At 51.1% G+C, this 117,653-nt stretch overlaps 37 protein-coding genes across 37 annotated transcripts; 21 read left to right on the forward strand and 16 right to left on the reverse strand.

Moving 5' to 3' along the window:
• Positions 1 to 3,225: 3,225 nt before the first annotated feature.
• MIND_00128000 (F-box domain-containing protein) lies at positions 3,226 to 4,789 on the forward strand (the record flags this gene model as incomplete). The annotated part of the gene is made up of 4 exons (XM_037358212.1): positions 3,226 to 3,309; positions 3,355 to 3,884; positions 3,932 to 4,163; positions 4,214 to 4,789. The coding sequence occupies 4 exons, from the start codon at positions 3,226 to 3,228 to the stop codon at positions 4,787 to 4,789; spliced, it is 1,422 nt and encodes a 473-aa protein (XP_037226122.1).
• A 628-nt stretch (positions 4,790 to 5,417) lies between these two features.
• MIND_00128100 (Pkinase-fungal domain-containing protein) lies at positions 5,418 to 6,466 on the forward strand (the record flags this gene model as incomplete). The annotated part of the gene is made up of 3 exons (XM_037358213.1): positions 5,418 to 5,486; positions 5,535 to 6,008; positions 6,059 to 6,466. 3 exons carry the CDS (start codon positions 5,418 to 5,420, stop codon positions 6,464 to 6,466), a joined length of 951 nt encoding a protein of 316 aa, XP_037226123.1.
• A 781-nt stretch (positions 6,467 to 7,247) lies between these two features.
• On the forward strand, positions 7,248 to 8,105 carry MIND_00128200 (uncharacterized protein; the record flags this gene model as incomplete). Its single annotated transcript, XM_037358214.1, has 1 exon — positions 7,248 to 8,105. One exon carries the CDS (start codon positions 7,248 to 7,250, stop codon positions 8,103 to 8,105), a length of 858 nt encoding a protein of 285 aa, XP_037226124.1.
• A 12,014-nt stretch (positions 8,106 to 20,119) lies between these two features.
• MIND_00128300 (RBR-type E3 ubiquitin transferase) lies at positions 20,120 to 20,870 on the forward strand (the record flags this gene model as incomplete). Its single annotated transcript, XM_037358215.1, has 2 exons — positions 20,120 to 20,540; positions 20,590 to 20,870. Exons 1-2 carry the CDS (start codon positions 20,135 to 20,137, stop codon positions 20,868 to 20,870), a joined length of 687 nt encoding a protein of 228 aa, XP_037226125.1. The 5' UTR covers positions 20,120 to 20,134.
• Positions 20,871 to 21,151: 281 nt separating this feature from the next.
• On the reverse strand, positions 21,152 to 22,572 carry MIND_00128400 (uncharacterized protein; the record flags this gene model as incomplete). Its single annotated transcript, XM_037358216.1, has 8 exons — positions 21,152 to 21,646; positions 21,695 to 21,765; positions 21,816 to 21,858; positions 21,906 to 21,983; positions 22,031 to 22,086; positions 22,132 to 22,226; positions 22,284 to 22,435; positions 22,486 to 22,572. The coding sequence occupies 8 exons, from the start codon at positions 22,570 to 22,572 to the stop codon at positions 21,152 to 21,154; spliced, it is 1,077 nt and encodes a 358-aa protein (XP_037226126.1).
• A 1,123-nt stretch (positions 22,573 to 23,695) lies between these two features.
• MIND_00128500 (Carbohydrate esterase family 4 protein) lies at positions 23,696 to 25,263 on the reverse strand (the record flags this gene model as incomplete). Its single annotated transcript, XM_037358217.1, has 7 exons — positions 23,696 to 23,925; positions 23,977 to 24,234; positions 24,288 to 24,384; positions 24,431 to 24,546; positions 24,605 to 24,688; positions 24,739 to 24,829; positions 24,874 to 25,263. The coding sequence occupies 7 exons, from the start codon at positions 25,261 to 25,263 to the stop codon at positions 23,696 to 23,698; spliced, it is 1,266 nt and encodes a 421-aa protein (XP_037226127.1).
• Positions 25,264 to 25,793: 530 nt separating this feature from the next.
• Positions 25,794 to 28,019, reverse strand: MIND_00128600 (Beta-hexosaminidase; the record flags this gene model as incomplete). Its single annotated transcript, XM_037358218.1, has 3 exons — positions 25,794 to 27,018; positions 27,067 to 27,446; positions 27,492 to 28,019. The coding sequence occupies 3 exons, from the start codon at positions 28,017 to 28,019 to the stop codon at positions 25,794 to 25,796; spliced, it is 2,133 nt and encodes a 710-aa protein (XP_037226128.1).
• Positions 28,020 to 28,355: 336 nt separating this feature from the next.
• Positions 28,356 to 29,652, forward strand: MIND_00128700 (GroES-like protein; the record flags this gene model as incomplete). Its single annotated transcript, XM_037358219.1, has 5 exons — positions 28,356 to 28,618; positions 28,669 to 28,735; positions 28,785 to 28,968; positions 29,015 to 29,577; positions 29,629 to 29,652. The coding sequence occupies 5 exons, from the start codon at positions 28,356 to 28,358 to the stop codon at positions 29,650 to 29,652; spliced, it is 1,101 nt and encodes a 366-aa protein (XP_037226129.1).
• A 359-nt stretch (positions 29,653 to 30,011) lies between these two features.
• On the reverse strand, positions 30,012 to 30,475 carry MIND_00128800 (uncharacterized protein; the record flags this gene model as incomplete). The annotated part of the gene is made up of 2 exons (XM_037358220.1): positions 30,368 to 30,475; positions 30,012 to 30,317 (listed from the first exon to the last, which is right to left on the reverse strand). Exons 1-2 carry the CDS (start codon positions 30,434 to 30,436, stop codon positions 30,012 to 30,014), a joined length of 375 nt encoding a protein of 124 aa, XP_037226130.1. The 5' UTR covers positions 30,437 to 30,475.
• A 4,821-nt stretch (positions 30,476 to 35,296) lies between these two features.
• Positions 35,297 to 36,942, reverse strand: MIND_00128900 (Glycoside hydrolase family 16 protein; the record flags this gene model as incomplete). Its single annotated transcript, XM_037358221.1, has 10 exons — positions 36,791 to 36,942; positions 36,650 to 36,725; positions 36,524 to 36,601; positions 36,399 to 36,468; positions 36,209 to 36,346; positions 36,095 to 36,162; positions 35,915 to 36,049; positions 35,740 to 35,867; positions 35,643 to 35,689; positions 35,297 to 35,589 (listed from the first exon to the last, which is right to left on the reverse strand). Exons 1-10 carry the CDS (start codon positions 36,862 to 36,864, stop codon positions 35,297 to 35,299), a joined length of 1,107 nt encoding a protein of 368 aa, XP_037226131.1. The 5' UTR covers positions 36,865 to 36,942.
• A 2,647-nt stretch (positions 36,943 to 39,589) lies between these two features.
• On the reverse strand, positions 39,590 to 47,041 carry MIND_00129000 (RRM domain-containing protein; the record flags this gene model as incomplete). Its single annotated transcript, XM_037358222.1, has 11 exons — positions 39,590 to 42,032; positions 42,083 to 42,158; positions 42,206 to 43,632; positions 43,662 to 44,074; positions 44,120 to 44,276; positions 44,323 to 44,411; positions 44,465 to 44,536; positions 44,581 to 44,943; positions 44,992 to 45,105; positions 45,154 to 46,050; positions 46,097 to 47,041. 11 exons carry the CDS (start codon positions 47,039 to 47,041, stop codon positions 39,590 to 39,592), a joined length of 6,996 nt encoding a protein of 2,331 aa, XP_037226132.1.
• An 83-nt stretch (positions 47,042 to 47,124) lies between these two features.
• On the forward strand, positions 47,125 to 47,864 carry MIND_00129100 (uncharacterized protein; the record flags this gene model as incomplete). Its single annotated transcript, XM_037358223.1, has 2 exons — positions 47,125 to 47,427; positions 47,478 to 47,864. The coding sequence occupies 2 exons, from the start codon at positions 47,125 to 47,127 to the stop codon at positions 47,862 to 47,864; spliced, it is 690 nt and encodes a 229-aa protein (XP_037226133.1).
• Positions 47,865 to 50,085: 2,221 nt separating this feature from the next.
• MIND_00129200 (F-box domain-containing protein) lies at positions 50,086 to 52,215 on the reverse strand (the record flags this gene model as incomplete). The annotated part of the gene is made up of 9 exons (XM_037358224.1): positions 50,086 to 50,312; positions 50,360 to 50,440; positions 50,489 to 50,696; positions 50,748 to 50,988; positions 51,024 to 51,580; positions 51,625 to 51,720; positions 51,767 to 51,903; positions 51,948 to 52,063; positions 52,112 to 52,215. The coding sequence occupies 9 exons, from the start codon at positions 52,213 to 52,215 to the stop codon at positions 50,086 to 50,088; spliced, it is 1,767 nt and encodes a 588-aa protein (XP_037226134.1).
• A 208-nt stretch (positions 52,216 to 52,423) lies between these two features.
• On the reverse strand, positions 52,424 to 53,478 carry MIND_00129300 (uncharacterized protein; the record flags this gene model as incomplete). The annotated part of the gene is made up of 6 exons (XM_037358225.1): positions 53,341 to 53,478; positions 53,273 to 53,281; positions 53,124 to 53,217; positions 52,862 to 53,072; positions 52,681 to 52,816; positions 52,424 to 52,636 (listed from the first exon to the last, which is right to left on the reverse strand). Exons 1-6 carry the CDS (start codon positions 53,464 to 53,466, stop codon positions 52,424 to 52,426), a joined length of 789 nt encoding a protein of 262 aa, XP_037226135.1. The 5' UTR covers positions 53,467 to 53,478.
• Positions 53,479 to 53,516: 38 nt separating this feature from the next.
• On the forward strand, positions 53,517 to 54,395 carry MIND_00129400 (Cilia-and flagella-associated protein 20; the record flags this gene model as incomplete). Its single annotated transcript, XM_037358226.1, has 3 exons — positions 53,517 to 53,737; positions 53,791 to 54,010; positions 54,060 to 54,395. The coding sequence occupies 3 exons, from the start codon at positions 53,517 to 53,519 to the stop codon at positions 54,393 to 54,395; spliced, it is 777 nt and encodes a 258-aa protein (XP_037226136.1).
• A 5,173-nt stretch (positions 54,396 to 59,568) lies between these two features.
• On the forward strand, positions 59,569 to 60,764 carry MIND_00129500 (Rad51 domain-containing protein; the record flags this gene model as incomplete). The annotated part of the gene is made up of 5 exons (XM_037358227.1): positions 59,569 to 59,704; positions 59,754 to 60,041; positions 60,091 to 60,547; positions 60,594 to 60,657; positions 60,708 to 60,764. The coding sequence occupies exons 1-5, from the start codon at positions 59,584 to 59,586 to the stop codon at positions 60,762 to 60,764; spliced, it is 987 nt and encodes a 328-aa protein (XP_037226137.1). The 5' UTR covers positions 59,569 to 59,583.
• A 108-nt stretch (positions 60,765 to 60,872) lies between these two features.
• Positions 60,873 to 63,577, forward strand: MIND_00129600 (Exodeoxyribonuclease 1; the record flags this gene model as incomplete). Its single annotated transcript, XM_037358228.1, has 5 exons — positions 60,873 to 61,132; positions 61,184 to 61,427; positions 61,477 to 62,021; positions 62,070 to 63,512; positions 63,565 to 63,577. The coding sequence occupies exons 1-5, from the start codon at positions 60,972 to 60,974 to the stop codon at positions 63,575 to 63,577; spliced, it is 2,406 nt and encodes an 801-aa protein (XP_037226138.1). The 5' UTR covers positions 60,873 to 60,971.
• Positions 63,578 to 64,141: 564 nt separating this feature from the next.
• Positions 64,142 to 65,308, forward strand: MIND_00129700 (uncharacterized protein; the record flags this gene model as incomplete). Its single annotated transcript, XM_037358229.1, has 4 exons — positions 64,142 to 64,656; positions 64,709 to 64,864; positions 64,923 to 64,969; positions 65,019 to 65,308. The coding sequence occupies 4 exons, from the start codon at positions 64,142 to 64,144 to the stop codon at positions 65,306 to 65,308; spliced, it is 1,008 nt and encodes a 335-aa protein (XP_037226139.1).
• Positions 65,309 to 66,721: 1,413 nt separating this feature from the next.
• MIND_00129800 (uncharacterized protein) lies at positions 66,722 to 67,924 on the forward strand (the record flags this gene model as incomplete). The annotated part of the gene is made up of 6 exons (XM_037358230.1): positions 66,722 to 66,736; positions 66,784 to 67,085; positions 67,137 to 67,148; positions 67,202 to 67,417; positions 67,478 to 67,524; positions 67,584 to 67,924. The coding sequence occupies 6 exons, from the start codon at positions 66,722 to 66,724 to the stop codon at positions 67,922 to 67,924; spliced, it is 933 nt and encodes a 310-aa protein (XP_037226140.1).
• Positions 67,925 to 68,077: 153 nt separating this feature from the next.
• MIND_00129900 (PIG-P domain-containing protein) lies at positions 68,078 to 68,754 on the reverse strand (the record flags this gene model as incomplete). The annotated part of the gene is made up of 4 exons (XM_037358231.1): positions 68,078 to 68,244; positions 68,293 to 68,411; positions 68,464 to 68,674; positions 68,724 to 68,754. 4 exons carry the CDS (start codon positions 68,752 to 68,754, stop codon positions 68,078 to 68,080), a joined length of 528 nt encoding a protein of 175 aa, XP_037226141.1.
• On the forward strand, positions 68,753 to 69,636 carry MIND_00130000 (5-formyltetrahydrofolate cyclo-ligase; the record flags this gene model as incomplete). Its single annotated transcript, XM_037358232.1, has 5 exons — positions 68,753 to 68,840; positions 68,890 to 69,228; positions 69,286 to 69,321; positions 69,370 to 69,471; positions 69,518 to 69,636. 5 exons carry the CDS (start codon positions 68,753 to 68,755, stop codon positions 69,634 to 69,636), a joined length of 684 nt encoding a protein of 227 aa, XP_037226142.1.
• Positions 69,637 to 69,784: 148 nt separating this feature from the next.
• Positions 69,785 to 70,999, reverse strand: MIND_00130100 (AB hydrolase-1 domain-containing protein; the record flags this gene model as incomplete). The annotated part of the gene is made up of 6 exons (XM_037358233.1): positions 69,785 to 69,932; positions 69,979 to 70,214; positions 70,252 to 70,419; positions 70,476 to 70,607; positions 70,665 to 70,798; positions 70,846 to 70,999. 6 exons carry the CDS (start codon positions 70,997 to 70,999, stop codon positions 69,785 to 69,787), a joined length of 972 nt encoding a protein of 323 aa, XP_037226143.1.
• A 197-nt stretch (positions 71,000 to 71,196) lies between these two features.
• MIND_00130200 (RPOL4c domain-containing protein) lies at positions 71,197 to 72,038 on the reverse strand (the record flags this gene model as incomplete). Its single annotated transcript, XM_037358234.1, has 4 exons — positions 71,197 to 71,433; positions 71,487 to 71,645; positions 71,694 to 71,906; positions 71,949 to 72,038. The coding sequence occupies 4 exons, from the start codon at positions 72,036 to 72,038 to the stop codon at positions 71,197 to 71,199; spliced, it is 699 nt and encodes a 232-aa protein (XP_037226144.1).
• Positions 72,039 to 72,394: 356 nt separating this feature from the next.
• MIND_00130300 (Epoxide hydrolase hydrolase) lies at positions 72,395 to 73,735 on the forward strand (the record flags this gene model as incomplete). The annotated part of the gene is made up of 2 exons (XM_037358235.1): positions 72,395 to 72,653; positions 72,712 to 73,735. Exons 1-2 carry the CDS (start codon positions 72,484 to 72,486, stop codon positions 73,733 to 73,735), a joined length of 1,194 nt encoding a protein of 397 aa, XP_037226145.1. The 5' UTR covers positions 72,395 to 72,483.
• A 56-nt stretch (positions 73,736 to 73,791) lies between these two features.
• MIND_00130400 (uncharacterized protein) lies at positions 73,792 to 74,703 on the reverse strand (the record flags this gene model as incomplete). The annotated part of the gene is made up of 3 exons (XM_037358236.1): positions 74,398 to 74,703; positions 74,150 to 74,352; positions 73,792 to 74,098 (listed from the first exon to the last, which is right to left on the reverse strand). The coding sequence occupies exons 1-3, from the start codon at positions 74,683 to 74,685 to the stop codon at positions 73,792 to 73,794; spliced, it is 798 nt and encodes a 265-aa protein (XP_037226146.1). The 5' UTR covers positions 74,686 to 74,703.
• A 53-nt stretch (positions 74,704 to 74,756) lies between these two features.
• MIND_00130500 (SEC23 SEC24 family protein) lies at positions 74,757 to 77,892 on the forward strand (the record flags this gene model as incomplete). The annotated part of the gene is made up of 14 exons (XM_037358237.1): positions 74,757 to 74,817; positions 74,862 to 75,011; positions 75,055 to 75,321; positions 75,368 to 75,735; positions 75,782 to 75,979; positions 76,028 to 76,259; positions 76,311 to 76,460; positions 76,519 to 76,803; positions 76,857 to 76,975; positions 77,022 to 77,094; positions 77,143 to 77,361; positions 77,417 to 77,520; positions 77,566 to 77,790; positions 77,836 to 77,892. The coding sequence occupies 14 exons, from the start codon at positions 74,757 to 74,759 to the stop codon at positions 77,890 to 77,892; spliced, it is 2,508 nt and encodes an 835-aa protein (XP_037226147.1).
• Positions 77,893 to 79,458: 1,566 nt separating this feature from the next.
• MIND_00130600 (Arsenical pump membrane protein) lies at positions 79,459 to 81,131 on the forward strand (the record flags this gene model as incomplete). Its single annotated transcript, XM_037358238.1, has 3 exons — positions 79,459 to 79,635; positions 79,687 to 79,711; positions 79,759 to 81,131. 3 exons carry the CDS (start codon positions 79,459 to 79,461, stop codon positions 81,129 to 81,131), a joined length of 1,575 nt encoding a protein of 524 aa, XP_037226148.1.
• Positions 81,132 to 81,897: 766 nt separating this feature from the next.
• Positions 81,898 to 83,046, forward strand: MIND_00130700 (Pheromone receptor Rcb2 B44; the record flags this gene model as incomplete). The annotated part of the gene is made up of 1 exon (XM_037358239.1): positions 81,898 to 83,046. One exon carries the CDS (start codon positions 81,898 to 81,900, stop codon positions 83,044 to 83,046), a length of 1,149 nt encoding a protein of 382 aa, XP_037226149.1.
• Positions 83,047 to 83,216: 170 nt separating this feature from the next.
• On the forward strand, positions 83,217 to 84,962 carry MIND_00130800 (S-adenosyl-L-methionine-dependent methyltransferase; the record flags this gene model as incomplete). The annotated part of the gene is made up of 11 exons (XM_037358240.1): positions 83,217 to 83,299; positions 83,346 to 83,402; positions 83,448 to 83,523; positions 83,573 to 83,583; positions 83,629 to 83,700; positions 83,747 to 83,820; positions 83,872 to 84,004; positions 84,049 to 84,240; positions 84,291 to 84,360; positions 84,405 to 84,494; positions 84,543 to 84,962. Exons 1-11 carry the CDS (start codon positions 83,223 to 83,225, stop codon positions 84,960 to 84,962), a joined length of 1,272 nt encoding a protein of 423 aa, XP_037226150.1. The 5' UTR covers positions 83,217 to 83,222.
• Positions 84,963 to 85,313: 351 nt separating this feature from the next.
• MIND_00130900 (uncharacterized protein) lies at positions 85,314 to 86,666 on the forward strand (the record flags this gene model as incomplete). Its single annotated transcript, XM_037358241.1, has 3 exons — positions 85,314 to 86,133; positions 86,187 to 86,573; positions 86,620 to 86,666. 3 exons carry the CDS (start codon positions 85,314 to 85,316, stop codon positions 86,664 to 86,666), a joined length of 1,254 nt encoding a protein of 417 aa, XP_037226151.1.
• Positions 86,667 to 86,674: 8 nt separating this feature from the next.
• MIND_00131000 (Aminoglycoside 3'-phosphotransferase/choline kinase domain protein) lies at positions 86,675 to 87,884 on the reverse strand (the record flags this gene model as incomplete). Its single annotated transcript, XM_037358242.1, has 3 exons — positions 86,675 to 86,680; positions 86,733 to 87,760; positions 87,815 to 87,884. 3 exons carry the CDS (start codon positions 87,882 to 87,884, stop codon positions 86,675 to 86,677), a joined length of 1,104 nt encoding a protein of 367 aa, XP_037226152.1.
• A 3,850-nt stretch (positions 87,885 to 91,734) lies between these two features.
• MIND_00131100 (uncharacterized protein) lies at positions 91,735 to 93,851 on the reverse strand (the record flags this gene model as incomplete). The annotated part of the gene is made up of 2 exons (XM_037358243.1): positions 93,632 to 93,851; positions 91,735 to 93,581 (listed from the first exon to the last, which is right to left on the reverse strand). The coding sequence occupies exons 1-2, from the start codon at positions 93,840 to 93,842 to the stop codon at positions 91,735 to 91,737; spliced, it is 2,058 nt and encodes a 685-aa protein (XP_037226153.1). The 5' UTR covers positions 93,843 to 93,851.
• Positions 93,852 to 95,073: 1,222 nt separating this feature from the next.
• MIND_00131200 (Peptidase A1 domain-containing protein) lies at positions 95,074 to 97,468 on the reverse strand (the record flags this gene model as incomplete). The annotated part of the gene is made up of 4 exons (XM_037358244.1): positions 95,074 to 96,242; positions 96,291 to 97,005; positions 97,050 to 97,137; positions 97,284 to 97,468. 4 exons carry the CDS (start codon positions 97,466 to 97,468, stop codon positions 95,074 to 95,076), a joined length of 2,157 nt encoding a protein of 718 aa, XP_037226154.1.
• Positions 97,469 to 99,002: 1,534 nt separating this feature from the next.
• Positions 99,003 to 100,700, forward strand: MIND_00131300 (Heterotrimeric G-protein alpha subunit; the record flags this gene model as incomplete). Its single annotated transcript, XM_037358245.1, has 9 exons — positions 99,003 to 99,120; positions 99,311 to 99,348; positions 99,401 to 99,711; positions 99,761 to 99,883; positions 99,932 to 99,997; positions 100,051 to 100,277; positions 100,328 to 100,359; positions 100,409 to 100,553; positions 100,615 to 100,700. 9 exons carry the CDS (start codon positions 99,003 to 99,005, stop codon positions 100,698 to 100,700), a joined length of 1,146 nt encoding a protein of 381 aa, XP_037226155.1.
• A 5,815-nt stretch (positions 100,701 to 106,515) lies between these two features.
• On the reverse strand, positions 106,516 to 110,094 carry MIND_00131400 (uncharacterized protein; the record flags this gene model as incomplete). The annotated part of the gene is made up of 13 exons (XM_037358246.1): positions 106,516 to 106,978; positions 107,027 to 107,261; positions 107,307 to 107,468; positions 107,515 to 107,586; positions 107,632 to 107,737; positions 107,779 to 107,989; positions 108,036 to 108,134; positions 108,180 to 108,364; positions 108,409 to 108,522; positions 108,573 to 109,289; positions 109,335 to 109,811; positions 109,865 to 109,958; positions 110,009 to 110,094. The coding sequence occupies 13 exons, from the start codon at positions 110,092 to 110,094 to the stop codon at positions 106,516 to 106,518; spliced, it is 3,021 nt and encodes a 1,006-aa protein (XP_037226156.1).
• A 394-nt stretch (positions 110,095 to 110,488) lies between these two features.
• MIND_00131500 (Kinase-like protein) lies at positions 110,489 to 111,893 on the forward strand (the record flags this gene model as incomplete). The annotated part of the gene is made up of 8 exons (XM_037358247.1): positions 110,489 to 110,549; positions 110,598 to 110,641; positions 110,701 to 110,790; positions 110,838 to 111,017; positions 111,075 to 111,314; positions 111,363 to 111,515; positions 111,587 to 111,655; positions 111,705 to 111,893. 8 exons carry the CDS (start codon positions 110,489 to 110,491, stop codon positions 111,891 to 111,893), a joined length of 1,026 nt encoding a protein of 341 aa, XP_037226157.1.
• A 1,540-nt stretch (positions 111,894 to 113,433) lies between these two features.
• Positions 113,434 to 114,621, forward strand: MIND_00131600 (Kinase-like protein; the record flags this gene model as incomplete). The annotated part of the gene is made up of 5 exons (XM_037358248.1): positions 113,434 to 113,529; positions 113,578 to 113,754; positions 113,811 to 113,879; positions 113,925 to 114,143; positions 114,193 to 114,621. The coding sequence occupies 5 exons, from the start codon at positions 113,434 to 113,436 to the stop codon at positions 114,619 to 114,621; spliced, it is 990 nt and encodes a 329-aa protein (XP_037226158.1).
• Positions 114,622 to 117,653: the final 3,032 nt, after the last annotated feature.

Below are 117,653 nucleotides of genomic sequence, written 5' to 3' on the forward strand. Positions count from 1 at the left end.
GTGATAGGCGGAAGTCTCCAGTTTGGAGAGAGCATGATCTTGCTCGTTCTCCTCGACGAACCGGAGTCGAAACTCGGAAACGAACAAGCCCCAGGACGGAAACGGAAACGGGGCTTTGCTTCCGTGGCGCTCCGCCCATTGCTGAGCGGGTCCTTCTGCTGTCGATTTTTGCCTTGAGTGAGTCCAGCCGAGCGTTTGCGTCAGGAGTAGCTCCGGAAGGCATAACGAGTGCGGGGACTACAGGAGTGGAGGAGGAGGGGACAAGTGGCAGGGGCGGTGGCGGAGGGCGGAGTGGACTCGGACTCCGAGCCTGAGTCAGCGCCGAACCTGGCAATCTTGATCGACGTCTCCGGGGGTGGTGTTGTTTGGGGTCCGCCAGCAGTATTAGCGGCGGCAGCGGCAGCGGAAGCCTGGGTGGTGAGAAGAGTAAGGGCCTCAGTTAGGCGGTCGATTTTCGCCTTGAGTGCATCCAGCCGAGTGTCAGCGTCAGGAGTAGCTCCGGAAGGCATGACAGGTGAGGGGATGACAGGAGTGACAGAGGAGGAGGGGACAAGTGGTAGGGGCGGTGACGAGGGCGGAACGGACTCGTATTCCGAGCCTAAGTCAGCGCCGAACCTAGCAATCTTGTCCGGTTGATCCCGTAGAGAGTTTCTTCTGCTGTAAGGGCAACCCTGGAGGCCTGAGGTCAAGGTCCTAGCAGGGGAGGATCCAAAGCGTGAACATTGGTAAGCAAATACAAATGAAGCTGACCTAGCAGGGGAGGATCCAAAGAGAAGAAACTCTAAGGGTCCGCCTGCTAGGGAGCTGGCTATATACTGCTTGTCCGTAGCTGCCGCTGTCGGGCACAGAAGGCTTGGGCGGCGTCGCAGGCAAGGTCCCAGGGCGACCGTTGGGAGGGCGTTGACAGATCGGTGATTGTACGGGCGAGATGGGGGGCCGGACCGGAGACGGAACCGGAATCGGACCGGAGACGGAGGCGTTTCCGAGGGGCCGAAAGGGGGGTTCCCCTGACAATTTCTAAAACTACAAGACTACCTGAAGAAATCAAAAGAATGATCAAGTCTGCAAAAAAATTTAACTTTAAAATATTTGGACTGCAAATTGATCTAGATGTTAAACTGCAGATGCCTATATGGTATCATATAGCTATAGAAGATAACTTGTATAAATTTTTACTAAGACATTATACAAGGATTGATTGCTTGAAATTTAATCATGGTGTGCAAACAGTAGGAGATGCATTAATATTAGCAAATAGAGAGAGTGTAGCAGGTCAAAAACCACATACAATTAATCTTTCTGGTATTTCAAGACAGAATTGTGGCTGTAATGCATGTTCTTATGACAGGAAAATACTACAATGTGATCATCCTGGAAAATGCATTAATATAGCCCAAAAACTTATATTACATATTCATGATAAATGGAACCCTCTCTGTGATGTTGTTAATGATTTGAATCTTACAGATGAAGAGCGATTACAGAATTCACTCACATTTGCAACTGAACATAAACATATCTTTGACCCTAATTACAAGGTGGATGTTTTAGCTGATGTGTGCAGAATATTTGTAGAGGATAACTTTTTCATGTCCCTTCGACCAGCCATAAGGCAAAACACACAGATTATAGATGCATCCAATGATATTGATATATTCTTAAATGCATATCCAGGAGAGTATAAACCTAGATTATTTGTTGCATTGAGAATGATTTCAGGTGAAGATTGTGGTGAAAATAAGGAATTTGAAATTCTCTTCTCTGATACATCAACACTTTTGAACCTTCAGACAGCCTGGTTAGGTGCACTAATGCTGGTACTGGAATTAGTTGGTCCTCATTGTGTAGTTAATATTTGTACTACTGATCCATTGCTATCTGATTTATTAGTTAAAAAATGTCATGTGCTTGAAAATGACATGACAAACCCTATATTTCATTTATTCATTGCATGCTTATCCTACATGAAAGAGAGAACACAGAAAACCTGCTTCAGGAAAATTCTTGATAGTAAGGCCAGCTTACTAACTGATGACCCTTTCATACCATGGGTCTTAGAAACACAATCTGAATTGACATTACATACGCCAGGTATTTCAATACAAAGTGGTTCACAAAGATTATTTTCCAGGATTATCAAATCAAATTACAAAATCCCTGTACGGAAATCAACCTTTAGTAACCTAGAAAGAACTAGAGAAACAATAAAGGAAGTGTTTGATTATGAACCTACAGATATGGAAATCAATCAGACCATTACATTTCAGTAGTAAAATTAAAGATCTTCTCTGGAAAACTGTGCATAATATATTTAAAGTAGGACTATTCTGGGATAATGTTCCTCACCTCCAAACATTTGGTGAATGCCCCCTGTGCAATGTTCCTGAGACTCTAGAACATATTATGCTAGAATGCAAAGCATTGGAAAGAATATATATTTGGAAACTAACTGAGCTACTCTGGAGTATAAAATTTAGTCAATGGCCAAAAATTGAATGGGGATTAGTGCTGGGGTGTAATCTAACTAAGTTTCATAATAATAAAAATACTCCTCAGCCTCATAAAGATCGACTGTTCAGCATTTTAGTATCAGCGGCATGGTATATGATTTGGAATATACGAAATGAAAGGTGATTAAAAAATCCTAGTAAGATTTTTGAGGTCAAAGAAATACATAATCGATGGATTACAATGATAAATTCAATACTTCAACGAGATAGGATCTTGACTAATAAATATAAATTTGATAAATTAGCTATTGATCACCAAGTAGTTCTAAATACTTGGAGTGAACTTCTGCTGGATGAAGACTCTTTGCCGGATAACTGGATAAATGAAAAGGGGGTTTTAGTGGGTATTCTACCTTTGAAGAAAGGTGTTAGATGAACCACACCAATAGTAGGAGTCCCACACTGGTTTTAAAATGTGTATAAAGGCATTTCCCCCTGAGCTTAATTCCCGGCATTTTACTGGTATTTTCCAGTGCACCCAGCGGATGTTCTTTGGAATGCTTCTGCAGACTGAAGTTCATTACTCCAAATGCTCCAAAAAAAAAAACAATGATCTATTGATGCGGCTTGTCAGCCAGGGGACGGTTGCTGACAAATTGCTTTGTCAGCGAGGCTCCGCCCCATCAACGCTCCATCACAAATTGGCAAATTGGTTGCAAATTGTACTTAGGGCATCCCCCATTATGTCAGCCCGACTTCTCGCAACTTCTCCGCAATGAGACTCGATGAAATCCCTGAAGATATTCTCCGCATCATGCTCGCATGCGTGAACATATACACCGTATTATCGATCAGCCGCGTTCGTCTTCGGCCATCCTGAAGCCATTTTCTCATCCTCCTATAGACAAATAGGTTCTTCCATAGTTTATCAGGAGACCGCCTCGTCTGGGTTGCCCTTGTTCAAAGTCTCCACCGAAGGGGATTCGTGAATACGGAGACTCCCCTTTCCATCTCACAAATGACACAACCAGCACTCGTCGACCTCGTCAAACGCATGGTTCTCGGACCCAAATGTTGGCGACCGCCCAAACACTCCTCCCTTAGCAAGTCGTTCTCGAAGCTCGCGCTGGGCGGCCAGTCATCCACCCAGAAGAACGTCGTCGAGCCCTCAAGCCAGCACGTCATCCATCCCGACAACGTCAATCTTTCCAAAATCAACGAGGCGCGACTCCTTTCGGGTGGAAAATATATTCTGCTCTCCAACAAAGTCCTCGAATGCTGGAATTTGGAAGAAGATCGACTTGTTTGGGCACACGAGCCACCCAGCACGGATTGGAGCGTCGGCGCTTTTGCAGCCGACGTCTTACACGGAGGAGAGGAAGCCAATGTCATTCTATATCTATTCCACTGGATGCTCGACGGACGGGCTGAGAGGTAAATCGCATCCTTTCTCCGTGTTTTCAATCCCTCACAACTTGTAGTCAAGTCGAGATCCTGAAGCTTGAGCTCTGCCAGGGTAGTTCGACAACCCTGCTCTGCCAGGCATATCCTATGTCGGCCGAGTCATATGGCGTAGAACGCGTAGGCATATGTGGGTCACTTGCTTATGCAAGTGTGAGTCGGTTTCATCCCGCTGATGGGTCTTATGCGAGAACTGCACACACCTTGTATGATTGGGACAGCACCTCGAAGCCGTATCTAGGTCTCAACTCGGTGAGGGCCTTTACATTTATTATCAAGCACCAACCATTCTCTTGATCTAGAACCGGCCATTCGTCATTGCTCTCACCGCTCAACATCTCGTTGCCTTCCTCGATCCGCCAAACCACGACGGTCCCGAGCTCCGAGTTATTTCCCTGGCCGGCATCCGAGGCTCTGGCTATTGGAGCAGCGCCATTGAGCCCAACTCAGTCGACATCACCCAGTTCCCGACGGTGACGTCGACCAACATCACGTCTGGAATCACTCCCTCCCCGCCCTGGCTGCGGACGCTCTACGTTCACCAAAGCCCGTTGGACGAAGATGTATACCGTATATGGGCGCGATGGAGCGGATTCGATGGCAAGGGCGTGCTCTCGGGCTACCACATGTTCGTGTCGCCAGACGTTGTCCTGCGGCCAAGGATCGAATTCGAAAGCCCCACCGATGTCAGTGGCTCATACGCGGGCCACGCGTTGAAACGAGCTGACGAAGAAAGGTACCTCGTTTATGCACCGGGGAAGAACAAGCCGGTTGCCTCGTTGGACCTGCCTGGCGGCACCCCGCTCGCACATGTATCGCCCTACAGTGGGTGTGTGACGTACACTGAGCAGGTCGTGCGAGTTCTTAGTTTTACGTAGCGCGCCTATGTAAGAAATTGTTGCAGTTATGTTTCGTGTATCAACTCACATAGCGAAATTCCAGCGTTGACGGCAAGGAACGACTCAGATTCTATTTCAGGCGGAGCGGGCAAATGAATGGTATGTACCGTTGTGGCTTGCAGACTAGTCTGCCCGAGGTCGTCGATTGGTGTACGTCTCAGGCTGGGAGCTCCTAGAACTGCCGGTGGTTGTGGGGAATGACAACTGCTTTTGTGGGTTCGTGATGATGCCAATGATCCCAAGCCAAATCAATCCCTTATATCGAGGCTGTTTGCATTCCGCGTGGTGTGGGCCTCACACGTTGGTGTTATGACTAGTGAGTACACTATTGATCGAACTTGAAGTTGAGAGTCAGGCTAGTGGGAGAATTTTGTGTTCCCACCTATTCACTTGGTGTGTACACACTACAGTTTTGTTGATTTCACTGACTCGGTTCCTCATGATGAAGAGTCATATAGAAACATCTAGTACAATGGGAGAATAGTATAAATACCAGCCCAACCACAACAGTGGAAGGCAGAGTCGTCGACCCACCAGTGGCAAACACAACTCTACTCCCTGAAACTCACCGAGCCTCGAATCTCTATTCTCAACAGCTCTTGTGCCAATGCAAGCTTTGGAAGCCTACGAAAGTCGAACAGCGGCTGAACGCCAGAGTTTTTTCGATGCCTTACCGGTAAGCAGACGTTGGTCGGGAGAAAGGCTCTCATGATAATCGTTTCAGTCCCGACCTGTACCAAGATCGGAAGCGTTGACGGTCTCACTGAAAGCTGACGAGTCCCAGCTTTTGGAGCTTAACCCGGATGAAATTCCGAGTCGCACACGATCGCTGCAGACGCCGGTTGTCACTGAGGTGCACGGCAGCTTGACCACCGAGCAGATCAGCGCAAAGAGAAAAGAGGACGAAGCGTACTGCCGCAAACATTTTGATAACCATGTTGCTTCATCCAGTCTTGCTGTTATTCTGACGAAACTGGGTGGGACTGCATTTCTGAACAAATTTAATACTCTCACGGATAGTGCTTCGAGAACACTGCAACTTGAAGATCTGACGCCGAAACGCGGAAAAGGCCTGAAAGACCGCGTTTTGGAAGGGTTCAAGGCGGAATCCAAGAACAATCAGTCTGCGACTTCTTCAGGAACACGACCACGTGAGATATACATAAACAATCGTTACTGGTTATCTGCTTTGGCTAGAGTATGCCTTGCTGCTTGTCTCGGTTTTAGATCTTGGCTAATGGTATACAGATTGCCCTTCCAGAGCCTTTACGGTCCCAGTCAGAAGTGATGGAGTTCGTACCAGGCCCAGGGGACTACTTGCCACCGCAACGAGGCTACGAGAAACAGCGCAAATACGATGCAGCGCTTCGTCCTAGCGCCGCCGACTCCATGACGATCTTCAATGTCCTCGTGAACATTGAGTACACATCATTCGATCCCCCGTCCTACACACACAACCCTCTGATCGGCACTTCAGTTGAAATAGGCAAATATCAACAGGCAATCACGAATGCCGTGGATTTGTTGTCGATGCAAGGCACTCGACTCTACATCCCCACCCTGTCATTCCATGGCAAAGGCGAGAAAGCAAAGCTATTTGTCTCCATTCTGAACCAGGATCGTCCTGCCTGCACCTGTACACGGGGTTTTTTTTAAAAAAGCCTTCTCATTACCAGTGTGAATGTTTTTAAAAAATGCCTCTAATTTATGCCCCTGCCAAAAGGTGGATTTTATATAGGGAAATGAGAGATCAAAAAAAGGTTTAAAAAGTTGAAAGGCCATGTCAGGGTGGGCAGTGTGGTAGCTATAAGGCCCCAGACCTGACGTGTGGAAAATTCCTTAAGTATGGGGAAAATACTGAGTAGGGGAAAGGCCAAAAAAGATGAAAAAAAATGTTGATGGGAGTTTGACAGCGTGGATTTTATTCAAATGAGGGGACAACTTGTAAATCACTGATGTTTTTTAAAAATGTTAATCTTCTAATTACAAGGGATCTTTTTAAAAAAAACCCCGTATACGCCTGGGATCGTCTCGAGTTCACGGTCGTCGAGAACTGTCTTGGGACCAATCTCCCCACTGTTTCTGCCATTTTGGCTCTCTTTCAACAGGCGTCACTGTACGAACTCGGTTTCAATCCGATTTTTTCCTACAAGTTTACGAAATCCGACTTCGGTTTCTTGAACGGCGATGCCGTGCCCGGTGTTGCGCATCTTCCTGACTGTGATCCGATTGAGCTAACGGGCAAAACTCTCTCTCCCCTGCGAAGCGTACCTTTCGGACGTTCAACACTTGTTCTGGAAGGAAAACATAGAGTCTCCACCAAGATTTGGGTTGTCAAGGTGACTTTCATTCCGGAGCCTCGTGCATGGAGGGAGAAAATGGTTCTCGACGCTCTTTGTGCTACTAGTATTCCCAATTATGTTCCAAACCTCGTCGGATGGTTTGCAGCCGTTGGTTCGCGCATTCCGTCCGAGTCATCCGACGAGTCGCTGGCGCTAGGCACCCGGCAAAACGTCGTGCAAATCAAATCTCTACTCTTTCACCTCTCGTACCTCGGCATGTTGAGGCAATGGCTTTCGAGTCGCCTTCCGATACTCGCAAGCTCAATGATGTATCTCTGTCGGTGACCGACCTAATTAACGCTGCCGTCCAAATCTTTTTGGCTCTATTCGACGTATTCAATCGTGAAATAATCCACCGGGATATATCCATGGGCAATATACTGCTCACCACCGATGGAATATTGTTAATCGACTGGGAGACTGGTCGCAGATTCAAGTTGGATTCACCACCACCAAGTGGGCCTGTTGGGGAGCGGAAAGTGACAGGAACACTTGATACCATGGCCTATTACATGCTCGACGGGAAGCATATGCCTCTTCCACACGATGACCTGGAATCGGCGGTTTACGTTCTTCTCAAAGCCTTGACCCAGACGTTCAAGAATCCACTCGAAGATCCTGAGTGGCAGCGAAATTATGCGAGGTTCAAATGGGATAAAGGCGATATCGGGATTGATGACTTGAAGCTTGTGCGGGACAATTTGTGGAGTCAGAAAGGAAAGCGTGGCATTATTCATGATATAAAACAAACATTTCGAGAAGCAGATGAACATTGCGCAGTGCAGTTCATTGATGTCCTGCTCTCTATGCCATTGCCTCAAGAACGGTGGTCCTCTGAAACAAAACTAAGCGACCATACTGGGCTGGATGCAACCAACTATGATGCAGTTCACAAATCACTCGACACAATCATCCAAGATGTGGTCAAGAAATTACGTGCACTTCTGGCCTGAATCAAGTCTGAAATGCAACTATTGAAGAGGGTTGATAAAGAAGAAGCAGGAGGTTCAACCAGATACTCGTAGAATTATGACTTTTAGTCAACTTTTGAATACATTGACTTTCCATTTCCGAGTCCCATTAATAATTAACTCAACATATTTCTTGACAGTTGTGTTAGAAAGGACATGGCTGACTATAAAGCCAGCACCACCTATCCCTCACCCTTATCCCCTCTAATTAGAGGTGGAGACTAGGGTACCCTCCGGGGGTTGAGCTCTTGGCAGGCACCCCCGCTACCACCTATAGTGCACCCTTACCCCCTTCTAGTTAGGAGGGGGGTGGGGGTGTGGCTCCCTCTAACTAGAGGGGGTTGAGCTCGGCCAGTGCACCCCCACTACTTCTCACTAGTAGTGGGGGTCTTTGGCGCAGGAAAAGACAGGCGGGCACCTGCCGGTACGCGCCCATGGCCTGGCCGATGTCCCGGCCCTCCCCGACACCACGCATATGCACAGCCGTGATTCAAAAATGTTTAGGTGGGAAACGTTAGTGGGAATATATGTACAGGGGAGAGAGAGTAACCACTGTGACTAGATGATGTAAACTATGCTGAGCAGGTTTACATGACATCCGCTGTCAAACGTTTGGACGTTCCCCCACGATCCCCGCCCCTTCCCCGTCGCTGTCAACTGTCCGCCAATGTCGTGCTTTCGACGTTGGCAACGTCGGTGAGTCCATTTCTAACTTGTTTTTGATGAGACTAACTGATTCTTGATCAGCGTAGCTCCATATAGTCATCCAGCTGATCACCTGTCACGCGCCCTGTCCTGCCCGACCCCCGACGCAGCGCCGCCACCTCCCAACACATGCCCCGCCATCAAACCATCAAAACCAAAAAGTTGTGCACTGACCAGAGAGTGCTCAAGGTACAAACAGCTTATTAATCACTGCATTTTTGAAGGAAGAGCGAATATAGTTCGTTAACTCACTACTGAGTAATAGATTTCATTAACTCACCCGAGGCGAGCAATAAATGTAGTTAACTCATTGATGCTTGAAAAACTGAGTATCTTAAATCAACTGTCCTCTGCTATGTTTAATAGATAGTCCAATGCATCTCCAAGGCCCTCCATCTCTTCCTCATCTGGATTCTGTTTCATCCTTCTCATTTGCTACTTCACCATTGTGATGGGAGGCCGGGGCCGGGGCCGTAGTTGGATCATGTCACATTAGTCACACATCATTAGATCAGAGCAGCTACCACACGCGGCCCAGACGAGCTACCACATTGTGGTGACGAGAGCGGCATTCGAAGTCAAAGCAGGCACAGCAGAGCAGAGCAGAGAGAAGAAAGCTGGCAAACAAGAGAGAACGAGACGAGAAAGGAAGGTTTACGAAGACATCACCGACGCCAAGCCTAGACTGGGCAGCACAAGCAAGGGGAATTAGAATCTACCAAGAAGACACTCCGGACGAAGATTCTGAGTCCATAACAACAGCGCCAACCTCCTCAGCATCCCAGCAGTCTAGACAGACTACGATCACGCCACCCACATCACCGGCACCAGTACCACAAAACGCAAGTGTCAGTAGCCAAACAACGCAACAAAATACCATCAGTGCAGCCACGATGTCGGAAGCGAACACAGTGCCTGCGTTCTACGGGGACGAAAGAAATGAAAGAAACAACGTCAATTCCAAGGAGTTCATACAAAAGTTTCCGAATTTGAAGCCGAGACCTCAAAAGGGACTCAGACAGCGACCGACTAGACGCGGTCGGAGATCACTTTCCCACACGCACGCCGGCAGCGAAATGGTGGGCAGAAAGACAGAAAGTCAACCCCATCGCGAAGTTTGCGGACTTCACAAAAGAGTTCTTGGCGCAATTCCCGACGGACGAAGAGGCAGAGCCCACCAAACAAGAATACCAAGAGAAACTCGTTGGGCTAAAACTTACGCTGAGCGAATTGGGAGGAACGGTCGAGGTAGCGGGCCAAGGAGGTAGCGACACACGTCAAATATGCCCAAAAGTTATTGGAATTAGCGAGAAAGGCAGGAGTGGAGAAAACATCAAGCTATATCTACCAGGTGCGATTTACCATAATCTATAATTTTATCCTTCCATCTTTCCAATAGGGTTTGATAATTTTTCTGAGGGTCTCTTATCAAGGGGTTCAATTCATTCCCTTCTTTCTCCATTTCTACTCCACACTGATTTACCAAGTCCATAAATTTGCGTGTTCTTAATAGGTATGTAGGCAAGCTGTCACAAACAAAGCCGGATCAGATGATGGGCCAACTTAATGGATGATCAAATGATCTAACTTCGTAGTGGTTGATGATGAGATCAAGTTGTATTGATAGGTATGATACAACTGGATGACTATTTCCCAGGAGGTAGGAGGGAAAAGAGAATAAAAGCACTGGGGGCAGAAGGCCACCAGCGTCCTCCTTATATACCAATTCCAGGCTGACTAATACTAACTCCCTCCGACTCATACCGACTCACCCTGACTCATGTCATGACTCACTCTGACTCAGATCGATATGACTCAGTCTGAGTCATTGATGGATTGATGGATGATATCATCTAACCAAATATGGTAAGGCTGTGCTAACCTTCGTTTGGGGTTGGTTGGTGTGATGTGGTGGAGGTTGATGATATCATCAGAAATTGATGATGGGATCAAATGTGCCGCTGTCATCAGTGATCAGCCTAGAAAGTGTAACACAAGCACTACCTGCCTTTGCCATTTTTAATTTCCTTTCTAGCAACTAGTTGAACAGTAACTAAACAGTAGTCTGTTCTAATTGCGGTAGGTTGTATTTCCAATCTCTATATTTGAGTAATGAGATACTATCAATCTCAATACGATCCAACCTAGCATAGGATATATGAACTTCTCCAGTTACCCTGTCTGTCCGAATCTGAGTGCAAGTATATTGTAAGGGCAACCCCGGAGGCCTGAGATCAAGGTCCTAGCAGGGGAGGATCCAAAGCGTGAACATTGGTAAGCGAATACAAATGAAGCTGACCTAGCAGGGGAGGATCCAAAGAGAAGAAACTCTAAGGGTCCGCCTGCTAGGTAGCTGACTATATACTGCTTGTCCGTAGCTGCCGCTGTCGGGCACAGAAGGCTTGGGCGGCGTCGCAGGCGAGGTCCCAGGGCGACCGTCGGGAGGGCGTTGACGGATCGGTGATTGTGCGGGCGAGATGAAGGGCCGGACCGGAGTCGGAACCGGAGTCGGACCGGAATCGGGCGCGTCTCCGGGCCGAAAGGGAGGTTCCCCTGACATCACCCCCCCCTTTGAATGCGGCGTCCCGACGCATAGACCGGAACGGAATCGAGTCGAAGGTCGCGGAGGCGATGTGTCGTGGCTTGCCAGGGTACTTACGATAGAACTCCGCAATTTTCTCCGGGGCAAAGACGCGGTCGAAGCGGACCCATTGGTCGTGCGATGCGTCGTAGCCTTTCCATCTGACGAAGTAGTTCAGCCGTTTATACCTCACCCTTGCGTCCAGGATTTCCTCTACTTCCCACTCCGGAACTCCGTCCTCGAGGTCCGGAGGGGGCTGGTCGTAGCCGGGGCGTCCGTCGAAGGGGTCGTCCTGGGCGAGCTCAAGCTTGACGACAGGAAAGACCGGGTGGAGCTTCGAGTAGCGCGGAGGGAGGTCGAGCTTGTAGGCACCTTTGCTGATCTCCGCGACTATCTTGAACGGTCCGAGGCGGCGATGGGAGAACTTTTCCGAGGGGCGAGTCGTCCTGATGTCAGAGGCATCCAGCCAAACACGGTCGCCAACCTTAAACTCCGGAGACGGAGTCCGTCTCCGGTCGTAGTAGCGCTTGTACTCCTCTTTGGCCTTAGTGAGCGCGGCCTTGGCTTCAGCAACACCGGTGGCGATCCGGTGATGAGGGTGGATGACGGGTGGGGAGACCGGAGATGAGACCGACACTACACAACTAAAACTCAACAACAAAACAACAAATAGTCGTTCTGTCTGAGCGATAACCGTATAACACCGTTCCAAACGTCCAACAACCACCAATAACCGTCTCCTAATACGAGTGCAGAACCCTGGGAACAGAGCCTGTACACGGGTGTGCAAGGTTGTAGGGTAGATCGAATGAAATCTTGTTAAAGATTTGTTTTGTGGTTGTCCTTAAGCGTACTATCGACGAAATCCAGCAATAGGAAAGCGCCAATACGATGCCCAGAACCGTTTATACTCGTTTGGATCAGGAACTAACTGCCTTAAACCCAAGGAGTCGTCTCAAGTCAGGAACTAACTGCCTTAAACTCTCGACCGCCAACCAAACCAAGTGTACGCCAACCGAAACTCTCTTATACGGCAACCGGAACCCTCTACTCTTTGATCACAACGCCTTTTTACTTGAATGAAAGAGCTAGCAGGATGATATTGACAAGCTAGATCCCCAGATGCACCTAGTAACGCGGGGCAATCCGTGAATCGCTCAAATACAGGACAGAGATATAAATACTAAAACAGAAAATGATAAGATCAGGTAAATCGCCACAACAGAATGATGGTCCATGTGCATAATTTGTAAGGTATCGTTTTCGCCATAAGGCCCAGAGTCGAAAATCCAGGTCTAGATGACCGGTAGGCGTGTTGGGTGTCAATGACCTTTGTAAATCCTCCTTTATTGCGACCGTCTATGCGTTTTTGTGAACGGTCCGCTAACCGTTGTTGTTATCGTCGTGTTGCTCCACTTCCTAGCTTTCCATCGATATCCATGACTTGAGGTTAACCGCCAGACACCGTTAGGCAAATCTCTTAACGAGATAATCGCAATCTGTTGTCGAGTTGTTCGGTTGGACGGTTGCGGGTTAAGGTCGCCGCGATCTGCAGCCAAGCCCTCGTTTCCACTGAGTCATGCCTCCCGTTTAACCGCACCTCCACATGTCCTTATCCTTGCGTAAGTTCCAAACCGCGTTCCAATGCTGTCAGGGACTGATCCGTTCGAAGCCTAGTTGAACCTTCGTCGGAGCGTTCTGAGTTCGAGTCCCAGGCGTGCCAGACCGAATATGCCTTTTGGTTTACACTCCCTTTTGGTATATATAAAGGATTGGATGGATCCTCTATGTTGGTTGGGCTCTGCTGTTGTTTTTGGTTGTTGTAAGAGTCGTTCTGAACGGCCAGTTGCTATCAACAACGGTCGAATCGAAACGCCTCTTCGCAGATATCTCCCTAACTGGCCATTCGGGACTCATGCCAGTTCCTAGACGTGCGCTGTAACCATGAAACGAACAAAAATAGTGGTTTCCTATGTGTGTTCCAGAATGCGGCTTATCACCGGTCACGGAACTCGTTCACTGACTCCATGGCGGAACGGACTCCGGGTTCGAAGCCCATGCGCGGGAGCCGTCCCGTGTCCGTCATGAAGGGGACCTGCTGCGTGGAGGAGTGAACATGGTTGTTGTAGGCGAACTCCGCGGCCGGAATCAGCTCATCCCAGTCGTCCTGCTGGTAGTTGGTGAAGATCCGCAAGTACTGCTCCAGCTCCTGGTTGACGCGCTCTGTCTGACCGTCTGTCTGCGGGTGGTATGCGGTGGACGTGGCGGGCTTGATGCCGATTAGACGCCAAAGTTCTCGGGTGAAGTCCGCGATGAACTGCGAGCCGCGGTCGGAGACGTACTTCTCCGGAGTCCCATGGTGCCGCCAGACATTCCGGTAGTAGAGGCGGGCTGCCCCTACTGCATCGACCGTCGTATGACACTCCGAGAAGTGGGCGCGCTTTCCGAGGGTGTCAACGACGACCATAATCGCGTCGTACCCATGGGCTTCGGGAAGCTCTACGATGAAGTCGACGGAGACGGTATGCCAGCGTCCGGGGCGTTTCCGTGGGGTGCAGCTCTCCGTGGGGCAGTCTCCGGAGTGCCTTGGTGCGACAGCACAAGTCACAGGTCGCGACATACCGGCCGATGTGGCGAGACATCTGAGGCCACCAGTAGTTCCGGGAGACCAACTCCAGGGTCTTGAAACGACCTGCGTGTCCGGCGACTCGGGTGTCATGGCAGAGCTCGATGATGCGTCTCCGGAGGTCCTTGTCCTTTGGTACGACGATCTTTCCTCGGAAATGGAGAAGACCGCCGGAGACGGCCCACTCGTCAGAACGTGAGGAGCGGGGGCCTCGAGCTTGACCTTGAACCTTAAGAAGTTGCCGGGCCGCTAGTGCGACGGGCTCCTCCAGGTCAGGCTCACCGGAGAGGGCATCACGGATGTCGCGGAGGAGTTCAGAGCCGGGACCGGAAACGGAAACACCCTCGAGTGCGCGGACGTGGAAGAGTTCAGGCCGCAGAAGGACGACATCGGAGTTGTCGGAATCGACTCCGTGGTCGGGTCTCCGGGAGAGGGCGTCAGGCCGACCCATATCGGCCAGGCTTGTGGTGCAGCGTGAAGTCGAACCGGGAGAGGTACAGAGACCACCGGGCCTGTCTCCGGTTGAGGTGCTGCGTCTTCCTGAAGTACTCCAAATTCTTATGGTCAGTCCAAATCTCGACAGGGTGCGCGGCGCCCTCGAGGAAGTGTCTATACTCCTCGAGTGCGCGGATGATCGCGAGCATCTCCTTGTCGTGGATTTTCGTAGTTGCGCTGGACATCATTTAAGCTTTTGGAATAGAATGCTACAGGGTGCCACTTCCCGTCCGGGGCGGATTGTGAAAGAACCGCCCCGTCGCATAATCAGAGCTGTCCGCCTCGAGTCGGAAAGGCCGTGCGTCGTCCGGAATCGCCAGGACCGGTTCCGAGGTGACCGCGTCCTTGATCGCTTGGAATGCGGAGGCCTCCGCGTCGCCCCAAGTCCATTGCTGGTCCTTCTTGGTGAGCCACGAAAAGAGGGCGCGCAAGGGTCGAGAAGTCCCGAATGAACCTGCGGTAGAAGTTAGCGAACCCAAGGAACTGCTGAATGTCCTTCTTGTTTTCCGGAGTCGGCCAAGCGGAGACGCCTGCGACCTTGACGGGGTCCATTTCGACGTGGTTGTGGGAGATGATGACTCCGAGGTACTCGATTGACGATTTTTCAAAGTCGCACTTCTCCGCTCGAAGGTACAACTTGTGCTCCCGGAGTCGCCGTAAGACCTCCTGGACAATCTGCCGGTGTTTCCGGAGGTCGGAATGGGCGATCAGGATGTCGTCAAGGTAGATCATGACGTCTCCGGAGAGGATGAGATCCTGGAAAATGTCATTCATCATCGTTTGGAACGTCGCGGGAGAGTTTGTCAGGCCGAAATACATCACCAAGGGCTCGAACAGGCCTCGGTTAGTCCGGAAAGCCGCTTTCCACTCGTCACCTACCTTGATCCGGACGTTGTTGAAGCCCCAACGGACGTCGAGTTTGGTGAAGTAACGAGCGCCTTTGAGCCGGTTGATGAGGTCGTTGATCAGCGGAAGGGGGTACCGGTTTTTGACAGTCATCGCGTTGAGAGCACGGTAGTCCTGGACGAAGCGGAGTCCGCCGTCCTTCTTCTTGACGAAGAAGACCGGAGACGCCATCGGAGACTTGGAGGGGCGAATCCGGCCCGTCGAAAGCCCTTCCTCGATGAACGCGTCGAGCTCGCGTTGCTCGAGGGGCGAGATGGGGTACACCTTGCAGTTGGTGGGCTTAGCGTCGGGGACGAGTTCAATGGCGTGGTCCCAGGCTCTCCGCTCCGGTAGCGTGTCGAAGGACTCCTTGTTGAAGACGTCCTGGAACTCCTTAGCCCAGTCCGGGATCTCGGAGGGCGGAGGGGCGGAGTTCTTGGCGAAGGCTTCGGCCAGACGCTGTGAGACGGTGCTACCTGCGCGTATCTCCTCTGAGGGACGGAACGAGGTATAGAAGATGCGGTCACCATCTTCGAGCTGGTCATCTTCGTCATCCGAGTCCGAGTCCGGCGTCAGATCAGGCAGGTCGGAATCGAGACCGGAATCGGAATCGTCTCCGTCCTCAGGGCCAGAGAGGTCCATAGTGCAAACCGAGGGGAACGGGCCGGAGCGGAGACGCTTCTGAAGCGACCGGAGTCGCCGCAGCTCGGTCCGTTCGACGCGCTCTTCCTCACGGCAGGTCGAGCAATTGCGGGGGCACCGTGTCATCTTGACCTCCTTGGTTTCCCAATTGATCTCTGGGTTATGTTTCCGCAACCAGGAATACCCCAGGATGAGGTCTTGCTTGCCAAGATGGGTGACGGCCAGTTGAACTCGTTCGGCATGGCCCTTGTAGCGCAGGACCAAGTCCGCGATCTGTTTGATGGAGCCAGCGTCATTGGGGGTGCCATCGACATTGAAAACCGGAATCGGCTGATCGAGGGTGCGGACCGGAATGCCATTCCGAGCAACATAGTTCGTGTCAATGAAGTCGGAGGTGGCACCACAGTCAACAAGCCCAGAGAGTGAGAGCTTCAGGCGCTGGTGGTGGACTCAAGCTCCAACGGGAGGTGGAGGGAGTTCACCCAGGGGCAGCGGCAACGGTGTACTGCTTGGGCAGTTTCTTTTCCCAGGCAGTGAGGCGGCGAAGGACGATGACCGGAGTCGCGGGCGGAGTCGGAGACGGAGTCGAGGCGGGGGCAGGAGAGGGTGTGTCTTTCGTTTCGGGCTCATTGTAGGGCAAGGAACTGCATTCATCATACAAAGAGGCAAAACGATTTATAGACGCGAACGAGGGCACACCAGTCACTCGTCGCGGGGGACAAAATCCTCTCCGGCCATCGACTCCGCTGCCGTCTCCGGCAGGGCAGCTGTGTCCGTGTAGCGGGCGATCAACTCCGCTAACATCTCGTCACCGAGTTGTTGGATCACCTCGTCGAGGATGTCCATCGAGCGGACATCGGCAGGGAGGGGGCAATCCCGGGCGAGATGGTTTGGGTCGCCGCACCTGAAGCAGGCGCGGCGAGGGGCACCCCGAGCCCTGGTGCGATCCAACTCCATTGGGACGGGAGCTGGAGGCGCCGGAGCGGGGGCGCGGGCCACGGGTGGCACGACCGGAGCCACCGGGCGGAAGGGGGCCGGAGCCGGGATGCGGTTGACCGGAAACGGAGTCCGAATCAAACCGCCAGGCGTCTTGGGGGCGGCTGACTCGATCAGCTTGGCCCGGACCAGGGCCTCGTATTGACGGAAGGCCCGGGTGCGCCAGCTAAGGTAATCCCGGAGGTCCGGGGGTCGTTCGAGGACGTGATTCCGTTGTTGATCAAGGGGTCAAGTCCGTGGCGGAACTTGGTCACCTTGACCAGCGCGTCTTCGAATCCGGCGAGGTCCATCAGGTCCTCGAAGTCGTCGGTGTACTGGTAGACATCCTTTGTGCCCATGTGATAGGCGGAAGTCTCCAGCTTGGAGAGAGCGTGATCTTGCTCATTCTCCTCGACGAACCGGAGTCGAAACTCGGAAACGAACGAGCCCCAGGACGGAAACGGAAACGGGGCTTTGCTTCCGTGGCGCTCCGCCCATTGCTGAGCGGGTCCTTCTGCCATAAACGACATGGCATAGCGGAGGCGGCTTTTCCTCGCTCGCCTCTCCGTTGACCACGAAGGCCTCAGGGGCAAGTCGGGCGTAGGTGCGGACCGCGTAAAGGAATGCGCGGCCGCGTTTCCGGTCGCCGTTGAAGGTGAACGGGGGGTTTGGTCGCAAGACCAATTTTGAGGCGAGGTTGATGTCGCCAAAAAGGGCTTCGGAGTCGCCCTGGACCGGAGTCGGAGTCGGAATCGACGTCTCCGGCGAAGGTGTTTGGGGTCCGCCAGCATTATTAGCGGCGGCAGCGGCAGCGGAAGCCTGGTTGGTGAGTAAAGCAAGGGCCTCAGTTAGGCTATCAATTTTCGCCTCGAGTGAGTCCAGCCGGGCGTCTGCGGTGGGAGTGACTCCGGACGGCATGACGGGTGCGGGGACCACAGGAGTAGAGGAGGAGGGGACAAGTGGCAGGGGGTGGTGACGAGGGCGGAACGGACTCGCACTCGAGCCTGAGTCAGCGCCGAACCTGGCAATCTTGTCCGGTTGATCCCGTAGAGAGTTTCTTCTGCTGTAAGGGCAACCCCGGAGGCCTGAGATCAAGGTCCTAGCAGGGGAGGATCCAAAGCGTGAACATTGGTAAGCGAATACAAATGAAGCTGACCTAGCAGGGGAGGATCCAAAGAGAAGAAACTCTAAGGGTCCGCCTGCTAGGTAGCTGACTATATACTGCTTGTCCGTAGCTGCCGCTGTCGGGCACAGAAGGCTTGGGCGGCGTCGCAGGCGAGGTCCCAGGGCGACCGTCGGGAGGGCGTTGACGGATCGGTGATTGTGCGGGCGAGATGAAGGGCCGGACCGGAGTCGGAACCGGAGTCGGACCGGAATCGGGCGCGTCTCCGGGCCGAAAGGGAGGTTCCCCTGACATATATTTTCTTTCAGTTTCAAAAGTAGATCGCCATCCATCATTTAGGCGAAGTAGATCACTTAATCTTTTAAAGGAATTTGGAATTCTATCAACAGTATTATTATTCCTATCCTTTGAATCCTTAACAAAATTCCAATCTCTCAGTGATATGTCAGGAAGAGGTATTGATATATCTGTTCTTCAAATTTTCCATAAATCACACCATAACCTTGCTCGTTCAGTATTTGAGTTAGGTGCATATATATTTAAGATTACTAGAGGATATTCCTCATGCCAGGGTATTATAAGAAGTAAAGCACGTCCTGGAATTAGCTCATATTTAATAACATTTTCAGTATCAATATATTTCTTGTTCAAGAAGAATGCTATTCCTGCAGTTGTGGAAGGTTTGGTTGGGTGACCAGAGGCAAAAATTTCAAACCATCTCTGGTATATACCTTGGAATTCAGTTTCAGCTCCGCTATCCATATAACTTTCTTGTATAGCTAGGATTGTGTCAACGTCGGGCTCGGGCCGTATCGGGGCGTCAGGGGCTCCGACTTCGGGAGGGTCTGAGGAGCACGAAAGGTGGGTATTCGCCCGGAGAATAGACGATATTAGCCTAGCGACTACATCTTGTAAGTACGGTTTTTATACGCCATGATATTAGGGATGGATCGGATGGGCGCCAGGTCCCAGGGCGGATCGGATGGGCGCTGCGTAGGGCCGCAGGGGTGAAGGGAAGGGCTGGAAGAATGGGGAAGCGTCGAGGAGTATGGCGGTATGCGGGCCCGTGTGTCCTCGTGGCCCGGCGGCCCGACCCGAACCGTGACAGATTGCAATGTTTTTCTCATCAATTAGGTGTTTAACATGATGGAACTTATGATTATGGTGACTTATTGATTTAGATGCCTCACGACCATCAATGTTTAAAGTTCCAATGGTGATTGCAGAGCGTGTGAATTTATTTGATTTTAATTTTGGATGTGACTTATTTTTTTCTCTGTATGTCCAAATTTTCACTTTCCCAATCATATACTCTAATGTCATTTTGGGCTAGTATATCGTCCAAATTGTCTGAAGCATTTGCAGCTCTTTTTGAGTGTGCTTGACTATAGTCATCATCTGATAAAGTATCAAAAGCACACTTTTTTTCCTTTCGTACGGGAATTATCGGCCACCCCTGCAACTCCCGACACACTCCAAGATGCTTCTGGAGTCTCAGAACCATCTGCAAGATACTTTGACTGATCAGGTGACACCATTGTCTCTTGAGTTATACTAGGTGTAAGGTGATCAGACAAGTTATTTGCAGAGGGGTGTGGTATTTGCTGCTCTAACTGGTCCAGGACAGCCCGAGCTGCAGAAAAACTGCCACTGGGGTGTCTGGGAAGTCAGGGCTTGACCCCAAGGTTCCCCGACTCATGCTAGTGTCTTCGCACCTGTATTGTCCAGCGAGCCACATGCCACGCTCGCGCGAGGGTGGTACCACGCCCTGGTGGCTGTCCCCCAAACTTAGTTCATCAGGACAGCTTATACCAAATTCTGTTTTCTTTTGTTGTGTCTGCATGGTTGGTGGGGTTGCGATTTAGGACCGCTGTCCAGAACAGCGGCTAGCCATTCACTTCTGTTTGTGATAACATCAATAGATCATATTCTACTGTCAACGTGACTTTCCGTTGACCGCGTCTTGTCTTCCGTCCACGATGCAGTCCAGCTCAGCGCTCAGTCACTCCCAAAGTTTTCATCCGATCTTCACGACCACCATCTCCCAAACACCATCTCCCTACCAAGCTTGTTCCCTTAACCTCCTCTATGCTCTCCCGCCACTCATATTCATTGACCCGTACGAACTGGCCAACCGCGCAGTCTCCTACTCTTTCCAACACGCTGGCCCATCCAACCTAGAGCTCCCTGTCGCCGCCTTTGACCCGTCAACAAGCAACTCCTCGTTGCTGCTGACCGTGGGGCGTGAAGCAGACAGCGAAGTGGTTGTCGAGCTTCCGTTGCACGTGCGGTACGGCCCAGTCGCGCTTTCCAAAAACGCCAAGGGGTTCATCGATACCGAAATCCCATGGCCGAAAGCATTTTACGCGTGCCCAGCGTCCGCAGGTACGCGTTGTCTTTCTTGCTGCTTCACTTCATTTTTACAAAGCCCCAGACCATGAACTCCTCTCCTCCGACTCTCCCCTCCCTATAATGCCTCCCTCCTTCACGACCTCCTTTGCCTCCCAGACCATCCATCTCGTTCCACCAGCCTCCGATGCCCCTGCCTTCGAGGTTGTCCACACACCAGTGGGCAACGCGGCTGACGTCAGGACAGTCGAGCTTGGCACAGCCGTTGTCATCATCGTCTGTTTCCTGTACCTTCTTCGTGCGATGCAACGTACTTTCATGCGGTTAAAAAGCTCAGAACAAGTCGAGAAAGAGAAAGTGGAATGATGCCCTTTCATGACCCTTAGTGCCATTGATATCCTTGTTTTTAACGAGCACAAGTCACAAATGTTATTCTATGATAATTATAGGTGCAGCCTACTGTTCGCTAGTAGTCAATCCTGATGAACAAACCATCTCAAAATTTGGTTTCTGGTTGTGGACCTGTTATGTAAGACGATAAGATAAGCCTAAAGTAAATTTCGGCGCAGGTGATGGATGAGAAGGACAACTTGCACCGGCTAACAAGATATGTTATCTTCCATTGCAGTCTATCCTGCAAACAAGCGCTATCGGAATTGACGTAAACTATTCTCTGTTGAGCTTGCCTCTATGTCGTCCATCTCCTGAGCCTTCCGCTCAGCATGGGTACGATTGGCCTCATCGTCCGTATGATGCGTAGTTTGCACATGCGTGCGAACTTGGATATGCTGTCCCTTCCCCAAGTCCCCGAGCTCGAGGGCACGTGCCCCGCTGGCGCCTGTCCTCCGCCCCCCGCTTGGTCCCTCGCTGCTCGTGTTCTGGCCCGTCGACCGCGAGAGCAGGATAGTGCGCCGCGAGTTCAGCGTCCACATCGCGCTGAGCGCATACAACTTTGGCAACACATTGGAGGCAATGATCGAGATCGTCGTCGACGGCTTGGCAAGCACGGACCGGTCGCCGGTCTGCGAGGCGATGACGGTGATCATGGCACATATAGCGCCAGGCATTGCGCTCTGGATCGTCAGCTTGAGAATCGCATTCAGCATTCCTGCCGTTTGCGGCAGCACGTGTTTTGAATGTTTCTTTGTCCAGATTAGCTTGACGCACAAACGTGTCTGACGACACCATACCAGGAGGAAGAAGGCCATTGAGCCGCAAAGCAACAGGTCCCCGCCTAAAACGACCCCAAAGTGGACCGAGACTGCAGAGAGAATTAGTAGCGTCATGGTCCCGAATGCAGACAGAACGCACTCCATGTAGCTGACGAAAGCCGGTTATTAAACGTAAGAATGACCTGGAAAATATTAAGCGACGGAAAAACGCTAACAAAAACACGCATACCACCGCCCAAGCTGCGGCTAGCGAGAAGGTAAACATGGTCACCAGGACAATGACGACGTAAATGTTTTTGGAGAGGGACTTGAAGGAATCAGAGAAGTTTCAAGCGATTGAAAAGGCCCTCCCACCCAAAGCCGTTGGCACATGAAGATCTGGATGTAGAATGATATGGAGGCACCGAATCCTGGAATAGTTGAGCAAGGGCGGATAGGATGAGGGACGTTCATGCCTAAGTTGATCTGCCCGAGCCAGTTGGTCGCGAACAACATAGTCGCTCCACGGACGTCGGTGAAGTGGGTGACATTCTGAGTCCACAAAATCGCGCTATTCGGTGCCAACGATATGTCAGCAACACAACGAGAGCCAAAACGGCGGTCACACATCATTTGCATTGACTTGAGCGTGGTAAACAACAATAGGCCTGCGACGAAGAGCCGAAGCGCAAGCAAATCAGAGTGATAGAGCGTGAAGTAGTGCGCTGTTTGGGCGAAGATGACACCTTGAAGCAACAGGTCCCCAGCGACAGACAGGTCCTAAACAAACACATTAGCATCTCGTCGCCCGCATGGCTCTGATCACGCACCCAACCACCTAGAGCGTAAGTGATGAGAGCAGAGACCTGAGGTTGGGACATGGTTGAGTAGAGAATCCGAGTCCCCTTGACTTGCATTTATGTATTGGGCTATTATCATATTGAGGTGATGTGGTAACTTGGGTGCATTTCGAGTCGATCCTGTCGAAGCCGACTTAGACTTGTGCACAAGTTGCGATAGCCAGGCAGAGCCTTGACGACAATGAACATAGATTCGTTGTCTGGATTGTCGCGGTCAAAAACGCGAAGGAGAACGAACAAGAAGAACACAGACATGCATTGAGGTGCTCAACAGTCCGAGTAATCATTCTTTCGAAACGGGGGTTACACCAGGGCCCTTACTGGCTTTGGGGCTGACGATCTGTTTCACCTTCGGCATTGGCGGCAGTATTTGAAGTTGGACTGTATTTATTGTGGCACTCTTGGAAGGCTTGAGACAGCGAAACTTGCAAGCGGCCAACTCGGAGTGCGCCAGCAAAGCAGAGCAAAGCAGGCCCTTTTTTGTTGGAACTGAAAGGGCGTTTACACCCCTCGATCTATCCGTTATATTGCCGCGGCAGCCTTAGGGCTTGGAGACCGTAAGTTGATGCGTTAAACGCCTCTAAGCTCTTGGACAGTTCATGTGTGAACTTTGGATGGGGGTGGGAAATGCTTTCACGATGAATGAGCGTGAGGGTCTGTCGTTTAGTATCAGTTACAATTGGAGAACGCGCGTTTAATTACTATAGTATTTCCTGGCAGTAGTGCTGGACGCGAGCCTCAAAGGCTCATCTGCCACTTTGGGCGACTTGGCTTCTTGGTACTGGTGCTAGGATAAAAGAACACGCACCAAACGCATATCCGTCGTATTCATCCGGCTTGCAATCCACTAGTAGATGATCCTCCTGTCGCGATCGAGCGGCCTAAATTATGAGCAGGATTGTTGTACTTCAAAGGGGAAAGTGTGGACTCGTTGGACATTGGATTCAGAAGTGAAGTGTTGTGCAGGAACAAGTTTGTTGGAGCGCTTGCAGTGACGCGGTCTGGGAGGTCATCGTTGTTGGAAGAAAAATGTGATCAGACTAGTCATTGGACCGTATGATCTCATCAACGAGCTCAAGTTCAAAACGAATGGATTGTCTGGGGAGCAACGCTACTCTATGAGGGTATTGATTATATGTAGGTAAAGATGTCCATCGCATGCAAGAAAGTCCGTGTCAGGTCATAGTATCGAAGTCAACACACCAGCCAGTCCGAATAGCGCACTCATCAGCGCGGCAAAGTGCGGGGAGACAGAAACAGCCACCGAAGAACCAGCTGCTTGGCCCGTGTTCGTTTTACTACTTGAATTTGAACTTGGTCCACCAGACGACGAAGGATGTGCAGCGCCGCTGCTTCCACCTGGAGAGTTACTGCCGCTCGAACCACCAGTAGGAGGCTGTGTGCCAGTGTCTAAACGAAAAGTGGGTCAAAATAAAGACATCTTCGAAGCAAAACACGAACATTGGGCAAATGACTTCTGAGTGTAGTTGGATTCCACATACGGCTGCGTCTTGTTCAGCGCAACTCCAACAGGAACGATGTACTTGAAAGCAGCAGCCAAATTCGGGTAGTTGTCGATTGCCGTCTGCATGGTGTAGTTATTGAGCTCATGGGTCAAGATGATCGCGCCGCTGGTGCTAAATTTTCCCGATTTGGCGTCATTCATCAACGTATCGTAGTTTGCCTGGACCTGAGCGGGGGTTGCAGCGCCAGATGAGACTTTAAAAAGACCGTCAATGAGCGTTTTAAAGCACGAGAAAAAGCCGACATGCCTTCCCAGTCATTACTGTTGTACTTCCAAAGCACATTGTAAAGCCCGATCTTCTGTGCAATAAACCGGATGCGGTCATCAACGTCACCGAGAGGAGGCTGGTTCACTTTCAGCAGTGTTTTGTATAGAAATCACAGCACGCACGCGCCAGCAAGTGGGAGTGTAACCAGTGACAAGCTTGATAGCCTGCAGAGTATAGTACAGCTCGGCAAAGGCTTGCTCATTGGTGAATGCTGTCATTGAACGGTGGGACCATGAATCTGGACACGAACGACATTGAGTGGGAGGGAGTGGTAAACGCGGTCCCATGACACTCACGAACGCAGATCTCATGGTTATCAGCAACGGCTCGTTGTGCTTGCAAAGGCCAATCCATAACGTTCGAGCCGATGTAGAAGAGGGCTAGAAATGGCAGTAAGAAAAAAAGTTCAAGCCATATTGTGACCACGCACTAGCTTTCTGGTTCTTCTGAGTGAGATAGTCGTAAAACGCATTGTGCGAGCAATTTGGTCCGTCGTCAAATCCATACCCTAGTGTTTGGGGCTATAGCGATGTCAACGATGCTATAAAAAACGTGAGAAGCCTACCTCGGGTACAGCAGCGACATCGGGGTTCACTCCAGATGCCTTTGGCGTCGTGCATGTAGAGGCAGTCCACCAACAATCGGGGTCTGTGGCGGGGTATTTTGACTGGGCGTTCGGGTCGGGTACACCGAGGGTGCCTTTTGGAGCGATGTTGGGGATGCTGGAGCTGAAAGACGAGAATAACGATGTCGCAGCGGTATCTCCAGAAAGAATTCCGGCGACTGGTTGCCATATGGGAGGGAATTTAGAGGCGGTCATAGCGGCGGTGACTGGCGCGTAGCTGTATGGCGCACAAGCCTGGGTCGGTCCAAGGGCGGCCTCGCTTTGTTCAGTTCCATCGGCGTAGACACGACTGGCGAGAAATGCGAGCAAGAGAGGAGCGAGCGACGGCATTACCGCGGGTGGTATGAGGGGGAAGAGCAAAAGACAACAAACACGCCGCCTGAATCGTTTGTTGACCTAAAAGACCTGTTCGGCAGGACACGGCAAGCCTAAATTTATCGCGGGTCATCTTAGACTCGAAGCAGTCATTGTAACACCGCTCAGCGGCCCTGTCGCCCACATGTAGTGACCAGAAGCAATGCTTAGCTCATCTATTGTCTTCACCCCAGAGCAGGTGTTGGAAGCGTCAAGACTTGTGTTCAATGGTTGTGGTGGTTTGAGGATCGTATTCTTTTTTTAGCAAGTCGATCACTTCGGTTGATTTCCAATCATTCCGCCGAAGTTACATACTCGACTCCACTTGACAGGAAGGGCAACATTCACCGTCGAAGAGAATCTTGTTTTGTATCAGTTCCACAACGAAAGCAGTCATTTTTTTTTTGTGGCACGTTTAGACTAGTGGCGCGTAAGAGCATTGGACGAAAGCAGTCATGAGGATAAGTAGCGCCTGACAAAGCGGATGTATGGCCCTTTACATATTCTCAAACCGTATTCAAAAGTTTTATGCTCCTAAAACTCCCTATAAAGCCGCCCCCACCAATCTGCGCCAGTGGAGCCTCAATAGCAATGGGCTGGAACTGGAAGCTCTGGCCGTTGATACCCATCACCGTCAAAAACTGCATCTCTGGTCCCTTGCCGACACGAAGGAAGGTCGCATTGCCTCGGCCAAGCAGCTGTACATCGCTCCAGACATCTCGAGGAAGAGTAAAATTCAACGCATAGAACTGATTCGCGGAGATGAGGGCAACTTGGGGAGCAGTTCCGTTACCCAACACGAGTGTTGAATCAGGCCCAGAGAAAATGGTGGCCCCAACAGGCGCTCGAGAAGAAGGATTGATGCCGAATGCAAGGGTATAATTGCGGCCTTTGGACGTCAACGGCGTTTTGAGCAGACTAATCCCCGTCGAGAGGGTCAAAATTCCGTCGGCAATGCTGCATGCTTTGCAAGCCCCATCATAACCATTTCCCGAAGAGTCGACGACAGTCTCAGCTTGTGTGTGTCCAGAGAACTTGTACTCCAATATGACCTCGGTTTTTGACGGAATCGCTCGGTCGAGGTTTTGCCCAGGGATCACGCCGTGAAGCTCGTCAAAAATCAGACTGTACTGTTGCTGGGTGAGTCGACCACCCCACTGCTTGTCAGCAAGTGCAGGCAACGCATCTCGCCAAGCATAGTAAGCCTCCGTTACAGTGGTCGCATTAGGCCCATAATCGTTCCACTGAGCGGCGATATGTCCGATAACTCCTGGGTCGCTACGAGCGGGATTATTGGTTGCATTATGCGTGTCGAAGATATTTGGGGCATAAGCACCACCAGCAGGATCTCCGGTAAAAATGCGGGTGAGGTTGAGCTGTTGTGGATAGCTTCCCGACCACTTTCCAACAATGTAAAACGCATCATCTGCGTTCAGAACACGGTATCCCTGTTTGATGAGAGCGAGCGGGTTATCTTCAAAGAACTCCCAGTGCTGAATAGTAATGTTGGGACTGACGGAGGAGCTCCGAGATGGCTCGTTCGTTCCCCAGATGCGAATATCTTTACCAGAATTGTCGCGGATGAAGCTGGACATGGTGTTGACAAAGAGGTTGTAGTCATTTGCAAGGGAGCTGTCGTATTCGTCGGCTCCAATATGGACTGTTTTCGATTTAAACCACGGTAGGAAAGTCTTCCAGATGCTCTCCATTGTCGGGATTGTTTCTGGATGGCTAGAATTTCTTGTTCAGTTCAACGAGGGAGAAGAAAATATTACACGCCTGATATTCAACAGACTCAAATCAGCCAGACCGAGTTCGGGTTTCCATTGGGAGATGACTAATGCATGTCCTGGAGCTTCAATTTCTGGAATTATGGTAACTCCACGGGCTGCACATGAAGCTTGCATATTGTCGAATGTCTCGCGAGTGTAACTCTCGTTGAACCTATAGGGCTTGACTAAACCTGAAACCGCTGGGTCATCGGAGTTGAGTCTGAATGCGGCATATAGCTCAAGGGAGCGCTGGCGGGTGTAAATGTCGACATTATTGAAGAGGTTGTCGCTGAGATGCAGGTGGAAGGTGTTCTGCTTGAAGAAAGAAAGGTATGAGCAGATTTCGATGATGAACTCCGGCGGGTAGAAATGTCTTCCTCCGTCAAGCTGGAGAAAGAATAAGCAGGACCAGCAAGGAAGGTCGAGACTGACCATAACACCACGAGTAGCCCAACCAGGCGAATCGCTACCAGAGCCAATTAACAAAGCATTTCCTCCTAGCTTTGCCTGCTGAAGTAAGGTCCTTGTTCCCCAGAAAGCGCCGAGCGGGCTAGCACCGGCGATAACGACATCTTTGGTCCCAACCGTCAATGTGTATCCCTCCGATGTATTTCGACCAGCGGCGTCGAGAAACGCCCTATCCGTTGACAGTGTGAGGAAAATGGAGCCAGGCTGCGCCCTGTCTGCAACTTGGACCGGGATGTCTGTGAATCCAAGTACTTTGAGATCGGCCGCAAATGTTTGGCCAAATTGCAGGAGTGTCGGTGGGATGAGCGTCTCTCCGGCTAAGTCCACAGAGCGTTGGAACCGTGAGTCAACAAGGACGTGGGTAAGCGAAGAAAGATAAAGTTTGTTGGTGGATGTGATGTTAAAGTCGAATGTCGGTATTCCTGTAAGTGTTTCCGCCGCTGCGCCAATGACGCAGGCGGCAACGACTGCAACTTGGAAGAAGGAAAGCATGAGGAGCGATATGCGGGGCCCCTCGTGAGCAGATATGGCCCGCGGCCCGGACTTGAGAAGAAGAACGCATGCGAAAAGTCGTGAGTGGAAGCAACCTCCAATTGGCTGACATAATCGCAGGCCGTGTCCGAGTCGGCCCTAAAACCACCATGGTGGATCTTGGGTGGATCATTCATTTCTCATCTTTTCTCAAGCTTCCGAACGACCACGAAAGCACGCTGACGCTGCTACTCTGCACCATTGAATCTCCAGCGGAAGCCACCCGAAGTGCTGCTTGCAGATACCTTTAAATATCGACGATATGGACAACCCATCCGCCATTCCCAAGCTAACGCAATGTCTGTTCCCACTCAAACAGCCGTCGTCATCGAGACTCCCAAAGCACCGTTCATCGTGAAGAGCGGCATCGCCATCCCCAAGCCCGCGGCCGGCCAGGTTCTGCTCAAAGTCATGGCGGTTGGACTTAATCCAATGGACCCCATGCGTCGCTCAATGAATATGCTCATCGACTCCTATCCTGCCATACTCGGCAGCGATATTGCGGGCGTCATTGAAGAGGTTGGCCAAGGTGTGCAAGGCTGGAAGAAGGGCGACGAAGTGTACCGTCTTTCTTCTCGAGCTTCTATTTGTAGGCTCAAATTCATTGCAGATTTTGCTCCGACACAGCTGGTGGCTACCAGCAATACCATGTCATCAACGAGCCCTTCCTAATTCGAGTTCGTATCCTGTAGGTCCTGTCGACGATCTCTCATCATATTCTTCTAGAAACCTGCAAATGTCAGTTTCGACCAGCTCGCCACAGTGCTCATCACTGGCTGCACGTCTCTCAACGGCCTGTATGCGCCATCACCTATCGGGTTGGGCCTCAACCCGACATTCTCTTCCGACAAACCCCAGAGCGGCAAGTCCGCGTTTGTTCTCGGTGCCGCTACCTCTTGCGGACAGTACGGTGGGTTTCAATATCTCGTCAGCACTCACTTCTCAAATCAATGCAGCCATCCAATACCTCAAACTCGCCGGTTTTACGCGTATCGTCGCATATGCCTCAGGCAAACACACCGAATACTTGGCATCTCTCGGTGCCACCGCCATCATTGCCCGCGAATCCACGACAATGGTTGACCTCGTCTCTCATCCGGCAATCTCTGCTGCACCATTCGACGTTGTTTTCGACGCCCTTCTCGCTATGGCTTCCGATGCTGCATCCGCTCTCGATATTGCCCACGACATCGTCAAGCCCAACGGTCAACTCGCCACCGTAAACCCGCGCTCGGTCCTGTCTCCGGACCGCCTCGCCCAAAACAAGGGCGTGGAACTCGTGCGGGCATTCGGATACTACGTCGGGCCAGATGGCGGGAAGCCGCCCTCGGATCTTGGGTTCGGCGCGAAGCCAGAGCATACTGCATTCGGCAAGCTCATCAAGGAGCATTTGCCAAGATTGTTGGAGACAGGGCAGTTGCTCCCAAATAGGGTCGAAGTGCTGCCGAATGGACTGGCGGGCATCGTGAAGGGCTTGGGCCGTTGGACTGGCGGGGAAGGTGTCAGTGGAGTGAAGCTGGTTGGTCATCCTCAGGAAATGTAATGTGCTTTTGAGCATCTCTCATACTAGTATCAATCTGTCCTCAAGTCGTAGTCTAGATGCCCTAAAGAACTTGATGTGAGACAACTTGGGGAAGCAACGTTGAATGCATTAAAAGGTTGTAGTAAAGGACAGACAAGAAAGTTAAAGAGAGTAGAGAAAGGAGCGGAGAAAGTTGAACAGAGTGGATGAAAGACAGGCATAATGGTTAAGGAAAGTTCAGAAATTTCTTTTGCTCGCTGCCGTGTCAAGGTTTTAGTCTATGGAACGAAGACCACACAGGTGCTTATGACGACGTTGGCATGGCCAAGAAGCTGAAGAATATATTTAGTATATATTTGAGTTTTTGAAAGAGATACTGACTGAGTGTTGATCAACGGCGACCTGAACTCACCGGGGGAGGCCCGGGAATACTAGGGTGGGCCCGGGGGTGGCGGTGGTGGAGGTGGTAGCGGGGGGCCGGGAATATTGGGTGGCGGAGGCCCAGGAATATTGGGTGGTGGGGGCGGAGGCCCAGGAACATTGGGCGGCGGGGGGGCGGGAACATTGGGCGGCGGGAGCGGCGGCCCGGGAATGTTGGGGGGCGGGGGGCCAGGAACATTGGGCGGCGGGGGGCCGGGAACATTGGGTGGCGGAGGCCCAGGAACATTGGGTGGCGGAAGCGGCGGCCCGGGAATGTTGGGTAGATTAGGCGCGCCATCGCCCTTCGCAAAGCCCGGCTACAAAGAAAAATTAGCTCAGAATGGTCGGGAAAAGCACCAAATATCACCGGAAGTACTGCCGCATGGCCCGTTGCAATGAGCACCGCAGCAAAGACAAAGGTCTGGGTGAATTTCATAATACTGGTGGTTCTGAAGCGTTGAAAGCGAGTAAAAACTGTAGGAAATAGGTCGATGGAGTTCAGAGGGCGTCCTGAGGCTTTTTATACGCCCCCGTGGATATCTAATGCGCAGCACGGTGTGCCAAAACGTCGTCGCTTGCTGGTTGGGAGATCATAGTGTGGGATCATGCTACCCTCGTGTGCGATTCGTTCGCCCAATTGGCTGACAGTGTCCGTCGAGTCCAGAATTTTGAATCTGCAGTCTGAGTAACTGAGACTTTGACATATTTGAGGGGGCATTAATATTCTTCGTTGTCTGGCCGCGGTTGATTAAGCACAATATTCAGCATACAGTGTTTGGTCAACTTGCGACCTAGAGAGATTTGGCATCCGTGACTTCGCCGCGGCTGACGGGCTGTCCTTTGTCCTTTGGCTTCTCGAATCCCGCAGCACATAGACCGTGGTCCGTGTGTCTTCGATTCAGTTTTCCGCAGCACCTATGTCAAAATCAGCCCTAAGGCGGCGCGCAACGCCCATATAATAGACATGTGAAGTTGTAAAAAGCACATTGGCGCGTCGTTTAAGTATTGTGCATGTGTGGCTTTCGTTGATGTGATTGTGCGTTTGGAATCTCATCAGAAAGCAGGAAGCCAAGCAACAGAAGCGAGCGAGCTGGACCATACTGTACGGCGGAGATTTTACGAGTTCATCTTGAACTAAAACTCGAATTGAAAGAGTTTGTTTGTCTGCAAACTACACTTTGAATGGATCAGAAAACTTGAAGCAGGTTGACCACGACGAACACCGCTCATTGCAAGAACAGCATAAATTCCAGCAAACTTACGGATGATGCGACGGACATCCTCTGGGAGATTTGCAGCTCCATGGCCCATCCAGCTTTTAAAAAATGCCGATTTTATCGATAGTGTCGTTTCGTTGACAAGTTCAAAGAAATTTGAATGGGCTGATTGAGCACTTTCACGCCGGCTGTACCGCGTTTATGACGAGACAGAAATGATGAGCACTGGCTTCCTGGGCGCCAGTGGCAGCAAAAGTTCAGGACGAACGAGCTTCCGCATCAACAGCGTTTGGTCACAAAGTCACGCTGTGGGCGTGATTTGGAAAACCTCTGTGTCGACTCTTATTATCAATACTGAGCGACACTGGTTATATTATGAAATTGTAGTAAAGGACAAGAAGTAAATAAGTAACTTCAAGTTGAAAAAGAAAGTTAAAGAAAGACAAGCATCAAATTTTCTTGGGGTATCGCTGCCTGGTTAGGCCACCGGGGTGGGCGATGGGACGAAGACTAGGCAGGTGCTGAATACGACGTTGGTAGGTGCAGGGAACTGAAGGAGGGAGACACTATTAGTTATATTCGAGCCTTTTGAAGATTATGATACTAACTGCAGATGACACAGGTGGGGTGTTGATCGGCGTGGAATCACTCAATGGCGGTCCGTTGGCACGTGGATCCAGCAGCGGCGTATTTTCGCTCAACAGAGGGGTCGTGGCACTGACCGGTGGTGTGTTGACGGGAGGAGTAGTAGCGCTAACGGGCGGGGGTGTTGACCAGGGGAGTAACAGCGCTGACTGGCGATGTATTGGCTGGGGGAGTCGTAGCGCTCACGGGCGGATTGTTGATTGGAGTAGTAGCGCTGACTGGTGGTGTATTGACTGGGGTAGTAGCGCTCACGGGCGGATTGTTGATTGGAGGAGTAGTAGCGCTAACCGGGGTGTTGAACGGGGGAGTAGTAGCGCTGACTGGCGGTGCATTGAGTGGAGGGGTCGTAGCACTAACCGGGGTGTTGAACGGGGGGGTAGTAGCGCTGACCGGTGTGTTAATCGGAGGTGTTGTGGCGCTGACCGGAGGGGCGTTGAACGGGGGAGTAGTAGCGCTGACTGGTGGATTAGGCGCGATCTCGCGCTTGCCAATGGACGGCTGTGAAATATCATTATCCCCTGAACCCGACGTCCCAGTGAAATATGCTTACCGTAGCCACGGCCGGTGCCGCGAAAGTGAACTCGACGCAGGTCGTGTACACGCCCTCGAGAACGTAGGATCCTCCTCCTCCCTGGACGGGGGAAGAGCTCGGGGGCGGAGGGACCGCGACGACCTACAGAACGATGTCAGTCAACTGTGATGGAATATTGTCCACATTAGGCCCACAACGCTGCTCACGGGAGGCGGCTGGAGAGTGATTAGCTCAGAACCGTCTGGAAAGGCACCAGATATCACCGAAATCACTGCCGCATGGACAGTCGCGATGAAAACCGCGGTGAAGACAAAGTTCTGGGTGAATTTCATGTTGCTGGTGAATTTGAAGCGTTTAAACTGGGTAGGAATTGGGTCGCTGGAGTTCAAAGGGCATCTTCAGGCCTTTTATACGCCCCATGAATATCTAATGCGCAGCACAGTATGCCATAAGGTCGTCGGTGGGGAGTTAAGAGATCGTAGCGCGGGATCATATGCGATTCGTTTGCTCAGTTGTCTGTCAATCGAGTCCACAACATTGAATCTGTAGTGTTTGAGGTGTTTAAATTCTTGTTGGCTTGCAGATTTGACGCGTTTGCTTCGGATATACGAAGGGAAACAAAATTCAGCCTGATGGTGGTGCTTCGTTTGCGTTTTCGTTAAACGTGGAGCTAGAGAGATTTGGCAACTGACTCCGCGGCGGAAAATGTTGTCCTTTGTCCAACAGTACTCTGATGTCGAGAATCCCGCACGGGTCTTCGATTCCGTTGTCCGCAGCAACCTATACGTCAAACTCATCCCAAGGCGGCGCGCAAAACTAATGCCAAACGCTGTATGTGAACGGCGCACTGGCGCTTCCTTTTCCCTTGTGTGGCTTTCCGAGGTCAAGTAAACAGGCTGAGATTGTAATCTCGTCGGAACGCAGATCGACAAGAAACCGAAACAAGTGAGCGGTCGGACAACAACATGAAGAGGGCTTCTGTCAGAGCAATTCCCGAATGGACCTGCGGGATAGTTGTTTGGTGGTGAAGGTGAGTTACCCACCCAACTAGAAACCTTCTCTCAATGGATAGAATTGAATGTCACTCGACTGCCGATTCCGCCTACTGGAAATATGCCACATGCGCAACCTGTTGGTGGACATATGCGACGGCACCACCGTAAACGGATACATGTCCGAGCCAAACGGCGCGAGGAACACACAATGACGCGACAGATTCGGTCACTGATGGCGCAAAAACGAGAGCCGTGTCGTTTGCCGTGTTATCGTGGATCCATCGTAGCTCGTGTCCACTATACGTTGCGCCGCTGCCGGATGAGTCAATGTTGGCAAGTCTCTGACGAAGAGTAGCATCGCCGCGTGGTGAAACAAATAGATGGTAGCTGAGAACACGACGGCCGCTGGGGCTGGTCCAATCAACCCAAATGCGAAATGTGTGGTCATCCAACGGACTGCGGTAAGCGTAGAGACTATATCTCCGGTAGGGCATCCAGTTCGGCAATGGCAAGTTGTTCAGTGTGAGGTTGACCACGGCCACAACAGGAAGTTCGCTGATCTCCACAGAGTCCGAAGGATGGCCGTCCTTATCAGTCCAATGACTTGTTGATTTGATGTCAGAAAGAGCAAGGATGCGGAGTTCATGATGGCTGTCAGTGAGTGCGATGAGATGGGTGGAGGTGAGAGTGACCAAGAAGCTCTCGTCTGTCTAGCAGAATGTCAGTCTAAGTACCCGTAGCATTTATCGAGAACTTACCGAGGCGATGATAAGGCACTGTTTCGTGGCGGCTTCTAGATCAAAGACTATCTGGATTCGAGGGGAAGCCTGAGGAGGATCCGACGGGGGGCCCCATCGACGAAGACTGGCATGTGCAAATGCGCCGCATATCCCGACATCATCCGTAAGACTGCATTCCCATTCATTGTTCCAATAGGTCCACCATAGAAAGGTGCTCGAGCTACCGGCATCTTGTAGTTTCAGGTGCAACATTTCGACACGACTGTCCAGTATAATCACATCAAAACATTTCGGTCGCAGGTGGTTCTCATACCTCGAAACCAAATCGTCTTGGTACTGATGCAGATGAACAACCACATTGGCCTCTGTGCCATCTACCAATATGTCCACCGCAAAGCCCCCAACAAACCATTCCCGAGGCTCAAAGACCCACATACGCCGGTTCTGGACAACATTCCAGCACTCGATCCTCGAGTCGTAATGTAAGAAAACGTATTCGCCGCCCGGGAGAAGTCGCGCAGAGAATACTTGGTTATCCATCTTGGGATGGATAGCATACTCTTCGAAAGGAGCAACTTTGGGTCTGGTCTCCGAGTGATGTTCAAGTTTCCGCCAGCTTTTGGGCCCCAAAGTCAATCGCTGCACCAGCTGCACCAGCTCCGGTTGGGTTTTCTGCGATATCGAGTGAGATGAATGGCCGTCGAGCATGCCCATACGGCGGAGATTCTTCACAAGGTCGACCCATACGAGTCTACCTTGAGCCAAGACTCGAAAGAGTGTGTTTGTCTGAAAACTATACTTTAAATGAATCAGAAAAAGCAGGTTGACCACGACGAACACAGCTCATTGCAAGAACAGCATAAATTCCAGCGAAGTTAAGGATGATACGAAGGACATCCTCTGGGAGATTTTGCAGTTCCATGCTCCGTCAAGCTTTCAATGAATGCCGACTTTGACCGTTATTAGTGTCCTTTCGTTGGGATGATTCAGTACTCCCGCGTCGGTTCCACCGAGACAGAACGCTGAGCACCGGCTTCCTGTGTGGCAGCGAAAGTCAACAACTGATACTTACATAATAGGGTGCCCCTATGTAACCATATATAAAAATTAGGTGGTATATCTGAGCACGATGTACCGACGACGAGCGCCCAATCTTAAAAAAAGTCTTTAAATTAACTGCCCAAACACACCAGCAACGATGAGCACGGCCAGCATGGTCCGGATACCCTCAACGCTGCGGCCAACAACGCCCGGCGCAGCAGCATTGATGTTGGTTGTCAGGTTAGTGAGGGCAACTGAGGGCGTGTTCGTTGACGAGTTGGCGCCGTATTTGTAGCCCGTAATGTCGGCACTGGGTTTGACGGGATCAGCGCAAGTAATGTTGACGGATTTGAGGAGCGCATAGAAGTGGCCGGCAGAGCGATAGTCTGGGTCGTCGTAGTTGATCAGACCACCAGCCCCTGTTGGATTCAAAGGTTCAAAGCTTTGGACACTGGACCAGCTGTGAACTCACATTGTACAGTGCCAGCAGCACTCGAGGCAACACCAGCAGGCCACAAGCTATAAAATGTGTTTGGTGACAGGAGCAAGCTTCAGGCGAATAAACTTACCTGAACTGGATGCGCGAAGGGGTTGTAGGGTATTGCGATACACCGTCGGTCAAGACATCGCTCTTCTTCAAGGTGCGGACAACCTTGCCATCGATCAGCCACCGGAGTTGCTCAGGCTGCCAGTCAATCTATAGCAGACTCAACGATAGTCCCAAGTTGAAAAAGAAATGCGCACAGTGTAGTCGTGGTAGTCACCAAAGGTATCGCCATTAACCTGCGAAACGGCACCATGATTGGGTTGGGTAACCACTCCTTGCCAGAAGTAGTTGCTTTGGCCTTCCGTTGTGGAGTTACCAGGGAATTCCCAGTCCTATTGGATGTTAAACTGATTGCATGGCTTGGAAAGTGAGCTCACAATCTCGTCCTTGACATCGCTCATCGTAATGAAGGCCGTGACGACACCGCCCCAGCGACCCGTCTTCACTGCAAGTATAATCAACCCTTGAAACCATGGCTTTGTTACACATACTCCGTGCGGTAACGATGCCGTAGTGAAGATAACGCGTTGTGGAGAGACGGGTGCCGCCGTTCTCCTTAGTGAGTAACATCGCCAGCTCGCCACCATTCGCGCCGGTGTTCATGATGTTGCCGTTATTAACGACAAAGTCTATGCAGATGAAAACATAAACAGAGGGAACGAGTCAAGAGTTCTGGCGTACCATACAGGGTGGCGTTTCCATCCCAGTGTGAACTGTTACTTTGGACACGGTCATTGTTCGCGAAAGAGTGCTAGAAATAAGTCGGGTTTGGGACTTGTTTGTAGGGAAGAAAGAGAAAGACGGACGAAAGAGCTCTTGCAAATCGGGTTGGGCAAGCAGGAGTCGAGCTTGCTGGAATATAGCGGGTTGCAGCCTCCAAGACACTACGCGAGTTGAAAGAATTTTGCAGTCGATCGAGGAGGGGAACATACAAAAGCCTCGGTTGTGCCACAGAACCCGAATTCGCTGCAACAAGGTGCGGTTTCAGGGCATTTGGTGGTGACATTGCTGTTGGCGAGAAGAAAAGTAGGGGTCAGTTGCTGCCCACGGTCAAAGGAGGAATAACGACGGACCATGTTGCGCCTTGAGCCTTGACGAGAGGGATCGTAAGGGAAATAAGGGGGAGCAGGACCGCCAGGGAGTGCATGAGTGTTCGTTCAATGAGGGTGGTACGCGGAGAGCGTCGTGGGGGATGGCAAGGGAAGTGATCAAAAGCACGTGGTAACGACTTGGTCGTCAATTGCCAAGCGACTTTGGCTCTTGGTTTGGACTCCGATGGAGAGTCCTGGAGTTTGTACACTCGCGGCTCATCGTAATAGAGAGGAACATCATAATGGGTTGAGGGATTCAACCGAACGCTTCGGGTCCGAGAAAGGAAAATTCGGAGGACGACAAAACATCGGAAGACCGCTCCATCATTGACAACTAGGCAGACACAGAAACCAAGGTCGCCTTTAAGCACGATCAAAGCAAATGCAGCTAAGCACCTCTTAGTAGGTAACGGTAGGACGTTTCAATTCATCTCTTCTACTTGAAGTTTACATGTACATACCATTCCTTAAAAAAGACTCAAGTCAGGTTGACAGCTCGCAGTTTAGGACAACAACAACATACGCGAAGCTTTTTGAAAAGAGTAAGGACATTTCGGTATCGCCGGGAGTTTTCTCTAGCGAGAAAGTCAGGCTTGTGCAGTGAAACTAGTTGCTATAGCTTACAGATGCTGTCGAGTAGCAAAGGGGGGGGGGGGTCGCCGTGATTTATGAGCCATGAGCATCGTAATGTGTTCTTTGAAGTCTTCAAGTCCGACAGGTCAATAGGACTGGTGCTTGAAGTTGAAGCCTGAGAAGCTAATTGGCTGCAGCAGAATCTAATGGGGGCAGTAGTATCAGTGACGAATGGTATCTCGCAATTTGTGACCCACAAGAATTAACTTGATCCATTAAAGTATTCCGGGATAGCGATGTGCGAAGAGAAAGCTTGCTGAGGGTGGCAGAGGTCCAGTTTTTGAGGTCGAGAGAAAGCAAAGGCAGCAATCGATTCCGAGACAAGCAACAATTCCAATCCAGGCGAGCAGTCGGGAAGCAGGTAAGCACGAGAAGCAAACGGATTCGAAAAGTAGGTGTAGAATGCATCATATCAGTCAAACACAATAACCCAAGTCGCGTGAGGGAGCGCGGGCATAGAGGGACGTCGGGAGCCAGCTATGCAGAACGTTAGGATTCGTGGAGGCCGAAAAAAAAAACTGATATGACTCACGAATGCGCGAACTCGCCGTATCTGGGGAAGGTGTCGTAACGGGCAAACGAGGGTAACGAGCGGACTGAGAGATGCGTGGGGCGATTCCATTGATATTTGCTGTCTTGAGGAACGAAGTTGCGCAGATTTCGGCCATCAAACACAGTTTTCATCAATGGTGGTCCACAATGGATGGAGGAGAACGCAGGTTCGAAACGAGAGTAATCCATTTCTTGAGGGAAGGGCGAGGCGGGAACCGAGAGCACTTCGGGATCGGCCAGAAAGGTAACGCGGATGGTACAATCAGCGTAAGACTCGCCATTGAGAGCACGAAGAGCATCTTGAGCAGCGGATAGAGTTGCATAATGAACGACTGCAGTGCTTGTTGCGATAGGAGTGGGAGCAAGAGAGAAGGCTGGGAGCGGTGTTTTGACCAAGTGCAATTTCTTGACACTTCCGAAAGGACAAACCAACCCACGTAAATCTTCGTCGTCGTCGAATAACAAAGACGGAAGATTGGCCAGTAGAATCATGGGAGTTGGGGTGGTGCTTAAAGGAGGGAGGGAATGGGCATCAGGGGATAACATTGGTTGAGAAAGGTGCGAGGGAGGACTAAGCGTCGATGGGGGGGACGACACAACACCAGCGCGATCACCACCGTCAAGGAATCCTAAGATGAGATTTGTTAGAAAAGTATGGTAATTCACAATGACGAACAACCTTTAGAACGCTGGACAACAGCCCACGAAACATCCAGTCCACCGCTCGCTTTGCTGTTGCGACCAAGAGCAGTCATGACCCGGCGAGCTTCCTCATGGGTTGACATTACGACGAAGCCGCGTCGGCGAGACGCGCCATCGAGGGTTGCAAGAATGACACAATGAGATACAGTGCCATGGGAGGAAAAAAGAGCGGTGAGCGACTGACTGTAGAAAAGATTACTTTCATAAAAGACGGGAGAAACGATACGCATACTTTGTCATGCCAAAAGGGATTCCAAGAACATAAAGATTGCGACGCGTGTCGTTTCTCTTAACTTGGCCACCTTGAGACAAAGCTGGAGAAGCAGAACGGACAATGGGAGTAACAAGGCTGAATATACTTGGATGAGTGCGCGAAGAGATGGGAAAAAGTATGATCGTACAGCGTCGACCCAGCAATACTGTACCCAGACATGCACAAGGCTTTTCTGATCTTGTCTCAACTCAGAGCAGTATCTAAAAAGAGCACACACACCGCGCATTCTCGCCAGTGAAAAACGTAATCTCTAGGGCATCGTCGAGGTCCTGAGATGAGCGAATGTCACCTATCAAGGTCCTGAAGAGAGCGAGGATCTCTAGACGATTGGCTGAAATTTTGTGGATATAGAGCGCGTGAATCAGAAAGGTGCTCGTACCACTGTCAGGTACATTCTCGACGCGTACCGCATTCGTCTCGCGACTGAATTTGAAAACGGGGCCAGAAAGAGACGGGCTGTTGGTCATCGTATCGTGATATTCAAGAAGAGGGATGGTGGTAGTCAAGAAGCAAGAAAGGAGTCGGTGGATAACGTCACGTGCTAATATCTTGGTCGTCGCCTGAAAACACTACATTAAACAATACAGTGAAAGGTAAGCTAGTTTACATCCAGTTGTAGATTAGTCGTCAAAAGAAAGGCTAAAGTTCATGCTTTGGTCTGGGTCCACGACAACCATATCGTCTCCAGCGCTCCAGAATGCCTCCTCGAATTCTTCCATGATCTCTTGTGTTTCTCGTGCCAGACATTCCATCGCTTGAGCAGCGGTCCAAGTGGGCATGCTATCTTCTACAAGCATTTGAGCCGCCGGCAAAAGGTCGTTGTCGTACCCGAGTGTCTTTTGCACAAGTCTTATACGTCGATAGGTTGCATGAACCAAGACCAGTGACCGTACTCTGGTAGACTTGACCATCGCGCGAATACGGCCACCGCTGCTGGAGGGAGCAAATAACCCAGATGATGTCGTTGGGCCCAGATGAACGATTGGGCCAGCACCCTGGATGTCACGAGGCGACGAGGGCTGATAAAAACCAGCTTGGCGACTAAAACTGGTATCGAGAGAAAGCATGGAAGGATGCGGTATATTGACAAAACTTTGGGTGGGACTCAGGCCGGGAGAGGCTTCAGGAGATGGCATCATACTCCTTCTTCGTGGTTTGGAAAAGGCGGTAGATACGGGTCGAGACGGCGATGGGCTCGTTGTTGTGTTGTACTGATGGATTTCTTGGGACAACGAGGAAACCTTTTCCTGGGCAAATAACCGCATATGAAGAAGGAGTGGGGTCCGGAATGCGACCAGCATCTCAAGAAATGACCATAATACATAATCAACAATTCTTGGGCTGGGCAAGGGTCGGCTAGAGTTGAAATTTGACTTGTGAAAAGGCTGACCGAGGTCGAATTGTGAGCTGCTCCGGGGAGAACTAATGGGAGATGCATTTGGCGAATATTCGCGAGTCGGACGCAGTGCAAATGTACCACTGCCTTCTGCGAGGACCATCTTGAGAAACAGAGCAACACGAGTCCATATTCCGGGAAAAGACATGTCGAGATCCTCGCGGGCTCGAACAATAACGACCTTGATGACTTGTAAGCCTACAACGAATATGGTCATTGGAGACTTGTTCCCAGAGGAAAGACGCCGATCGGGTGATTTCGACCTTGTTCGCGGGTTAGCCTCCATCGGCTGTTGGCAAGCAGTCATTGTGTAGCCAAGTAATCGAATCCAGGTGTTACGGTGCGCCTCCAAATGCCACGGTTCAGTCCTGACTGCACTTGCCATAACCTGCTCCCCGGTTTTCATGTGCAGACAGATGGGGAGGATGATTCCGCTCATGAACTCGTACGATGGCCTCCGACGAATGACTTCCGCAATAACATCAGCTCCGTTCAAGGTTATTGCCTGGCATATCAGGAGAACGAGAGGGTAACGTGAAGGGAGTGAGAGGAGTTGCTTCTCAGCAGCAGCCTGTTCGCAAGCGTTCAGTGCAAACGAGCAAATTTGATTGACGAGGACATTTGAAAACGTCGGTTCGTTTGCATAGGTTGGATCGCCACATAGCTGGGTTAGAGTCGAAAAGACTCCAGAAAAGTCGAGCGACAGCGCGAAGGAGCTGAGCAATGAGGAAAGATCGCCAAGAAATGCAACGACAGATTTAACTGTCCGAGCGTTGGCACTCTCTCTGATAAGACAGTTCTTGGTATACTCCGCTAGAAAGGACGAGATGGGTTCGCGAACTTCGTTGTCGTGGTCACGAAACATGTGTTTGATTAGGTCCAAGGCTCGATGGGAAGCAGGAGGGGAGATAAGCCCGCCTGCTTTGGTGAAATTGAGGATGAGCGACAAGTAGTCAAGTCTCATGGCAAGGATGTCACTGGAAAGCTTAGTCTTGCTCGGTTGGGTCGCCTCCGGTACGCCGGAAATCATAGAGTCCATCGAAGGTTCTTCAGGAACACGAAGAGATGGGTCGTTGCCTTTGGACTTGACGAATGGTCTCATGGTTATGACTCCTAGTGCCTCAATCCCTTCTTTCAAAAGAGTACGCGCTGATGAAGAAGCATTGTAAAGATAGGGGGTTAAATGGCGAAGGAAACGCAGAAACTGTTCCGCTCGCAAGACTGCGGGATCGTGTGCGATGACCGTGAAGAAGAGGCGAACGATATTGTCGATTCCAAGGCGTTTGGACTCGTATTCTTCCGGTATGTTGACGAGCACCTTCGTCCGTTCATCTCCATTTTTTTGCATCGATGCCAAAAATGTTTGTGGCTTTTCGTCGGCGGTACTGAACAGTAACGCTTCCCGCTCCTGTATCTTGTTTACTCCCCTGATAGCGGCATGATCGGGCGCATTCAGAGGAATTGGTCGAGTAAGCGTAGCCAGAAGAGTATAAATATTTTTCGCCACCCAATCTCCCTTTAGGTTTGGGAGAGCCATCACAGCTGCCATTGAATCGATGCTTTGGAAAATGAACGCCTCTCGATGAAGGGCGTAAAATCGGTTGAAGGCATATTCGATAGCAAGTCGTATACCAGCATGCCCTTCGGCTTCCGTGTAGACCTTGATTCTGGAAGAGCATGATAAGATAGCAAAAACGCCAAAGTATTATTTACTCACAGAACTGGCACAAACAGAGTATAACCCCCTCCGGAAGTAAATAAACGTCTGAAGCGTGTACTAGCCACCATCAAAGCTATCGCCACATATGAGAAGACTGCCAAAAATATAGAGACAAGCTACCTATTAAAGAATGGGCAACGATGCCAATATCGGACCCATGAGCTAGGAGTATGCGACTGACTCCATCGACGAGGACACCCAACTCGCTACGATCACTCAGGTGACGGGACATGGACCTAAAGATTTGGGCAATCAAGAGTAGATAGCTTCGAGAGACTATCATGGACAAGCTTTGAACGCGCAGTTGCAAGTACGACAACACAACTGCTTGCTCGCCAGGGACTGGAACCAAGTCCTTCAATTCGACTGTTGGAGCATCAGGGAGGTGATCGAGCGAAGGAAGAACGAGACGAGTCATGCTCTTCCTGATCATCTGGACATCTTGAGGGTTGCGCTTCAGAATTGACAGGAAAAGCATGTTCTGTGAAAGCCTTATCATCGATACATGCACCAGATGATGGGGAATTTCGTCGCTGAGCGCAACAGCTCCAAGTTGTCGAGGAAACATCGGTCCCGCAGGAGCTGATGAAGGAAACCACAGCGAGCCGGATGGTATAAGGAACGCCTCGATTTTCGCGCGCCGAATCTCCCTCATAGACATTCCGCTCACTTGTGTCACAAGTTTGGCGAGAATCGGCATCACAAGGGCGAAATCATACAACAAATCATCTCCGCCTCCGATTACTTTGAGATGCCCTTTGAGAAAGCCAGCGATACTGTTGAGTAGATTGTGCGTTAAGGGCGGAGGAAGTGTCCTTCGTATGTGTAAGAAGGCTCTCAAGCTGGAGATCGCCGTCGTCATGTCTTTCTGGGCTCCAGCAAACAATTCGAAAACAGGCCGCGTAAGGAGCGCAGGATCATTTCGCATCAAGTCAATAACCGTCCCTCGCGCCGTTGCTGCAATCAGGAAATTTGGGTCAAAAACCTTGTTCGCCAAAGTTGGGAATATAGCAGCAAGGGAAGGGACAAAGATAGCACGCCGCTTGCCCCCGTAAATCGGACCACCAGAACTCGAGTTCCTTCGAAGAAGGGCAACTTCTTCCGCGAATTTGTCGGCTGAGGGTGAAGGCGATGCTCGAGGACTTGGAGCTGGACTGGGTGTTGAGCCACCGGACCCCGCGATAGGCGCATTCTGATCCGCCCCAGGAAGTTCTAATCGATCCAAATAGAGTGCAGGAAGATTTGATATTGGTGTTTTGACCCACTCCAAGTGCTGATCGACTTCCTCGTCATCGTCGGCCCAGCCAATTTCTACCAGTCGTTTCCGCAACTCAGGTGGAATCGCATCTTTGTCGTTGCTAGTATCTTGTTCGCGTATAAATTGTCCTGTGCCCATATCCGTGGCAACGAAAGCAAGCGGCCCTCGAGTAAATTTGAAAGCGCGGTGGTTCCGGTCTATCAACACCTGTTGGGACATGATTTGGAAGCGCCAATTCACAAGCGTGTTAATCTTTCGGACTGCTTCCAGTCGAGTGGTGTCGTCCGAACTGAGAAGAGATCGTAACAGCACATATACCAAACGGGAACACATACCTGCGAAAATCCACTTCCAGTTGTACCATCATTTCGTGAGGAGTCCGTTCGGCACATTGCATGACGATAAAGCACGCCTTTAACCAGAAACAGATCAGTTTCGAGATGTGGTCGCAAGCTTGAGGAACTTGCCGATCCGACAACACTGATCTCACCACTTCGCAAATGATGCTCCCAAATCAACGGACCCAGCGATAATAAATCGTCCACTGTCAAAATAGTCGCCATTGTGACAAAAAGTTTGAGTGCTTTATGCGGGAATCCCTTGTTGAGACCAGACACAAGAGCTGCTCGCTCTAGAATTGCGCTCGGTAGCCCAATCTTGCTGTCTGTCATCGCGGGGTTTGTGTTGAATGTCCCGTCGTATGAAGCGGACATGACAATGGTCGCTCGATTCTGACACGCGTAAGGTTTGGAAAACAACTGTGAAATTCGACGCACTCTACCTCTCGGAGTAGCAGCAATATTCCTCGCCGTTGTATACGTTTGCTGGATGTCATTGGTCGCAGTGATAAATTCCAAGTCGGAGTCGTCATTGAGATGGCTTTCTTGGTGGAAATCAGTGAACCATGAGACCAGTCGGGGTAGCCAAGATGCTCTAGTTGGCATCAGTTCCAAACGCGATCAGCAAGTCCACCACATACGTTTTTAGCGACTTGGTCAATAGTCTGAGTTCCCTGAATAGCATCATGAACAACATTCGCTGTGAAAGTGTAATGAGGCTCGCTCGCTCCTGCCAACAGTTTAGTGATGATGCAACTGCTATTTATCATATCAAGCTCGTACTTTGACCTCCAGCAATATCCCGACACGGGTCTCTAACGCTAGAGCAAAGCGGATGATATCAAGTTGTTGGGACTGGTAAAGAATTAGATCATGACACATCCACAAAGAGAACTGACCAAGGAAGCTGCTCGTCGAACAGCTTGTATTCGGCCTATCACTTCCACCAGCAATACTGATTGTCCCAGACGGGCTGTTCCCCAAGCAATCTTGCCTGTGTCCCCACTTGGATTTTTGGTCTTGCTGCCTCCGCCGCCAACCAGCGCGACACCTATCATTTCGGCATCCTTTGTCCAATAGTCTGGCACAAATCGAGCGAGAGCACAGATTCCAACGAGATGCTCTGCGACGGAAATTTCGCTTGTCGCCGCCGCGCAAAGGAAAAGTGGTCTATAGAAGATAGGAGGGTAGAGTTCAGCGAGTTTCGTTAGAAGCGCAGTAAGTGGTAAGGAAGGATGTGGGGGCGGGTCATATGTCAGACGCTAGTAACTATGAGCAACGGAAACATATAAGTCATTAATGAGATATACCTGAGTCAGAGTTGGTAGAAGAACAACAATTAGAGGCTTGCGGACATCTTCCGGGAGACCATCGAGGAGGGCAGAGAGCACACTGAGGATTACCGGCCACTGGCCTTCTGAAATCTAGAATGTTTATTCAGAATACTAACCACTCATGATTTGGAAATATACCACTCGTTGAACGGCTTCATCGATACTAGTTTTCCAATTTGTGCGTTTGCCGTCAGTGTCGCGGTACCATTCAGACAAAACAGTCATTGCCCACAACCCGAGTTCCCTAGCACCGGCTCCAGGATGAAGCAGTTCCAAACCAATAGCAACGACATTTCTGCGAGTTTCGTCGACGGCGGAGATATTGTCACCCGGTAGCAAACGGGAGGTCGGCACCGTGCTATCCGTTGTACCTGTCCTTTTCGCAACAGTGACACTGTCGCTTGGAATAGCAGCAAGCTCTGGAACCACGCGTGTTTGCACAAAATGAACCACATATTCGGCGATCACAGTGGTAGACCCTTGATATGATGTCGCTGAAGGTCGTGAACGCAACCCACTGAGACCCATTCGAGTGAAAGTCGCGAGTTTGCGAGCTTGAATCGCGCCAAGTAATGGTGTAAACAGAACGTTGTCGGGCTGTCGAGGCCAATACTCGTCGACCACGTGCTTCAGTAACCATCGACGAACACTGTCAGCACTGTTTTCGAGGGTGCGAGCAAGGGCATCGAGAATTAAAGCATGCCGTAGGGACTCTTGTCGCGTTTCGGACGGGGCGCAACGAATGCCAAATTGCTCTTCAACGGTTGAAAGGTCGAGAACGCCGTAATCACCTGCAAAAAGATGAACGACTGCTTCAACGACGATATTATGTTCTTCGCCAGAGCCTTGAACCGTTGGAAGGAGTGTAAACAGTGCAGATCCAAGCGCTTGAACAGAAGCTGTATGGGTCGCCTGGTATGGACATTCGGGATCGCTGAGCACAGCCCGAAGAGTATGCAGGAGTCTGACGCGAACCGTCGAGTGAGGGATCAATGCAGCCTTACAAATCCACTTGCAGCGTTCTATTGCAACGGTCTGGCGGCCAATAAGCAAGATTGAAACGCGTAGGCTGGAATCGAACCTCATTCGGAGGTTTCCACGTTTTGATGATGATGTCAAAGGACTCGAAGGCATATCGCCTTTCCTGTTCAACCCTTGCTGTCGTATCGACGGTCAAGAATGGCGAAAGGAGTGTTGCAAGCACATGCGGTTCGCTTGGGAGAATGGGAACAGACAGAGCCGCATCAGGAGATTGTCGACAGTTATGAAGAAGGGTTTGGTAGAGTGAATTCAGGGATGGAATGGGCTGTTGCCCTCGAGAAGAGAGCGCTAATGATTGGACAGAGGGTGGTCGCCGCATACCCGGACGTTGGGGGGTATCTTGCCCAGGTAAATGCGTTGCTGACATAAATGGGAGATACTGGTCTGCCCGGTTGGTCTTCACGGCCTCAGTGGTTCGCGCAGCGAGACAAGCACGCTGAAGCTCTTGATCCAATCTCCTGGTATCATCTTGTACAAACTCCCGGGCCTGTTCCACTACTTGACGAAAGGCTCGATGTGGACCAAATCTGGAAGGTTTTGGTGGTTGAGATCGAGAGGGGGTAACGAGAGAGGAGGAAGAGGACGAGGCTGAAAGAGGTTGTTGTTCCACGGGAAGAACGTGCTGCCTGATTGTCTGCCAACGTATCAGGGAGGGGGAACGTGGGGCGCCATCTATTCCCTGAGCCAATGACCGGTCCACTGCAAGTGGTTGTGGCCTTCGTTTCGTTTTCTCGGAATTGGGCCCTGGACTATGACTACGACCAAAAAAAGGCGCTCTGGGAGACACAAGTGGTTCCTCATCGACATTCTCGAGCAAAGTTGGCTGCGACGGTATACGGAAGTGGTTCAAGCTTGAGCTGCTCGAGGCCGACGTAAAAGAAGATTCAGATGCAGAGCGTTGGGCTGATGGAGAGGACTTGTGAGAGTCGAAGGAGAAAAGTCGACGGGGCTTTCGAGGCACTGAGCCTTCGGGTTTCTGTGCCATCGCTACGGCAACATGAAGGTGTGAGGTCACGCGTTAGTCACGTTAGTCACGCGCTCCCAACTTGGACCGTCGCGCTCAGCACCATGGAATTGCCTAGTGTACCCCCTGTGGCCTCCACAATTGCCGACCCCAAATGCAGCCGATGTTCTCGTTTGCCTGCTACTCAGGGTCGCAAGACTTGTGAGCCTTGTCGCATAAAACACAACGAAGCCTTTCGCCGATGGAGGAACAAGAAGATTCAACAGAAACAGGACGCTGAGAAAACCGATCCTATTGTTACTGGAAAAAGAAGCTTCGACCAGATGGACCCTCCCTCAGTCACAAGCGAATCGAGCAAGCGTCCTAAACTTCAAGCGTTGAACAACAGCGTAATATCAAACACCGAGGTGGGTGCCACAACTTAAGCTTGTTGACACCGTAGATTAATTCCTCCTAGCCTCCGCAGACCAATCCTCATTTTCAAAAATTTACTTGGGCCTCTGAACTTTACGCTGAGCTTCGAAAACAATATGCAGCCAGGAGCGAGAAGAAGACATTTCGCTTTCGAGGTACCCACAGTATTATCGCGGACCCAACCATCAACAATAAGCGTCGGGCTCGTGCGGCGGAGCGTGATCTCAAAACACATAGTGGGCTCAAGTTCAAGTTGCTGGATAGGGCAAAGCATCGAGAGGACGACGCTTACACAATAACTCACCGCTGCTCCTGTTTACCCACAGGCTGCAGCGGAAGCATTGTCATTCGCGTCTCAGACGATCATTCACATCCGCTGGGCTGGTTAGGACAACGCATCAACATTGCGGTAATCCATCCCAAATCGTGATTTGAAGCATTTTTCTACTTGCATTGTACAGATATACCTCACAACCCTCCAAAGCCTACTGCATGTATCCGCATATCTATAAACTTCTTGAGCAAACTTGCCTTTTGCTGTTCAGCGGCCGAATTCAACTAGTTGGTGTCTATTGCCTGTCCACAGCTCGATGTTCAACTTGTGATTGCTGGACCGTCTTTTATATTAGGCTCTGCCAGTTCTCATCAACAGCTCAGTGGCATGCGTCAAATACCTCCACTGTTTGACGATTAAAACAGCTTACGATGTGCATAAAAAGGCTTGCGTTGGTTTGACCTCCCTACAGCCCAATGGCCGCACCTATTCGACCTACTTACTCCGCCCTGCTACATTCCTTTCAACACGACAATGTAGTTCACCATCCCCTCGGGGCGGGATCTTACATATTCAAGCAAAATCTCATCCAACATCTGAGCCACCATTGCACAAAGGAGTCGGTCACGATCCACATTGGTAGCCAGCCAAATAACTCGCCGCATATGGGGACCATCGTCAACTTCGGCGTAGCATTCTTCATCGCCGCCAAATTGAAGACAGAGTGTGGACGGCCGGTGTCGATCTCCCTTGACCTGGTTGATACCGCCCCGTCCGAACAAGTGATGCTCCACGAAGTAACATATCAACGCAGTCAACGATGTACTCGGGAGATGGACAACTACCTCTCGGACTTCCACGCTATCTTAGAACACCTGGCCATGAGAACAGGAGTTAAATATAGAGTTCGGACTCAGGCACAATTCCTCTCGAGCATCGACCTCTCCGGTATTCTGCGCCATATCCTGGGAGAAAGGGATACTCTGCTCCATGATTTTTCCCCTCGGGAAGAGAACGCTCTCGGGATTCGTGCTGCATGTCCTGCGGAAGGATGCGGTTTGGCTGACAAACATTCGCGCAAGACTGTTTATTTCGACGAGAAAATCGTCTTCACCTGTCCACTTCATAGAGAATGGACGGTGAGTCTGGATGACCCATTGCTGGCCTCCAAACTTGAGTTCAACACCCCAATGCGAAACATTATCCGAGCCAAGGCGTTCACCGATGATCCTTCTACTTCATGGATCCATCTCCCCGGCGCCGACTACGCTGGTTATTACCAGGAGCAACTTCTCTGGCGACACTTAAAAGCCCCATATATCATTTTCTACAGCCCGCTCATTCTTGACTGGTCAGGAGCCAAGTTATCCAAAAGTCTCTATGTCAAGAGTGGCGCATATCAGTACTTGAAAGATTGTGGAATGGAGTACCTGGTGTCCTTCAAAGAGTTTCGGAGCCAAGGAAAGGATCTCGATGTTATATTTGACGAAGTTTGCGACTGGGTCCAACAGCCGTACAAATTATTTAGGTCGTATTCTATTGCCTACATTGACGCGTTATACAAAGGCGAGAAGCTGGTAGATGGCTCGCTAAGCAAGGTGTAGTGGTGTGAAGTAAAGGTACAACATGGTCCGTTAAATAATGGCTTCCTTGTACAAACCATGAGTAAAGGGATAGGATTGAAGTAGGCGTAGTTACCCCTGATCAAAATAGACGTATTTGGGTTTCGAGTGGAATGTCGTCCAGCATTTTTTGTGAGACGTACGAATACTTTTGAGGAAATGTGGCCTGGTACCGCTCCTGCATTGTGGCTAGAGGCAGAGGTTCGCGGAGCTCGTAAAGTTCTTTAATCTCGTAGGCATAAGCTGCCACATCCTTCTTCAGCCCCGCGTTGAAGTCCGCATTCCCGATCCCATTCTCCTTCTCTATCTCCCCAGGGCGTTTTCCGTGGCTAACGACCGCAATGTACTTCAGTGTCTGTTCCGGACTGGACACGTATAACCTGCCGCAGGGATAAAAGGGCAAAAAGCGGCTGCGGATGCACGCACCAGAACCTCTGGACAACTGTCGGGATGAGGTATTTCCTGAACTCGTGGTTCTTCGTCTGTTTGGCGATGCGTTCCATGTAGACTGGCTTTATGGCGATGAGGATGTCCGCTCTCGTCGTTGTGGGCTTGTTCAGGGTGGTTGGGCGGAGAGGAGCAGCACGCCCAGCGCGGGACTTTGCGCGAGTTGAGGAACGAGCAGACGCGTCGCGCATGTTTGTTGACAAGGATGAAATTGCACGTGAGGGTAGTGGTATCATCACGTGTCAATACACAGACCGTGCTTTAAATTTCCTACATACTCAATAATGAAACGACTACCATCTTAGTCTTTAAATCTTCCGTCGACTCAGTTCAACAGAGCAGTTGAAAGGCTGCATCGTAATCCAAGGTCTCCATGCCAGTAATGATTCCCTCTGTTCCGCGACCGACAACCCCCGCAGACGTTCCGGAACTGCAAGCCGGAAATTCCGAACAAGCGACGCAAGTATGCATGCGCCTTCGGTTAGCGCAAATCTTTGGCCAATGCAGTTTCTCGGGCCAGCAGAGAATGCCAAAACTGTCAGAGTTGAAACAACGAGGGAGTAGCGAAGCAGAAAGACATACAAGCATCTCGAGGCCAGCGATACGACTCTGTGTCGATGAAGCGCTCAGGTCTGAATTCTTCGGGTTCGGGCCAATACATCGCTGTGGCGGAGGGAATGAGATTGGTCAACTTGTTTCCTCAGAACTCACGGTTGTGATGTAATCCGCGAATATCAACCATGACTTGACTCCCGGCTTGCACAGGAACGGTTATATGTTGTAAATTTTCGGGTGTGCCTGACGCTGACAAGTCGAAATGATAGGACGGGATGATTGCATCTTCGCGGACGAGCTTGAGGAGGCGGATTACAGCGGGAAAGAGTCGCAAGGTCTCATGGATCACTGCGATTGTGTACGACTAGACGATTAGGTTATAACACCAGCCATTTAGCAGCAATTACCAACTTACTAGTTTAGGCACAGTTTCTTTGTATGGCGATTCTGTAACGTTGGTCGGCGCACCGTTTGGCCATAGTTTGACCGCTTCTTCGTATAGTTTTTGTTGGACATCGGGGTACAATGCGAGCAACCCGACCGCGAATGTCATGGTGTGACCTGTTGTCTCTAGATAAATGTGTGAGTAAAAGTTTACTACTAAAAGGACATTCCATATGCCGCCGAAACACACCATGGCCAGCCAGTAAAAACGTCTGCGTAGAAATGAGCATTGGCTCTTAGATAAAACTGATTGTTACTTGCCCAGGTATTCGAGAGCAGCTCATCCTCAGCCAACGTCTTTGTTCCCATTTCCCCGTCGTCCGTTTCCGGCGCATTCATATTAGCTTCAACTAGATTGCGCAACAAGGCCGCCTCGTTGTTGCTTTCAACCTTTCCTTCGATGACCCATGCACGCGCCAATCCAACAAGTTCCTGCATATGGACTCGCACGGCTTCAAAAGCAATTCGGGTATCCCGCGCGACCTTCCCAACGAGAGGAACGTATACGCGGCCGGAGAGTGCGTAGAACCAATCGGGAGTCATCACCTTGGCGTGAAGATGTTCGACAGCAGAGGATACTGCTTGACGAAATGCGAGCGTATGGCCAGGTGGAACGGGACCATCTTCTGCCCAAGAGGCTCGGCGACCGAACCCGGCAGATGAGATAACAAGGAGAGCGGCCTGGAGAAGTTCTTCCCTTGCATTGATCACAAGTGGTTGGTTTCCTTGCATGCGGCTATCGATCTGCGCAAACCACTCATTTGCAACGCGAATAGCCTCTTTCCAAACGAAGGCATTACCAGTCTAGGACATTGTCGGCGCAAAAAAAAAAGTGGACAAATGCGCACCTCGTTGAATGCTGGGTTGGAAATACGGCGATGGCGTCGCCAGTCAGCGCCTTCTGTTCCAACGAGATTCATTCCATAGAAATTGAGGGGTTTGTACTATATGACTCTGAGCAAGATGAATAGACCAGAATCAATGACATACCGCTGCAGAGTCCTTTTGGAACATAACCGACTCAGAGGTAATGTACTTGATCGCCTCAGCATCCGAAAACCAGACAATTGGAATGGCATCTTCAAGGATAACTGCACCAACACACGTTGAGCGCTGGCGGGCATATGCTGACTTGAGTGAGCAAAGGAGATTCAAATATTTGTGCACTCACGCGTAAACTTGGACTGCCAGGACCCAATATTTTGTTCCCTTGGGTAACGCATTCGTCCAGCGATCAGTGCTAGGCTGTAAAATGGATTGAAGACGAGGAGTCCGCCATACGGAGCACTGGCGAGTTAAGTAGGTGATCATAGATGTGTGGCCGTGGAGACGAACTTCAGACTCCGAATCGCAGCTCGAACAGCCAGTATTCTGGAGATAACCACTTTCGTGGACCACGCAATGATAGTCGCAAGGAGCAGACTATGCAGAGCGCTCATTGCGGTGGGGAGCTAAAGAAGGCGGTGGGAGTCTGGGAGCTTTCATTGTCGTGTCATCCAACAGTCTTCGGTGTTTCAGGCGTTTTCTGCAGTAAGCTTGGTATTGAGTAAACTTTTAACCTTTGAACTTGCCTTTGAAAGTTTCAATCATGCACAGAAAGTCGGGAAGGACAAGCCAAATCAGCAATCACGATCACGTGCGCAGAAATCATTGCATTCGAGTACTTCTACGCTTACCAATCCAGTATCGACATGCAGCTTTCCGTAGTGTCAAAGCATTTTTGTCGAGTCCGCCTACATCCATGAATCCCAGCCAGTCTCTTTCCCCGCCACCCGCAATCACTTCATCAAAATCCAAACCCGATTCAGCCGCGAGACGTAGAAAGTTTTCGCACACATGGGGCTTGGTGTAATAGCCCGCCTAGAGCGTGGGTTAAACAAAGCCAACTACATGCTTAGACTTACTGCAACGTGAACGCAACCGTCAGTAGCCAGTAACGCGACCACTGACGAGATTAGCATGGCATGAGAACTGTGGAAGTGGAGAAGGTCGGAGAGAATGATCATGTCGTATTTATGGTCAGGGCGTTTGCTGAGAGATCTGCATGAAAGGTTAGGGTCGCAAAGAGCACGTGTAGCGACTGACGAAATAGCAGAAACATCAGTCCCCCACTCGTGTCCACAACAATGCAGATCGCACCCCGGCGACACAAGGTGCTTGTTACGCTCGATATTTCGAGCAAGGTTTCCGAGAATGCCGGGGTCGGGATAATCAGTGACGATAACTGAGGCTGGCGGTGGGTCGCAGATGGAGAGTAATAGCGAGGGCAAGCCTGTGCCTGCCCCCAACTCAATAACTAAGTATGAAAGAGTGAGAAATAGTCTCAGATTGACTCTGTTGAACCCACCGTTGCGGCCAGGCGCTTGTATCACTGCTCTTTCGATCTTTTCAGCCAAGAATAACCCAGGAGAAAACAGATGGTCCGCAAGAAGGGTGATGGCCTTGAGTTATTAACTAAATATCCTCCCCGGCCAGTGGTCGATAAGAGGTGGCTACCTTTCCCTCCTGAAATCACAAGGGATTCAGAAAAAATCGGAGTAAGAATTTTTTAAAAAGTATCAGACCTTTGGTGCGACTGTGAGTCTAAGATGTCCGTATGTGAGAACTGGGTCTTCTACGACCTTCGTTCCTCCCAGAAACTCGAGGGAGTCACTTAGGATGTCTGCTGGATCTTCACGATCCGAGTTCATGGTGGTTGACCGTCAAGATTTTGAAGTTGTGACATCCAAAACGAACCATCATGTTCTCCACCACCGTCCAACCAGAGATACTTTCACTTTTCTCAGCAACGGGTTCTGAGCCTCTGCAACTTTTTTCGGTGTCCTGGGACTCGTCCCTACCAGCCGACTCGTTCGTACATAGCTTGCAAGACAACACATCGCTCCCAGCCCCACCAGAACCTTGTGTCCTCATCAAAGCACCCATGAGACAAACCGACAATTCGGACAACAGCGAAACGGGGTCAGTCATTATGAAAAGTCTTGTGCCTAAACTCAAAACTTACTTCACCTTAGGCAGTCTGGTCTTTGTCTAGCGCAAACTGTCTTGCACATCCAGTCTCCCACACTGCAAACAACCTATATTCGCTGTCCGGCAAACAAGGCATCTCAACTTGGACTGAAGCATCCTTGGATACATTTGCAAGTCCGGAATATGGGTAGAGAATGGTCGTTCGAAGTTGGTCTCGTTGACCGTGTCGGTCGCGTTGGAGTAGTGCGACTGTCAACTTTCCAGGTACGCACGAAAAAAAGCAGCATGTAGTTGTGATCTTGAACCCTTCAAGAAAGAGCCTCGTCTCACGCCGTCCACCCCACCGCTTCTCCATCTTCCACTATCGTTCCCCTCGATCTCCTCTCAGCCGCTAACGGCTTGGTCAACCGTCACCCTCCACATTCCCAGCCTGCTCCCACACTTCTCATCAGCCGCGCTTGTCGCTCGCGGACACGATGGACTTCCCGTTCCATTGGCCATGTCGATATTACCGTCCGGGGCCTTTTCTCATCTGGCATTCGTCAAAGTCTATGCAACATGCCGTTTGAGGAGAATATGGTTCAGTCATGCAGGTCCAAGCAAGCAGGCTCCGTGGGAGTTCGAGCTCTACGGAGATGAATACCGATAATTGACGTTTTGGGAACTTGGTCTTGATTTTCAACTCTCGCGGACTGGTGATCGTCTCGCAGCTACGCTAATCCAAATCGTCGGCCTCTAGTAACGACAATCCCAGCGACGGACCAGCTCACTATCGGGTTATGAGGCCGCGAAGGACGCCTGGACCGATACCGGCCCACAATTCAATTACACAGAGCCTTACTTGCCTTGACTAGGGCTGCTCCTATTTGTTGCGGGAAAGCGTCCATCTCTCGAACGCGTCGACGATCTACCTCCACCGTCGACGGTAACCTGTTAGTGTTTGTGTCGTCCTTCCTTAGAGACCCAGAAGCGACAGCACTTCATTTATTACCTGTCACCGAATCTTTTGCCTCTTAGTATAACTCACACGGCAGGGGAATGAACTAGTTCATCGCGACTTTGTCGGCCAAGAAGCGGGTGGAATAGTTTGCGATCGTTACGAGCTCCCACTCAGGCCCCAAGATACGAGAGTTGTTGTTTACAGAAGCAGAACTCGCGACTTACGCAATCTCGTCCTTCCTGCCAATAAACAGTCTAGGAACAACTGATCAGTGGAGCGTTTGTTGAAGAGAGCCGGACTCTACGTCGATCTATGTGGCACTTGGGACGAGTATCTCGTGAGCCATGATCAGGCTCGAGTCGCGCGCCGGACTGACGGTTATGAAGGCACCAATTAGCTTGTATCTCACAAGTAGCAGAGCCCCAATCTCTGCGAGTTCTAAATCAACACTTGTAACTTGAGAACCTGTCTAACTGTCTGAACATGGGTGCTTCTGGCTACCAACAAGGGGCGAGCTGCGGACCACGAAAAACTCACTTCAAGCTTCAGATGCTAAGAGTCGTCCGTCTGGGCGGAAAGCCTCAGAGCTCGGTCATCCACAGCCACTGCCCAGTGGTAGGAAGCGATCCAGGCCGGCTTATCAGCGAAACTAAGCTCTTCGAACACTTGCGCCACGAGTTAGCGCGTCCCGCACTATTGTCGGAACCGTACAGGCTAGTCAAAACGCCTATCTCATCAGTGGCGTGCTGTCACTTACCCAAGTACCACGTATTCGAAGGGAGTCGAGCTAGGGCCGAATCGTGCTAATTTGGCATCAAGAACATGTTGATTTTTATGGGTACGTGGAGTTTGTGCGACGAAGCGTTTTGATCTTGACACGGTCGACCAGCCTCGAACTTCGAATTCTGACCACAATAATCTCCCGCGTAGAACGAAACTTTTTGGCGTTGCGCTCCAGCTCGACAATACCGTAAGGGATTCCACATCATCCGTACGAAACACACTGTTCAAAACCATACGTAGCTCCTTTGTTCGTGGACTCCCGAGAAGCTTCGATTACGCGCAGGTTTGAAGTATATTTGTCGACATTTTGATGGACTCCGAATCATGCAAATGGCGATAGGCAACCCCTCCCCCCTGCTCACGCTCACGCGCCGTGCGATGCACAGGAATGTGGACTTTGTGGCCAGAGCAGTTTTCCTAACAGCAGGTCACAGATACAGGCAGATTGAATGCTAAACTACCAGGTGTTTAGACACTGTAAGATGATCAACGGACATCTCGCTCGCCCGCCACTAGGCATCGATCATGCTTCCGACTGGGTGGACTGCAGTCCGCCCAATTCCCCTAGATTCGAGGTCAACAAAGATCAACACGGAGTAGCGACTTCTATCTAGCAGTAGACGCGGCGCCGGCGGAGTCGAGCTTCGTCCATTCAACAGCCGCGGCTCCGTGTCAGTTGTTCAAAACAAACTGGCACGGGTGGTGTCACTTAGTCTTGCCAGGTTCGACAGTCACGGCCTTCGCTGGAGCTCCAGCGCCTTCCAGTACGTATCAAGTGGCTACTAGCGCGCTAGTCGCTATTCGGGCGGTCTGGGGAAAGCGACAAGTCCTGCTTTGACGATGCTTAGTATCGATAAACACTGTTAAATGTCAACATGCTTCACAGTGACTACCAGTGTCAGTGGCAGGATCTTTGCGTTAGAGCTTGAGCATCACTGGGCGCTAAAGCGACCAACGTCTCGGTCCGCTCTGAGAGCGAGCAAAGAACCACAGTGACGGTTGCGCCACATCGTGCGTCCTTAAACTAGCGGGTTCGCGGGAGGGCGTAAACGGCACTAGGCTGCAGCGCTGACACGAAGACTTCAAGCTGGGCTGGCGCCAAGCGAGGACTGAACTGAGGAGTCTGGGGTGGGTAGCCTGAAGATAGCGTAAAATGCAGGAAGAAAGGAAGCATGAGAAGGCCTATCGAGTGAACGAAAAAATTGTTTCCGAGTCCTTTCCCCGAGTTACAGTTCGCCTGTCATCAAGGAGAGGAAAGGCAACGCATGAACACGAGCCCAACACGATATCACCAGATGGAAAGAGCGGCCTCCCACTGGCAGGCTCAATTGTACTGAGATTAAAGAACGCAGCTGGTAGAAAAATCATTTGATCATGGAGGACAAGGACAGATTGAAAGCGAGGCGGGCTAGTGAACCCGGATCTGCTTGTTCTTTACTTGATTGGAGATTGAAGTTGGGGCCCGGATCTCGACGATAATTAACGGCGAATGCTGCAGCAATCTCAGCTCGGACTCCGAGTCGGAACGGGTCGGAAAGGTTAAGGACGGGCGCGAGCACCAGCAGGAGCAGTGTTTTCCTTCAATTATCGTCAACGGCACGCCTACTACGCGTTGAGAGGGAGCCTCGGAGCAAAGTGTTGGAGACTGAGTTCCAGGAACAACATATCAAACACAAATTCCCACGGTATAACGGTTTTTGGCCGGACGCAGGGCTGATGGCTATGGAGGCTCGCCTCACTGCGCCCGGCCCGGGGGGAACACGAGAATGTGCCTCGCTGTCGTCTACGTACTTTGAGGAGCTGGTGTGGCGGTAGCTGACGCGCAACCAATCACCGCGTCTTCTCCCGCCTGCCACCTTTTTTCTCTCTGCGACACAGCGTTTTCTTTCTTGGGAGGGGCGACCACGGTGGACCCTGAGCACAGGCATGAGCAGCGAGGCGTCCTCGTTTTGCTGTGTATTACAGCGGGTTTTGGAGGGCGGGGAAAAAGAATAGGTTCGCAACCCTTACGTGTAAGAATGGGTGATCCCGGGCCGAGGGCGACATTTATGCTCCTGGAGCCTTGGCGAGTAGAAGGAACAGGGCAAATGCGTGCCAGGAGGACGAAGGAGAGAAGAGCTGCGGCCGTTGTCTTTGGAACTCGCCCGTGGCCGGGGCATCGCGCGCATTGATGGCTGATGGGGGATCGGAGTCGAGTGATAAGTAAACACGCGTTGGACACACCGTGTTGAAAAAACAAGTCCCGTAAAGCGCGCAGACATAAAATGTTGTTCGACAGCAACCCTTCGTCAATCGATAATCGGTTTGAATCGTCGGGGTTTCTGGTCATACGTGTGGGAGAGTCACTTTCTCAGAGTTTGACATGTTGAAAAATAGACGACAGCATTCGTCGATGGATCCACAGCGCGTGGCAGGAGTATTTTCAGAGGGTCTATCGTCTTTTGTGGCAAGAAAATGGGTGGAAGACGCATATGAGAACAGGGCGGCGGAGAGAAGCGGAATTAGATCTACAATCTCGATTCGGACTGGCTTGCTGCCGTGTAAGGCATATAAGTATTCTTGGCCCCACTTCGCCAACTCTGACTCCGGACCCACCCAGCGATGCAGACCGACAGGTTTGGCTATCCCGCCCGTCCCCAATATGGCCAACAACAACGACACTCCCGCCCGCCGTTTTACCCTCCTCACACTGGCACTACAGCCACCGCCGCCGCCACAAATTGGCCAGCGACGCGTCAAAACTACATCCCAACGCCAGCATCTTACACGACGAGCGAGTCAAGTCCGTGGTTCGAGTCTCCGCAGTACGTTGCTGGGAGGCAGACTGGTGGTTATGGCCAGTATGACTCGTTGAATCAACGACGACCTTCGTTGCTCGATGCCATGCCTTCATCGTCCAGTTATCCATATTCTCGTCCTCGTGCTCCAACGACCTCTTCATCGTCTTCGCCTTCAGTGTACAACACTCCATACCTCCCCACATCCCCGCTTTCTTCTGCTCCAGCAACACCTCCCCTGGCAGGGCGACTCATTTCCAAACACCAGCCCGTGATCAAGCAAGAACAGCCTGATGATGACGGTTTCATAGTCGACGCTCCCTCCTCCTTGTCACCGCATTCATCTGCCTTGGCCCATGCTCTAGCTTGCGCACCACCGACCGAAGTACCATTGCGAGCAACTCAGGCAAGCGCTCGGATGCGTCGAATGATGGGGGTATTTCGGCTTAATCCTTTCGCGATCCAGATGCAGAAAGGTCCAAATGGCCCTTCCAAGTCAGATTGCACTTGGGCTGGGGGAGAAGCGCGTCCCCTCGACGAGCCACCGCGTGTTTTCGAGTTTCAGCTCGCACTGGACCACCCGCTGCTCCCAGACTTTGGCTCAGACGACGTCGATGAGAGTGCAGGAAGGCTGGAGGAGGTTGTGGTCAAGAATGAGGGTGATGTCGACTTCGGTCCTGCATTTTCAGTGTCGCTGGAGGGTCTACGTGCGTTTTCGCCAGAGTTTGAGCTGGAGACAGAGCCTGATCCGAATTGGGAGTTGGCCTATCCGACTTCGTCCTCTAGTTTCGATCCTTCTGCGGCATACCCCAGAGCTTTGCAGCAACCAACCGCTTACAGTAATGTCAGCTTCCCTTGTTTCTTGCTTCAGAGAACGCGCAAACTTACACACTGCTTCCAGACCCTTCCTCTAAAGCGTGGATACGACACAGGCGGCCGTCGGTGGTCGTTGCCTGCCCATGCCCATGACCCAACAGCATCGTTTCTCGTGTAGTTACAGTGGACTATGATCGTTTTGTTTCACGCGTTGTCGAGCTCTTGTTGTATAATTAGCGAATATAGGAGATCTTTGGGTTACTTACCTGCTGCTGAGTGCTTCTCTCAAAGCATGCTAGCCCCCGGTTATCGGGCCATGGGCAGCGAACTTCATGCTGCAGCCATCTCCGCGGTTAGGAAGGCCGAGAGGTGCGGTATTGGCTGGGCAAAAGACTCCGGAGATTACTGCTCCGGTGGCGCATGCGTAGTTTAGGGAGCGAGTGCGGTCGAGGGAAAATCAAAGGAGACGAAAAGGTGGATGATGGCACGTGACACGCGTTTCTGCTACACACTCTATTGGCATGATGGAACGATCACTGACTTCTCTGTCGATACCACCGTCCACGCTCGGAGCGCTTATCAAGGCTGGGTACGAGACTACTGCTGACTTGGATGAATCGACGCCAGAGAAACTGGCCAAAGGCGCGTCCTACGTCAGTCTTCGCCTTCCGATCGCTAAAACTACGATCAGACCTGGCTATACCTCTCAACGCCTCCCAAGCGATATTTACGCAACGCACTGCTTCTCGTGCTCCCGGCCTTACTCTCACACAACCTGCCTCTAAGACACGGGCCAGCGACGAACGGATCCTGATTGCCTGCGAACCATTGGACAAACTTTTGGATGGTGGTTTACCAAGAGGGTCTATTCTCGAACTGTCCGGACCTCCTGGGACTCCCAAAGGCGCCATAGCAATGGGTATGGTGAAGCATTTTGTATCCAGCCCTGATACAGAACGAGAGGAGGTGGTTTTTCTTGGTGAGTTGTCTTGATATTCACTATTTACCACAGAACCTGACTTTTAAAGACACGCAGAGTATGACCACGCCTGTCGCCCTACGCAAGGCCATCCCAGACGACTCTGCTCGTAGCCGTGTATTCCACTGCGTTGTGCAGACTGTCACGGACTTTATCGGCTTCGTCCATTCTTTACACACTATGAAGCGTGAAAAGCCTAAACTCGGCTTGATTATCCTTTCCTACATGAGCTTTCCGCTCCAGGCATCACTGTCACGCAAGTTAACGAACCAACAGAGGAACGCGATATTCGACAACCTAAAAAAAGCGCTGGCGACCTTGACATCGAGTGGGGTGACAGTATTGGTTACCTCACAGCTCGCCACGAAAGTCCTTGCTGCAGATGGTTCTCCTGCCAATTTCAACACGGGTGCGCGCGCAATACTAGCCCCGCCACTGGGGACAACTTATCTGCCCGTGTCAAACTCGTATCGAGTTGTTATGTGCCCACAAGGACTGCAAAATGGGTAGCGTGTTCAACCAAGTATCCGGTGGGTACTGACTCGGTTTCAGCATCTTCAGAGTGATCACAGCGCCCTCCAAGAAGGACAACAACAGAGAGCAGCCCTATCTCATTGTGAGTATTTTTTTGTCGTACGCATTCTTGAGATCTGACCTGCCACTTAGCCGCCTCGCCGCGTGCTACCTATCTTACCGCCTCAAGAAAATCAACAAGAAGCATAAAACTTTGTTCATCTAGTGTAATATATTAGCATATAATGAATTATCTATGTTTTCCTGAGCCATCATCAACGGGAGTCACGTGATGACTGGTTATTTTGCCTCCGTTTTCTGACAGCCTTCGGATTTACTACATCCTTTGCTCTCGCCACCACAAGTAGTACCACCCCCTCACCGAATGCGCCCTCCTCTCCGACGCGTATAACACCCATGGGAATTACCGGACTTCTCCCCGCCCTCAGGTCCATCTCCACACAACGACATCTTTCCGAGTTTGCTGGCCAGACCATTGGTGTAGACGCGTACGTGTGGCTCCACCGTGGTGTGTTCACGTGTGCCACTCAGCTAGCTACAGGGAAGCAAACCACCAAGTCTGTCTTGTTGTTGCTGTCTTCCGCTAGTTCGTTAACCCATTCTCCTAGGTATGTAGACTACGCGATGCATCGCGTGCGACTACTGCGCCACCACGGCATCGAGCCATACATTGTCTTTGACGGCGGTCCATTACCCGCGAAGAAGGGAACAGAAGGCGATCGACAAGCACGTCGGGCTGAGCACCTCGCGTTGGGAAACGCGCTTGCTGCCCAGGGGAGGTCGGCCCAGGCACGAGAGCACTACGTGAAATGCATCGACGTGACCCCGCAGATGGCCAAACAGCTAATAAAGGTGCGTGTTTTGACAAGTTCTTCCACTTTGTTGTGATGTCTTCCAATAGGCTCTCCGAGCGGAGAATGTCCAATACGTTGTGGCGCCATATGAGGCGGATGCCCAGCTCGCGTACCTCGAAATGCATGGATTCATTTCTGGGATTATCACCGAAGATTCTGACCTCCTGGTTTTTGGATGTCGCAATGTCTTATATAAGATGGATGCGGTGAGCGCCACTGCAGATTGCATCTCTCAGGACGACTTCCCGCGAATCACTTCCTCCGTTGATGGAATCTCCCTCCACGGCTTTTCGCTCGCCCAATTTCGTGCCATGGCCATCCTCAGTGGCTGCGACTATCTCCCCAGCATTCCTGGAATCGGTTTAAAGACAGCCTGCTCGCTGTTGCGAAAATGGAGGACGACGGAGCAAGTTGTGAGGTCGATTAGGATGGAGGGCAAGAAGAGCGTGCCGCGAGGATATTTGGAACAATTTCGTCTGGCTGAGAAATGTTTCCTCCATCAAAGGGTATACAATCCTACCGCGCAGTGTTTGGTGCATTTAACGGAGCCGGAAGAGGGTTTGGATGAGACGGCGAATGTATATGTTGGACCGTGAGTCGTTGCTCATAGTTTTCACAGTTGGCTGACCGTGGAATCTAGGGACATGGACCCCACATTGGCGAAACGCATAGCAATCGGCGATGCTGACCCCATAACGCTGAAGCCTATGGCGGATATTTGCCCAGATTTCATTCCTCGGGCTCTCAAACCACTTCCATTTGTAGTCAACGGCGTTGGTCGTCAGCCCAGCGACAACAAGGGCAAGGGCAAAGCGGTTGCTGAAAATGGAACACTTCTCAACTTCTTCGCACCCAAATCGAAATCCTCCGTGCCGCCACGAGCCCTCACCGCATCCAAAACCAGCGTTGGAGCGATGGTGGTTGGTAAGGCAAGCGGAAAGCGCACTCTTGCAGAGGAAATGGATCGTGACATTGCTGTCAAACGCAAGAAATATGAAGTTGGAGCGCAGTCCAAGTTCTTTCCTGCTACTGCGAGTCAAGCGCAAGCCCGGACTCGGCATGAGCTGGAAGACCTCACCGCACCTGTTGCGGGCCCTTCGCGATTCCGAGAAAAAGAGAACGTTCCACTGGAAGGAGAAGAAGACGGGGTCATTCACCTAGAGGAAGAAGATATGGATGCGGATCTACAATGGGACAGCTTGTCCTTGGTTGCGACTGCTGGGGCGGATGAAATTGGCCCTGAGGTTGAACAGGAAGACGGTTATTTTTCGCCAACGCCTTCGTGCTCAAGGGATACCGAAGAGTTATCGTCCCCTGCAAGGCGAATCATTACCCCCGGAAAACGCATAAAACCGGAAAGGGAGCTTGTCTCTGACGATCTAGATGTAGTGTCGAGTCCACCACCTCAAGCGCCAATTCAACGACTGCCTTCACTTAATCTGAGTCTAATTCGACAATATTCTCGGCCAGACGAGCATGTACTTGTTGCTGCATCACCTGATCAAGAGTCATTTGGAGCCCTACCAAGGAGTACAAACGACCGGTTTGGTGACGGGAGAACCAGCGATATCGACTGTTTCGACGACAGTAGCGGCGAAGAAGACGATTGGGAACCACCTTTGGTTGCGGGAGAAAGTGCTACTCCAACTCCGTCACCGCCAACCCCGTCAGACATGGGCAGTGATGAACGAGCAGTAAATGAAGCACGAGCAAAAATCGTGGCAGCCGGATGGCGTGACCGATGGGCACTCCCAAAAGACTTGGCTCGTTCTGAATCGACGGGAGGGTTGCGTCGGAGGGAAACAACTGTTACACCGAATGGACGTCACTTTCCGATTAATCGTGTCGTTCGGGGTCATCCGTATCACGCTGACACACCAAACTCCGTGCCTTCGAAGATGACGCGTGCGAAAACGAAGCCGCTACAGTCCAGAAGAAGTTTGACATTCCTGGAGCCACCGACAACAAAGTCGAAAGGCGGGGGCAGAGTGTCGTCACCATGGCGCGGGTTACTTCAAGATCATCAGGAACCGTCAACGGCCCATGGCCAAGACGCAGTGGCCAACCGCTTTGCTCATTTCAGGTATGTAGCTATAATAACGTCTTTTGACTAGATGGCCAACTGTTCTCTACAGATGCCCGTCTTGAGTGGGTTATTCATAGAGCCTATACGCGCTTCTTCAGTATTTTTTCTGCGACCCATCTAGCTACCAGAGTCAAATAGTACAAATCTCAAGTAATGACGATGGACGAATGACTTGACTTGATGTGGGGATTTGATCGGAGACATTGCAAGTTGGTTAAAGCTTTGACTGACTGACATCCTTCCTCTTTACACCTGCTCTTCGCCATTGCGTATATGCCGGATGCGGCACGCAACCAATAGCTCTTCTCCCACCTGGCTGCACAATGCTAGCTGGCGCAGCTCGGCCAGGTTATGGTCGCCTTGGCCATCGTATGAGTCTCGTTCTTTGCGTTTCACGATGCTCCTGCAACTCATTTTTCGGTCACCAAGGTATTCCGGCGTAGTTAAGCGCTAGATGAGGCTTATTCGGGCGTGCGATACGAAGATTGGGTGAAGACACAATCGACAACAACACATGGCTGTAGCGCACCCTTTAAATTCCGCGACTCGAATGCGTGGTTCAATATCCCCACGTAAAGGCCCTCTGTCCCTCTCGAAGCTTCAGGTTCAAACTCAATAACCCAACCATGTCCGACCCACGCTCAGATATTTACTTCAATCATGACGCAGCCAATCGCCAGAGAACAGGCTATTATCCAACTGAAAACTTGAATGTTCCACCAGCCCAAGGTTTCCCTCTGGCAGGGCAATACTCTACCGACATGACTGCAGAAAGACACCAAGGCGGTAGCACGTACCACGAGCAGTTCCCCCCCAGTATGTGGACCGTTGGAGCCGCTGGTCTTTCTGGAGGGAGTGGGAGATCACAACTGGATCCCTCTGGTGTGGAGACTTGGGCAACATCTTACGATAATAGCTATGGAGTACCTCCACCCATGCCGCGCCGCCCGCCTCAAAGTTCGCCGCACCAGGGCAACCAAAACGATCTGGCTCCAGTTTTCGCAGGCTATCCAGACCAATTCTACCAGTACCGGTCTGAGTGGAATATAGCTGCTATGGCTCACCAGCCCCAGTCTTCGTCATCTGCAATAGCGGGATGGGATGCAGAAGACGACTCTTTCCAGAACACTTCCGTTGCTGCGCAAGTCTTGCTGTCTTTAACTCGATTGAGCTTCACTAATTTCCGCGTGTAGAGCGCCAACCTTTGAACCGGAAGATGATAGCTCGGAGGCACTCGCCGCATCGTCCTCTACTAACGTGGTTTTGCTGCCGACCGCACGGAAGGAGAAGCGACAGAAAGCCTCTCAAAAGATGCATCAGTGCGAGATGTGTGGAAAGGAGTTCCCTCGGTAGGTTGACCATTTCCCTCACATTTTCCTTCGATCATAATTAAAAATATTTTAATAGACCTAGTGGTTTGCGGACCCACATGAACTCTCACAATGACGAAAAACGTACGTCAAGGCCTTCTTTTTGCCCCCTCCCAGCTCAAGTCGCTTTCAGCTTTCAAGTGCAACTATCCAGGGTGCGACAGAGCATTCAGTGTCCTTTCCAATGCAAGAAGGCATTACCGAACTCATGGAGTGGAGCCGCCGCCCTCCCCCTCGTCATTACGCGCCGCTGAATCGTCCTCTGGTGGACAGTTCGCAGTCAACTTCGAGGCGCCTGTGACTCCACAATCAGCCACGCCCCCAACGACAAGCCAGGAACAATTTCGCGTGCGTTGGATTGAGCCAAATTCACGAACCCGAGGAGCCGGATGGGGGATGCGACAGGCTGATTACAGTGACTAACACTGGCCACGGGTCTGCAGTTTGGTGCAGACATCCTGGACAAGACCACTTACTTGTAGTCGACTGTTTTGAACTTCCCTTTCCCTGTTGGTTCCTCATAAACGATAGTACCTATTATTATAATCCCATGGCATTCCTGAATCGCAAACTCGGTTGAACACGGATCCATCGTGCTATAGTTCAGATTTTTTTTTAGTAGATGATCCGAGTTTTCAGTTTTCGAAGTTACAGTAGCTTCTGTGCAACAATTGATGCACGCATTGAACTGGACACGGTTTATCGGTGAGGCGCTTGGAAAGCCTCGGATGAGTGGAGCGAAAACGACCGAGAGGAAGACGAAGCATGATGTCAACATGCGTGCCTTGTTTCGCCCTGCACGATACGGTCAGATGAAAGATACTCAAAGTTAATGGAGCATCTGCAACGTTGTCCTTGCCTGCCACTATGATACAGCGGTTCGTAAGACTCGAATGTGTGCTTGGTTGGATGGCGGGCCCGGGCCGGATATCGATCGAATCAATACGGGTCACATGTCTGGTGACGGCCCGGGTCACATCAAGTTGACCTTCTTGTTCGCAACCTCTGGACCTCCATGGTTCAAGTTGAACCCGAGCCTCCCCATCTGTTCTATGTAGACCCACATCTTCTAACGCAATACTCTCATCTCTCCGCCTTATTTTGAAACACGGCGTTCTGGTGGCGCCTCGAGTTCAGCCACCCTTCATTTTGGAAATTGGACTGCGCTCTCGATCTCGGGCTAGAGAACAGTATCTTTCCCGGGATAACGCACGAGCTCTCACTACTGTCAACTCAAGTTTTTGCCATCTGCCATTGCTTTCGGCCTCCCAACAAAGTATGAGACGTCTTAAAATAGCTTGAACACCGAACAGCTTTTTGGTCAGCAGCTAAATGACGAATATAGAGTGTTTCGGGTGCAGTGGCGGTCGCCACGCTCCCGCTTCTTTGATGCTGGGCCCACAAAAGATTGCACCCCCCGCCCAGCATACTTTCTTCTGTCGTTAATGCACTAACGTTAATGGCGGGGTCTGAATTTCACTCAGACCCTCGAATAGAATTGAGCGCTACGTGGACGCCGCTGCCTGGTGCTTCACTTGCAATGTCCAAGGCTTTAAAAGCTCGACTCGATGGTCCTGGATTAAATCATTTTCTATTCCTCTGAACGCTAATATTAATCAACTTACTAGTGAGCCCTGCTCGTAATTCTCAACAGTGATTTCTCTTACGAGTCGGTGCGTAATCTCTCCCTCAGGAATTGTCAACAATGTTGATATATAGCGCGCAGGTATATCGAGAACTAGAATCCAAGTTGAAAGTCAGTTAGCATCCCGCTTGTCGGGGGTCGAATTTATTGATGATTGGGCAGAACCATGCACCCAAAGAACCGCGGAACACATGGAGAACCGCGTCGTAGGTCTCACCAAGAAGAGACTGGACTACCTCCGAATCTGGTTCAGACTCATTCCGGATCGCATGGTCGTTCTTCTTATTTTGCAGAATATTCAGGAGGAAACCCAGCTCCGCCTCCCTTGTTTTCTTCTCCCGGTCTAGATGAAGGGGCCTCGCAGGACATGTTCTACCTCGCCAGAGCTTCTAGCTCTCACTCTGTCGTGGATCGACAACTCGTGCATCCAACCCGTGCCCCGAGAATTGCCACCGACCAGTTTGTTCCATACGAGCAGTTTTCTCAAGGATCTTCGCCCATTCGTTTACAGCGTGCTGCAACCTTTCCTATTGGTCCCAACGATGTGCACCTAAGGTACTCACCACCGCTTCTGGACGACCAAACATCCACCGATTTTTTCTCGAGTTTTATTCCTATGTAAGCATTTTTCTCGGTTTTCCAGTTTAGCGGACTGAAAGAGATGTCCCCAGAGTTCCGACAGCACGAGCCCATGACCATCTGGAATCTGTCACTTCCCCACAGCCCGCCCAAGAGAATGAGCCAGCTCATTCATTGCCCCCTCCGCAAGTCCGACTAAGTCCTCCGCCTGCTAGCACGCTACTTGTTCCTGGACCACGCGCACCAAGGGTCCGCAGACCTCCCAAAACAATGCACCGATGTTCTGTCTGCGAGAAGGAATTTCCTCGGTGAGATTCTGGTGTCATTTGATGGAATGTCCGGTTGGCTTATCGATTACATGTGCTCAGACCAAGCGCTCTGGCCACACACCTACGATCCCACAGCCATGACCAGCGTGCGCTACATCCTTGAAATTCTGGCCTCATGCTTAATCTGACTATTATACTTCAACAGCATATTCATGTAACTTTCCAGGCTGCACCCGTTCCTTCAGCGTCCTCTCGAATGCACGACGGCATGAAAAAACCCATTTTCCGAGACAGTCTTCTAGTTCCGCCGCCGCCGATTCAGAGCATCCACCGTCTCCTCCCTTGCCATATAGCGTCAATTTCGACAGCATACAAGTTGCTCCACCCTTCACGCCGCCGCCGCCGCCCCCTTCGGCATCTGGATCGAGTCATCGTGAGCCCGATGCTGCACCCTACCGCGTCCGATGGTTAGAACCCAACTACTCCTCACGGAGAAGCAGGTCCAGAAGAGGCTCTGAACGAGATGACCAGCGTTCTGTGAAATGAAGGGAATGACGATGATCAGCCTCGGGGTCCGATCCACAATGAAGCAGGAAGCCTTGAGACTCATTCTGAAATACTGCTTGCTTAAACGGACTAAGATATTATATTAGCTTTTATACTGGTCTAAACATTACTGCTATACTCCGCAACGCGCTATCATTCGGTCTGAAAGCTTGTATTCCTACTCGTCCAAGGCCCATAAGCCACACGATTGACCAGTCCGATGGGGAGATCATAGATTTCCGGGACTTGATTCGGGTTAGCATAGGCCAAGTAAGGATTGGGTCCGCCGTGCTTGAGCGGCGGCCACAGAGCACGCGAATCTGCACTGGTTAGTTTTGTGTTTACCCACACAAACAAGCTATTCGTACCAGTAATGGCGCTAGAGTCGGAGAATGACGGGGTCGCGAGCAGAGCAAGCGCAAAATAGACAAAATATGTGAGGAGCGCAACGACAACGCTGTATGCTGGCACAAGTATAGCCCATTCGCTGGTGGTTAGACATGAGAATGGAAGCAAAAAGAAGGAAGGGGGAAGCTTACCGACTGGGATACCATTCGACGCCGAGCCATTTGATCCATTCGTCAGGTAGCAATGCCCACAGAAGGTAGACAACGTAAAGGAACGATGTTGAAGTCCAAGCAACGAAGCCGTAGAATTCTGGCGCACGGCTGCGGTATTCTGGAGGGTAGGGGGCAATAGGAGATGTTGGAGAAGTTGGGTTGTCACTCTGCTGCATCTTTACAGATGAGCCTGTGGGGGTCTTGACAAAGTCCGCATCACGACTTGAATGATGTGTGACCGTCACGCGTTTTGAAACTTGACCCACTCATGGCGCTTGCTCTAAAAGCCGAGAAAAAGCTCCTACGAAAGGCCATGGCATCCAAATTGAAAAATCTAGTGTCAGTCTCGGAACAATGTGTTTTGTTCTCCTTCTATGGTCACCCTCCGACTAATTCGCCAGGCAGCCAAAGCAGTCACTGAACGAATCCTGCGGCACCCATATTTTGCCAGATGTGCATCTATCGGATGCTATCTCAGCATGCCTTCGGGGGAGATAGACACTGACCTTCTTGTGCGGAGCATTCTGCGCTCGGGTTCGTCGGTTTTGCTCCGAGTAATGTTCATTTTGACTTTGTTGGCCAACTCAGGCAAGACGCTGTATGTCCCCAACATCGACAAAACAATCGAAGGCCGGATGGAGCTTCTGCGCGTATACGACGAAGCTGATTTAGACTCGCTGCCGAGCGGCGTGTGGGGAATCAGGGAACCTGGGCAGTTACGAAACGGGCAACCACGAGCGAGTGGTAAATGCCTCCAAACTGCTTTCACACAAAACCCTGCTTAAATACAACCTCTTTTAGCAGAAGACACTGGCTTGGACCTCATTCTTGTCCCCGGTTTGTGCATAGCAATTGCGTCATCAGTAGCATTAACTGAACCAATAGGACTGGCGTTCGACCGCTCCTTCTCACGTCTTGGGCATGGGAAGGGGTACTACGACAGATTTATCACCACCTACTCCACCAACCGTCCAACCCCATTGCTTAGTGTGTCCCCGTTACTTCAAAGCCCTTTATGTTAACCTTCGGATAGTGGGTTTAGCTCTGCAAGAGCAACTACTTGACGCCGGGACAATACCAACCGCCTCTCATGACTGGAAAATGGACTCCATAGTCGTGGATGGCGAAGAAATTGAGCAAGGGTCAGACTAGCAATAATGATACAACTTGATTGTCCAATGCTAACTCCAAAGATGATATATGTAGATTGTACACGATGCCGAAATGCTTAATGCCCATACGCATACCCATACACGAATGCACCTCAGAAAACCCAGATCAACCCAGATCAAAACTCTGACTAATCCTCGTCCGAGTCCTCGTCGTCTTCCCGGTAGCCAGCTTTCTTGAGGCCAGCAGTGAAAGGAGAGACGACATTGGGTTGCACAGGCGGGATCGTCATGCCTGATGAGTTCTGCAGAACGCTCTCGGCTATGTGGGCATTTATCCTACGAGACTGTGAGTGCGAATTAATTGCAAAGACAAATGACGAACTCTTTGGGGTTTGAGACATTGCCGAAGTGGATCGCACCGGGAACTTCGACGAGTTGGACGTCAACGCCGTTGGCCCGCAGTAGTGCGCGAACCTCCTGGGTGTACTCGATAGCGTAGGCGATGTCGGCTCCGCAATGGACCAGCTTGATAGGGCAGATAATTCGAGAAACGGCAGCAGAAGTCTGCGCTTTCCGCTTGGTGAAAAAGTCGACGGTAGCAATGCGGTATTCAACGAGCTTGGAAGGGCCCCAGTTTTTTTAAGGCGTGTGGGACAGCGCGAGCGGTGAGCGCCTTGATGAGAGATGTCTCCTGTCCACTGAAGCCAAGTTGGAGAGCACCGCAGACGGAATCGAGAAGAGCAATCTGGTCAACTTTGCTGCCCTTGAACGCCTCTACCCAGCAGTCGTGAATTTCCATGCGCCCTTCTGCAACGTCTTCGGGCTGCGCAAACGGATTGAAAGTGAGGACTAGCCGACAGGAGATCAGTGTGAACTCACCTCCGTCAGAGGAAGTGGAGAAATCATGGTAAGGGAGAGCGCCTTCTCGGGGAAAGAAATGGACACTTGGAGTGAAATGCAAGCCCCCATGGAAACACCAACGAAATGACATGGAGGGAGACGGAGGGCTTCCTGTGGGTCGAAGTTAGCCTTGTCTGAGGTCGTGTGGAAAGCGACCTGATAACTGACCATGAATTTGGCGATATCCGCCGCCGCTTCTTCGCGCCCATAGGTAGCCCCAATTTTGCCCGAGGTCTCGCCATGACCACGAAGATCAAGAGCGATCAAGTTGAATCGACGCAGACTAGGGTCCGCAAACTGCACTGTTATGTTTTAAGCAGCTGGGCGAGATGGGAGAAGAGAAGCGTACGTTCAAAAAGTTCCGACGCAATGTAGACTGGGTGCAGGAAAATGACGGTGGGTATATTCTTGTCGATAGATTTAGCAGAAGGGTTCTTGGGTGTAGAGATTGTGTAGTGTATTGTGGCGGAACCAGCGATGCTTTTGACTTTGACGGAAGGCATGGCTGAGGAAGATGGACGTGAAGAGGTAGTGGTGGGTGGCGAGAAAGCGACGTGCTACACTGTTGGCAGCAGATTTTATGGAGTGAAGTGATCGGGGCTCGTAATCAGGTCAAGAACATAGGAGCTCTGAAATGGAAATGGCGTACAGTCACTTTTCTTTGAACCATATGGCGCGAAAGGGACCCTATTCGAAGTATCTAATCCTCCTCCATGTCGAGATCACCTTCGACACCAGCGCCCTCACCCTGGTCATCAAACTCCTCGTCTACATCGTCAGTCGCGTCCCAATTTTCATCCGCCTTGACAATGAGCGGCTTATGTGATGGCTGCGCCACAATGGAGAGCGACGGAGCCGCTGCCAAGGACTTCTTGACGTGTTCTGCGACTTCAACCATCTGCTCTTGAGAAAGGCGGTCTTCAAGCTCCTCTACAATCTGACAGTCAAACATGAGAGAGTGACACCTAGAAATAGTACAAGGGCACTCACAACATACAATTCGATCTGTTCTTGAGGAGCCAGGTTGACGATTTGAAGCTTCTCTGCCTTGGTGAACCCATACGATTCAAGGGATTTCACGAGTTCAGTTACAGCTTCAGGGGTTTGTGAGGTTGTTGACTGATGGTCAGCAGATAGATATTTTATTGCCTAATGACCAGTTGAGCCCCTGGGGCAGCATGGACAACAGAACAGCACCTCGAATGATACTGTTCGCAAGTTTTCGAGTGTCTCGACAGCAGTTGACGGCCTGCCACCCCCTATTGGGACGGAGACGTCCGTCCCAGCGGCCTCCTCCTCTTTCTTGATGCGATGCGCGATCTTAGTCCTTGCAAGATGATCGGCTTCAAGCTCTTGCAGAAGGGACAACACTTCGTAGTTTGAAAGTAGTGCACTCCGAGGATTTATGACCTATCTAAAACGTTAACAATGCGCAGATGCACGGAAGAAGACGCGTGCCTCCATCGACTGGGAAGCCTTGTTGACCTCGTCGCCACTGTTCAACGCTGGCGCGTCACGCCACTTCTGGGCGTGACGCGCCATAGCAGCGGATCTGTTCGGAGTTCGTCAACGCCGACCCAATTGGTGTTGTTTCATCCGGTGTAAGTTTAACGGCACCCTTGCCTTCGAAATCGGTCATAGCAGACTCGTGAGGTCGGATAATACTTAGGGTAATAAGTATGCACACACTGCGACCTAATTAAATTCAGAGCAAAGGCTGCAGAGATAGGTAGATAAGGCATGTGAACATGAAAAATGAAGTGGATAGACTACTACCTGTGCAGTCCAATGCGTTGAACACAAAGACCGAAACCAGCGCTCTACGCGGTCACGTTATTGCTTACCGCTTTGGGATTCAGATGGTGATGTGACCGTGCAATCTCTCAACATCCACGAACCGCACTCTGCTGGAGAACAGATATTTGTGTGTCTGACCTAGAAATCCTATCTTTGATCACTTATCCTAGGCTTCTGAGTCGTGCTGATCATGCTATCTGAATCAACAAGTTGGCCCAACCTACCGCCCCGCGTGAAATCACGCTTTCTGCCAGTGAATGGCCTTCGGATGCATTTCTTGGAAGCCATTCCCGAAACTCCGAGAGCTGATGAACCTCTTGGGCTTATTATTCTGCTACATGGCTTTCCAGAGTTAGCGTAGTATGTAGCGACATTGCCTGCTCCACTGTGACGTCCAGCCGTCTGACCCTGGTTATAGCTCGTGGCGAAAGGTCATCGGCCCTCTCGCAGACGCTGGGTACCATGTAGTGGCTCCCGACCAACGTGTTTGTGGCCGAACAACACCTGCTGGCATCTCCGCTCAGACAAAGTTTGACGACTCACTCTTGCCGTTCCAGATGACGAACATGGTCAAGGATGTTGTTGGGCTGGTGCACAGTCTTGGGTACAATTCTGTTGTTGCGGTTGTTGGCCACGACTTTGGCTCGCCTATCGCTGCCTACTGTGCTCTCATTCGCCCCGACCTGTTTCGAAGTGTTGTCATGATGAGTGCGCCGTTCACGGGGCCGCCACAAATCAAGCCAGTACCGTTGCCAAAGGACGATTTGCAATTGGACCCCACGATGCAGATGCTGTCTGATGCACTGGGCAAACTCGATCCACCTAGAACGCATTATACGCATTATTATTCGACTCGCCAGGCGGGTTCGGATATGTTGAATCCGCCCAACGGGCTCCATGCCTTCATGCGTGAGTACTACCACGTCAAAAGCGCGAGTTGGGAAGGCAACCACGACCCAAAACCTCATCCCACTGCGGTAACCGGCCCGGCGGATATTGTTGCAACGATGGCGGCGTTGCCCCACTATTATGTCATGGGGGAACCAACCATGCCGCTCGCGGTTAACGGTTGCGGGCCTTCTGGGGACGATTCGTGGTTAACAGACGAGGAACTGGCCGTTTATGTCCAAGAGTATGCGCGGACTGGCTTCCAAGGAAACCTCAATTGGTATCGAATCAAGGTCCTTTCAGGCTGGGAAGCCGATTGCGAGCTGTTTTCTGGTAAACGCATCGAGATTCCAGCCATGTTCATTGCGGGATCGTATGACTGGGGAACATATCAGGTTACTGGGGCCGCAGAAATGATGAAGGAAAAAGTTTGCGCGAAAATGGAAGATCAAGACTTTGTTCTGATCGAGGGAGCAGGCCATTGGGTGCAACAAGAGAAAAGTGTGCAAGTTGTGAATGAACTCCTTCGATTTCTACAGAAGACCAGAAAGTAGCGATTTATATACGGTTGTAGGATGTATTACCAGGGAATAAGAGGGAGTTTATACTTTCAAGCTTTGGGGTGCTTGATTGCTAGCTTGATTCGTTGGCCCATAAATCTTGGGTGAGATGTGTCGTCTTCGGCGCTGATAATAGTAATTCCTTCGCATGGTGGACCGGTCGGTTGTGTGGGCGGACTGCTCTGGGTCTCCTGAGAAGCAGTGCTATTTCCCTTCTTTTTCGACGATGTGAAGTATGCGAAGAGGTCCTTAGACTTCGTTCTCACAAGGGGACGACCATTGTGGCAATTGCATTTGAAACAGAGAGTGAATTTGCGTGTCGAGCCCGAGCTGGGTATAACGATACCTTCGTCCGTGCTGGGAATCCATATTTAGTTGTGAATCGGGGCCGTGGCAAAGAGAACACACTCGAACTGGACTGAGGTTGCACGTCTGAGCTCGCGGGAAACCAAACGGACGCGACTTTCGTGGTCCACATCAGGTGTCGCAACGATTGCAAATGTCCCAGAAAAATTTAACGGTGCAGTGGTCGGATTGGTTTGTGCCTGAGCGACAGCTCTGAAAATCGCGGGTGCATCGGCATATTTGGTCCGGTGGGTCTTTGTTGGAGTCTAACTGAGGGTAAGTGACGGCTGGGGACAACGAATGCAACAGACAATAGTGGGAGGCGGTGGCAAAACCATCAACTTGTAGCGCTTTCGGAGGCGCAACAAAACAAGCGCCGAGTCCTCAGCTTCTTCTTCTTCCAAGTTGGAGACCTTTCGTTTCTGGGGGATGGCCATGTTTTCCGACGTGTTTTTGGTGGCCTGGACCGTCCGACACAACGTGCAACGGGTATATCGTAGTGGAGCTAGCCGTACCCCACATGCAGTACAAGGTTTCCTTTGCATCGCGGTAACGTGGCTGGGAGCAAGCTCAGGGGGTGGAAGAACAATCGTGTTCATGGTGGTGGCAGGAATAAACAAGTCGCGTTTAAGCGAATTTTTGTCACGTGTCCGTAAATCATTCTACGAGGATGTATGCCCATCCACAACACATCCCGCAACCACCTCACAGCGCGGGCAGGCGTCCACAGGGTGGGCTCAAGTGACTTGTCTAGCTCTTCTCATATACCATCCAGGTTTTCGCACCAAGATCAATCCAGACCAAATCCCTTCCGCCACCGCTGCCATCGAATTCGACCGACACCAATGGGAAGACACACAGTTCTTCGGTCACCCAGGCAGTCATGTCCCGTTCTCCACCTCGGACTTTGTCTCCGTTGACCAAGGTATAGTGTAGAGCGGTTGTCCACTCGTTCTGACCATTACTAGGCAATTCGTCGCCAAAGTTTGTTCGGATGACAACGTGGAATATCCCCAACTCATCTAGACTTGCCGGGGACTGCGCGATTCCGATGGTTGCTATCCTTCAACCTTTTGCTGACTTGGACGCTCGTGAAGACCCCATTCCACTTGTTGACTTTGGAGAGCAAGGACCATCTCGCTGCACGAATTGTAGAGCCTATATCAACCCGTGGTGCACTTGGGAACGTGGGGGAAATGCATGGAAATGCAACTTATGTGCCCATGAAACCCAAGGTGCGTGTCACTTAACCAGACTGTCAAAGTCCAACGTTATCCATAGTATCTACTGAGTACTTTTGCCATCTGGACGCCAATATGCGTCGAATGGACCACGATCGACGACCAGAACTGAATCGCGGGACTGTTGATTTCGTTGTTCCTAAGGAATATTGGGCAACAAATCCGCCTCAACGACTATCTATGCCATACTACTCTATCGACCCGCCACCCAGTGGACCACGACAACCCCAACCCCTCAGCTTCGTTTTTGCCTTCGACGTCTCAAACGAAGCTGTCCAGTCTGGAGCATTAAAGACCGCTTGTGCTGCTTTGCAAGACGCACTTTTCGGTCCTGATGCATGCTTCCCTCCATCCAGTTGTTTAGCAATCTTAACCTTCGACGAAACGCTACATTTTTATGATCTTTCGGTGTGTAAAATGTTTCTTCTCCTTCCGTTCATTCACCAATCATCAGACAGACTCAGTTCCAATGCTTGTCGTGTCTGACATTGATGAGGTCTTCGTGCCATTGCGTGCGGGGCTCTTTGTTAACCCCATGGACCGTCGAACCGCGATTGAAAGCTTGCTGAATTCGATTCCTGAACGGTTTGCTTCGATGACCCATGTTAATGCTGCACTTGGGTCCGTGATTCGAGCTGGCCTTGCGGGTTTGGTGAGGCACACTTCCATGACGCAAGTCATGAAGCTCATGTCAATCTAGGCTGGTCGTGGTGGCCAAATTGTGGTATTTCAGAGCACCATGCCCACTATTGGGCATGGCGCTCTACCCGGAGAAGTCCAAGAGGCAAATTTGTACGACACTCCTAAAGAAATCTCGCTTTATGCTCCTCGGGATAACACTTGGCGTGAAATTGGTGCAGAATGCGCCGAGGAGGGTGTAGGCGTCAGCATGTTTCTGACAATGAGTAGATATCTCGATGTTGGCTCAATCGGTAACTTTTTTCTTTGGTCCCCATTTCCTTGTTTGCGCTAACCCTTTACAGGTGTGGTATCATCTTTGACTGGGGGAGAACTTTTCTTTCACCCGCGTTTCAATCCTACCCGCGAAGCTTCGGTTTTTCGATCGCAATTAAATCGCTTGATTGGTCGTACGATTGGGTACAACTGCCTGATGCGCGTGCGCGTCTCTAATGGTCTTGTTAGACCTCTCAGGTTCTCTTATGTGTGCTGATTTCTGGCCTCGTCATTTAGGACTCAAAATAACGCAACACCATGGCAACTTTTCTACCCTGGGCTCTACCGATCTAGAGTTGGGCGTGTTGGACGCAGACAAAGCAATTTCGGCAACTTTGCAGCATACCGGTCGATTGAATGAGCGAGGATACGTATATCTACAGTCCGCTGTTCTCTATACGAGTGTCGAGGGACAGCGAAGAGTAAGAACATGCAATCTTGCTCTGCCTGTCGTGGAACTGGCATGGAATGTTTTCAAGCTAGCAGATCTGGATGCGACAGTTTACTACTTGGCGCGACATGGTGCGTTGTTTGTTCAACTTTCTGCGCTGCTCTTCCTCATCTGACTCTCGCAGCTATTTCCAAGATGTCGTCCGAGAAAATGACTCATATTCGGGACGACTTAACGGAAAACTGTTCCTCCATTTTGTTGGCATATCGCAACAAGTGCGCCAACACATCCGCAATTGATCAGGTCAGTTAGCATCCCTCGATACCATTATCTCTGATCTTGAGCATAGCTTGTTCTCCCGGAATCATTCAAGAGCCTCCCTGTCTACACTTTGGCCATCCAAAAGTCAAAATGTCTACGAGGCAGGTCCATCTTTCGTATTCCGGCCCTTATTGATGGATGGTTGATAGGCCGCAATGTCTCGTCGGACGTCCGCAACTATTATGCTCATCGAGTGATGTCGATGAGTGTGCGCAGCGTTATGCAACTGCTTTACCCTCCGCTACTTGCGATTCATGATCTTGCGCAAGAATCCGGAATGCCAGATGAGACTACAGGACGACTTGTCTTACCAGACACCATGCGGGACAGTCATATGTATATGGAGGCCCATGGGGTTTATCTAATCGGTACTTCATTGGTTTTTTTTTTCTGATATCATCAAGTCACTCATATCGGCCTTAGACAACGGCGAAATGATGGTGCTATGGATCGGAGGGAGCGTGTCTCCACAGCTTCTCCTCGACTTGTTCGGTCTTGACGACCTAATGGCGCTGGATCCGCATTTGGTGAATTTTTCGTCCCATCAACGTTTTTGCTGATCCCTAGGCTAGAGTGAGCTTCCGGTCTTACAGACATGGCTATCTACACAAGTGCGGAACATCCTCGCTTACCGACGGACACAACGTGGTGGTCGTATTTCCAAACTGCTTATCGCTCGCCAAAATCTGGACGCTGCTGAGCTGGAGTTCAGTGATATGCTCGTGGAGGACCAAAATACAGGTACCATGGCCTACCCCGACTTTCTTTCAGTTGTCCATAACCAGATCAAGCTCGTTGTGTGTGCTATTTCTCGACTTGATTCCTTTTTGACACATGAACAGCTTCAACAAGGCGGGTCGTTAGGCGGTGGAGCGACACTAAGGAACTCGGTTTGGTAGAGCTAATATGTGCATAGAGCTACTAGTTTGTTTGTTTGTTTGTTTGTAATACAGTAAATGCCTTCATCGGAGAGCTACTAGTTGTACAAATCGCACATGTTTTACTTGGACCCTGGTAGCTTTTGACAGTCACACTGTAACCGTAACGCTGACACACTGCATGTTTCTTCCTCCAGAACTACTTGACTCCATCGTTGCCTACCTCCCACAAGACGACATCACTACTCTAAAGGCCTGTACGGCTGCATTCCATGGACTTCGTATTTCAGCTCGAATTCGACTACATCGTCGCCTCCAGCTTTACTCTGAATCTCATCGCGACAAAGCTGCCCAGAACAAGTGTGAACGACTTGTCGACATTCTCGAATCACAGCCATACGTTGGGACACTTGTTCAAACGTTAGAAATCAGCGAAGTACGGAAGTACATGCTCCCATGGGTCGCCAAGGCGTCTGTGACCACGCTACCCTCCATACTTTCCCGGCTCGTAAACCTTCAACATCTTACCCTGAAAGGCTCTGGCCAGCCTTTTCAATGGGGAAAGCTTTCTCCTCTATTCAGAAAGCTACTCCTCGAACTTTCGCCACGATTGAAGACACTCTACATCCGCGGCATTGCTTGCGAGAACATGAAGGAGTTGGGGCAGGTCGTCAACTTGTTCTCCATCGGTCGGCTCTTGCAACACATGTCTCTGTGCCTCGTTCTAAAGGATGCATTTGTTGTTGGAGAACTCCCGCCGTCCTTTCCAAGAGCAAACCCTACCCTCGAAACACTCGCATTGAGTGATCACTCTGCGATCCTAACCAAACATATGTTGTTTCCGGCATCTGAATATGCCAATTTACGCATCCTCTCGCTCGCAAACGTGGCCTACACCCGTGTTTTTACGCTGTTAGAGAATTGGTCGCCGGACAATCGCATCGAGGAGCTCAATCTCTGGTTTTCATCATGTGGGTTCTTTTGCAGCTGCAGCACATCCTCTTTTACTAATGCGATAGCAGTGCCTTTCTACCTGACTGCACATTTTCTGGACCTCTCTGCTTTCACCGTCATGCGCATCTTTCGGGTTGCAGCTGACTTCTTCTCCATGGTCCTTAAAAATCTTGTCGAAGCATGCGTAACAGTGCCAACACTCGAAACTCTTGTTTGTGCAACTACTCATTGCATGTACTTTCCTAAACCATCCGACCATATCGGGTCGCAAGATCTGACATCGTGGGCCCCGTTCTGCGAGGCTGTACGCCACTCGACGATCAAGACAGTGGAGATGGTGATCCATAATCAGGATAAAAACTCGTGTGCGACCCGGAGGGAGGTGTTTAAAGAGGTTTTGCGTCAACTTGAAGCGCCGGACAATATCGTAGTCCGAGATGAGTTTCGTGCGTATCTTTTCCTGTCTTCAAAAGAAGTTGCTCACAAATTTTATCAGCTTTTGTGACTCTCCCCGCCTTTGAACAGGGGCACCCAGTCATGTGATAAGATAAAGGTTTACGGAATGCCAATGACGAGCATGAGAATCCTTGACTGTGGAGGTCCTCACCGATTGACATATTTTGCGCGACCACCATGGCCATTACACGGTTCTCCGTTGTTACTCTCATATTCTTCGTACTTTCCATCACTTTTGTGATATACCCCGTCGACATTCGTTTCCGGCAGCGTCGTTTATCCATAAACCTCACCACTGCACCTATCCTTGCCATCGCCATTCTGTGGGCTGCCCAATGTCTGGGCCCTGCTCAGGTATGAACTTGAAGCCACTAGCTCCAGAGCTTCCAGTTAAAGCGCATACAGATCCGGGATGGAATCGTTGGAACTGGTATGGATTGCCTGGCTTTTATGTTTGTCTTCTAAACAAATTTCAAGACGGCGTCAAACCCTACAACATCCTTATTTTGTTCTTCTCCCTTGCGTATATGGCGATAACCCTCGACATTAGTGGGGCACTGCAAGCAACGGCATTCTGGGTCTCTAATAAAGGCGGGACTAACGGAAGACGACTATACTTCTATTTTTACGTGATGCTCACGCTCTTGGGCATCTTGTTGGGCAACGATCCAGTCGTTCTCTCGGGGACTGTTTTTCTCGTGTACTACACCCACGCTGTCGACCTAGAGCCATTCCCATGGATTATGGCCGAGTTCGCTGCAGCGAATACTGCCAGTATGGTCCTTGTTGTCGGGAATTTGACCAACGTCGTTGTTTGTGAAGGCTTTTCAATCAACTTTGCCGCACTCACGCTCTACACAATCCTCGTTTTCCTTGCATGCACTGTCGTCTGCTACCTCGTGTTGGCCTACCAGTTCAGAGACGAGCGCCACGTACCCAAGCGGATGAAACCTATTCCCAAATTCGACGTCCGCGGCGCGATTCGGGACCCCGTGTCTGCAGCTGTCGGTACTGTCTTGCTCTTCTCGTGCATTGTGGTTATCATGGTCGTCAGCTTTTTCAAAGTGGATGTGTGGAAGATCACGTTGCCGTTTGCGGTAGCCAAGTTTTTATTTGATCTGGTATGGGACTACGGACGGTCGCACAAGAAGACGGGCTTAAAGACAAACCAAGAGGAGCCAAATAGAGACTTCGAAAAGAGAATAACGCCCGCAATTACGGAGCCTTCGAAGGGCACGCTCCTGCAAATGGATTATGCACTGGCATCGGTTAAAAGAACGTTTCCGACAGCTTGTACTGCCCTTCCACGGCTCCCATTTGCCCTGGCGCCATTCTCGTTCTCGCAGTTCATCCTTATCGAGGCGCTGGACCACCAAGGCTGGATTGATGTCTTCGGACACTGGTTGGCACGCACAACACGGGACCAGATCCATCCTACTATCTGGCTTGTCGGGGTCCTGGGGATAATATTGTGCAATGTGGCGGGCACAAATATCGGCGCAACCATCCTTCTTACCAAGATCGTCCGCGCAGCCTCGTTGTCGGCCAACACTACCCGTGCCGCGGGTATCGCACTCGCACTGACCAGCAACATCGGCGCAGTCAGTGCGACTTTCTCCGCCAGCTTGGCGGGCTTGTTGTGGCGGTCGATTTTGAAACAGAAGCAGAAGCAGATTGCGAAAGAAGAAGCTCGGCTGGCAAGGGAAAGCGGAAAAGAGGATGTAGCCTCGTTTGCTCAGAGGTTGGAGCTCAGCCAGAGTGCCTTTGCGCGGTGGAATGCGCTCCCGCTGCTCGTGATGACGGTTGCGGGCCTTGGTGTTGTTTCTTTGGAGATGCTGGTGCTGTATTAGAATTAGACTGCAAAGTTCGAAGAGCCTGAGAGGTCGATAACTTTGAGCATTCTTTACTAGTTCAAGTCCTTGTACTCAACTGTTCAAGATTCAAATTCGAAATCTTGGACTTGTCCATTCATTTTGCTTGAAAAGAACTGAAGGCCTTCACTCTTACATGTAGAATAGACAATTCAGTCCAACAGACTGCAAGTACGAAGTACATAGGTACTATGTAGTACTTTGGTATTTAGTCAAGTTGGTTCCAGGCTGCAAAATCAAGCAGCTTCTAGCGATATATGGATACACATGAAAACAAACTACTCCTCATAATCGCGGCTGGTCGCTGATATGGTCACAAAGAATGGTAAGTCAAAGCGGTCAGTCGCACAAAGGACCTTTGCTTTGTCCGAGTGCTGCTTGGAACACTTGCCACTATATAAGCCATGCGTGCCATTGCCGGAAGCCTCCTCCCGCATCTCTATCGTTTTGTCATGGCTGGTCCCACTCCCACAAATGTCTCCTACTTTGCTCTTGCTATCATCACTCTCGCTCTTATTTTACTACCTCTACACTCCCAATTTCGAGCGTGGAACACGGGAACGGTGGTTCTCATGCTCTGGATCGCAACAAGCTGCTTACACGGCGCCATCAACGCGCGAATATGGAACAGTGATGACAACGCGGGGAACTTCGCGCCCGCCTTCTGTGAAATTTGTGAGCAGGTTCCTCTTAATTTTCCTCTGTCGCTCACCATTCTTCACGGACAGCGGTCCAATTGACTAAGATGATCGAATTTGGGATACCCACAGCAGCATTGGCTGTTAATCGCCGCCTTTATGTCATCTTCCGCATTCCACCATCGAAATCACAACTCCTGCAATCTCCAGCTCGCAGACGCAACATGATCTTGGTTGATTTAGCCATTTGTCTGCTGCCCCTTGTTCCCTATATCGCTTTGCCCTTCGCTGCCCAGGTCAATTCGCCGCGACGCTTTGACATTCTGGCCACTGTAGGTTGCATACCAGCATTCGAGGATAACAGGCCCAATTACGTCATGAGGTATGGCGTCCAAGGGCTTGTTATTTTTGCGGCGTTGGGTTACGGCCTACTTTCTGCCAAAGCCGCTGCCCGCGGCGGCGCGAGTCCTCGAATCTTCATCAACGATGCTGCAGCACAACATCGTGATCTAAGCTTTTGGCGTTATGTTCGGACCACTATTTTCGCTAGCGGAGGACTAATCGCATGCGTCCTCCCGTCAACATGTCTTGCCGTTGCAGCCCTTCCAACGCTTGCAGCAGTTGCTGGAGTTCGACATGGTCAAGTCAAACTCGAGGACTGGACTGCCAGCTTTACGGCCCAGACATCAGTGGAATTTGCCCGATGGTCGATGGGGCCAGTCTACGCGCTTTTCGCCTTCGCTCTTTTGGGGACTGGGAAAGACGCTTGGCTCTGCTATTCCAGGTTGTATAGCGCGATGCGATTTCCCCGCCGTTCGAGCAGCACAACAGTGGGAGTCAGCAACATCGAGTTGCCAACCATTCCTGGACTGTCGATCCCGCCCAAGGTTCAATATGGAACCAGCCGTCCTCTCTCCTTGAGCGGCCCATCGACAACAATCTTCGTGGGAGATCTGGGAAGAAAAGTGCCGGAATTCCGGAGCAGCTTAGGCACGTATTCGAGTCACGACGAGTCCGAGTATAACGTCTCCAGCAACTCGAGCATGGAAAGTGGTAAATTTGGGCACGGACGGGAAAAGGATGTCGCAGTTCTTGATTGGAGGGAAAAGAATTTCCCTGAAAGAGCTGAAAGTCCAATCGGTGGACCAACAATGCTGCCAACTGTTCTTCCTCTACGGATTACGAGGACTGGGAGAGTTGGTGCGAATCATCCCCAGCAGATACCAGCGGCGTTGGTAGGAAGAAAAATTGCGTGAACGTTGTAAAAGAGGTTGTGCTGTGGATGGCCCTTTGTATTTGGACCTCGAGTTTAGACTGAATCTTTTCTGGTTGACATGGAAGGTTATGTTTGGTGGCAAGCCGCTGCCCGCACGAAGCAATAAGATATCGAGAAGGAAGCTGCTTAGTCATCGTCCTCCTTGTTTCGTCCATCATGCACAAACGAAATCCATATCGCCAACCACCGGACTTTACCCAGCTCGCTCAAGCATACCCTCCGTTAAAATCTTGGTTCGCACCCTTGTATTTCTAGCTCCAGTGTTAACGCGAACCGCAGCGTGATCAAACAAGGAGCGAACGTCTCAATTGACTTCAAAAACGAAGTCTCGCAAAGGTACTAGTCAATTGTCCTGCTTAGCCTAATCCTCATGCGTCACAGGCGTCTTACAGAGGCACTCTTACACCGTGACTTTGGCCTGAGTTTGGAGCTTCCCCCGAACCGTCTCTGTCCACCGGTAGTCGCTTGAGTAAAAGCGTCCGTCGACGTCTAAAATCGATTCACAGGTACCCAATAGGTGGGTTCTGCATACTCTAAGGCCGCAGTGTTAACCGCCTCAAAGGCTCAATTATGTGCTTTGGGTCGAAGACATCGTGCAAGCTCACGAGCATGGTCAAGTCTGTGGCTTAGATATGTAAATGACCTTCTCTTTATTTCTGCAACTCGACTTATGCAGACAGAGGAACTGGCGCGTCCGTCATATACCCGCTCCTTGCCTGTAAGACGAACGCAGATTGGTGTTTCATCGCCACAGGTGTGTTTGTTGGTTGTCTTCAATTTTCTCTGATATCTTATAACCAAGCAGACATTGACGCGCTATCCCTCAGTGTCGCTCGACAAAACATCACAGCCAATAATATGCAAGATCGTATTCGACTTGTCGAAAGTACACTTGAAGGGCCGATATTTGGCCCACTCCTGCATGACCCCACTCTAACGTAAATTCTTTTTTTTTCCTGTACAAGGCTAATTTCTCCTCCAGAATAACATTCACCATGTGCAATCCACCTTTCTACAGCAGTCATGCTGATGTCCAAGTCTCGGCAGCGGCCAAAGAGTTCGAACCTTATGCGGTTTGTACTGGCGCAGACGTCGAAATGATCACAGCTGGAGGGGAGTCTGCCTTCGTTCGGAAGATGGTGGAGGAGAGCATTCACATTGGGACCCGATGTCGGTGAGTTGGCCAGTTTTTTCCCCCCTTTCGTGTCGTCAACTTCAATCCAGATGGTATACCTCTATGCTCGGGAAACTTTCGTCGCTTTCTCAAGTAGTTGAAGCTCTACGATTACACTCCGTCCGTCTTCGACGTAGTCCATTGTCCATTCTGATATTGAGCAGATAGACAACTACGCTATTACCGAATTCGTGCAAGGAACCACGCGAAGATGGGCCATAGCGTGGTCTCTTGGTCCTCTGCGCCTTCCCGATGTACGTCCAGCATTGGCTGAGATTTTACACTTGCTGAGCAAGCTATAGCCATTAGCCCGAATATCGTCGCACCAAGTCCACGCGTTAATACCTTCTCGCAACACACTTTATCAGCCGTTTACCGGCATACAAGAGGCGGAAAGGGTGAAATGGAACCATGTGTTGCACGCTGAATTGGTGCGAGTCGACGGGACAACTGTCTCCGTTTATGGTGATGGAGCCTGTTTGGTGTCTGCTGCTAAAAACACTTGGTCCAGAAGCGCACGGAGGAAACAAAAGCAGAGTGACGACACTGAGATGACGGATGTGGACCCAGAACTTCGATGTACTGTTCGTTGGCTATTCGAGGAAATGGGAACACGGTTGGAACACCAATGGGTGGAAGGAAGAGATCGACAACTCTTCGAGAGTTTTGCTGGTCATGTCAATAGGAAGGTGGTTGAGGCGATAAGGTTGGGTAGCCATTAGGTACGAATAACGCATCCCGAACTCCAACAGAGTCTTCCATGCTCAAAAGGCAAAATAGTCGAACGAACTGAGCTGCCGGATGACCTTCGATGATGAACACACAATATAAGGGATAAAATCGGGATTCACAGTTTTTGCTGTCAGTGCATGTCACGTAAGCAGGCACCGATCCGTCGGCACTGCTTTTGATCAAATGTCCATTTGTGCAGAAATGGGGGCGGCCTCTTGGCCTTTGGCCGGCCTCCGCAACTTTGCGGCATCGACATTATTTGCAAACTTGAACATGACTCCAACGACCATATATCAACCCAAAGACAGGGGACCTTTCATCGGACTTTTCCCTCGTTCACCATGTCGAATCCTTTACCACAAGAATTGCTTGACTCCATCGTCGACTTTGTCCCATCCCATGAATACCAAACTTTGGCGTCGTGCTCTTTGGCATTTCGTGGTCTAGCTACCCCCGCTCGTCCGCGTCAATTCCATACTATCACTTTGATGCATGGACCACCAGGGCGTTCCAAGGCACGACGTTCACAAATAACCCCCTCCCAAAAGTTCTCGGCTCTACTTGAACGCTCCCCAGACATCGCGAAGCTCATTAAGACCCTCAATATCATTGATGGTGAGGATGAACGCTACTGGACTACGAATCGGAATGCGGGTCGAGCCCTGGCCATGGTCATACCCCTTCTTACCGCGCTCGAAAACCTATCTTTCCGGGTGGAAGGTCGTACCCTCACGCGATGGAGCGCGCTGGCCGCTGGTGTCAAGGCCGCCCTTAAAGATATCGCGCCACAGCTGCAGGGTATCCATTTCTGCGGACTCATCTTCGACTCTGCCCCGGCGGTGAAAGAGATTTTCACCATCCTACAAGCATCCATGCCGAGTAGGTTGAAGGAGCTGTCTCTATCATTCGAAGCGGACGGTCCTCCCCTCGGAGAAATTAGAACAGAAACTGGCGAAAACTGGCGACTCCAGCTGCAGTCTCTCGTCTTCTCAGATCACGAAATAGGCGGACAAATGACTAATTTTGTCACAAAAGTCGTCGACCTTTCTTGCCTCCGCTCCCTGTCTTTCAGCGGCCTTGCAGAGGAAGAGCTTGACGTGTTCTTCCGCGCACTCCCCCCAGCCAATGTCATCGAAGAGTTCACTGTTTGGTTTATATCTGGTTCGTGGTGTTTTTTTCCCTTCACATGAACGTTTACCCTTGTGAACGAACAGACTATCTTCCCCCGCAAGGACCGCCCAATTTCGCGACCCATTTCCCGCGACTACGTCGCTTATATCTCTCAGCTTTCTTTCCTCTTGCAGTCTTTCGTGGTGTCTTGGAAAACTGTCTGTCAATCCCAACCCTCTCCCTCGATTCTATCACCTGCGAGTCACCCCATTTCCAGTTCCTCTTCGATGGGACACAGGCCGATGAACAAGCCGAATGGCAGCGTTTCGTAGAAGTCCTAAAACGCTTTCCGAAATCGGTGCAAGGAATGCAATTTGGAATCAGCAGTTGGTTGACGAACACTAAGCCTGCCGTTGAGTGCTCTCGACGTGTCGCCTCTATCGTCGACCATCTTGATGCCAGCCATTTGCTTCGAGTCGAAACGGTCTTGCGTGCGTAGTCTCTTTCGCGCCAAGTAATCACTGACCGTTCTGGCAGCGCATGCCCTCATCCATTCGTTTTATACCCCGAAAGCTGAACAGTAGTCATACATCTATATCTGCCCACCGCACCATGTTTCCCTTTTCTACTTGTTCAATCCATCTGTCGACCTTCTTGATCCATAAGCCCGCATTGCACTGGAGCAGGGCTTCATAAAAGTCTTGCTTCATGTCATTTTCCTCAAGGGGAAATGCTGCCCGATAAACCTTCTTCAATTGTGTCACGTCGTACTCCATCTGATGTATCCAGTACAATTCGTTCTTGCCCTCGTTGTCCAGCTCTGCCGATACAAACTCGGGGTCCTCGTCTTCGTTACCGTACTCATCTCGTTGCGGCTCCTCCTCCCGCGCGCCGTCCCTGACAAATGCAGGCAATTTTGTGGCCATCCAAAGCGGCAACGCGGACACGCATTCCCAGTCTACGATGGCGGTAATAACTCCAGCATCATTAACGAGAATGTTGCTCAAATTGAGGTCGTCGTGCCAGAGCACCGTCGACTCGTGATCCGATGGCTCGAATATCTTCGGGAGAAGCGAAAGGAGGTGTTCCGCTGTCCTCAGTATTTCCATCGCATCCTCACGGTCATCGTCATCATCGGCTTTGTTGGCGACGTCTGTTTGCTCGGAGATAAGGAGTTTCAGCAGAGACTCGAGCCAGTCATGACTGCAACGAAAGGGCCCTCGCGGCACGTCATATGGGAGGCGATTACCCATGAAAAATTCATGTGAAACGACTGGTCCAGGAACATCTTCTGAATGAAGCGTTCCGATACCAGTGAAGCGACGAGAGAAGAGCTGGGCTTGATATTTTGCGATGTCTTCGACAAACGAGGTCTTCTGCGTCAGGGTCATTTTCCGCCATCGTTTGTTTGCTGGCTGACCAAGCACAAGTTGCATGAGAATCCATTCGAAGCCGATTTCATTCTTGTTTGTCGAATCGAAAGCAACAACTTTTGGAACCGGTATCTCGGTGTTTTTGTGCACCCACTGCAATGTGGCGACCTCCCCGAGCGTCTTTTGGGAGGGATATACCGGTAATGAGACGCGCATCAACAGGTTGTCGCCAGGAGTGGAGATCAAATAGAGCTTGTTGAATGCCCCGGAGGCATAGAATGATACTGCACAGGGGGATTCAGGCCCTAGAGCCAGGTGTCGACGACAAACAATTTCGATTGCAGTTATTGATGGCTCACGGGTCCAGAGCGGAATGAGTTGGAGGCCGCTATCATCCCACTCTAACCCATCCTGACTGTCGGAGGTCATGCTGAGGAAGCGAGAGAGAGGGGGAAATGACGGTCGACGTGGTTAAAGGGTAAGATGGATTCATAACTGTCACATGCATGCATGCACCTCCAATTACTGGTTCACATTTTAATCGTTCAAATGTAGTCCACTTCTTCATTGGCATATAATAGAGACGGGATATACTGCACTCAAGGCCACTTCACTTCGAGTTGGAACTATTTCGCGACTCCACTGAACTCCTCGATGATTAAATCTTGACTTTACTCTTCAAGTCGGCTCTGATCTCCTCCGGGGTCCTATTTTGGTCGTCACACTCTCCCCCTCTCAGACCAAATTCACAGTCTGACTGCGGGAGACAACCGGGGTCCATGGGTCGTCCGACGGGACTAAAGTCGGGCCCGCGACAGTTGCTGGTGCAATCTTCTTCAACGTAGTTTCCGTTGTCCCTTTGTTGACCTGAACTTGCAAGTTGTGTTTAGCAGGCGTAACGACGACCTCCTTGCCATTCTCCTTCTTCGTCTCTGCCTTCGTCATCTAAGAAATCTGTGTAAGTACGTGTTGGTGGACCGTTTTGAACATACGCCTTGCATGTCAAGTCGGAAATTGGTGTCCTTGTAAAGGGTTCCAGCAGTGGTCGGCAGCCCTTCGAGCTTGTCATCCGGTATAGAGTCGATGAATTCGTTGAGCGCCTTTGATGCTCTCCCCATGGCTCGAGCTGTAATCGCGGTGGGAGTACGACGAGGGAAAACTTGACAGGATAGGCGCCATTATAAGGTTCCCAACCAAGCCAACTGCCAGCTTGCCTTCCATCTACGCTGTGGTCCGCAGGAAAAAATAGTCGACTTCTAGTTGCTGTTTCTTCGAGCCAATCCGAGTCACATTTCCAGAAAATCGGTGCTACAGTACTGCGATGATCAGCGATATCGAAAGAGTCAGGAATGGGTGCAGGACGTACTCTCATTTCGAGTTCAACTTCATGACTGGGTCGTATATTATCTCGGTCCGAAAGTTATTGGGAGACTTGTTTCGGCAAGCCAAAGAAGTTTGATATGACCACCAATTGATTGAGCGTATTCGGCATGTGGTTGTTCTCGATAGAGAGCCTCTGGGCATGGAAGACCATCCAGTTTTTCAAAGCGAGAGAAGTGAGAGAAAATTGTGTATCACATGATCTGGAGTTGCTTATTCACGACCTACAACTTGAAGAGTTCGATCACTGGCCAAGAATCGCTTCCAGCCTCAGGAAAGAAATTTGCTCCCCGCCACATCTGCCTGCATCGTCTCTGTTACTAGTACGCGACAGCACTGCACAGTGCAGGGCAAGCTCTTTGCAGAGTCTGCACTTCCTCCCTCCTCAATTAAGTTTTCGCCTCACTTTGGCGTAATGAGCGGTGAGATTACAAGTACAAGGAGCAACTACGGATACATAAAGTCAAATACAAACGGTGCGTCGTTCACGCCCCCAAAAAAGAGTGCTAATTATTGTTTTTTTTGTTCTAGAAGTGAGCCTCTGCTACCACTCCGCTGGCAGGGTCTGGAAATATCCAACATGATATTGATCCCCTTCCCAAATGACCCAGTCGTCATTATAACGGCCATCCAATTCAAACCCCGTCAGACGCGTATGGTCCCACCTTGTCCGTAATGGTGGTCCGAGACGTATTCGACCTGTGTACTCGTCTCTCCAAGTGTAAATGCGGAAGCTCCCATCTTCATTTTCCTGCGAACCAGTGAACGGCTGGTGGCGGGTCAAGCAACCTTTGTCCCAGTCTGCCGTGGCTACTTCTGGGGGTCCGTGAAACGGCGGCGGCCAAACTGCTGGAGATGCGGCAGCCTTGTACGTGGCTATCTGGAGCGAGATGTGTTTGGATGATGGTGGCGGGACTACAGGGCCGATTTTAGATGACCAACCAGGAGATCCTCGTCGTTCAGCAGGCAACCGAGCGGTTTGCGGGGGAGCAGGGGCCACATGCGCTGTGGTATCCTGGCTTACCAGGTCGTTCATTTCTAGCGACAACGGCAAAACAAGAGCCGGAGGACGGCGATGCTGGTGGATGAATTGGCGGGCACCATTCGCGACTCCGTTTGTCAGGCGTTGATATGCGCTGAATGGCTGTTTTCCTAACCCAAGCAGCCCAACGGCGAAATAGGCGAACACGGGTCCCTGTGTCCAGCGACTATATTCAAGTGCGATTTGAACTGCGGAATTGGCGTTCCAAATCTCGCCAGGGACCATCGCCCCGTTAGCCGCGTTGATGAAAGTTTCGCGCGTTCGGAGGGTCACAATGTTGAGAAGAATCGATGGCGCAAAGGCCACCAGAAGACCACCATTGACAAAGGCAACGGTTTTGAAATATTGGTGCTGGTCCAACCCTGTGTACTCCGCGAACCATTGCTGGATCTTTTCTTTTTGCGCGACCGCCGTGACTACTGCGAGCAAAGCGTAGTGGAAAGCCCACAGAACGACGATTATTGGAGGACCATATATGATGATATATGTCGAACTGTTGCTCGACAAGGCGGGGACACAGCCAATGCCTTCGAAGACCGCGAACTTGCGTTTCTGATAAAAATTCGGGAGGATTGCAAGATAAACGAGTGGGAGGATGCAATGTGCGAGGTCAACGACGACCATTCTTCGCCTGGCTCTTAGTGGCACGGTCAACCCTTGTGCCGCGCCGCTCAGAATGGTATATAAGCGGCGATTTATCGCGAGCGCGGCGCTTGGGACACCAATCATGGCGGCTTGGTTGAAAACCATGGCTGCCAAACAAATTAGTGAACGAGCAGCTGGGACAAAGAATTGACGCACAAGTTGTGCAGAAGGTGGACGTGAAGACTTCGGCTCTCGCGTTGACAACTCCATTGAGGCAGGCCACGAATATCCAGGCAAGGAGGACGAGTGTCGCAGTATTCCAAGCATACAATGACGCGCAGACCGGGAAGATCAACGAAGCCATGGCACCCGACGACAGCCCAGTATAGAGCGCCATGTATGATGAAATGCCGGTGGATGTGGTTGGGTTGGAGTTCAAGTTGTTCACGTGCGGCGTGACGGGCCGAACAAAGGAGAACGCTGCACAATGGATGGCTGATTATGCTATACTCTCTTGAGCTTCATCGAAAGTCCCCGTCTGAAAACGAAACACCCATTTCTCTTGCGCTGGCCGAATCTCATCTTCCCCCCATTTCAACTGGAGCGTTTGTCCGTAACGCCATTCGAACCGTTCTGCCGTCTTAGGATTAGTTTTTCGAAGCCGTTGCCCTCGACGGAATGACTAACCACCAATCAATATGTACCCGTCGCCCTCCAATACAACCTTCTTCTGCTCAATCGGATTGGTCAGATTCTGGAACACAATCGCTTCAACAGCGGTCTGCAAAGCTCAACTGACGCGTCGATTTCACCGTCAATTGCTCACCGTGATGTCTTGTTGGGAATTGCAGAACACTGCGACCTCTTCACGCGTCGGGTATCTTGTTTGACGCGTCAATTTGTAAAGGTAGCAAATCGACAACTTGAAGAAGATACCTCTGCAACGGTTTAACGAACACTTGTACGACCGTTGACACGTTGAGCGTGTTTTGCTGTGGGAAGAACAATAGTTTGGCCTCTCTCAAACGCAGAGAGTGTGGTTCGTCTACGTTCTTTGGTGTGATCATTAGAGGCGAAGCGAAGCGAAGTCTGGTCTGGTGACGTCATTGATTGGAATACAGACGATAGGTAGTATAGTAGTACGTGTAGTTAGCGAACGAAGAGCGAGCGTTTGTTTCCGAAAGCGTGTGCGTAATTGAATAACTTACAACTTGTCCATTGAAACAATTCTCCAAAGGTGTCCATGATATGTGCATATTGTCCATCGGGCACTCAACTCCAGAAAGCCCACCACCTCTTCTTCCGCTTCGACAGCTCGGTCAAGTCTGGAGAACTACGTCCCCGCCTGTTTTTGGGGCTGAGTTTGAAGTCGTCAGCGGTATTTCCGCCAAAGAATCGGCTTCCTCGAGAGCCCCATGTCCGTGTGGTAGCAGGAGACCGGAAGGATGATGGTGGGGCTTTAGGAATGACAATCGGGCTTGGCTGTGTGGCCTTGACCTGCGCTGTAGGAGCACTATCAGATCTCCGTCGGCCACTGGGACTCCGCAAAAGCGGTGGTTCCACAACCGGAAAAACAGCTGGCTGTCCGCTCGCCCGTCTCGGTTTCTTACTTTGTGGTGATGTTTGCGGCGAATGAGAAGGTGTTCGGCTTTGTGGTTGCTCGACAGCCGGCTCGCCTTCATCTTCGCCACTACCATTTCGACTCTCTGGCGGAGTGGGCAGCCCGAACGGTGTTTTGTCGAGTTCATCTTCCCCATCTGATTCCTCGTCCTTCTCGACGACAACACTGGCAATCCAGCGGCCTGATCTTACACCTTCTTCACGTCGTTTCCCTTTGACATCAGGAATGGAGGATTTCTCTGTCTCGAGAGCGCCAACCAGGATGCTTTCCAACGCATCTACAGTTGACGAAATTGCACGTTCGGCAACGACATACGCTTGAGGCTTCATGGGCGGCCTAGCTCCGGACGGTGAAGTTGCGGAAGGCGAATAGCTTTCCAGGAAGGCTCCCAAGGCATTGGAAAGCTTGGCGCTGCGATAACTGGCAGGAAGAATGTGTACGATATGGGCACTTGTTCGGGGTGCGAAAGAAGCAACACCGTAAAGCGAGCCTCGCGGGCTGCCCGGCATGCTTTTACTTGTCTGGAAAAACGAGCGTGATGGAGACGACGGCCTTTTGGTGTTGGCCATGGATTCCGTCGCGCCGCCAATAATAGACCCCGCACGACTCGCACTTCTACTCGGTCCCATCCCACTACTGACGCTTCCGCGTCGGCTACCCGGGAGGCTGCCGATATACGAGTAGGAAGTGGTTGCGCTCGCATTAGGGCTGGTGGCGAATGACGGACCCGAGAGGAAGCTCGCTGCTAGTGTGCTAACAAGCACGACATGTTTCAAGACTCCCTTCTCGGGTTGAGCGGCGGGTAAAAAGGATATTAGTGCGTCGAATGCACGTGTGCCATCGTTTATGGGAGCTTTTGATGACATCCGTTTGGAAGAAGTAGACAGTCGTTTAGAATTGGGTTGCTGAACTGAAAGTCGACTGGATGATGTTTTCTTGTTCAGGGATGTTGAAGAGGAGAAAAAGAAGCCGCTGCGAACGGAGTTGGACGTGGTAGACGCGACAGAAAGAGCGGATGGTGGTCTAAGGCGACCGGGTGGATATGGACTATTATTGCTGCTAACCGGTGCTAGGGTAGATCCACGTTTAGCTTTGCTTGGGCTCTGAATGTAGTCGTTTGACAATGTGGGTGAAGGATTTCCTGGGTCAGTTAATGGCTCCACAATGGAAAACGATCCATTAGAAGCTTGTCCGAGCTGCGCAATATCTGGTTTGGAGCCGGGAAGAGGAGGAGAAACAACGACTTGGGCTCGCCAAGCACGCGCGACGTTAGCGGCAGCTTCAAGAATGGCTACGAGAGCAAGCGCAAAAGCTGGGGAGGCCGGCGCGAGTTGTTCTGATAGATGGAGAACTCGGATTGCCGCATGGCGATTTGAAGAGCTACCAGCAGCAGCGACAAGAGAGCTTCGAGTGGGAGGTGAATGGGTGACGAGCAAAAGAAGACTGTGGTCAAAGGTCGATGAGCGCAAAAGTGGCGCCAACGCGTGTGGACTTGGTGCTATGAGAGAGTCGATATAATCGAAATAAAAGCAAGTATAGATAGCTCACCTCCAAGAACGAGAAGAACGTTGGGTCCCAGTGTGAAGGCATGGCTGAGGGAAGCGAGGTCATGGGCAATCCACGGTGTGTCCGGATTCATCACAGGCCCACGCTCCACATGTGGCTGTCGGTTATCTTGAGGAGTAAAGGGATCGAGGGGAAGTCGGGGGCGAAAGACATCTGAGGCTGTTGGGCGACGTGTCTCTGTTGGTGAGGACATGGTCGTGAGCAGCAAACGAGGCTTGGCCTGACAAAAATGCCAGTTATGCACGTCATATCACGTAAGACATCAATCGCGCTTCCGCCAAGAAATCTTTGTCTGATGGCTACTTGACATCATCGTCTGCGTTTGTGCGGTCACCAGTTACCAGTCGACGACGAGCAGGTACTTGCTGTGAGAGGGTAACATAGCATCGCGTCAAGTAATGCAAAGGCTCAAGTTGATCTCACAGACAATTGCCTATCCACATTCTGACTTTTTACAAGTCAATCACCTCCATGCGTTATGTCTACTTTTAAGTGTGATACGACACACCCAACGGCCACTAAGGACCAATTTGAACGCTCCGCCATAGATCACTGCGGAATTCGACCTTTCCATGCATTAGCTAACGACCAATCTTGTCGTCAACACATACATAGTAAGTAGCGACATACGCTTCGATTCTGCATCTCAACCAAGATCACAAGGCCCTGGACCATCGCAACTGGTATCATGCCATAACCCTTGGGTATTGCTCTGGCGTCGACGAGACTACAGTAAGACTAGTATAAGTAGCTTTGGCCTTGTCAACCCCAGCTTGTGTCCGGCGGCCTTCAGCGCCGAACATCAAAACGACCAAATTTCTCCGAGTCCGTTGAACCGATTATCCTAGCAAGCGGGCCACTTATCCAATGATGACGAACTGCGGTCCAATAGACCGACAAGCTACCAGCCCGCTCTCAATCGACACAGACCGTTGTAATAACCGCTTCCGAGTCAAAATTGCAAGCTTTCTCAACTTTAAACAACCGCAAGTTTAGAACTACACTAGCCGTGCTACATCCACATCGGGGAAGATCCCCGCAACCTCTCGGAAACAAACGCCGACTCGGACCATCAACTGCGTTGTTCGACAGAGACAATTGCCAATTCTAAACTTCAAAGCACTGGCCTGCATGACTTTCTATGTGTCGCCGCTAAGTAATCACAGCTCTTTCGGAGGCCCAGTAAAGTTGCACTATTTTCTTTTTATCCACTTCTGACTTAGATTGCAGGTCGTCACAGATGGTAACAAACACTTGTGGCTAAGGTATGCAATTTACATTCACATAGATTGGTAACTTAGATAATGCAGTCCGGCCCTGAGCCCCATGCAGTCGTATAAGTAAGTTGTGGTCCGTGAGGGATAAACATATGCTAGTCGGAAGAGAAACAAGGTGAGGACAGGCACACACACATGAGAGAATTGTCATAACGCTTGGCCAGCGCTACCAAACGAGTCCCCTCCGGCACTCGTTCTCCGCGGATGTCCCGGACGGTGATCTGGGTTACGGCCTTGGGAGTAATAATTTTCGCGCTCGTCTGTTGCTGTGAGTCCAGAAAGCGACCTTTCACGCGCAAAAGACGTGATGCTGTCTCGATGTCTGGCGGTGCCGATGCCAGCCATCGACAAAGGGCGTTGCTCAGGCTCAGAAACGCGGCCATCTTCGTCTTGGAGGAAGGGAACAGCAGCACCAGAGCTGGATGACGGTATGCGCTCTATTGCCCGCTGGTTCAAAAGCGGAGCATGGTCTTGTGGTGAGAGAGGAAGAGGTGTGACTGGTTCGGCCTCCTGTTGTGGATGCAGCGCCAGAGTCTGCACAACATCGTGGTGGTCCTTTCCTTCTGGAATCGCATCGATCTGGGTCTGGTCCGTACTTACGGTACGCAACGACTGCATATACCGTTGTTGTTTCGGCACATCGTCATCGGCCGGAAGGGAGTCATCATCTCTCGAAACATCACGATATGTCCCCGACATCTTTTTGTCTCCCAAATCATACTCCCCAGCCGCCCGCAATCCTTCTCCGCCGTTTCGCTTGAGATGCCTCCTCACAATGAACCATCTCAAAGCGAACAGTAGCACACACAACCCCGCGAAACTACCCAGACCAACCAAAACAGCAATGCCGACGTTGTGAATGCCCTTTTTGCCACCCCCTGAGGGGGTCGTGGTTCCGTGACCACCCAAAGGCTGGTTTAATACCCGAACACGATGGAACTCGTCTATCGCAACAATCGGGTCGGTTAAGCTTAATAGTCCCAGTCGAGGACGGATGGGACGCGATAAACTAGCCGCATTGCTTGTGTTGCTCGCACTGGCAAAGGGCGGGAAGGTGCCGTTGGTTGCAGGAACGTCATAAGCCATGACCGTGTAAACGTTTCGCATGAACGGGACACCAAGCACCATGTCGCCAATGCCAGATGTAGGATTGCGCAGTGTGGCATCTGCGCTCGTTTGGATGAGGCCGATACAGCTCGAGGGATTGGCGGAGTTGACCGGTGGGAGGGCGGAGAGGTCAAGGGGGTGTAATGGGATTTCTTCGCGAGAATCGAGGGTGAATGTCATGTTGAGTGGTGTCGTACAAGGAATATAGTCTAATTAGGGGTTACTCCCAACACAAAAATAGGATGAAAAAAACGCACAAAATCCATCCTGAGCCCGCTGTATTGAAAGTGCGCCATAAATAGCATCAGCTATTGCTGTAGTCGTGAGAATTACAGGCATTCCGGTGTCGAGCACGGCGCTAGGGTACACGGTTCCACTCACACCTCGCCCCAGAGTAATTGGGGTCCGGGAATTGCTTGTGTAGACGGTGATTCCGTGGACACCGGATTTCCAGAATAAAGGGCCGTTGGTCGTTGGCCCATAGAGCATTTCATAGGATATCTTGGACGGATCAGATACCAGTGCGGCAGGGTGTCGGCCAATTCCCAAAATACTTGGGACTTTGTCGCTGCCGGGTCGTTCGAGGGCAACGGAGAGGAATGGAGAGGACGGAGCTACTCCGTTCGGCGTTATTGAGAGCAGATTGGAGGCCCAAACAGCCCCGTCTGGGGCATCTCCGGTTTGAGGACGAATATGGTCAGCGATGATGGAGTTGCCAGGTAAGGCCAGACCAAGGATCCCTGAAAATCTTGATTCGAGAGGTTCAGAGTCGACCTTGTTGGCAGCAGCAAGTGCCTGGTTGGATATGCTATAACCGCCGACGGTAACTGTGTCCCAGTAAACGGGCCCAGACACACTCCCCACGAGGTAGGTGATGTTGAAATCGGCGGGGGCAGGGGTGCCGGTTATTGAAGGGTCATAACGAGGAGTTGAGCTGCACGCAGAGGAGCTGCAGGCCGTAGACGCAATCCACTACGATGATGAGCTGTGATAACCTTCTGAGATTATAGGCGCACCAAGTCAGATGAACCAGTGTCAACTTGCAATGAAAAGTTTTTCGGTTTTTTATCGAGGTCCCCAACAAGGACGGGCAATGTGTATGCTCTGCAAACCGTCAGAAAATATGTCGTGAAATTACGGTAGAAGACACGAAATTCCTCCACTGTCGGTTGCGCGCTTCACAGCCACCCCCGCACGTTCCGCAACTGCCAATGCAATCCAAAGAAGAAGAGTTTTTCAAACAGACGTACATATTGTACGGGCCGTCTTCCAGGTATTGCAATGGGAGGACAATCCCTTCAGACCCCCCACCCCCTTCCAATCCTCGGGTGCTCAGGGCGGAATGCCGTCGGGGAGTGTCTTGGATGGCCGCAGGATTCCTAGCCGTTGCTCGTGCTTTCCCTTTGGCCTGTCCGTTCAGGCCCAGCCCTACCATGATCCTTCCGCCTGGTCTGCTTGTTGAGACGGTGATTAAACGGGCCACGCAACCGCAGCGGAATGGTGCTGCCCGTCGTTTGGTAGGGAAGGTGGCGGGTCACGCAGAAACGGGGAAAGGAGAGCCGCCAGACCACCCACTGAAGAGGCAAGCGCTCAACAGTGCGGTTCCGGCGTTATGAAGCCGTGGATCGAGACTTTGAAATCCAAGTGCAAATTTAGACACACAGCCGAGCTGTCAAAGGGTATCCTGACAAAGGGATCACCCGAAGTCTAGGCAAGAAGGATATAGGCCGGAAGAAAGCAGAGTTGTAGTTACAGTACTGGAGTAGCTAACGATCTGTGGGTTTACAATCTAAAGCTTATCCAAGAGCTTATCAGGCCTCTGAAAGATTGCTCGATGCTGGGGAAAGTGTTGGATTGCGAAAATCTACTCAGTGCAGATCAATGGTGATCGTGCATGCCTGCTCGTGCCGAGCAGCTATGTATTTTTGGTTGGTTCAACGACTTAGGTAGTACCGACACAGTTTCTGATTAAGTTAGAGGTGCAAGGAAGTGTTCATCTCCGAGTCAGGCACACTAGTATATAATCAGGCCTTGAAGTTATAGCGCAGAAATTCTTGAAGACCATCTCAAAGCCTCAGTCAAAGGGCCGAAGACACCGGCTCCGAGAGCTCACCCCGGATGTCGGTGTGAACATATTGCGCTGTTGGCCCTCGGGACAACAAAATTCCAGTCAAACGGTCTACGGCGGTAGGAAAGCCATACCCCGGGCCTTCCCAGGTCAGCCCGAAGAGATATGCGAAGCTCCCGTTGCCTGAGCGATTAATAATCCGTCGGATTGTGTAAGGTGTCTATTGGGCGACGAAAATATGCTCGAACATATAATCGGACGCGATACGGTTGCCGTAGTCCTTGGAACCTTTCGTTGTGTCGACTCTCGAGGAGTAAGTGTCATATTGACACACTGAACAAAGGAGCATAATAAACTCGGCAACGGCAGTCGACGACTAGGTGGTTGATTCTTTGTTGATTCTTTAGCTGACTGCGCTGACTGCACTTGCCCTAAGATTAGACGAGAGCCTCCAGTCAACAGTTAGAAGGGGGGCAAGCAGTATGTCGGGCAGTGCATTGACAAAGTTGATGTCCCGGTGATGTTCTTGAATCTGGGCAGGGGTTAAGGAGGACACTTGCAGTGACAGTGCAATATAGGACGGCATATGGAAGGATGCATGTTGGCCATGCCAACACGTTGCAATGAGGGTGAAGATTGAAACAGCCAGTATCGTGCGAACTTTTCAAGTGTCAATCGGGTCCCATCAATTTGCATCACCACTCGCGGAGCGGTCTTTGTCCCCAATTTGTCGCCAACGGTGACCATCTCTTCCTTTTGCGCATCCACCTCCATATTTTTTCGTTTTCCACCCGCCTCCATCCGTTGTGAACCCTTCCCCTCGCCGTAGCCTGGGAAGAAAACATCCGCGGCTTGCTCAGCAAAAGCACGTCAGCCACCCACCCACACATCGACTTCGACGATGGGCAACTGTGGCTCCCAGGAGGACCGCTCTGGCAAAGAACGCAGCGATGCCATTGACCGACAACTCGAGGAGGATAGTAAAAAGTTCAAGAAAGAGGCGAAGATATTGCTACTTGGTGGGTCGTCCGTCTTTCATGGAGCAGGTCTTTGTCGGGGCGGGCGGCGCAGGACGTCTCCGTCTCAGCGTAGACTTCGGTCGAATGCTATGACGGGGAGTGACTGTCAATCCCGAGAGATCGTCGCCCGGCAATCGTTGACGCTGCAGTGGCTCTGTCCGCCCTCAGATAGCTAATGGTTCTTTCACAGGCAGCGGCGAGTCGGGCAAGTCAACCATTGTCAAACAGGTGCGTCGCTTTACCCTTCTCCTCCCGTATACTCTCTAAGCCCCCACTGAAGATGAAGATCATTCACCTTGACGGATACACACACGACGAGCTCGTCGCATACCGACCCACAATCCATAAGAACGTTCTCGATTCTGTCCAGACCGTCATTCTCGCCATGCGGAAAATCGGAGTCGACCCCGTACGGTTCTCCAATCGAGCTTTGACCGAGAAAGTCCTCGACGCCGCTTCTGCAACCGACACACCAGCATTCCTTTCACCCGAAATCGCAGACGCTATTCACCAGCTTATGCAAGACCCCATAATAACGAAGATTCTCGACGAGCATGCCAGCGAGTTCTACCTCATGGACAGCGCAAACTAGTGGGTCAACGAATGACCTCTTTCTTCTACGACTTATCTCCCTTGGCAGCTTCTTCACGGATGTACTCCGGATAGGCGCACCAGAGTATGTGCCAACGGAGACGGACGTGTTGCGGGCACGAGCCAAGACGACCGGCATCTCAGAAACGCGGTTTAACATGGGTCAACTAGCGTGAGTTTATGCGTTTGGTGTTGTCTGCTCCTGACCAACGACATGCAGTATTCATATGTTTGACGTTGGTGGACAGCGATCAGAACGAAAGAAGTGGATCCATTGCTTCGAGAGGTTCGCCTGTTCTGTTCCATCAATGTGGACGTTTATTCACGTCAATCTCCCAGCGTCACAAGCATCATCTTCTGCGCCGCTTTAAGCGAGTACGACCAAGTGCTGCTTGAAGCACAGACGCAGAATCGAATGCAAGAGTCGCTAGTTCTTTTCGACTCTGTGATCAACTCGCGGTGGTTCTTGCGGACATCAATCATCCTTTTCCTCAACAAGATCGATGTGTTCAAAGCAAAATTGCCCAAGGTGCCACTGAACAAGTACTTCCCGGAGTATATCGGCGGTTCCGATATCAACAATGCTGCGCGCTTCATTCTATGGCGATTCATGCAGGCCAACCGGGCAAGACTGAGCGTGTACCCACAGTCCGTTATCTCGTTCCCCTTGATGTCACAGCCCTAACATCCGTTGTAGCCTGACGCAAGCAACGGACACGTCGAATATACGACTGGTCTTCGCTGCGGTCAAGGAAACGATCCTACAGAACGCCTTGAAGGACTCTGGGATCTTATAATTTGTCTCGCTTGTTGTGTTAACTTTTTTATTTTTTCTCCCATCTGTGAGTCCTGAATTATTGCCGTTGACATTTCTGACCTTGATTAACATTTTTGGTATGGCAGGTTGTTTGTCGCTCGCATCTACCCTCATTTGTATCACCACCACCCCACATTGCATCTTCTCCCAGCGTAACCTTAACCCCCCTTGACCCCTCGCTCTCGCTTTTCCCTTCTTCCTGTTTCAAGTTTGCTACCTACGGATTTATACGATGAGATGAATGCATGCCCGCGTATTACATATAAAAATCACGTAATAGTTCTAACATCCTGGAAACTTTCATAGATCCTCTTGCCATAAAGAGCGTGCTTTGGGGGCTGACAAGTCACATTTTGTGCCAATTTTCAATTTGGGAAGAGGACTTCGAGTGCTACACAGAAAATTCAGGGTTAAGAGAGTACAGACAAGCCAAGAAATCTTATAGAGTAACCCATATGCAGTATAGTCCACCACCACAAATATCTGGAAACCGAGAGGGGGGAAGTGCCAAAGCCTCAGGGAATTGAACGAACAGACGATTTTCTTTCCTTGGTGGCATAGTCGGCGGCTGGAGCAGGGGAGTCTAAGCCTAACTGGCCGCTCAGAGGAATACCTGTGTGATCTATGACCCATCGCGCTGTTTGATTTTTGAAGGCATGCTGTTGGCAATTGCGCATGGTCTTGAGCTGCTGACATAGAACAGACCGAGCAGGTTTGAGCGCTAAGCTTTGAGTACTGAGTCTTATCCGTATGGGCGCCGTCAGAGCTTGAGGTTTGGAGAGTATGTCGTTGACTGTTTTTGGGCCGTACCGGTGATTTTTGGTCGATGTTGGGATGCGGGATAATGCTCAGGCAGTGCTCTATTCGTTGCAGAATATGAATGGCGGACGTTGTGCGCGCTTGCATACAGGTCAAAGCCTCGTTGATGAAGGAAACCATGGAGAACAGTGGCCTTATTCATCGCATCGTTGTTAAAGAGAGCGGTGCACGTGATCTGCAACAACTTGCTCTCAACTTGTCTCAACAAACCTGGCAATGGTCTTCTCTTCCCCCCTACACCATCCTCCACCTGAAGCGCTTATGTCCTCCGGATAACGAGAACCTCGGAAATACTCGGCGAATCATGACGACTCACCTGCGTCGAGTTGGAGAATTTAAACGCGGAGGTTTGACCTTTTTCGCGCCACCGAGGCGTCATAACCAGTGTCGCTATAGCCGCGTGCACCTTAGACCAATACAACGGCTGTTTATGGTCTCAGACTTTATCCGTTCCGTTGTCTACGATCCAGACATATCGATGGGTATAAATGCTCGAATCCTGCGCCTTGGCTATTCAACTCCCCTCGGAACTCAGAGGTTTCCTTAACTCCTTTGCGCAATAACGACCTCTAACGACTGACAAACAACGAAAAAAACAACTATGTACGCAATCAACTTAAAACTCGCCGGTCTCGCGGTGTTCCTCGCAACGAGCGGCATCGAGTCGGTGTCCGCCATCCCCAGGTACCCCTCCTTTTCTCTTCTCCAGTTTGGCCCGGTCGTTCTCATCTCCTTCCTTTTCCAGAGCAAAGGATATCTTTGCACGGCAAACATCGTGCCCTTCAGGCAGTTACTTCAATACGACAATCAGAGCTGGCGGCGCTTGTACTTCGTGCGAGCCGGGAAGCTACTGCGGTGGTGGCAACAGTGGCAAGCGCCAGTGCAACAGCGGGACATTCCAACCCGCTTCTGGCCAAACGTCTTGTATTCCTGCCAGCGCTGGAAGTTATGTTCCCAACAACGGAGCGTCTTCTCAGTTGCCGTGCTACCTGGGTGGCTATCAACCCCGTACATCTATCTCTACTCTGCCAAGTCTCAATCGTGCTTACACTTATCTTAGGCCCCGGACAAAACTTCTGTTATGGCGCACCTTCGGGTCGGTTCGCGGGTCAGACGGGAATGAAAGGAGTGTGCGGTGCTTGCTGTGGCTGGACGACTACCCAAAGCAACAACAACGCGTTTGTGGTTAAGTGCGGGGGCTCCACTCCCTTCTCTGGCCGCGCGTCTGGCTCGGGATGTGTCTCCACCCGCCAGGGTTGTGACCCTGTCGCTACCTGCCAGCAAGCACCCAATGGAGCGTGCCGTATGTCCTCTCTCGTCTCGCTATTTCTACTTCAAACTCATTTCGCTTGTAGCTGACCAATCCTTCGAGTTTGTCGAGCCCCCTCCCGTTTATCCCAGTTCTGCCCAGGGCCCACCGAGCTCGTCGTTACCCGCGCAGTCCAGCTCGGCAATCGCTCAGTCCAGCTCGTCCCGCTCCAGTTCATCCACCCGGCCTACTGGTGGGTTCTTGCCCCCCCTGCCTTCTTCCTCGGTTCGTCCATCTGGCTCGGTTGGCCCATCTGGCTCGGTTAGCCCATCTGGCTCCGTCGGCCCGTCCGGCTCTGTAGGACCCTCTGGCTCAGTCTCGCCATCCGGATCAGTCGGACCATCCGGTTCGGTTGGGCCATCTGGCTCAGTCGGACCCTCTGGCTCGGTTGCTCCCTCCGGCTCAGTTTCCCCTTCCGGTTCGGTCGCGCCTTCCGGATCAGTATCCCCGTCTGGCTCAGTTGGACCATCTGGCTCAGTTTCTGGCTCAGTTGTTCTGCCATCGGGATCCAGCTCACTCTTGCCTTCTGGCTCTGTTATCCCATCAAGCTCCCTTTCCGGCTCGATTGTCCTACCATCTGGCTCCAGCATTGTACCTTCGGGCTCAATCTCCCTTTCCGTCTCTGGCTCGTCTGTGCTCCCATCCGGCTCGGTTTCGGTTTCGCCATCAGGGTCGGTTGTGTTGCCCTCCGGCTCGCTGTCCGTTTCCTCCTCAGGGTCGGTTGTACTGCCATCCGGCTCCCTCTCCATTTCGCCCTCCATTTCGCTGCCCTCCATTTCCCTTTCCGCCTCTGCTTCCGCTTCATCGGCCAGCGGATCACTTTCGCCATCTTCAGCATCTGGCTCGGCGTCGTCGATCTCGGCTTCTTCGGTTTCTGCGTCCGCGTCTTCATCTTCCGCCGTGCCCAGCCCAACGCCATCTCTTTTGTGAGTCATGGACAGTGTTTTATTTCTCTATTCCTAACATTTCGACAGGGCTGCAAACAACATCCAAGTAAACGCCGCTGACACCGGTGCCTCCCTCGGTTTCTTGGCGCTTAGCGGTGCTCAGTAAGTCGTCAAGCTCAAGATAGGGTTCTTCTTGCTGATCTGCTACGCCAGAGACCGTTACGTTGTTTCAAACGATCTCAATGGCGCGAGCGTGTTCCTCGGAATGGTCTTCGATGGTACGACCAACAACGTCCTGTTCCAAGATGTGGTAAGTACAACTGTCGCATTCTTTCCTTTGACTATAGCCGACTCTTCAATAAGCTGGCCTCCGCCGCGAACCAATATCTTGCTGGTATCCTCGCCACCGCTACGACGTTCCTCTCCACCACCAACACCAACTCGGCAATCTTGGGAGACTCCGTTACCAGTGCGTGCTTTTCCTCATTGTGACCACAATTACTAATTTATGACGGCAGCTAACCCGGGTGACCCACCACAGATTGGTGACTCTGTCTCTATCCCCGGCTCTGCGTACGAGTCGGCCATCTGGACGTACAACACTGTGTCTGGTGCGCTCACGCCGACATGGATTAACCCCGACTTTGCCTCCACGCCCGTCACTATCGTGTATGACCTTGTTGGGGCGACACTTCTCCTCACTTCCAACCCGAGCGGTGTCATCCTCAGCCGCCCCGGGTCGGTGGCAGTTGTAAGTTCAATTTTTTTCCTTCTATCGTACTGTTCTGACGTGGCTTTGGCAGACTTTCAACTTGGAGTTCTAAGCGGCGGGATCTTATACTTTCTGTTCTGTTTTGTATGTTGGCCTTGGACGCTGTTTCGACTTCAAATAGACATTTTGTGCCCTTGTTTCAACTGGCTTCGTTTTTCTAAGCAGTTGTTGACTAAGCTTGAGGTTCGATGTCTGCACCAATAGACTCCGAGTCGGACCAAACATCACGGACCAAGCTACAAAAGAAAGAAATCCGCCTGGGGAGTGTTCATTGGCTAGATACACAAATTACAATCACAATCAAAGGTCACAGGCGCACAGTTTCCAGTGCCTTCTCTTCGTCTTCGAATCCACTGGACGTACTCGACGTTGTCTTTCCAGGAGCGCTCCAGTTTAGCCGGCTGGGCGGCCCGGGCAGGGTCCTCTGTGACGCCACCACCGTCGAGCCGTTGCCGTCCTGCGTCCAGCCAAGCCCGATCCGCGCATGGATAAGCACCGTCGTGATTGCAAATGCCGCGCCGGCGGTACCGGTCGAGATGAACTCGCCCGCAAGCCATTTAAATTGGAACGAAAAGAGCATCAGGATCGCGACCGCGCTAGGGGGCTGCTGTCAGCATTTTTTGCCACTGGGCTGTGGGGGCGGGAACTTACGTTTGAAGTGCGGCACTTTCCACCAGGACACCGAGTAAAGACTAAGGTGGTAGTGCTGAGATGGGACTACCTTTCTAAAATTATGGCGAAGACGCACCGTAAGCTGCACAGATTGGTTTTGCTGTTTCAACTTGCCGCCGAAGGCGCCTTGCACCTTCAGAATCCTGACGAAAATCATGACTGGAGGAACGATTAATACCAGCAAGAAGGGGTCAGCAGAGAGCATACCAGAGCTATATAAGCTGATACTGGGATTCTGCATCAGCGTGGAGTCCCAGCAAGGACAGTGGCAAGAACATACATGATGGAGGTGATCAATTTGCAGGTGAGCCAACCGTCGGAGAGCGCGAGATAGTCTTCGCCGCGTTTTGACACCGCCGCACGGACAACTAGGCCAATCGCAGAGACTACACATCGTCAAACAATGGAGGCATTTGGGAAATGTAGGTGCTCACCGATCTGGACAACGAGGAGGGCTCCCGGAACAATCATAACCTTGCGGTCGCGACAGAATATGACGTAAAGACGATGCAGCTATAGCAGGCCCGCTCAGTGACTCGGAAGGAGCTGACGAAACGCTTCGGGTACATACGACGAAGGAGTCCGTGATGGTGTGGCTGATGACTAGCAGCGCGATGTTTATAACAAAGAGCGGTCGAGTGAGGTTGGAGTAGAATGCGGCGGCAGCCGCCCCGCCACCAAGGTAGCCCAACGCGTAGATAGTCTGGTACATCGTGCTCACCCAGTGCTGCAAATGCTGTTGAGACCGACGGATACAAAGTCACCAATACGCACGATGGACACGGCGACGAACTGGATAGTAAGCCCAAGAAGCACCCACGCAGCGGGCCGGTTCTTCGGGGGCATACCATGGCGCCGACAAAAGAGATACACTGTTGTTACAAACAGAACAAAGTAAAGGCCGTAGAAGAGCGCCTCGATCAGCGCCTCGATGAGGTTTCCAGCGACAAGGGCGTCCATGGCCATGAAGAGCAGAAAAACGGAAGAAAAGAGGGTGGAAGACGAAGGAGAGGAAGGAATAAGCGCTTCATCTAGGAACCTACGTCTAAAGTGGAGAACTTGGCGTGCAGATCCAAAACATGCAGACGAGTGATCGCAACATGATCGTAAATGTGATGGTCGCTGATAGGATGACGGGCTCGGGGAGAGCGGGAGCCAATCAGGTTTCAAAAAGATGAGATAACGGATGCTAATCTTGGTTCAGGATTCTCTCAAACACCAGATGCCTGCTACTCAACTTATGGTCCATGGATGTTAGACGAGGGCTCCAATCACCAACAGTCACGCCACCTGACAGCCAGTGACAGGTCATACAGAGTTGCGGCTTGCCAGTCTCGAAATGGTAAAACACACACGATCTGAGTTGCATAAAATTTTTGCAAGGCTGCTGAAGCAGCAGAGATGTCTCATGGAATATTTCCAAGTTTAGGCCAGTTTTGAAAATCTGAGCTGAAGAAATAAGTCAAAAACACTGCACCATAGCGAAAAGCAAGATACATAGCGATCGATATACGTTTTAGTACACTTCCTACCCCTCCTCGTCCGCCTCCGAGTCGCTCTCGTACTGGCTGAACCCAAGATCCTTCACACTCGACACCGCCACCAACAGCGGGTGGTTCGCGTCAAACGCAGACAGCATCTTCGCCATGTCCTCCAGTGCAAAGTCCTCAATCTCTTCGTATAGCGCCAGCTCCTCCCGGTCCTCCTCCGCCTGGTTCGCACTCCGCGCTTTTCTCGCTCGCCGCTTGTCAGCAAGCGACTGGAGCTGTCGTTTTGTCGCGTCGATCACGCCGTTTTGGTATTCCACGGGCAGCGCAGCGGGGCCACCGATAACCCGGACCGCGTCATTGAAGCATTTGTACAGCGAGCTTAGAAAAGACGAGTCATGCTCCGTTGTAATTCCGCCGATAAGCTGAATGAACGTCGCCGCGACCATCTGGTTCGTTAGTGTGCTGCTATTTTTTCCGCTCGCTAGTAGCATCGGAATCAGCCTAGGCATCCCAGTAAATGACTTGAATTGTAGACTAAGCAAATCTTACATTGCAGCAGCCTCACGGACCCCGTCATGGAAGTAAAACCGCAGCGAGGGTAGCGTGACCTCGAATGTCTGGGATAGATACGGTGCAAACCGCGGTCCCAAGGTCGAGCAATAAATGACTAGTGTCTCGAATGCCTGGCATTTTTCCTCGAGTGCAGATGTCCTGATGCCCAATGTCTGGCCGTCCATGTTGACTGTCTCCCAGCCATCGCGCTCCTCGTTGTCTTCCTCGTCGTCTAGAGCTCGGTTACTTTGGTTAACGTTGATAATGGCAAACTGACCATAAACAGATATATCCGTCTTGGCGCTGGCCGTTGACAAGAGACTCGGCATGACGACTGGAAGATATGGCTCGAATTCAGTACCCATTGCCTGGCACACCTTTGCCCAGGTTGCGATCAAATAGTACCCTATTTGTGTGTCGCCTGGATCCGAGGGGCTTTCTGAGGTCTAATCAGACAAAGCATTGGACTGGGCGGCAGATCCCACTTTGTATCCGGATAAGCAAATCAACTAGCGTATGTGCATCAGGAAGGAACAGTTCTGGCCCAACGGCAATGGCTGAAGATATTCATTAGAAAGAGCCTAACAACACAAAGAACAAACCAATGAGGCCAGCGCATTCCATTGCTTTTGCTCGTAGTTTTCGGTATTCGGTCCCCTCCGCATTACTCAAAACGTTCATGAGGAGCGGCATGATGGAGGAGTAGTACTATCTCGGTCAGACAAATTCATCGACAATTTCACGCAAACCTTTCCGAACGTCGTCTCGCTCGCATCCGCGACCATTGCTAGGGTTGTGATGGCCTGTTCTTGCACATAACGTTTAACGTTGGCTGGGTCATTTGTTGGGTCGAGCAGTCGCAACAAGCGTTCGACGATAGGATCGAGGTAAGGCAATAAAACGTCCTTCGCCACGCCTTCACAAAAGTTGATAAGTGCGGCTGCTGCATGAGAATGTACTCTGATGGGGATGTCAGCATAGATAAGGGAGCTGCAATAATACCAACCGTGGTTCTGGATCCTCTAAGGTTGGTATCAGGACAGAAAATAGTTGTTGATGATAGCGTTCTTGGATAACTTCCTCGAGATCTGTGCATAATTGACCCCTGGAGAGTGATGAGAGCTCTTCAAGAGAATAAGAGAGGACATACACGCATTGACTGGCCGCATATCGCACCCTGGGATGTAGATCGCGAAACATAGGGGTCACAAGCTCAATAACCTTGCCCAGCTCGTTCTCCATCACTTTCGCTGTGCCTTCAGCAATGGCCGCGACCGCCATGAGACCCGCATGCCTCACGCGCCAGTCATAATGCGCCATCATCGCGGGGATGTGCTGCTTGATGTTATTCTTGATTCCATCAAAAAGAGAGAGAGAACCTGGAACGCTGGGGGGAGCACCGCCCGTCCGCCAACCGCACATGCCAGTCTGTCCAAACTCTGTTCATACATCGCAGGAGCACTGTCGCTATCGGATGTCGAGGCTGACGAAGGCTGGAATGTATTCTATCAGTCAACGAACCGAAAAGAGAAATGTAACCCACATCCTCGTCCAACCATGCCCTCAAACCCTCGCCATCCTGATCTTCTTCAAATTCACCCATTCCCTCGAGACAAGCTCGCACGATAATGGGCACCCAGCCATCTATACGCCGGACCATGCTGGCCTTTGCCTCGGAAAGCGACACCATAAACTCCAGGGCTGCAAGCCGCATCGTTTGGCGCTCGTCTGCATCAAGATCTCGCGCGGCCCGTTCGCTTTCCGCATCAGGTGATGTGTTTTGTGGTTGCTGTGGAGCGGCACCAGGCGACGACGGTGATGCTGGTGGTGGAAAAGCGAAGGCACCACCACCGCCATTGGAATGTCGGTCTGTGGATGCGCCGTTTGTCTCTCCCATACGAGAGACTGTTGGCGTTTCACCAGGGTCGGGGCTCGGGAGAATTAAGGCGGGGAAAAATGTCAGCAAAGCGGCAAGATGTGGCTGAAAGAGTCCGGGATGCGACGAGCACAAGGGGGTCAGGGTGGTCAGAAAGGTGGTGAGATTTACGTAGGGTGAGGGTCCGATATCAATTTCTGTTGTTCTGGTAGCTGAAGCACGGATAGGGTGAGCTGTTGCAAGTTGGCCTGGCGCGGGGAGCATCTGAACGAGCGAATGTAATGTCTCGAGCATCGGATGCAGTAAAGCGAGGGACTGGCTTAGTTGACCCGGTTCAGCAGCTGTAAGATATGCCACAGATGCCGAGAGGGCCGCTTGTTTGACCTAGAATAGTTATCAGTACAAGTCTCGATATATTGTAGCAATGACCTCAATCGAATCGCCCTCTTGCAGTCCCCGCTGGAACACACCCAAAACTGCGTCCGTTTGCAGATCCATAACCAGGTTGGGACAGCCTGAGAATGTCCGATACGCGCTTTCTCGCAACGCCTCCAGTGGTACAGCCCCACCAGCTTCTCCTTGGGCCATACTGAAAACAAGCGCCTGTAGCGCATGCCATGGGCGGCCCCGTCGCATTCCCTCGTTTGCGAGATCGCACACAGCGTCGACGGCCTTATGCCTGACTGACTGTGTGAGTTCGGATTGGAGGGTATGGAGCATGAGTCGCTCGAGAGTGGTGAGGGTATTCGCTGATAGTTGGTCATAGAGTGTGAGTCGGGCCTGGTAGGCAGCCTGTTGCCGCTCTGCGGACTCCCCCGCCTCCTGACTGGCGCCCGATGATGGTGGGGCGACGGGTGCTGGCCTGAACAGCAGTCGTCTCAACAAGACGAGTGAGAATGAGCGCATCTGAGAATTTTTTTAGTTCTTTTCGATGGGGAATCGGAGCCTGATCAACGCACCACCTCAGTGTCTGCAGAAATCGCGAACTGGGCCAGGGCAAGCAGATAGAGCTCGGGGGTGTGGGCCAACCGCTCGTTCACCGCTGTCTCCGCACTGATATAGACGTTGAGCAACGAGTAGGAAAGCGAAACTGGGTACCACACCTGGAGCGAATATCATTGTCGCCCAGAAGGAGATTGGAGAGGATCTGGGTGAGTTCTTGAGTAATGGCGGGCGGGACAACAGACATGGAGGATAAATTCAAGGTCGCATCACTGTGACTTTGCTTCACGCGATGTGTCTATGATTTCTTCGGCTTCCATTCTTTCGGCCGCTTCACGAGCGATGGATGACGTGCAATGGCCAGGCATTTGACCCCTTGAAACATGCATATCTTCCAACTCTATCACTCGAAAGAAAACATCGGCTTCCCTCAGAGGTACCACTGTCACCCAGAAACCACGTGGGCGTGTCACAAACATGAACTCTCCTGACTTCACTCCAACCGAAACAAAAATACAGCAGTGCCGCCGATTTTCGTCAACATTTAGATCCCAACAAACATCCCTTGGGGACTTTGTCGCTAGGCTGTGTCATGATGCTTCAAGATACACAAACCGACGGCGTTTAACGTGGTGTCCACCATGGTAGTCCTTTCACAGTCGCAGAGGTCTTCCATCCGCCATGGCCCTTCGAGTTTATCAGGTGCTTTGTTATATTTAATCTCTGCGTCCGATTTCTAAAACTCTCCAGTCAACAACATCCCTTCTCATGAAACGATGACTGCAGCTTGCAGAGTGTGTCAGCTCAGCTTGAAGAGTTTTGGGGAATACTGATAAGTGGCAGACAAGAGCAGGTAATCGATGTCCGACTTACGCCTCCTCGGTCGGAAAGCGCCCTTGAAGTCGTGGTGAGGAGCCTCGAGTATCGTAACGGTCTGCTAGAGGTGAATCTCCCTGATTCTAGAGTGTTTCTTCTCTCAAACCTCCACAGTTGGCCCTAGAGCTGGGATTGCGGAGTTATGATGAAGGCCTCCGAACCACGCTCGAAACTGATGAGACGCAAATACCCTCTTTCGTCTTCGAGCACATATTGGGCGACGAAACGATCGAACGAGAGGCTCTCCGGCTCCAAGCAAATGATGCTCAAGTCTTCATGGATATTTTGCAGACGGTATGCTCGTGGTACTTGGGGTAATTGGTCTGACCTGGAAGAAGTGTATCGACCAAGGTTCATCAGTTCTTGAACAGAACAGTCATCTACGCCGGAAAGTTCGACGCCTCCAGCACAAAAACATGTTATAACATTCCTTCTCCCTTATTCATCCATGGGGTTTCCGGGCGAAAAGAACACCCGTCTTTTACTGGGGGATTCGGAGAGATATACCACGCATCATATGCAGGCAAACCCGTGGCTCTTAAACGCTTGCGCTACTTCCTTCAAATCTCGAAGGATCCTCGAGTCAATCTGGTAAGAAGACCGCATAATGGACAAGTAGTTTTACATCAACTTGGCTAGAAATTTCTTCGCGAAGCTTTACTTTGGCGCCAACTACGACACCCTCATATTCTTCAATTTCTTGGCCTCGACAACGAAAATTTTCCAACCTCCTTCAGCATGGTCTCTGCGTGGATGGACAATGGCAATATTCTCCAATACCTCAAGCGGAGGGTAATACTGATATCGAAAGACTGGTAATGCGTGCTGCTGTTGTTCCAGATTTAACTCTCATATTCTCACAGCTTTATGAGATCGCTCAAGGATTGCAATATTTGCACTCGCGTCAAATAGTGCATGGGGATTTACGAGGGGTGCGGTTTGTTTCATTGACTTTTATGATTCCAACTGACCTGCCCGCAGGTTGACATTCTAATCACCTCCGACTCCTGTGCATGTTTGACCGATTTTGGACTCAGTATCTTCTCTGATGCGTCAGAGTCGATGCGCTCTTCCAACCGAGCCGGAAGTTTATATTGGATGGCTCCGGAGTTGATCGACCCTGAACGGTATGGGCTCACGAGCAAATTTTTCGCGGACACCAGCCAGTGATATTTATGCACTCGCGTGTGTTTGTGTGGAGCTATACACAGGTCGACCTCCTTTTGGCGACCTCTCTGAGCCAACCGCCCTTCTGAAGATAGTCAATTCAGAACGAATCGCTCGTTCAACAGTTCCTTCGATATCTGATCCACTCTGGAGCTTCATCACGACTTATTGGGCTGAAGATTATTCATCGAGACCCAGTAGCTCAACTGTTGTAAGACAGTTGAAGTGGCCGCAACAAACAGAGCAACAAATTTTACTCCTTTCGGACTCGCATATCATGAAGCAGGGGCGTCCGTTACCCCCGTTGCCCACTTTGCTGAACAATGCATCATCTCCGCTCACGACTTCTACGGAGAATTTTAGAAAATGCGCCACCGAGTATCATATCGTGACTTTCGTATTGAAACCCATGGGCCATAACCATTCTATACCTGGTCCTAATACCAGCATTTGTATCCGTCTCTCCAAGTGCAAAAAATCAGAAGGCTGCCGAGTCCGGATCAGAGGGGCCCAGACTTTTCTTCCACTGACCATCGCGAGTCCGACTGGCGTGTCGCATCTGTCTGTAATCTATATCTCGCTCCACCTCAATCAATTGGGATTCAGAGGCCCAGTTGTTAGCCCCCGCAATGACTCGGAGCAAGTTGCCAACTGGACAACTTACAAACATCCTTTTCTCATGTTTGGCCGTTCACACGAAACACGAAACAGCGGAACGGGCTAGCTAATGCACAGCCGGTTTAATCTGTTGTTCTTTGCCAAAATCATGATCATTTGGGCGTCTAACAGCACCTAACACTTTTGAGAGCACCCATAGCTCCTGCTCAACCCACTCTGCAACAGAGCTGGTTGTATGCTACCCTTGCCACCACATTCAGCTTTGTCGTACGGATTCTCTGTGTCAGTCGCAATTCCGGTCTTAGTAGTGGCGCGCGTAAGTGGTTGTTGCTTGTTTGTAGTATGAGTGAGAAGCTGAAGCATTTTGTAGCATGAACTTGAATCAGCGTAGAGCTCCCGGTGCGACGGACAGTCGTCTCCTTGCGACCGAATTGTACAGCGCCGTTGGTGTCATTATCGACAGTGTAGAATGTCGCAAGGCTCTGCTCGAGGTGAGTGAGATACTTATTCAGATGAGTGCACCAGAACTCAGCTAAAAAGCTATCAGCTGTCGTCAGAACTGGGCCTTGAGAGCAACGACAAATTACGCAAAGCATTGCAAGCTGACGAAGAACACCTCATTTTGCTTCTGGTGTCCGTTTTACACAGTAGAAGTGCCGAAAAAGAAGTTCTCTGTCTTCAAGGACACTCTGCACAGTGCTTTCTCGACGTGGTACAAGATGTAGGTCGACTCCCCAATAGGCCTCTCGCTTGCTGAATCGACACTCCAAGGCGCTCGACCACGGGTCACTTTCTGACGCAGAAGACGCCAAAAAAGCCAGACGAATAATCCACAAACTGTCCGAAGCTTGCGGGTTGTTACCTACAGCTCTCTACATTTCCGGTGTCACCGAGCGAGAGGCCCATCCTCAGTTCGGCGGTGGTTATGGCGATATCTATCGAGCGTTATACCAACCAACCAGTTGCTGTCAAATACATGCGCCACTTTTTGCGAGGCTCTGGGGCTCATCGCCAGCGCCTGGTACGTTTCTAAGGACTATTTTAGAACACTTTATTTACCACCACACAGCGATTTCTACGCGAAGCACTGGTTTGGCGTGATCTCCACCATCCCTTCATCCTCCCCCTTTTGGGTATCGACAATGAAAGCTTCCCACTGTCTCTCTGTCTTGTGTCTCCGTGGATGGAACATGGGACTGTGGTCAAATATCTCAATGAACATGGGCGAAAAGACGTGGATCGACTGGTACTACTTTCTTCGTGATGTCGCAAGGTCGTCCACTTAATCGTTGATACCACCAGTTGTTTGAGATCGCCCAGGGGCTTGAATACCTTCACTCGCGCAACATTGTCCATGGGGATTTGAGAGGGGTATGCCCAATTATCAAGGAATCGTGAAATACTAATTATTTCGAGGCAAATATTCTTATAGGTCCTGAACATCATGCATGTCTCACCGATTTCGGCCTAAGCGTCTTTTCCAATGCCTCGTCTTCAATGCGAACCTCGACAAGAGCCGGTTGTATTTACTGGATGGCACCCGAACTCATCGACCCTGATCGGTTCGGACTCGCGGGAAAGTTTGTGCGTACACCTGCGAGTGATATCTACGCCTTTGCCTGTGTTTGTTATGAGGTTGGTTTCCATCCAATGTTTAGCAGTTATGTTCACCAAGTTTCAACAGTTATATGTTGGCAAAGCGCCGTTCGCAAATCTGGCTGAACCCACAGCTTTGTTGAGGATTGTCAATGGGGGGAGAGCAACGCGACCACACCCAGCAGATGTTACGTTCCCGGACGAACTCTGGGATCAGATCAATTCCTGCTGGGTTGAGACACCATCACTACGCCCAACGATCAATGAGGTGGTAGAAGACATATCGAGAGATGCAGAGTCAACCTCAGTAACGCGGCCCCCGAATTTGGCACATAACTCTCCCGATGAGTCACAATCTGACACACAAAGTTTGTTTGCGTTTCCTTCCGAGAGCGAACCCAATCCTGTGCGGATGCCCATGGGCATCGCACATGGGCATGTGCCCATGGGTACCCATGGGCATGTCCTGCAGGATAGGTCTATCCATCCTGCAGGATGGGTCTATCCTGTAGGATAGGTACATATCCTACAGGATGGTTGCATTGTCCTACAGGATGGTTACATTGTCCTGCAGGATGGATAGACCTATCTTGTCCTGTAGGATAGATAGACCCATCCTACAGGATAGATACACCACCAGAGTGCTCACAGCTGTGGGCCAGCTGGACATTCCAGGTGGTCTCCACATCAACCAACATCTGGGTCCAGATGGGTTCCACCTGATCTCCAGCAGAATTCTCCAGGTGGAAAATTCCAGCTGGAATTCAGATGGCACTTTCAGCTGGAATTCAAATGGAATAATTGTCTATATTTTTGGAACCATTATACTGCTGTTGAGAAGCTACTAGGACCAGCTATATGTTGCATTCATTATGATTCATGCTCTAATATTCAACAATATAATGTTTCTCAGATGACTTTAGGGCCGGGCTCGACCAGAACTTGTGGGAGGTTGATTGTCGGGGATTAGTACAATCTGTCCCGGTGAAACGTGCAACGGACAGCGGGAGGAGCAGATCAATTGATCTCATGTGGAAACTGGGTGGTCTAGCCCAGAAACACTGAGGAACACACAGAAACACAACAGAATCCTGCTATATTCTGGAACAACAATGGAGGACAGAGGTGAGTGACTAAAGAGGCAGTGCTAATGTGACGGAGGAATGTAGGTAAGGCTCCCAGACTTACACCCTCCCCCACTTAGAACAAGACCCAATCCATGAGGAGAGACAGTACCAAAAGGAAGAAGAACCAACAAGTTGCAAGACCGAGAAGTCCGCCCTGAGCAGACGACAGGATATAGGGCCGATACAGGGAACCCCCCTGTAAGAACCGTACACCGAGCGGCATAGTCCAGAACGCCCCAATGGGAACATGCGAGTAGACCCGAACGAAGAAGGTGATTAAAGTGGGAATAAGATAATGAAATAAGGCCGAAATCTTGCTAGTCATCACGAGTTGCGAGGTCGTCATCGGAGTCGGAGTCGTCATCGTCATCAGAGTCAAAAACATTGTCGATAGGGAAACGAGGCCTGATACCAGCCACACGACGAGATGCTCCCGGATAGATGCCCGGTGTTACCAAACAGCGCTCCCATTCACTATCGGAGTCCACATCCGAACCACTCCGTATCACAGCAGCTGCAACGGGGACACGGGCAACATAAGCAGGAATACCAAGTGCCGAGTTCCCTTTGCATTCACGTTTGCGATGTGGAACCCAATCCTTGTCGGTAGGCGTCAAGCGGCAGTTGAAGCACCCGCCCGCAGCGCTGATACGATCACGGTCGGCTTGGGTGAGCGGTGGGACGGATGACGAGAGAGCAGCAGGAGCAGGAGCAGAGGGAGCGGCAGAACGGGAAGGAACAGAAAAAGAAGGAGCTGCACGGAGTCGAATCGAGCCATTGAGGATGGCCGCGTCCCAGAGGCCAGTCATGAGGCTGACGAGCGCGCGTTGTAGCGAATGGAATGGAGGTTGAAGCCAGGCGAAATCTTGGTATTCGTGCAAAGGACGGGGTGCGAGAAGGCGAGGACGTGATATTTAATAACGGTATCGGAAAGCTTCCACTCGGGGCCAGCTGCATTCAGAACTCGGTTGGCACGCTCGAAACGTTCGATGAAACCTTTGAAAGTGTCATCACCCTGCTTGACACTGTAGACTTCAAGCATTGCATCCATCCGCCAAGTCGGGGCCACGAATTTGTCGCGCAAGGCATTCGTGAAGTCGTCCCAAGACTTCAGGCGCTGCAAGTCCTCGCGGTTGGTATCCCACCATTCTGCGAGCGACTCTTCCTCCAACTGCTTACCAGCGAGCGTAATCAGCGTAGCCGCTGTGAGCTTGAGATCGGGGTTCCAGACTGCCCATGTGGCGTGCTCGTCCTGGCAGCGGCCAACCCAGCTGCGAACCGAGAGCGGAGTCGGCTTCTCCGTGAACGTGGGGAATGTGAGTTTCGTCATGCGAGGCGCGTGGGTGGGTGGCTTAGGTGGAACGGGGACGGTGGGAGTGGGAGGAAAGAGATGGGGAGGGGGCTGGTGGTGGGAAACGGGCTCGGCCAGCGGCGACTGCAAGAGAGACACGGTAGGCGAGCGAGAGCGCGCGCGAGACGGCGAGGCGAGACGGCGAGGGTGAGCGAGATAGTCGAGGAGAGCGTGGCGAGGGGGACGCGTCGGCCGAGCGAGAACGAGTGCGAGACGGCGACCGGGGCGCAAAAGGGTCGTCAGATGCGGCCGGAGACTCGGCCACGTCGGTCAAGGGGCCGGACCGGTGTCGTTGTCGCTGTGCAGTGGCAGGGCGCGACGACGCGTTAGAGGTCGCCGCGACGGTCGATCTGCGCGGATTGGGCGCCAGTGGGGGCAAGGGGACAAGAGTCGGCACGCGTTGGAGGCGGGGTCGAGACGAGGGAGGCGCGAAGAGAGGCGGGGAGGCTGCTACGTGGCAAGAGGGAGGTGGGAACGCGCGTGACAGGACGTGGGAATCCGCCGCGAGCCTTCGCGCGCAATCGCCCGCGACGACGTCGCTTAACTCGCCAAGCCCGAGATCGGCCGAAGAAGCTCGGGCGAGGCCGTCGGGAGGCCGGGAAAGCCGCCGGGTGCGTCGGGAGAGGTCCGGGAAGGCCGGGAAGACGCCCGAATGGACCAGGGATGCTCGTAGGGATGTAGTTTTACGATTTAAGGCCAGGAAAACAGGTAGTGGGTTGTGAAAAAAGTGGAAACTGGGTGGTCTAGCCCAGAAACACTGAGGAACACACAGAAACACAACAGAATCCTGCTATATTCTGGAACAACAATGGAGGACAGAGGTGAGTGACTAAAGAGGCAGTGCTAATGTGACGGAGGAATGTAGGTAAGGCTCCCAGGCTTACATCATGCCCATATCAGTCAACGAAATTTTTCATGTCACACCACTTTCCTCTCTTTCCTCTCCCCTTCACCGGCTGCCCCCACGACATGACCGACTGCAACTGCGACAAAATACCGTCATGTATGTTCCCTCTAGCCCCACTACATCCACTTACTCAGATCTAGGTCAGCCGCGGCGCCGCGCCTGGC

Source organism: Mycena indigotica (assembly GCF_014461135.1).
Source record: "Mycena indigotica strain 171206Taipei chromosome Unknown Mind.scaff0001, whole genome shotgun sequence".
NCBI classification, from domain to species: Eukaryota; Fungi; Basidiomycota; class Agaricomycetes; order Agaricales; family Mycenaceae; genus Mycena; species Mycena indigotica.